Genomic DNA, 144,179 nt, shown 5'->3' with positions numbered 1-144,179 from the left:
TTTGAATTAAAAGAAAAGTGTCCTTTCTTCTGAGATCTGCGCTGCAATAAAGAGCTGCACCCCTCCCCCCACACACACATACACTATAATTATCTTCACTCCTAAAGAAAGCACATAAGGTTTATTTACTGCTTGCCTGTCTGCTTCTGTCCCTAGCCTGGCCCGCTCTTCCTTCCTCTGGGTCTGTTACTGTTTTGTTTTGTCTTGCCTTTGTGTTGGTGTGTTGTTGTTTGGGGTTTATTGTTGTTTGTTTGTTTGTTTGTTTGTTTTTGAGACAGCCTTGCTTGTAGCTCTGCCTGGCCTCAAATTCTCAATCCCCCTGCCTTAGCCCTCAGCCTGCTACTACAGACACATACTACTATGTCTACAACATGTAGAAGTTTCAGATAATAAGCAACATTAAAATATCCTTTTCTAAGGAAAAATTCTCATATTCCTCGCTGCTCTTTACCTCCCCTCTGCTCCTTCCAAACACAACTTAACATGTCACACGTATATTAGGCATAATAAGAAAATGGCTTATTATTACTCTTGTCACAGTGGAGTGCTAAAGATTTTGGTAATTTTGAACAGTTCTTTGCTTGGAGTAGAAAGAAGTCCTTGAAAGTTACCACCTTGCTAAAGAAATAGCACTTTGAAAAGGATTCTCCTATTGGTGGAAATTATTAAAGGCCACTCCACATAGTTAAAAGGGAGGTTTATTGTGTGGGATAACTTACAAGTGAAGGGATAGGTAATAGGGTCTGGGAAAGGTGTAGCATAGTCAGGTGGTGTTCTCTGGAGAGCTCTGCTCCGACTACCTCCAGCGCCCAGGGGCCAGGAACCAAGAGAGCTCCCCCATCCGGCTCTTGGGTCTTCAGGGGTCCTCTCTCAGCTCTGTCTCGCAGACATGACAGTTTCTGAAGCCTCAAAGGGGTGGAGAGATGGTTCCCTGGGTCAGAGCACTCGCTGCAAGAACATGAAGGCATAAGTTCAAATCCCCAGTATTCACATGCTGGCTGCTAGCCTAGCTCCAGGTTCCATTCTCTATAAGAGAATGCATAGCAGGCTATCTGACATCCTCCTCTGGCCTCCACACGCATGTACATTCAACACATGCACACATACATGTGCACACATGGACAGAGGCTGTATAAACAGTTTTAAATGAAGTTTACAATAGAAAATAATTAAGCATGAGAGCAATCTCTGTTTGCACAGCATCCACTTCACCTAAATGTTCCACATGTTTCGAAATTATGTGCATGGTTTAGACCTGGGAATCGTCTGCTCCATTCAACAAACATCAGGCAGTGGGAATGGAAGAAAAGAAAAATGTGTACCAAATTGAATTATCCAGTTGGTTGTTCTCCTTAATCAAATCATTGGTGTAACTGCCAAATCCATCTTCTTGGCTGGCATCCTACACATTCATAATAGAAGCCAAATGCCAAAACTGTTAATAAAGGTGAGTCGAATGCAGAGCAGCAAACTGGCAAGCTGTGTTCAGCCACTCCTACAGCCAGGGCCCACACTGAGATCATGTGTATTTAAACCAGCGATCTCATGTAGAGTACTGTGTATTAGACTTACAAGAAAGAATGTGTGCAGGACCATGTGTTTGTAGAAAAAAAATTCAATGTAATACAATTTTACATTTAAGAAACCAAATAAAAGGTCTACTTTGAAATTTCAAATTATTTATTGTTGACTTGTATTTCAGAGGAGTACAGATTTTGGAACATTGAAATACTATTTACATTTACCCCTCCTTTTAGTTCCTTGTGAGAATTGCTTGATTTGCATCCAAGCGCCCAGGTCTGTATTGATATGTGTGCCCTGAACTTGCCTCCAGCCTGGTTCTCAGTAGGTGTAGCACCCATGTGTGACAGAGGATGTTAGGGCTATGTACGTGTAGAGTAAATTGAGGAAACTCTAGATACTAGGGGGGTGACCATCCCAGACATGGAATTCTCCCAAGAGAAGAAGGGAAGGGAGGGGGGAAAGGGAAGAGAGGGAGGGAAACATGGCTCACATTTGTTGGCACTTAAGCCATTTGCTAAGTAACCATAAAGAACTACACCAAAGCCAGATTCCATTACTGCACTCAGAAACCTTTGTGCAGGATTCATCACTCCTTAGTCTCCACATCCTGGAAGCAAGCCCTGTGAATAAGAATGTACGAATGTCTCAGAGCCATAGGAAAGTTGAAATCACATCTGCTGGGAAACCTAGGAATGACTGGTCCAGGCATTCTATATTCTGTATTTCTATAGTGTGATCATTCATTGCAGGGAACCAAAATGAACATCTTCACCATCTGCCAGAATTGTCCATTAGAAATAACAGAAGGGATGATTAGTTAATCGTATATAGCTAAGATTGTTTTCAATAGCTTTCTGAATCTTTCTGGAGCTAAGATTTACTGAACACTGAAATGCCTTCATAATCAGAGGTGACACTATCGTCTCTGCATTCCATAATTAGAAACTGGATTTCTCCCTTAGAGACCTCCAACCTCCAAAAGGACAGATCTAATTTCCCTAGCCAAAGCTGGCCTCATGTCATCTGTGTACACTCTGGTCTAGACTATGACCTACAAGTCAAAATTGTCATACTCCAGCATCCCATTAGTAACCCATAGACGAGGAAACACATAAGCATATTTGAAATGCCACTGATTAGCTTTGACGCTTTACCTATAAAATGCAAATATCCTTTAGTGGGATACAAGATGTATTTTTCTAGTACTTCTATATAAATAAAGGAAGGTTCATGACACCTTTAGATCTAGTAAGTAAAGGAAGAAAGCAGAGAGCGTTGGGCTTTCAGCTGTCACAAATAAGGCCACCATGGACTCTGAAGTCAGTCTGCATATGTTTCCCAACTTTGCGTTGAACGTTGAACGTGAGTTGACAGCCTGCCCCTTTCAAGATAACGATGGTAATCTAGAAAAATGAATTCCAGAACTAATAAACAAGGCGGCCTAGGCTTCCTATGATCCAGGGAAGCAAATGACACAGAATAGAACATCCTTTGGTGGATGGAGTTTCAGGGAAGCTCACAGAGAGTGGTGAGGAGAAAGCTGTCCCAGAAGGCACAGAGTGGCTTTTAGAACATAGCAATTTCTACAAAATGGTGTCACAAATTCATGAAGTGGTCAGGTGCCCCGGTTTCTGCCATATCCTGTGTTCTCTGTGTCACCTTCATTCTAACAGCCCATAGACATGTACTCCAATAGCTTGTGTCCACAGGATGTTCGCCTCAGGAAACTTTTTAAATTATTTTCAGAAAATTGAGCTCTTGCTTAACATTGGTGACCTGGTGACACAGTGAGCTCTCCATGTGTAACCTAACCAACCCACAATTTAAAGTCAACTGCTTTCTGGTTTAGAACTAGCAGGTTGAGGCTAATCTCACCTAGCCAATCAGATATTCTCAATCTTTCCTACATTGTGACCTCGATCACCAGCACAGTCTTTATGCTTATTTCCAACCAGACAGAGAGATAATAGAAGCCTGACATTGACTGACATTGGGATGTTGCAGTCCCTGCCCGCTCCTTCCACCCCCACTCCACAGTGAGGGAAGAGGAGATGGGGGCAATAAGGAAACCAAAATATATCCCATACCAAATGGTAAATTCTCTGATTTAAAGTGGGAGGGGAGAAGCATGCTGCTGGAGATGGTTGTGGTTTTAGTCATGATAGACACAGAAGACTGAGGAAGGGATATAAAAGATTTGAAAGAGGTGAGGGAAGGCCAGTGGGGGAAGACTTACAGAAAGGTACCCAGCTGGTACACAGTCTGGTCTTTCCAAGGACTACCCAAGTGATCAAGTGATCATCGGTGCAGCCAGATAGTTAATAAGGAATGTTGGCTGAAAGGACAGCAGGTAGATAAGATAAAAAGTGATAAAGAGGATGGCTTTGAAGATATTCTCAGTGACAAGAATAACAACCTAATCATCCCCTTCCTCCTCCTGAATCTTGAAAACTCCGAGTACTTCTTCAGGACTCTCCCCCTAACAGGCCGCTAGCACTTCCCTTCTTCCTCTCCTTTATTTGGAGAACAGCCAGAGGCTTCACTGTACATGTCCAGCAATCTCCCCTAGCTGGACCCTCTTCCCATTTAAGGCAACGTACTTCTTGGTTCCCTCTATAGCAGCGATGTTAAGTTTTTACAAGTATTGTATTATTTGCTCTTGGTTGCCATGGAGATATAAGCTTACAAAGAAGTGTTGATTTTTCAGCCAGTTAGTTCAAGGGCAGAAGCAGGGCATGGGAGAATTTACAAATAGAGATTAGCATTTTCTATCATGTCACTAAGAGTGTCAACCCGAGACAACAGGCCTGGGGAAGATGAGACACACAAGCTATGAAGGCATAGTGCAATTGCCCTGAATCTGTGACAGGGTGCCCCGAAGTTCACAGTCATTATGTTTGTTGCTGTACTGAATAAATACGTGCTTCCCAGACGACTTACTGCTTTGCTCAACCGTGGTGGCATACCTGTTGTCCTAACTTGGAGGGCTGAGGCAGGAGGATCACTTGAGCCCAGGAGTATGGGGTCAGCAGAGGGAAACATTACCAGATCTTGTCTCATTGAATAAATAAAATAAAAAGGCTCATTACTTCTCAAACTACTTTGATCTGTTGTATGCCATATTTCACCGTATCCAGACAACATCATGGTATCAAAGTGTGACCAGCCTTTTGATATTACAACACAGTGTGTCACCTACAAAGTTTATACTTGAGAACCACACAATCAAGTCGCTACATACTCAAAACAAAACCTCACTATGTTCTAAGTACAGTTATGACTGTATTGGGCCATGTTCATAGTTATTCTCAGCTGTCGGTTGCACATGCCTAGAGGAAGGAGCCTTAGAATACTTTGGATCACACATTGAATCTAAGAGACAGACAGTAATGATTTATAGGTTCTGGATTATAAACGTACATTACTGTCTTTATAATCACAAACAGTTCATAGAATTTGTCCATACTAAAGGCTAGTATATAGAACACATTCTTCTGTTCTAGATACTGTATGAAGCATGCATTAACTTTTCATACGTGCTAACTTATTTAACATCCTCATTATGACACTTTCCAGATGAAAACAGTGGTGTCTGGGTGGTTAAGAAATGTCCTCAGGGCTCCTAAGCACTGTGCCATGTCTCTGTGTACAGTTTAAGGCACACATTTTCACCTATTTTGCAGAGGGAGGCTTGGAGAGCACTAATAAATACAGCCAAGCACTGAGATGCAACAAGCAGATGGATTTCATTAGAACTATCGTGAGATCATGATGGATTTCTCTGCTGGATGAGGGATATGTTCTCCTCAGAGAGCTGGCAATAACTGCAAAGCTGTAGGAAATCTTGGCTTGTTTTTAGGCTGCCACTTGGCTTGAAAGCTTTGTAAAATTAGACACAGACATATTATTTCAGTTTTTCCATTTCTAATTCCAGTATCAACCAAGACGCTCAGAATTTTGTGCCTAGGGAAAAAAAATCATGGAAATAAACAAAATGGACTGAGATGTTCCTGATTTCACAGCCGGAGTGTGTGGTAAGACCCCTCTACGACTCAGCTTTCTGCCTTACTCAGGGTGTAAATGGTTCTTGGCCATTCTTTCCTCATTCACAGTAGACACAGAACTGATGGTGAGACTACAGACACACTCCGTGTGAGAGACCCTGTTCAGCTCAAAGGCACTTTGCTAGCCTTGTGGCCTGGTTACTCAGGAGCACACAGGGGTGTCAGGCAGGGCTGTCCAGATGGACCACCATGTCCACAGCATCTCCATTTACAGACTCAACCAACTGTGGGTTAAAATTACTCAGAAAAAGTGCTGAGTAAGTGTAGACATTTGTCCTTGCATTATTACCTAAACCATAATTTGCACTGCATTCGGAATCACAGGTAACCTAGAGGTAGTGTTGCACCTGGCGGATGCTCAAGGTTTCCTCTCAAATGTTACACCTTTTTCTGTAATGGACTCAAGCATCTCAGAATCCAAACTCCTGGAGATTTTGACACAAGATCATTCACTCTTTTTCTCTGAAGATTTCCTTGCTCTTTTATTTGCTGAAATCTACTTACATTTACAGATCCATTACATTTACAGAAAACTGAATTTTCCATATATGACTTTGTAGCATTCTAGAAAGTTCTGTATTACTTATTTGTGATTTTTGTGAATTCAATGAAGTTTTTCCATTGATATAGATTGTTATTTCAGAAATTCCTTCTATATTGAGGACATTTTATATGTAATATATATTTGTATATATATGGATATGTATAATATACACATATTCTAGAAATTTTTATTCTTTTACATTTTTTGACATGTCATATTTCTTTTAATGTCCTTTTGTGGAGGTATTGTGTTCCCCAAAATATTGTGTACCCTAATAAATTTATCTGGGGTCAGAGAACAGACAGCCACTAGATACAGAACCAAAAATGATGGCTAGAAGATGGGTCAGAGCAAGCCATAGGAGAAGTTAGGCGGTGGTGGTGCACGCCTTTAATCCCAGCACTTGGGAGGTAGAGCTAGGCCGATCTCTGTGTGTTCAAGGATACAGCCAGCATGGAGACACATGCCTTTAATCCCAGGGAATGACAGCAGAAAGAGAAAGATATATAAGGCGTGAGGACCGGAAACTAGCAGCATTTGGCTGGTTAAGCATTCAGGTTTTCAAGCAGCAGTTCAGCTGAAATCCATTCTGGATGAGGATTCAGAAGCTTGCAGTCTGAGGAAACAGATCAGCTGAGGAACTGGAGAGGTGAGGTGTCTGTGGCTTGTTCTGTGTCTCTGATCTTCCAGCATTCACCCCAATAACTAGCCTCAGGTTTGATTTTATTAATAAGTACCTTTAAGATTCATGCTACATCCTTTCATTTAAAATATATATATATACATATATATATATATATATATATATATATATATATATATATGCTTTTAAGTCAGGCATGGTGCTGCACACCATTAATCCTAAAGCTCAGAAGGCAAAGGCAGGCAGATTTCTGAGTTCAAGGCCAGCCTGGTCTATAGAATGAGTTTCAGGACAGCCAGGACTGTTACACAGAGAAACCCTTCTCAAAAAAGTCAAAAAAATAAATAAAATAATAGTGAGTAGGTAGATAGATAGATAGATAGGTAGGTAGATAGATAAGTTTTAAAATGAAATAGAATCACATCATTCCACCCCTTCCATTTCCCCTGTTCAGCTCTTTCCAGGTACCCTCTCTCCAACCTCTACCAGTCCCTGCCACATTCTCTAGTTGAGAACCTCTTTTTCTCTGATTATTACCGTTTCTCGTGTGTACATGTGTGTCCTGTTGTATTTCATTGGGGTTGCTTGTGTTTACATGGGCGGGGAATTAATTACTTAAGCAGGGTCCACTCACCTTTGGCCGCAGCACTGAGGAAAGCCTCTCCTCCTTCCTGGAGCATCCATTGCGGCTAGAGTGACTCACGAACAGCAGGAGTTCTATGAGTTCTTCCCTGGGGGACTTTATCTCTTTGTATCTGATGTTTAAGAAAAGTGTAATTTCTGATAAAACAATTTTCTAATTCCGAATTAAATTTGATGGACACCTCTGGTAAGATAACATAGTAATCAGCTTTTTAAAAAATTAGTATTTTCCTGACTCAAAATACATTACTGTCCTTCTGTTAATTAAAAAAAAGTGTTCTTTTAATAAATATGTGTGCATTTAACAAATATTCATTAGGTAATTGGCACGTGCTTCAAGCACCTGCCACTTCTCAGGTATGATGCTGTGCAATAGAAATATAATGATGAATGAGCCACAAAGTTTTTCCCTTAACCTCAGGGAGCTCTAATAGTATTGTTGGGTGGTAGCTGCTAATTAAGCAATCACAGTAACACATATAAGCTAATAAAAGCTATTTAAAAAATAATAACAAGGCTGGTGAGATGGCTCATTGGGTAAAGACACTTGCCGGGCAACCTTGACACCTAGGAGGATTCGCATATAAAGGTAGAAGAAGAAAACGAACTCCACAAAGTGGTCCTCTGACCTCCACATGCACGCCATGGCATGCATGCTCACACACATCATATTTCTTCTCTCTCTCTCTCTCTCTCTCTCTCTCTCTCTCTCTCTCACTCACACACACACACACACACACACACACACACACACACTCATACACTCACACTTCTTAAAAGAAAGGATATGCTGTGGGTATTGCTCTGTGTAAATAAAATGCTGATTGACAAGTGGCCAGGCAGGAAGTATAGGCAGGACAAGCAGAGAGGAGAATTCTGGGAAGTAGAAGGCTGAGGCAGAGACGCTGCCAGCCATGAGAAGATGTTAACATACTGGTAAGCCACGAGCCATGTGTCAACTTACAGATTAATAGAAATGGGTTAATTTAAGATATAAGAACAGCTAGCTAGAAGCCTGCCATGGCCATACAGTTTATAAGTAATGTAAGTCTTTGTGTGTTTACTTGTTTGGGTCTGAGTGGCTGTGGGACTGGCCAGTGAGAGATTTGTCCTGACTGTGGGCCAGGCAGGACTGGAGAAAACTCCAGCTACAAGGATATCCAAAGTTAACAATAATTTGTGCTATAATGTGAATAATTTGTGTCAACAAACTGTATTAGATGAATACACATTGTTTTGGAAGTGTTGAATCACTGCACAACTCCATTTTAAATGTCTAGTCATCTTTTAAACTTAGACATCAAAACTGAGCTCCTAAAACTTCTTCTGTCTTTAGATGGTGCCAACTTTAAAAACCTTGGTGTTGCCTTGACGTTTCTTGCTCCTTAATTCTTCCCACTAATTCCTCTCTGAATTTTCTTGGTGAATCATGAAGAATATGTCCCTTCCTTTCTTCTGTGGAGGCCACTGAGGTCTGGGGTTAAATCTGAGTAGCTTTGCCCTGATGTCACCCACCTTTAACTCTCCCAGTGGGGGCAAACTGTTGTCAACACAACTGATGGACTGAACCTGCTATAAGCTAACTCAAAGTGTCCCTCTCTTCTCCCGGAAGTTCCACATCTGGCCCTAGATTGAATTGGAAGAACGGTGGCCTGCACTGCAAAATGGGGGCCTCACTTCTCAGAACTTACCTCCTGCTCCTCTACTCCCACTCTTTCTACGCTGCACTCTGTCTTCTTTGCTTACCCAGGAAACTGCCAGGGACACGCTGGCTTCGGTCTTTGCTCCTGCCATCTCATCTGCCTGCAATGGCCAGAAATCAGCTTCACTCTTCCTTTCCCTCCGTTCTTCAAGTCTTCACTCAAAGAAGTGAAGTCTTCATTCAGGTTGAGGCTTATCCCCCTTCTAAGGTTGCCATCGATTCCCACACTCACTACCCAATCCCTGATTTCTCTCACATTCCCATCTGCCGCTGTGGGACTTGGTACCCACCTCTGCATGTATTCTTCAATAAAAAAGCCATGGATTCTATCTCCAGTACTACGAAAAAATGCGCACTGGGTGGGGCCTGCCTGTAAACACAGTACTTGGAATACGGAAGCAGGAGGTTCAAGGTCATCACTGGTGACACAGAACAGTGCCAGGTGCATATTATGCAACCAAATAAATATCTTCAAATAGAATATAAACATCTTTAGACCGAGTAGTGTAGTAGAAAATATAGACTTTAAGTTAGCAGACCTGAGTCCAACTATTGGCTCTGCACTTTCCAACTGGGTAAGCTGGGTACATTACTACCTATTCTGAGGCCTTGATTTCCCCAACTCTAACAAGATGAACACTAGTGCTATTTTGAGAATACATGTGAAGCACCAGTGTGGTACAAGTTTTGTAGGTATAGATATTGTATCTGTAATATAATATAATATATATTTTTGAAGCAGGATCTCATTGTGTATCATAGACCTTGCTAAAAAAAAAAAAATGATAATCCTCCTGCCTCACCCCTCTGAATGCTGAGATTCCAGGTGTATTATGTACCTACTTACAACATTTTTATGTGAAACAGTTTTTTTTAAGACATATAATGCTGTACTTATTTTTCAAACAAGTATCTACAAGTCAGTGTAGTTTGAGTACTCAAAATGACTCCCACTTTGGCACGCTCAGCTGTCACTCAGACCAGCAAAACTCAGCAGCAGTATAGATTCTTCCAGAGTATTCCAGATTTCCCAGAGAGCCTGGGCAGTTCAAGGGTCTCCTAGAAAATGACAACAGCTGGGAAACACAACTGTCCAAGAGTAGAGTTACCTGCTGTTGGAATTCCTGGCCACTCCTCCAGCTACATGACCGCACATGCGCTGTTCAGATGCTGGGTCACTCCAGGACTTTGCATCCTACATAATCCATGCACTGCATGATCTTGTAGTTTGCGCACAGTGTGATCACATAATCTATGCGCATACATGGCATAGATATATAAGCCCAAATGCACATGTGCTGGGGAATGCATAAAAAGTGGGTCACAGACTCCTCCTCCTCCTTCTTCTCCCTCCCCCCTCTCTGTACATGTCTTCCACGGGCCTGATCACATTCTTTCCTGCCCTTCCCTTCTCCTAATAAAACTCCTATAGTGGGTTGTCATGCCTTGTGGCTTTTCTCTCATGGTAACAGTGCCGCCACTTAATGAATAACATTGTGCCGCCACATTAAAACCACACCTGCAGCAACAAACTAGTGATGTATTTATCTAATTATTCTTTATCAATAAAAAATCAGGAGTCAGATATCAGGTTAAGAACCTGAAAGATCAGAGAAGCAGCAGTGATCTCCTATCTTTTCCATTCCTCTATCCAAAAAGGATCCTCTCTCAGCCCCGCCTTACTACTTCCTGTCTCCTGTCTGTCCGCAGTCCTCCAAACCTCTATGGTTAATTTTGGTCAGTTAGTGGCTAGCTCTGCCCTCTGACTCAAAGCAAGCTTTCTTGTCAGAACGAAATCAAAATATCACACAACGAACTGGTGTCACTAACAGTTTGGAGCCTAAGAAACACAGGAAACAGGGCCACTTCTTGGAAGTAAGTTGTGTAATGTTGACAGATAACAGAGAAAGCAGGAAGAAAGGTGTATTCATCTTTGCTTTTTACCTTTATTTCGAGAATGGAGTTTAGGCCAAGACATCTAGGACAAACTTTAGTAGTAGCTAAGGAAGAGTAAGACATGTGGCGTTACAAGAGATCAAAGTAGAGAGCACCCAGGGACTGTTCTCCTTAGATTTCTGATCCATTGCTCATTATTTTATAGTTTTTTAAAGATTTATTTTTTATTTCACATGTCTGAGCATTTTGCTTGTATGTATGTATGTATGTGTACCAACTGTACAATATTGACCAGTGAGGTCATAAGAGGATGTCAGATCCCCCAAACTGTAGTTATAGACTGTTGTGAGCCAATTTATGGGTGCTGGGAACCACCTAGTGCTCTTAGCTACTGAGCCATCTCTCCAGCCCAGTTGCTAATTATTTTTTAATTGGACTGAGATCTATTAGGCAAGGAGTAGAAGATGACAGCAGAATTGCTAAAGCTATATATAGTGGCAATGTCCTAAATAGCAAGTTAAGAGAGCTCAGCTTTAAACCATATGTCCAGTCGATTAGAGGATATAACAAAAGCCCATGGAAGCAGTGAAGTATGCAGTTATTCAAAAGTCACTTAGGTTGCCTTCTAAATATTTATGTTCACACCCATAGATTAGCGCAGCTCTCAACCTTGGTCAGAGAAGCTTCTTTTTGCAATGGGCAGAAATTAATACAGAAACTTGTAAATAGCCAAAGCGCTGAGAACAAGAGCCTGTTGAGTTCTCAGCCATAAACAGGACATCTATACTGACCCCTTCCAAAAGGCTCAGAGAACATCCCAGAAGATGGGGCACAAGAATGTAGGATGGGGAGGAGTGTTGTGACGCACTGTCTTCTAGACATGACACAGCTGTGGTGCTCATGAGCCCACGGCAGCTGTGGTTACCTACATAAGACCAGCTCAAAGGCTGGGCCCATTAGAGGCTCAGGGAGCTCCTCTAGGAGTTATTGGCAGTTAATGGCTGCTGGGGCAGGAGAACAATTTTTCTTTAGTGTTTTAGCCACTGGTAAGTTGTCTACACTCCAGTAAATAACCCTACACCCACACCCATTCAGTACAAAGAAACCTAATTAAACTTACACACAGAGAGACATGAATTAGAGGTGAATATGTTGGGAAATACGAAGAGTAGAAGGGGATTGAAAGAAGGGGATTGGAATAAATATGACCAAGTACATTATATACATGTATGAAATTATCAAAAATAAAAATTTCAACATAAAACAAAGTCAATCTACTTTCATCTAGTGGGCAAATTATTAAATGTGTTTTTTTACATCTCTAGTCTGACATTTATTAATTAATAACCCCATTTGTTTTTTTGTTTATTTGTTTGTTTTTTTGTTTTTGTTTTTGTTTTCTGGCAGCCACTAAATAAACGCAATGTTGTTGTCAGACTGGATCTACAAAAAAAAAACAAAATTTGACACAGACTTACATGAGCTGCTAAAAAAGCTGGTATCTTCTCCCCTGACCTGTCAAAGACAGACCCTTGGCTCCTGCCTGGTGAAACTTGGAGACTTGGCTGACTTTGTGTAGAGCAGGAGTACAGTGAGGCCACCATGAGGGTGACTTTGGTCTGTATGTGTGAAGTTTGTGTTCAGAGAGGGTTCAAGGGCCACAACAGCAGCTCTCACTGGAGGAGTGAGGTTAGCTCAGAAGGCTGATTGAAATGAAAGTGATGTTGTCAGAGGTCTGTGGAGAGTAGAGATGCTGAGGGAGTTCTGAGTGTCTGTCCTAGGGAGAGCAGCTGAAAAGAAAAGCCCAGGTGTTCGCTCTGTGAGAAAAGGAGATTCAGGAACCTTGTATCTCCAGGACACAGAAAAACAGTACTTCAGTGCCAGGGTGGGAGAGGGGGAGTGTTGGGAAAGGCTGAATGTTTATGGAGATCTGAGGCAGGGACTCCGCAGCTGCATTATCCTTTTTAGTCCTCACACTAGCTTCTAAGTCTGCACACTCTGCACCAAACACATCACATCTGCTTCAAGAAGATGGAAACCATCTCTCTCTCAAGCATGGCTTCTCAACCTCTGGGTCCCACATCAGGTATCCAGCATATCGGATTTTTATATGACGATTCCTACCAGTAGCAAAGCTACTGTTATGAAGTAGCAACGAAGTAATTTTATGGTTGGGGGGGGTCACCACACCATGAGGAACTGTATTAAAGGGTCCCAGCACTGGGAAGGTCAAGAAGCTCTGAGGGCTGAAAGCTTGTGTGTGTCCATTGAAAGCCGCCTCTCCTGTGTAGCCAGATTCCTCTCCCCGAGCTCTGGACAACGGCTTTGCTCTCAATCGATTTTCGCTGTTTGTGGAAATTTAGAGCCATTGAGACTCCTGGACTGGGGATGAGGCGCTGTGGGTAGAGTGTCTGCCTGGCATTCACCAAGCTTTGGCTTAGATCCCTGGTACAGCACAGAACAGGGTCTGATGGCACAAACCTTTCATTCTGGCAATGGGGAGGTGGAGGCAGGAAGATCAGGAGTTCAAGGCTACCCGTTGCTACCTGGGAAGTTTGAGCCAGTCTGCAATACATGCGAGACCAGACGATACAGAAGAGAGACGAGAAAGAAAGAAACTGTCCCCAGAGGAAAGCTATTTACCCAAAGGGCGGAGGTGCAGAACCGACTTCCTGTGATCACAGGTCACTTTGTGAACTGGACGAACATCAGGGGTGGGAGTGCAGCCCAGCAGGAGAGTACCTGCCCTGGGTTCAATCCCTAGCAGGCAAGCCAGAGAAAAAGGGGAGGTGAGGGGGACGAGGGAGGGAAAAGGATGGACAGAGGAGGGGGGGGAGAAGAAAAGGAAAGGACAGAGTGTGAAGCCTGTAAATGTCACTTATGGACCTGTGGTGGCCCGGTCTCATAAAAATATAAAATGATACAAACTTCGCACACAATGTGAGAGCTGTTTGCTGATTTTTGTAAATGGGATTACCAGAACTTTCCAATGCCTGTCGCACTTGGGAAATGAGAAATCTGCTATGTCTGGATGAGAAAGTCAATTCGATTACTCCAGTTCAATAAACGTTTTTTTGAACGGGGCGCCTGTGCCTTTAAAAAGCATGCTTACCTTCAAATTAGTTTTGGTTTATGGAGGCCTCAGAAGGAGTGTTCAGGAAGAAAGGAACCCTTTCAGAGAGATCTGGGGAAATATATGAAAAGATTCTTTGAAAGCTACAGCTTTGGAAACTGCCTTCCAGAGAGCTGTTGCTGGCTGCAGTGATCAGTTTGAATGAATTGGATGGCTCAGCTTTATTTTTAGTTTTTTAATAGCTCACTTTTTCCTACTATTATCAAATAAACCAAATACCCTAATCTTTCTGGTGTTCCCTTGACAAGGAAACTAACTGCATCAGAAGCAGCATTCTTTTCCTCGGGCAGCTTTCCCAGCAGATTCAGCACGTCCGAGAGGCTGTGGCATAAACGAGCCTGTAGGCACACATTTAAGAAACTAGACGTCTAAACCATCACCTTCGTTCAATGGTAGTGCTGTTAAAACACTGAGCTCTGGGGACAGGGATTGGGAAGGCCTCCTGTTGGCTCAAGAAGTGACTGCCGGGATGACTTTGTTTAGAAAGAAGTAGAGGAAGGGATTCACATTTTTCCCACTACATGTGAGAGTTTAGACACCAGACTGTTGTGTGAAAAGGCACAGTAAAGAAACTGCCAGCACGACCGCTACATGGTATGGTTAAAGGGGAGGTTTGTGGTGTAGGTAAAAGAGAAAAATGTATCCAGAGGTATCTGGAAGGGTCCAGAGCAGAGAGAAAAAAAGGCCGACTGGATATGGCCAGGGCTCTCTGTGAGAAAGGGAAAATAGCAAGACCATGATGGAAATGCCTTGCCCTATACAGAGAGCAAATGGATATCTGGAAGGAGGGCAGTGTGGGGAGGCAAGGGCCAGGAGGCTGGAGCGGGCTCTTTAAAGTGTATAGTAAATATTTGTGAGTAGGGACTGAGGGAGCCTGGGGGCTGGCATGGGCTTTAATACAGGACCTCCAGCATATGTCAATGGAACCATATGTCATTTCTGCCAGGGATAAGAGAAATGACTCCTAGTGGCAGATGGGAACTGGTTTCACAAGTCCCTGAGATATGCTGGCTTTTGTCTAGAAATGGCCCCATAGTTCAGTGTTAGCTTGTTCTGGATATTTGGGCTGCCTGAGACCTGACACCAACATGGTGGATTCTAGGCATAGACCATCCATCCAATTTATCCTTCTGCAAGGTTTCTAACCAGAATCCAGCCAGTTCCTCAATTCTCCAAAGTTGTTCATTGCAGATGTTGACTTCTGATAAATAAATAGGCATCACACAAAGTACCTTAAATTCATAAGCAAATTCGTTGCTCACAGCAACCTCTTGAAAGGGGTACCATTTCTCCCTTATTTCTACAAGGACAGAGACTGAGGCCAAGAGTTTTGCTTAGACAATGATTGGCCAGTGGTAATGCAAACTTAGAGTCTGGCACTGTTGTACCTGCACATGCAAAATTACAGCTCGCTCGCATTTCAAAGGGAATAAGAGATAATTCATTCTGGAGCCCAAGATGAATGATTGTGTACAGGAACACAGACTCAGACCATCCCAAATACTGTATTTCAACACAGTAACAGTTCCAAGAAATTTTTGTAATAGCAGAATAACAAAAGCCATAAATTTAGGCATTAAAAAAAATACATTGGTGGAAAGTCAATGTAGCCCCCACAGGTTCATATGTTTAAATGCTTGGTCCCCAGTTTGTGCAGCTATTTTGGGAAGGATTAGGAGGCGTGGCTTTGTTATATGAGGTGTGTCACTGGTGGTGGGCTTTGAGGATTCAAAAGCCTACACCATGCCCACATTCCCAGTATCCTCTCTCGTCCTCTGGTTTGCAGATCAAGATATGAGCCCTCAGCTGTTCCTGCCACCATGCTTCTTCTGCTTTACCATCATGGACCCTCTGAAACAGTAACCTTAATGAAATGTTCTCATATCTAAGTTGGCTTAGTCATAGTTGTTATGAATTATTGTGCGGGGCGGGAGTGGAGGGCAGAGGGTATCCCGAGTACACAGGGAAACATGCTGGGCAGATGCAATGGTGGGCTGGGCAGATGCAAACCATGCGGGCATGGCAGCGGTGGTCAGTAATTCACAACCCAGATGCTGCATCCAAGTGGAGAGTTTATTATAATAGAGAGATGAAGAGAAAGATAGGAAAGAGAGAGAGGAAGAGAGGGAGAGAGGTCAAGGGTGCGCACTTCATGGGAGGAAAAGCAGAAGAGAGAGAGAGGGGGAGGAGAGGAGGAGTTTTTCCTTAGAATGAGGCTTTTATGACAGGATTCAGGGTGGCGCCAAGGGGTGGGATTTCAAGAGGTGGGTGAGAATATTAACAATGGTGTTTTGTCACAGCAATAAAAATTAACTAAGACAGTTGGGTAGGTGGATTACAACCAAGCCAGGAAGTCTCTGCTGCAGGTCCCAGATGTTACCTTGATGACATTCTTAGCCTTCGAGTTGGGAGAAGCTAAAGGGTCTGCTTGCATATTACATTAGAATTTTCCTAATGGTTACCAGGATTGTTTGATCCTACTACACCACCACCATAGGTGGTGGACAAACCGTGTAAAGGTTTAAAACTAGCCTAAAATAGAATGCTATGGAAGAAGACACAGAAAGAACATAAGAACTAGAGGATGGAAAGGAATACTGTAAAACACTGTCTCCTGAACACGACCTCTGTTCTACACATGAACTCAGCTCCAATGGCTACCCACACAGGATCTGCACAAAACTAGGCCTAACGATATTTCAAGATGGGTGGTGGAGGATCTTACACCCTCTCTGGGAGCCATAGATAGTAAATGATTATTGAAAGGGTGGGAATCAAGAGTCCTCACTGATGTGCTCATTGGCTCAAGTAAACAGCTCTCACTCATGCTTCTGCAGATAACCCTTAAATAAAATGGCTGTAATCACAACAACCAAAAGACACCAAGATACAAAAAAGAAGAAGTGGGTTAGGGGTAAAAGGGAAGGGGTGAAGGGAAGATAATGGGGGTACACTCAAATATATTTTACATATAGATGTGCAATTGCTAAAAAAAAATTAAGATCATGATAATTTGACTCTAAGCAACAGCTCTCCACTACTATCAATCTTGTAGAATGTTTGGGTGGTGGTGGGGTGTTTGTTTTATCCTGGAAACTTCAACTCACACACCCACACGCTTCTCTCAGCTTAGGTTCCTCCACCTAAGCAGGACCCATGGGCTGAAACTCAGCCTGTAGAACTTTGAGCGAAGAGAAACTCCCAGGTGGGAAATGTGTAATTGGAACCTAGGGTGTCTAGCCACTGGAATGAAGGAAAACCATGTTGGGAATCATACATAATAAGCCACAGATGTGACATCAAGTCTTTGTGGGGGGGGTGATTCATCTGCTGCCATGGCCGGAACCTCAGCCTGGAAGAACTCAGGCTGCATCAATGTGCTGAAATGAGGTCAGCACCCCTTCCTGTTCTTTTGCTCTGGGCTTTGGAGATCTGCCAGAAATGCCTGGGACTAGCCTTAGGAGATGTATTGGCAGCACCCCTTGGAGTCCTTAGCCAAAACCTCCCAACACTGTGGGAATCACTGAAACTCATCTGTTGTACCTTACTCAGAGGTAGTCTTTCCACCAAGATAATTGGTTTAGCACAAAGGAGCTGTTGTGGTTTGGAGCTCACAATTGATTACTAGGTTAAGATAAGTGTTGTTCTCGCCTTCTTTCCCCCTGGAGACCTCAGATAGCCAAGTACTTTTGACCTTGTGCAACTGATAGGGGGAGGAAGCAGGGAGGTAGGACGATGTGAGCATCCATTGTTCCACTTTTCAGCATGTGTTTTCACCCCTGGCCTCTACACAAGCCACAGACATCTCCCCCTCACTGGAGAGTTGAGGACAATGCATGATCTGAGGCCCTCATAATAAGTGGAAACTCTGTGCCTCGAAGCATTTAATAACCAAAAACTAGCCCAGCTAACGACATTCCTCTTCAAAGCAATTTCTCCTTGATTGTTCTTAGGTATCTAGTCATAATTATTACAGAAGATATAGAAAATACCTATCATCCAAAAACAAGAAATTGGAAATCAGGGACAATTAATTGCCATTAGTAAGTTTGTGTATCTCTAAAGCTTTTGTTATTTTTTTATTTTGTTAAATTTATCATTTTTAATTTCATACATGTATCATGTTATACATCTCTCCTCCCACCAATCATTCCCAATCCTCTTCCCACTCCCTCTCAAGTTCATAGCTGCTTTTTCTTCAATTATATATATATATATATATATATATATATATATATATATATATATACACACATATGTATATGTATATGTATATGTATATATGCACGTACATATAAATGCATAAATACAATCCACTTAGTCCATTTACTGTGGCTCATACACATATGTATCCAGGGCTGACAACTTGGTGTTAGATCCTCCATTTGGTACTAGACAGCCAACTAGGGGGCTCATTCCTGGGGAAGACTAATTCTCCTCTCCGCAGTTGTCAATACCTAGAGCTCTTCATCTACTATTCAAACATAAACATTTAAATACATCTTTTTGGGGAAAAAAAATTGGATCAAATTCTACATATGATGTCGACTTCACAAAAGCCCATTATCAATGACTCTCCATAGAAAAAGTTATACGTTTTCTTCGGCGGCTGCCCTGTGGACTGCAGAACCTGGGCACCATCCTGGATCATCAGCTTTCTTGTTACTTTCAGGCACATCTCAACAGCTGACATTCACACAGTATTGAGCATCTGCCAATTGCTTCCTCAAGACAAATTGCCAAAGCTCAAAATAAACATTAATTAAGGCTTATTAATACCTTTCCCGAGAAAGATGGTCTTCATTAACAGTTTCACTAGCAATGTTGAAGGGGCCATGAAGACCTTCCAAAAGAACAGGACAAACTGGAGAGTCCCCACTAACTCCTAAGACAAGCAGGGTTTCCCTGTCTCACCGTAGCCTGACCCCCAATATACAGACACTGGGACGCTTAATAGTTCACATCAGATGATGTAAACAATTCTCCCTCTGTTGTCTCCATCTCCAGGTTATGAGATGAGACAATTATTATGCCAGAAAAGTAATGAGCTCAGGGCCGGTCTGGACAACATTGCTGCCATGTGGAACATGAGAAAAAAGACGAGCAAAAGCCAGCATATGCTGTAAAGGCCAACACATATGAATCTAATACTTATAAGTCATCTCTTTTTTATTTAAATATTTTTATTTTATAATTAATTTAATTTTACATATCAGCCACGATTCCCCTGTCTTCCCTCTTCCCATCCCCCAGCCCACCACCCCAATCCACCCCCTATTCCCACCTCCTCCAAGGCAAGGTCTCCCCTGGGGAGTCAGCCCAGCCTGGTAAATTCAGTTGAGGCAGGTCCAGTCCCCTCCTCCCTACACCAAAGCTGAGCAAAGTGTCTTAGCATAGACCCTAGATTCTAAAACACCAGCTCATACACCAAGGACAGGTCCCAGTGCCACTACCTGGGGGCCTCCTAAACAGTTCAAGCTAATCAACTGTCTCTCTTATCCAGAAGGCCTGATCCAGTTGGGGCCTCCTCAGCTATTGGTTCACAGTTCATGTGTTTCCACTAGTTTGGCTATTTGTCCCTGTGCTTTTTTCAATCAATATAATCCCTCCTCTCTCTCACGAATTGGACTCCTGGAGCTCCACCTGGGGTTTGGCCGTGGATCTCTGCATCTGCTTCCATTAGTCACTGGCCGAGAGTTCTCTCATGACAGAGTGTCAACTCATAACTCCAGGGCAGCTACCTAGTAAAGAGGATCCTAAGAAAGACACAAGGATTGCCCAATGACAGAGAAATGGATGAGATCTACATGAGCAAACTGTGGGTGGGGGGTGGGGTAATGCAGGGTAAGGGAAGTGGGGGGGGGGTCCCAGCTGGATCAGGAACAGAGTGGGAGAACAAAGAAAGAAATACCATGATAAATGAAGACCCCCATGGGAATAGGAAGAAGCAGAGTGCTAGAGAAGTCCCCAGAAATCCACAAAGATAGGTCCACTATAGACTGACTACTGGCAATAGTCAAGAGAGTGCCTGAACTGACTTATAAGTCATCTCTTAAGTACCAGCCCCTCTCCAAGTGCTTTATAAATCTCAATTTTTTTTATTCTCATAACAATTCTATGATAAAGAAGATACTGTTTTGAACTTACTTTTTTTCCAGAGAGGCTAAATACTTCGTTAATGAGTCTAACCAAAAAGCACCTTTGCCCACTAGATGTCCCCGATCACGCTAAAATTATTCTCAACAATGTCCACACCCAGAGCTACTGAATACTCCATTCTCCAGTGAGCAGGAAGCACAATCCCACTGGGAGGGCCACAGAAAACATGAAGAAAACAGAACATTGCCCACAAAAAGCCACTTCATACCCAAAATAACTAAAATAACTTTAGATAACAATGTGTTCCCTGTATCCAACTTAGTCTTGCTTTCATTTGCCATTCACCAACTCTAGTTATTCCATTTCCTGCAAAGATGCATTTTTTTCCTTCAATAAATAGAACTGGGTGATTTAAAATCTTAGTTTCCAAGGCACTTTGATATATGTCATATGCTTTAGTCTGCAAAACAACCAGTTTGAAGGTACTGGGCTCAATAAATAGGATCCAGGACCTAAGCACAATCACTTATATGACATCTCTCTACTTTCAGCTCCATCTTTACTGGCTTGCCTTTGTAAATTTGCAACTGGCATGGAAATCATGCAGAAGTTTACAGACACATTCAGATATGTCAAAAGATATAGTTATGTAGGGAGATTGATTGGACAGATTTGATAGAAAATAGACTCACATATAATTAGGGAAGGTCAGGGAGAATAAGAGTATTCTTTAAAAAAAAATGTACAGTCATGGGTTGGGTAAGGTCAGGTTGCAGGAAACAGGGCAGCTCAACTTTCACAGTCAATAGAAACTTTTTTTTTAAAAGATTTATTTATTTATTATGTATACAGAAGAGGGTGCCAGATCTCATTACAGATCGTGTGAGCTACCATGTGGTTGCTGGGAATTGAACTCAGGACCTCTGGAAGAGCAGTCGGTGCTCTTAACCTCTGAGCCATCTCTCCAGCCCCCGAAACTTATTTTTTAAAATACAGCATATTTTAAAATATGCTCCTTCAAAATGGAGTCAAGCAGGCTCCTCATTCCCCCTGACTTACGTTTCCCTGTTAAATCTTTGGTGGGGGATGTCTTAATAATATCTTCAGGCAGCAATGAGTCTAGAGTTGTTATCTGGTGGGTGATCAAGTTAGTGACATATTGGAAGGCACAGAGCCCAATTATGACAATTAGTAGAAATAATATTAGAGGGCCAATGAAGGGGGAGAAGCATTTTAGCCCTATCGTATGGTGATAATTTTTCTGTGTACCCCAATAAAACTCATCTGAGGCTCAGAGGAAAAGGCAGCCATTATAGTAAACATAGAAGTCAGGCAATGGTTGCACGTGCCTTTAATCCTAGTATTCGGGAGGTAGAGATCCATCCAGATCTCTGTGAGTTCAAGGCCACACTGGGAACAGTGTGGTGGCACAAGTCATTAATCCCAGCCCTAACCGTAGAGGTCTGGAGGTCCGTACAGACAGACAGGAAGTGATGTAGCTGGGCAGAGAGAGGAAGTGAGATGGCAGAATAGAAAGGCAAATAGGTGTGGGTAGACAGGAAGTAGGTCTCTTTAGAGGCTGAGGAGTTGGTAAGGTGAGGTTGGCTGTGGCTTGTCCTGTTCCTCTGATCTCTTGGTTTTCACCCCAATATCTGGCTCCAGGATTTTTATTAATAAGACCATTTAACAATTCGTCTTACAATATTGGCCAGTCTAAATTTTTTGAGAGGTTTTTTCTATTATTTTATGAAGATTATCAGCTTGGTTGTCAATAGTGTGAGTGAAGTCAGAGATATGAAAAGAGCATGTTCCAGTAAATTGCTGACAACTGAGATTATGTTTAAGTAGTAGGTAATCTATAGTAGCTCTATTTTGAAGAACAATTGTTCTCAGTTCTCCCATTTCTTGATTAATTTTTGCAAATATTTTTGCTGTAATGTTAGTGGCCTTTGAAATTAGACAGACTATTTCTGAAACTTCTGTCTGTAGTTTAACGACAAGTCCTGGGCTAGGTAACAGAAAGGCTGTGGTAGCAGCAACTGTAGTGGGATCTAATAGATGTGATGAACCATCACAGTTTTTAGGAAGACTTGTAATTCCATTAACAGATTGTAAAGATTTGCTGAGTAAAATAGGTAAAACAGATCCTATTCTGCATAAGCCCTTATATCCTGCTGGGAGTGCAGAACAAGTATTATTTTCACAGAAAATAAGTCCATCCTAAGAGCAACTGTCTACCAAAGGAGAGCATGTGATAAGAAGTGGAATTACAATAAGAATGGACATTTGTGCAATCAAAACATAGACAGTGGAGGAAAAAGACATTATCAATGGAAACATCAGCCACATCCTTTAAAACACTAGTAGGGGCCTGTTCTGCTTTATCCCCCATTATCATTGTACAGCTTTCTTAAGAAACCTCTATTCCATACAAATTTCTTTTTAAGATCCAGGGAATAGGGGGATCTCTTCTGACACAGAAGGAATGTTTTCATTGTTTTTTTGTTGTTGTTGTTGTTTATTTTTTTGTTTTTTTGGTTTTTTGGTTTTTTTGTTTTTGTTTTTGTTTTTTGTTTTTGTTTTTTGGGGGTTTTTTTTTTTTTTTGTTTTGTTTTGTTTTTTTTTTTTTTTAGTGCTAAATGGACCCAGAGATTATATTCTACATTATTAGTTACAGACAGGGTTACTCTGGGTATGTTAAATTCTATTGAAGAGATTAATGAATTTTCCCTTCCCCTTCTTATTTTAGCACACCTTTAATCTCCACTATCAGAACCCTTTAAAGAATATTTGACTATGCTAAAGTATATGTTATTATGTTGGGATTGGTCAGTTAGATTAGCTCATCCCAAGTATCCTCCATCCATCTGGCTAAAGATAAATTGTTCCCCTTCCTTTGTCCAAATATGGGCCCTGGTGGATAAAGGCAATCTCTTGCATGGCAAGACAATATCAGGGTGTTTTCTATGATAGGGGTACCTTTTGTTTCCCCTATCAAGATGCATTTAGGTTCTGCTTGCATAGGTTGAGAATAAAACAGCAAAACTGTTAGCCATAGGGCAGTCATGATGCAAATTTCAACAGCAAGAACACAGTTATGTTAGACAGTCAAACCTTAGAATGTTTGATTTTTAACAATCCTTTTTCAGACACTTTCCACTGCTGGGGGTTGGACTCTCCTTCTGTGGGTTCCTCAGGTACCTTCTTGAGGTGTCAGTGATGAACCCAGGCAGAAATACCAGGGACTTTAACAGCAGTAGAAGTCCAGAGAATCATGATGTAAGGTCCTTTCCATCTAGGTTCAAGCTGGTCAGTTTTCTGTTAAGTTTCTCTCTGTCAGACCTATCCATTGATGAGAATGGAATGTTGATGTCTCTCACTATTAGTGTGGTGGGTTTGATGTGTAATTTACTCTTTAGTAATGTTTCTTCTACATATGTGGGTGCCCTTGTATTTGGGGCATAAATGTTCAGAATTGCGACTTCATCTTGGTGGATTTTTCCTATGATGAATATGTAAAATCCTTCTTGATCTCTTTTGATTGATTTTAGTTTAAAGTCTGTTTTGTTAGATATTAGGATATATCAGCTTGTTTCTTAAGTCCATTTGACTGGAAACACTTTTCCCAGCCCTTTACTCTGAGGTAGTGTCTGTCTTTGAACTTGAGGTGTGTTTCTAGTATGCATCAGAAGGATGAATCCTGTTTTTGTATCCATTCAGTTACCCTGTGTCGTTTTTAATAAGTGAATTGAGTCCATTGATATTCAGGGGTATTAATGACCAGCCATGGTTAATACCTATCACATTTTGATGCCAGTGTGTGTGTGTGTGTGTGTGTGTGTGTGTGTGTTTCCCTTCTTTGGGATTTGTTGGTGTGCAATTATCTATTGCCTGTGTTTTTGTGGTGCATCTAACTTCCTTGGGTTGGATTTTTCCTTCTAATGCTTTCTGTAGGGCTAGATTTGTGGATAGGTATTGTTTAAATCTGGTTTTGTCATGGAATATTGTAGATGTATCCTGCTTGTTAAATAAGAAACACAGAGCCAGTTGCAGAGTTAAAAACCACGAGGTCAGAGCCAAAGCGGAAAACCTTACCCTTCACTGCTTCTGCAGTTCCTCCTCTCCGCAAGAGAGCTACTTCTGTGCGTCCTGTCTATTTAAAGACTTTCTGTTCTCCTCCCTCATAAGTAGATAACAAGCAGCCTGCCATGGCCATACAGTTTCTAAACAATGTAAGTTTCTGTGTGCTTTCTTGGTTGGGTCTGAGCGACTGTGGGACTGGCGGGTAAGAGAGATTTGTCCTGACTGGGCCAGGCAGGAAAACTCTAACTACAAATGGCGCCCAACATATTGGCAAGAATTTCCACCTAAAACCTGAGAAAAAAGATTCTAAGACGGAGCTAAAAACAGCTTCCTAGTTGTCTCTCTCAAGTTAGCGGCAGCCTGCCGGTTTGAGCTACTATGGCGGGTTCCTGGCATGTGCGTCTGACCTGCGGTGTGGCGGGAATGAGGAATCTACAAGTGGCACTTTACTCTGCTGCGTGGTAGATTTAGCCTTTGCTAGTTTAAAAAAAAAAAAAAGTTTCTGGGCTATGCACTGCTTTGATAGAACTGCTTCTGATAGTTGATGGTACACATGGCTGCAGACCCAGAGCTGGCAGTAAACTGTACCACCGCCATGTTGGGAAAACTGAGGTGGGCGGAGCCAGCAGCCACAGCAGAGTTTCAGTCTTACAAAGATGGATATTACACAGAGAATCTGGTTTGTCTTGTCTTTGGAATTTTTAACTACAGAAAAAGATTTAATCATAAAAGCTGTTGAGTTAAATAAATATGTAAATTTTAAAGGTAACTTGACTTCAAAATTTGGATATAAGGATATGTTGCTTTGGAAAAGAGTCTCTGCTTTTGTTTCCACAGAAAGCCAGAGGCTGTGGATTTGTTCCAAATTAAGATACACCAGGTTTGATCAGCCAAGACCACCTGAAAGGTCTCTGATGACACCATGGCCCAGATGATCCAACATCCAGAATGCTTTCAAGGCAACTGGCTCAGAGGTTCACCCTAATGGACTACTCTATAATCCTAAAATTTTCTTTGTATCCCCATAAGATACAGCGCCCCCCTCCAGCAGGAAGTAGTAAGAGAAACTACGCCCACATTCCCAAAATTATCAAGCTGGCTTTGGAGATGGAATTGGCTCACTCCTTCTCTAAACCCAGACATATTGCTAAAAAAAAAGGTTAAGAGATTCTTGTGTCCCAAATCAGAAGAGCCCTCTGGTGTGGGACAGAGAAAAACCAATATTTTTCTTTAAAGCAGTTTGATTATAAATGAGATCTCTTTCTAAAGAAGAAAAGGGGATATGATACAGATATAATAGGATGAAAGGGTAGATTAAGGAACTTACTTCTAAAGAGCAACAACTTGTTTAAAATGTTTTACATTGGTATAGATTTTAGTCTATTGATACAAACTTAATTTTGTTATATTGTGTGTATATTTCTAATCGTGTTTAAGGTATTATGTTTGTATAGCTCATTTTAAATTGAAATGGATAATTAAAATAGATTAATAATTAGTCATCTATGATAATCATGCTCGTAGCCATGTTAGTTAAGTCTTCTAGATATACATAGACATATTTCAGATAGATAGGTAATCTTCAAATACATCAAAGACCTACAAAATATGGCATTTAAAATACTTTTAAAATTTAGACTTTCTGGACAGTGAGACATGTCTGCTCCTGGCAGCACCGATTTACTTCAGAGAGGAGGATGGGCATTGAAGACACTTCATATGGAGTTTATCTTCACCTTAGCAAAAATAGCCATTTGGGCAAGAAACTGTTCTTGCCTGGACTGCTTGATCAACTGGACATGCAGGATCCATAGAAAGGTGACCACTGAACTTTGCTTTCAAAATGGTCCTTCAGGTTCCTGCTTCACAGAGGAAACTGCCAGACATTCAGGACACTGAGAGAAGTGACTGAGAGACTCTAGCCCTGTGGGCTGAAGACAAGTGCCCCAACTTTACAAAGGAACATTAGGTGACTGTTCAGGTTGCCAGCTGTCTCTGTCTACCCTGCAAGACTCCCGAAAGTTGCTTGCATCCTTCTCCCGGTTCTCAGATAATGTTATATCCTTCTGAGGTCTTTGATGTGGTTGAAGACTAGATAGTTATAATTTCCTCAATTATGATAAAAGATAAGTTAGATATAAAACCTTAGACTCACAAATATAAGATAGATAGGATATCTTCTTTAATATTGTAACTGTAATTCTTGCTTGATAATTGTTTTGTTACATGTAATTGTACTATGTAAAAGTTAAAACCTTCCTTAAAAAAAAAGAAAAGGGGAAGTGCTGTAGATATTGCTCTGTGTAAATAAAGTTCTGATTGGCCAGTGGCCAGGCAGGAAGTATAGGCGGGAACAAGAGAGAAGAGAATTCTGGGAAGTAGAAGGCTAGAGAGACACCGCCAGCCGCCGCCATGAAAAGCAACATGTAAAGACACTGGTAAGCCACAAGCCATGTGGCAAAGTATATACTAACAAAAATGGGTTAATTTAAGAGAGAAGAAGTAGATAACAAGAAGCCTGCCATGGCCATACAGTTTCTAAACAATGTAAGTTTCTGTGTGCTTTCTTGGTTGGGTCTGAGCGACTGTGGGACTGGCGGGTAAGAGAGATTTGTCCTGACTGGGCCAGGCAGGAAAACTCTAACTACAAATATCTTGTTCACTCTGTCTATGGTAATTGAAAGTTTTGCTGGGTATAGTAGTCTGGGTTGGCATCCATGGTCTCTTAGTATCTTCATAATGTCTGTCAAGGACCTTCTGGCTTTTAGAGTCTCCATTGAGAAGTCCAGTGTTACTCTGATGGGTCTACCTTTGTAAGTTATGTGGTATTGTGTTCCCAAAAATATTGTGCAGGCTAATAAACTTATCAGAAGAATTGCCAGGACCATCATGTTACAAGAAAGCACCAACAAAGGTCAGTTTGGAAAAATTTGGCAAGACAAATAATGGGGAGAAATTGCTGTGAAGATTTTCTCTTCTAGGGAAGAACGTTCATGGTTCCGAGAGACAGACATTTATCAGACTGTGATTGCTCCAAACCACAGAGGAGGCACAAAAAAAAAAAAAAAAAAAAATCTAAAGGGAACCATGACCATGCCTAACAGTGACTTTGGAATATTCAAAAGGATGACAGAACCCCACAATGATGATGCCACATGGACTATGGTAAAGCTATTAAGCTGATTAACACCACCAAAAGATTGACTTTGGACTACAAACTGCTTAGGACAATTTTGAGATGGCTAGCTAGCTGAGGTGATCCAGCCTAATGGACTACTTGAACAAGGACTTGAAACAAGCCCTGTACTTTCTCATTATGCAGCAGCTAGACAAATGACACAAGACTTGACAATTAACCCAAAAATTTTTAAGAAAATGATGCCCACATTACCAAGATGTGGGATGGGAGGTTTTTGATCATTTAATGAGTTTTAGATATTGTCATTGTTTATGATGATTGGTTACAAGTTGTTAATCGTTAATGGTCAAGAAAAGAGCTGAACATGGAGATTAGATTCAGAGGTTTTGTTTTAAAAAAAAAGAAAAAAGAAAAAAGAGAATGTAGATATGAGGTAGATCAATGAATCTACTCTGAGAAAAAAGATGAAGAAATAAAAGGATAAATGGGTAGATTACTGAATCTACTGTAAAAAGAAAAAGGGGAAGATATAAAAATGACAAAGGTAGATTACTGAATCTATTATGAAAAGAAAAAATACCTTTAAAATGGAACTACTTTAAATGTAAATAGGAGAAGTAACAAAATTTTTTTGTCTGAGTTTATCAAATGTTACTGGACTGGATATTGTTAATATATATATATATATTGGAGTTTTTTGTCTGAATCTGTCAAATGTTAATGGATTAGACATCACTAATGTAATCTTGACTATGTATATTGTATATACTTATTGGATATGATTTTTCTTGTATTAGTTATAAGCTTTTTTAAATTTTAGACAAAAACAGGGGAAATGTGGTATTGTGTTCCCAAAAATATTGTGCAGCCTAATAAACTTATCTGGGGCCAGAGAACAGGACAACCACAATATTAAACATGAAGACAGGCAGTGGTAGCACACACCTTTAATCCTAGCATTTCAGAGACAGAAATACCTCTGGATCTCTGAGTTCAAGGCCACATTAGAAACAGCCAGGCATGGTGACACACACCTTTAATCCCAGAAATCCAGCCTTTAATCCCAGGGAGTGATGGTAGAAAGTAGAAAGATTATATAAGGTGTGAAGAGCAGAAACTAGCAGCATTTGGCTGGTTAAACTTTAAGGCTTTGGAGCAGCACAGTTCAGCTGAGATTAATTCTGGATGAGAACTGAGAGGCTTCTAGTCTGAGGAAACAAGACCAGCTGAGGAACTGGCGAGGTGAGGAAGCTGTGGCTTGTTCTGTGTCTCTGATCTTCTAGCATTCACCCCAATAACTGGCCTCAGATTTGTTTTTATTAATAAGACTTTTAAGATTCCTACTACAAAGTTACTTGGGTTTTTTCCTTTGCAACTTTTAATATTCTTTCTTTATTCTGCATGTTTAGTGGGTTTGATTATTACATGGTAAAGGGACTTGGGTTTTTTTTTTTGGGGGGGAGGGGTCCAGTCTATTTGGTGTATTGTAAGCTTCTTGTATCTTCATAGGAATTTCCTTCTTCAGGTTGGGAAAGTTTTGTTCTATGATTTGGTTGAATATATTCTCTGTGCCTTTGAGTTGGTAATCTTCTTCTATCCCTATTATTCTTAGGTTTGGTCTTTTCATGGTGTCCCAGATTTCCTGGACAATTTGTGTTATGACTTTGTTGGCTTTAATGTTTTCTTTGACTGATAAATCTATTTCCTCTATTATATCTTCAACACCAGAGATTCTCTCTTCCATCTCTTTCATTCTGTTGGTTATGCTCGCATCTGTAGTTCCTCAGATTTTCCCTTTCCAGCATTCGCTCAGTTTGTGTCTTCTTTATCACCTCTGTTTCAATTTTCAAGTCTTGAACTGTTTCTTTCACCCATTTGATTGCTTCTTCTTGGCTTTCTTTAAGGGATTTATTGATTTCTTTCAATTTTTTTGCTGGTCTTTTCCTCAATTTTTTTTAAGGGAATTTTTCATTTCCTCTTCAAAGACCTCTATCATCTTCATAAAGTTATTTTTAAGGTTTTTTTTTCTTCTGCTTCTTCTACATTGGGATTGTCAGATCTTGCTTGTAGAGCCTCTAGGTTCTGGTGGTGCCATATTGATCTTTATGTTGTTGAATGTGTTCTTGCACTGGCATCTACCCATCTCTTCCTCCAATTGGTGCAAGCAGTGTCTGTATCTCAGGGAGCCGCTCTTGTTCCAATCAGTGCTGGTGGTGTTTGTATCTTAGGGAGCCGCTGGGGTCTCGGGGGATGGGTGGGTTTGTTGGACAGAGAGGGGCTTGTAGACTAGAGGGTTCAATGGGGAATGGTGGTGGGAAGGCCTGCCTACAAAAGTCTTACCTGCTGGCCTGCAACTGGGGCTGCAATGGAGGGGGGCACAGGTTGTGCCTCCGGGTCTAGGGCCTAGAGACTGGGCTGACAGGCTGAGAGAACAATCACTTACCTCTTGGTCCAATTGGAGTTGACAGAGTCTATGTCTCAGGGGTTGCTGAGGTCTTAGAGCAAGGGGAGGTTTGGGGGACAGAGTGTGGGGCTTGGAGATTACAGGGTCTGATGAGGGTGGTGGTGGGAAGGCCTGTTCTCAGGAGTCTTGTCTGCTGGCCTGCAACTGGGGCTGCAATCCAAGCTGGTCAGTTTTGAAGCAGTGGACTAATATAACATCTCTGGGCTGGAATGGATGATCATGTGGGTGGTACCCAACAGACTGAGCAGCCTGCATCTGATAGAGAACTTTATCCAAAGTTAATTACAATCTTTTTAGGGACTCAGAGATTGGGGTGGAGCAATCTGATAACAGTCTGGTATGTACCTGAGGGATCACGGTCACCCATAGACTATTTCATATGGGGTGAATTTTTCTCAGTAGGAGTTACATCAGGCTCTGAGAAGAGCACAAGGCTAGGGGTTAACCTAGTTACTGGAAGTTTCAAAAATGTATTTAGTTAAAATCTCCTTTAAAGTTCTATTCATCCCCTCTATATTTCCTGAGCTCTCAAGATGATGATACATACACTGACATTTCCAACTTACATTATGAGCCTTAGAGAGCAATTGAGATAACTTGGCTGTGAAGGCCAGGCCATTGTCATGCCCCAGAGATATGGGAAAGGCAAATCTGGGAATAATTTCCATTAGTAATTTCTTAGCTACTATGTGGGTCATTTTCATTTGGGATGGAAAGGCCTCTACTCAGCCTGTCATAGTATCAACAAAGACCAGCAGATATTTGTAGCCATACATTACTTGCTTGACTTCAGTGAAGTCCATTTCCCAAAATTCACTAGGTAGTGTATCCTGACTCCATTGGCCTGGAGTAAGTATGTCCTTCTTTACCTCTACCTGGATACAGCTCAGGCAGCGGTCTGAAATGCTCTGAAGTTTTCTCAGTGTCCAAGCAGCCAGATGTGAAGGGAGATGAGCTCTGAGATTTTCTTATGTAGCAAGTACATGGCATGATGCAAAGCAGTTAGTCAGTTTTGGCCTACTACCTTTGGCATGCAAATTCTTCTGTTAGGCAAGATCCACCATCCATTGCAACTCTCCTGAGCCCCCAAGTCAGAATATGGATCATACTCAGGAACATCTTCATTGAAGCAGAGTGGGGGCTCAGGGATAGCAGATAGTTCCAGGACAGTCTGGAGTTTGGGTTCCCTGAGAGCAGCTTCTTTAGGCAACTTGAGCTGCATGGTTATGACCTTGAGTTTGGGGTCTTTTTGTCTTTTTGGTGTCCTGCCCAGTGAATAATGGCCAGTTCAGTTGGTAACCAGATGGCCTTTAGCAGCTGGATAATTTCATATTTATTTTTATTAGTCTTTCTCTCTGTGGTGAGTAAGCCCCTCTGCATATATATATATATATATATATATATATATATATATATATATATATATATATATATATATATATATATATATATATCCATGACCATGAATGGTAGGAAAAGCATATCTGCTGTCTGTATAGATGTTCACCTGTTTTTCTTCAGCCCATCTTAAAGGCTGTGTCAGAGCAATTATTCTGCTGTCTGGGAAAATGTGCCCCTGGGCAATGCCTGTGCCCAAATGACCTCCTTCTGGCCTGTAACCACTGCTACACCCACATTCCTGGCTCCTTCTTGAATGAAGCTGCTGCCATCCATACAGAAATCTGTATATCTCTGATACTGAAAGGAACGTCTCTCAGGTATGGCCCCATACCTTGGAAAATGTCCAGCATCTCCAGGAAGTCATGAACGGGTTCCCAGGGTTGTCATCTGGCAGCAGGGTAGCAGGATTAATGGCCAAGGATTGATCAAAAGTCAGTCTGTCCTTATCTAAAAGAAGGGCTTAGTAAGTCAGATGAACATTAGACATCTACGAGTTGGTGGCATCTCTAAGCAGGACTTCTACAGTGTGTGGAGCTGTTACAGTTAGAATCTGTCCTAATGTGAGCTTGTCAGCTTCTTTTATAAGATTTTCAGTGGGTGCAATGACTCTTAAACAAGGGGGCCGTCCAGAGGCTACAGGATCCAGTCTCTCTGAGATGTAAGTTATTGGCCTTTACAAGGGACCCAGGGTCAGAGTCAGGACTCCCTGGCAATGCTCTTTCTTTCATGGACATAAACATGAAAGGGCTTGGAGATATCAGGGAGAGTTAATGTGGGCGGTGTAGCAGTGCTTCTTTTACGTTCTTAAAGGCCTGGTCATGTTCCTCAGTCCATTCCAAAGGGCTGTTGCCCCCAGCTGTAGCAGAGTACAGGGTTTGGAAATTTCAGCAAGCCCCAGGCACCCAAAGATGGCAATATCGGACACCTCCCAGAAATTCTCTAACTTGTTTCTTGGTGGTTGGAGTTGGGATTTGCAGTATGGCTGCTATGTGGGCCTGGGACAACAACAGTCTCTTCTCTTCTCTCAGCTAATATCATATCCCAAGCAAGTAGCCTGGGGTGGGCCAATTTGAGCTTTCTTTTTAGAAACTCGGGTCTAACTGGACTAGCATTTCCAAAAGGCCTCTAATGGCTTTCAAACAGTCATCCCCTTTAGCAGCCAATAATAAATCATCTACATAATGAAGCAAGGTTAGCACAGAGTACTTACTACAGGAGAGACTTAAATCCTGGTTGAGTGCTTTATCGAAGATGGTGGAAGAGTTTTTGAACCCTTGAGACAGTCTGGTCCATGTTAGTTGTCCTGATATCCCAAGTTCAGGGTCAGCCCATTCAAATGCAAAGATTCAGGATGACTTAATTTTGACAGAGGTTGGAGAAGAATGCATCTTTTTAAGTCCAATACAGTGTGAACTTTATGCTCTGGTGGTAATAACCTAAGCTAAGTATAGAGATTTGGAACAGTTGGGTAAATGGACTCTATCCTCTTGCTCACTTCCCTCAAGTCTTGTACTGGTCAAAGTCTCAAGTTCCAGACTTCTGCACAAGCAGCAAGGGGATATTCCAGGCTGACAGGCAAGGAATATGTATACCTGCTTCAAGGAGGCACCTGATGTGAATCTTCATCCCTCCCTGTAGCTTAAAGTTGCCCTGTGTCCCACCCAGTCCTGCAGCCGCTCCAACCCAATTAAACACACAGAGGCTTGTATTACTTACAAACTGTATGGTCTATGGCAGGCCTCTTGCTAGCTAGCTCTTATATCTTAAATTAACCCATTCCTATAAATCTATACTTTGCCACGTGGCTTGTGGCTTATCAATACCTTTACATCTTGCTTCTCCTGGCGGCTTGCCACGTCTGCCCTGCCTCTCCTTTCTCTTCCTGTCTGTCTGTTTGGATTTCCCGCCTGCCTCTAAGCTGCCTTGGCATAGGCCAACCGGCTTTATTTATCAACCAATAAGAGCAGCACATATTCACAGCATACAGAAAAACAGCCCCAGCACCTCTCCTAGCTTCTGAACTGATGGGGTACTGCGTGACTGGAATGGGCATTGCCGCAGATGTTAGTTGCACTGTGAGGAGTACATGCTTTGCCAAGCCAGGAGGATTGTTCTCTAGGAACTTCCTGCATCAGCAACTTTTTCTATTCCCCTTCAAGGGAATGGGTTGGATTTTGGAGGAGCAGATGTTCCTCACTTATTGGTCCAGTTATACTTAAAGCCTTAGCAGGGCCTCCCAATTGCAACCTAGGAGAGTCTCCTGAAAATGATATTGTTGCCTGGAGCTTGTTCAAGAGGTCATGCTCCAATAAAGTATGGAATAACAATAAAAAATGAGTCATAGTTCCTTGTCCTAGGTTAACAGTCCAGTCACTGGTTCATTTGTATTCTTTGATACCCCCTGTAGCTCCCTGTACTTCCATTGTTTGGTTGGTAAGGGGTCCCAGGGGCTCCTATAATACCAAGTGAATAGCCCCTGTGTCCATCAAAAATTTTTTAAACATTTTTTAAATTTTCTTAAGATTTATTTATTTATTATGTACACAGTGTTCTGCCTGCATGTATGCCTGCAGGCCAGAAGAGGGCACCAGATCTCATTACAGATGGTGTGAGCCACCATGTGGGTGCCGGGAATTGAACTCAGGACCTCTGGAAGAGCAGTCGGTGCTCTTAACATCTGAGCCATCTCTCCAGCCCCCCACCAGAAGTTTTACAGTTTGGCCCCCTATGGTGAAGATTACCATGGGCTCCTGGATTACCCTTGGCCTCGCTAATCCCCCATAGCTGGGATCATCTTGGGTTTGGAGGGGGACTACCTATTTCCAGTATGGACATTTATTTTTCCAATGACTCATTTCTTTGCAGCAGGCACATGGGTCCTTTTGTGAAAGGTCTCCTCTTTTTATCATGGTGTGCATGGGGGAGGGTAGCTGGGACTTGCAGTGCAGACACAGTGGAACACCCCATCTTTTTTTAATCAGAAGATCTTTGCTGTCTCTGCTGTCAAACACTTTCAGAGCTATCTCTAATAGCTCTGACCTATTCATTTCTGAAAACCCATCCATCTTTTGTATCTTTCTATGTATGTCTGGTGCCGGCTGAGTAACAAAGGCTAGGTTAATCGCTTGGATTTTGCCAGGTATTCTGAGTCTATAGGAGTGTATAATAGATAGGCATCCAGGAGGCACTCCTGGAAAGCTGAAGGCGATTCATCTGGGCCCTGTTTCACATCTGTTACCTTAGATTGGTTAGTGGGCTTCCAGGCTTTCATCCCTTCTAGCAGAACCTGGTGGTATTCACTGAGTAACCTCCCACCTCTCTTTATGTTGTAGACCCATTAGGATCTCCTTCTTGGCAAAGCACAGTCAATCACTTCTGCCCTCTGGTCACCAGCCAATGAAGCTATTCTGGGGAGCACTTCAGTTGCTTTTATAAGAATCTGTTCCCTTTCTTAGTGAAGAGAGTATGGAGGATCTGCTAACAGTCATCCCACATGGGGAGATGACTGAAAAAGACAGAATCAATTAGAGAAATTAAGGAATCAGGGCTGGTGCTGAAAGAGGGGTTCTGGGTCTTCCAGTTGTAGAGATCTGTGATGGAGAAAGGGACATAGAGGTAATGATTGTCAGGAAATGACCGTAGGGGAGCAAGGACTGAAGGGGTAAGGAAATGTTGGGAGGGCCATACGGTACTCCCTGGTGCATGTGGAGAGGGGAAAAGACAGGGGGGAGGTAGGGAAGAGCTGGGAGGTGGGTGAAGGTAGGTGGAGGTAGGGAAGAACTAGATGGTAGGGTAGGGGTAGGTGCAGACGGGGGCGGGGGTAAAGTGAGACCTTGGTGGTGGGGATTTAGGTGGCAAAGGTGGAGGTTGAAATGAGGAGGGGAGAAGATGATAAAGATGGTTATGTGGGGGAGAAGGGGTTCTTCCTCCTGTGAGTCCCACAGAACAGTCTTCAGAGGGGGCTTATTGGTCTCTGCTACACCACCCTTGAAAGGTCCATCTGCTGACAACCAAGGATTGGCCACTTTGCCCATTTGTGAACCATACAGACCTTTGGGGGGCAGGGTTTGGAAATTGCTCGAGCCCAAGGCATGATGTATCCAATTCAATCTGGGTGGCCACGCACCAAGGATGACATGAACCACTGCCCAGGCGATCTGAGAGTCAAAAGTACCCTAGGATAGGGCCATTCAACACGAATGTGGGCCATTCAGTTTTACAGACTTTGGAGGTTATGCTTGGTGATAGGATAATCATAATCCACCTTAACTATGGGGGAGAGTGAAGTTTATCAGAATTCTTTAGAACACAGGCTAGAGGGCTGTTTGGCTTGCTAGTCTTATCACCCATACTGTCCATCAGTTTAGTCACCCCTAGTCCAAAATAAATCAATTAACTCAGAAAGTACAAAAGGCAGAAAGAGAACAGTAAAAAGGAATCCAAGCCAAGACAAACCGGACATAAAAACCAGACTCAGGTGGGCAGTGCAACATCTCGCTTTTTGCCCTGGATGGGAGAATACTGGGGTCCCATCGAACCCTCTCCATATTCCAGATAGGAAACCCACAAAACAGAACCAGACTGTAACTCACCAGGAGGCCTCAGTAGATGCTTGCTGCTTTTCTCAGTATGAAAGTTCACCCCCAGTGGTCTGCAAACTGAAGGCAGCCCCGGAGCCTTGAAATGAATCAAGGCACAGGCTTCCAAAGGCTGATCCCCAGCCTCCCCACCCGCTTCCCAGAGTTCCAGAGCAAAGCTCTGGGTTTAGAATTTGGGTGGGTGGTGTGAATCTCCCTGGGGCTCTCAAGAAAATGTTAATCCCAGCAGTAAGAAGACCACTACTACAATTTGAGCCAAATTTGAAGCAAGCTTTATGTTTTTTATTGGGGTGCACCCAAGAGCTGGCCACCGGCTGCCTCTGACGTCATGTTGAAGAGAGCAGCCTAGAATCCATCTCTTGGGCCCTTTTTAAGGAGTAAAATCACAAGCAGTTTTGCAGGAGGGAGACAGTGGGGCAATAAAGAAATAAAAAAAAAAAATCTTTAATAAAACAATTAGGGAAGGGTCAGGGAGGGTCAGTGTATTCTCAAAAACAAATCAAGGTTACGGGCTGGGAAAGGTCAGGTTCCAGGAAACAGAGCTACCCAACTCTGACAGTACCTAGAAACTCACTTTTAAAAACACAGCATATGACTCCTGCCTTCAAAAATGGAGTCAGGCGGGTTCCTCAAAGCCCCTGTGTATTTTTTTTCTAAACTTTAGTCTGCTTCTTATCCCATGAGCAATAGAATATATTCTTAAATTTCACCATAATCCAAGCTATCTGGCTTCTTGTCTCTCTGCAGTTGATAGAGAAATTAAACCTATTGTTGCATTATTTATTTATTCATCTGCCCACTCACATAAGTGAACCTGTGCAGGCTTCTTCTATGCTGCTTACCAAAACAGCCTTGGGCTCTCTCAGCTTAAAACATACGTGTACACACACACACACACACACACACACACACACACACACACACACACTCCGACCTCCCACACACACATCTGTGCACCTACGTACACAACTACCATCTGCAATTCTGCATTCCTCTGGATTCCAGATGACAAAGTATCACCACTGTTCTTTAAACTCATCAAGTGATTGTGTTTGTTTTTAGGATCTGAATGTTGAATCCTCCAAAATTCAGATGTTAAAAATCCTAACCCTCAAGGTGATGTTCAAAGATCGGGGCCTTTAACGCTCAATTAGGTCAGGAGGTGGAGGCCTCACAAAAGTGGGATTAGTCCTTTTTAAGAGGGAAGCTGAGACCACCTGTAGCTCCTTGTACCCTGTTTTTTATGTGCAGGAGAGAGAGAAAGCTGACTACAAGGGTGTGGCCCTCACAGGCATCAAATGTCAGGGAGCTCCTTGATCTTGGACCTTCCAGCCCCCAGGAATCTGTTCTGCATCTGTTCCTAGTCTATGGCGGTTTGTTCTAACAGCATAGTCTTCATGCATACCCCAGAGCCTCATATACTAATTCAGCTTCAATAAATCTTAGCACTTACCTCTTCATCAAGGTGTGTCTAAATATCATAGAAACTTCCTATGTCACTGCTTGAACCCTTTTCTCCCCCCCCCCTACCAGAACTGATGTTTGTATCATACATGATTTATACCTTTTATTAATTATGTATGTATTAACCAATGCTATTTTATCTTCCATACTTGTAAACCTTTCTTTCAATAGCATCATTGTTAAAACTTTCAACATTACTTCTGGGATTTATTTTTATGAGACAGGTAAGTTAATATGGCCACACTGGAGCAGGATGTCCTTACATGTTCATGTTACATTTTGTTCATACAGCTGCCTTAATTCTTTCTATTCTAAGTAATCTCTGTTTTCATTCCTTTCTAGGCCTTCATCATCCTAGCCTGAGCCATCACAGAAGCCTCTCAAAACTCACTGTGTAGATCAGGCTTATCTTGACCTAACTCACAGAGATCTACCTGCCTCTGCCTCCTAAGTGCTGGGATTACAGATGTATGCCACCATGCCTGGCCTACAAATACATCTTTGAAATTATCATTGATGTGAGCAAACAAAACTTAGCAGGTTTGTAGCATGAAACTTAATGAATCTTATTAATAAAATCAAACCTGAGGTCAGTTATTGGGGTGAATGCTAGAAGATCAGAGAATCAAAACAAGCCGCAGCTTCCTCACCTTGACAGTTCCTCAGCTGATCCTGTTTCCTCAGACTGCAAGCTTCTGTGTCCTCAGCCCAATGGCGCTCAGCTGAATTGCTGCTCAAAAGCCTGAATGCTTAACCAGCCAAAAGCTTCTAGTTTCTGGTCCTCATGCCTTATACACCTTTCTGCTTTCTACCATCACTTTCTGGGATTAAAGGTGCCTGGCTGTTTCCAATGTGGCCTTGAACTCACAGAGATCCAGAAGGATTTCTGCCTCTGGAATGCTAGGATTAAAGGTGTGAGTGCCACCATTTTCTAGCCTCTGTATCTGGTGGCTGTTCTGTGCCCTGACCCCAGATAAGTTTATTAGGGTGCACAATATTTGGGGGGACACAATACCACCACACATGTTACTCCACTTCTCAGTGTGTTATAAGTTGCCCCATTAGTCACAAGGTCCAATTGAAGTTCTTTGAAGTGACATACGACAGCCCTTTGGACATGGATAATCCCACTTTTGCAGTCTCCCATCATTTGCTGGACTCTAGCTACACAACTGCCCTTGGTCCTGGCATGCTTCGAGCTTATTCTGCCTGGGACATTGCTGGTCCCATCATTTCTGACCACTCTCCCAGACACATGCATGGCTGGCCATCTAACTGTTCATTTTTCAGGATTAACTGGCTGTCTTCCTCTGATAGATCTACCCTGTGTGTTTTCTCTATAGGACCTCAGAATCTTTACCTTGTTCCTGTTTCTGCTCTTCATTCTTTCATAATTTCTATACACCTTGTTTATTTGCATTCCAGTTTATTATCTCACTGTGGTGGTATTGTGTCCCTCAATATATTGTGCACCCTAATAAACTTCTCTGGGGTCAGAGAACAGAACAGCCACTAGACAGATATAGAGGCCAGAAAATGGTGGCACACACACACCTTTAATCCTATCACTTGGGAGGCAGAGATCCATCTGGATCTCTGTGAGTTCAAGGCCACACTGGAAACCGCCAGGCTTGGTGACACACGCCTTTAATCTCAAGAAGTGATGGCAGGAAGCAGAAAGGTACATAAAGCATGAGAACCAGGAACTAAAGCCTTTTTTAAGCTTTTAGGCTTTTTAGCAGCAGTTCAGATGAGGACTCAGAGGCTTTCAGTTTGAGGAAACAAGATCAGCTGAGGAATTGGCGAGGTGAGGTTGAATGTGGCTTGTTCTGTTTCTCTGATCTTTCAGTGCTCACCCCAATACCTAGCTCCTGTTATTTCATTTATAAGACCATTGAACAACTCGTCTTACATCTAACTTTCCACTAAAATGTACTTTGTATGAGAGCAAGGTCTGCTTATCTACACACTGCCTTAACAGTTTCTGTTAGTGGTTGGTTGTTTTAAAAATATTAGACCAAGGGTTGGGGATTTAGCTCAGTGGTAGAGCCCTGGGTTCGATCTTCAGCTCAAAAAAAAAAAAAAATATTAGACCAAAAGAAAAGAAATGAGTAAATGCCGGAGCAATTGAATAACCAAGCTAATGAGCAATTAAGCCTGTAGGCATGAATTTGAACTTTTGCTTCTGCACTTTCTTAACTTGGCCACCACCACAAAACACAGACTGGTCGCTTTTTTGTTTGTTTTTTCTTGTTTTGCTTTGTTTTTTTTTTTTCAAGACAGGGTTTCTCTGTGTAGCTTTGCACCTTTCCTGGAACTCACTCTGTAGACCAAGCTGGCCTCGAACTCACAGAGATCTGCCTGCCTCTGCCTCCCGAGTGCTGGGATTAAAGGTGTGCGCCACCACCACCTGGCCAGACTGGGTGGCTTAAGCAGCAGAAATTTATTAGCCCCCAATTCTGGAGGTTTAAAGTCCTATTTAAGGTGCCAGCATGACAAGTTTTTGATGAGGGTCCTGTGTTCTCAATGCCAAGAATTTATTGATTTGTATAAAGCCATTGAATGCCATCTCAAAGGTTCTACTCTCAGAACTCCATCTAATTCTGACTACCTTTGAAAAGCCTGTCTACAAATGCCATCACTTGAGGGGTGGGGCTTTAATGTATAAATTGAAAGAGTACAGTTCATTTATTCCATTCTCTTCCCTCTGTGGGCTCAAGAGCGATCATTTGTGTTTTCAATAAAGTACTCACTTCTTCCTTTGGTCTTTGCTACCATCCTGAGTACTTACAATCTTATGCAGCAACTAGTTTCTTACATGGCTGCCTCCACAACTGACACTGTGAAGTCCCTGAGGACTGTGCCATCTCTCCATTGTGTTAACACCTGGTACCATGACTGGCAGGTAGAGAGGATTCAATAACTATACATTGATTGAGTTAAAAAAAAAAAATCTTGAATGAATTCTAGCACCTAAGAAGGTACTAAAATATGACCCGGGCAGCTAATATTCATATTGTAAAGCATATAAGAACTACTCAGAGGAGATTAATACTTGAACTGTCCTTCAAAGTCTGCTTATAGTTCACTATCATGTATTAAGTTGTCATATGATTTCTAAGACCATTTACACTGGTGCTGTAGGACTATGATATTAAACCTTCATGGACTGAGTTACCTATATAATAGAATTTTATTTTCTCACAGTTTTGGGAGGCACTTTGAGATCAGCTGTTGGCAGGGTTGGTGTTTCCTGAGGGCTATAAAACAAGAAAGTGTTTCAGATCCGTCCCGTCGGATTATACATGGCCATCTACTGTTTTGTTGTCCATTATTTCCCACCCCCATAATCATCTATGTCCAACTTCTCTCTGTAAGACAGTAGTTGTCCTGGATTGGGACCTCCGTAATGAGCTCATGGTCACTTATTACTCCTGTAAAGATCATGTGTCTAAATACAGTCACAGGCTGGCTTCCTGTGGATTAAGACTTGAATGTAGGAAATCAGACGGAGACAGTATTCAGTCTGTAGCATAATGTTCGTTGTGAAGATTAGAAAAATAAAAGGCAAGGGATATAAGCAGTCACACAAAGGCGAGGAAATAAGAAACACGCAAAAACCAGAAGTAAGGACAGGGCATACTTGAAGTAGTGAAATAAAAAAAAAAAATTAAATTAAAAAAAAGAGTATGCACGGGGAGAAAAAAAAAAAAACAAAGTAGAGGAAGAAGACTAAACAAAGAGCAGAATAAACTCATGCTAATGAACAGGGGCTTTGGTAAATGCTTGGGTATATTTAGAACAGCCAATTTAAAGGAGCAGGAAAGGCTATAATACATTTTGTAAAGCGCAGTCTTTCAATTGTGGCCACGTGGTTTTCCAGATTGCTTCTTAGAAGGGAAGCCTCTAGGCACATGATAAACTTTAGCTGCTTAAGAAGACTCAGCTTCTATTGCTTCTGGTGGCTTCTGACTGGTGGCTTGTATTGCAGAGTGACCTATCTCCCCACAGAGGAGAAAATGAAGACGATATACTAGGAAGTTCAAAAAATTAATAAAAGAGCAGAAATTCTTTTTCATTCAACTTTTGTTCTTCCTCCCACGTTTTCCTCTTTGCCACCCATCTTCTAGGGTATCCAGTTGGCTCTCCAGGAAGAGTGAATCACCATGTGTAAGGAACCCCAGGGGAAGGGGATGGAGGTGGCTTAGGGGTAGACTAAGAGGAAATACTGGCTTGGAAAGTGACTCACACTTCATAGATTGTTGCCAATAATGATTTTATTTGGCGAAAATCTCTCATCACAGTTTGTGAATATGCTGGATGTCTGTTAAAATTTAAATTAATATGTTTTTAAACAATGAAGAAGCACACAGTTTGTCAAAGCTGTGAAGTTTACATCTCACAGTCTTCTTGGGTGTTCTTACAGTGACAGAGCAGGAAGATATGCCTGCTACTACCCTTGGTAGTGACCCGCTGTGATTTTGTGATATTATGAGTGCTTGTTTCTTTTGCCTATTTCTGGTTCATAATAATAATTAAAAAATAATGGTAGTTTTAGATTTTATGATATTTTAAATTCAATCCAGATGTCTAAATTCATGTCTTTTTAACTCTGGTTCCCCACCCCCGTAGTTGGATTATCTAACACTCTCTATTTGTAATGTGAATCATTTCCTCATAAGAAAGTAAACGTGCTTGAATTTTTTATAATGACATGGATTTTTTAAGAAAAAAGCACGTGTGAAAAAGAATAACTAGGAAAGTAATCACCTCCTTTCTTGTTTCATTCCTAAAAGTACAGAAAGTGTGAATGGCAGATAGTAAGATAACCATATGGACATTTCTCAATTAATAAGAATTGGAATGCTGTCTTAACATCTAAGAAACTCAGATGTGCCTGAATTTCCCTGGTCACATCTCTTCTCACCATGCGCCCATCCTAAAGTCAAACTCATCATTTTGCTACGTCTCTAAACCGACTCCACCGTTCTGGGCATTTGTAAGTAACACCAAGAACTCCTAAGGAGTTCTAGGAAGGATGAGGACAAGGCACATACATCACATCATGCAACACCCAGGAGAATTTAAGAAAAGTTAAACTTCCTGATCACTCCCCAAACTCCTTACTCTCTTTTGCCCATCAAAATATAAAATCTTTTCTGCTGTGATAGAATTACATCTTTCACATTTGGCTAACTCTAACTCAAATGACTTGAGTTCCTCAGCTACCAGGAAGAAAGTCAAACAGAGCCAACAGTATCTTTCACAAATAAGTCCCATCAAGATTGCAACAAAAAATGGTAACAACAACTGGCTAATGATTGTCTTTTTTCTCAATCAAGTCTGACCCTGGAGTCTATGTAAAAATGAGTAGGGAAGGTGCCAAAATGAACTAAAAATATTTGCTATAAAAATGTGTGTGTGTGTGTGTGTGTGTGTGTGTGTGTGTGTGTGTGTGTGTGTAGGTGTGGGTGAGTAGGCAGATGAGTACATGTGTGTTTTTGTGTGTATGTATGTAGTACGTATATGTATGTGGTATGTATGTGTGTCTGTCTGTGTCTGTATATATGTGTGTGTAATAGTGGTGATGGTGAAATCCTGAAGTTAAGAGAAAATTATTTTTACCAGCTGAATACAGATGCCCATATACCCATAAAAATATGTGGACAGAAACCTGGGAGAGGCAGGACAAGGATTCTTTCAGCCTGACCTTAGGCTGCCCTTGCCCTGAACTTTGGAGCTGGCGACTCTGGAGCTATGCCACCTCTGGGTGGGAATCTTCTGCTGTATAGCCTCTCAAAATTCAGGAGTTTTGTAAGTAGGGGAGATTTTAGACACTTCTGCCATGAGAGACAACGAACACACTTTCTTGATGATATAATGCTTTCCCCATGTATATGTACATCAAAATATGCCACAGAACTTAACACAGAAGTTACATAATACAGTACTGTGTTTTTTAAACTACATTGCAATATTGTTTCTTAGAACACAGGAAACCCTTCAAAACAATTAATTTTTTTTTTTTTTTTAAGAAACCCTAAACACCAAATCCTATACTTCTATATAACTCATTTGGCTGATCAAGATGAATTTTGGTTAGAAAGACAGAGACAGTTTCCTCTCGTCTGGGACTATTCTAGGCCGAAGCAGCATCGAAAACTATGTAGAGCAAAAGGGTAAACAGATTTACCTTGGTGGCTGTCAGGAATCCAAATCCGAGCTTTTTTCCAGCTGTTTGAGCCATCCCTCGGCAACCGTTTAGTAATTGCCCAGTTACTGTTTCCAAGCATGTGGGCCGTGGCTTGTAAAGTCAGGGTGGCAAGGGAGGGAAACCCAGCCTGCAAAGTTTCCATCAAATACGTCTGAACTGCAGACAGGGAGTGAGTCACCCTGACTCTCTGTGCTCATTGAAGTTTTACGGAAATTTTCTTCCTCACCTTGGCACTGCTACCAGCTCCCATGACTGCTTCCAGTCTTGGGGTGCTGCCTCCCCCAGTCTGGTCCTTGAGACACAAGATAGCTTTGTTCTCCTACCTTTATTCTTGCTCTTTTCAAAGTATATGCTTTCCAAATATGTGCTTACATAGATTATCTCTGTTGTTCTGATTTTAAAACAAAGACATGCGTTAGATTTTGATAATCTCATTATTAGCCATTGCCTCTCAAAACCAATTCAGCTATGCAGTGTGACTTGCCTGCTTGGCTGCTCCAGACAGTCTTGATGAGTACAACCATCCTGCCACGTTCCCTAAACAACCCTTTCCTGTTCCTCCCCTAAGTGCAGCATCTTGGCCTCACAGACTTCCCTATGGCTCTCAAGCAACCGTCATCCATTCTGACCTGGGGTGTGGGGATAAGAACCAGAGAAATTCATTTTTCAAGGATGCATGTATTTCCAGAAGGCCACAAAGAATGAAAATTAAATGTGGCAAACCTGACCTATATGGGAACAGTTAAGAGTCCAGAGGACAAAGCTTTCAGGACAGTGGCATTAAGCTGCTTGTTTGGACAGTCCCCACACTCGGCAGAGGGGGCTGCACACTGGACCGTGGTCCGCTATTTTCTGAGCATCGCTTAGGGCAATCGTACTGTCTCTCAGGGTTGCGTAGAAAAACGAGACGGTGTAAATGCTAAACTATGAAGCCTTGTGTGCGCATATAACAGCCAATGGCATCTGAACAAGGCCCATAGAACTGTTAACAGTACTGTGTCATTTCCTGGGCTTGGTACTTTCCTATAGACACATGTGGGCACTGGGAAAGCTGGGCAAAGGACAACCTGGGATTTCAAACTATTGTTTTGTTTTTTACTTCATGTCAACCTATAGCAGTTTTAATAATACATTTTGAAAATTACAGAAGACACTTAAAAATATTCCCAGAAGTGTACATCACACTCAAGGAATAATACTGCCGGGCAGTGGTGGTGCACGCCTGAATCCCAGCACTCGGGAGGCAGAGGCAGGTGGATCTCTGTGAGTTCGAGGACAGCCTGGTCTACAGAGCTAGTCCAGGACAGGCTCCAAAGCTACGGAGAAACCCTGTCTCGAAAAAAAACAAAAAACAAAAACAAAAACAAACAAACAAGGAATAATACCAAAATGTAACTTGCCTCACTTCTAGTATATTTTTATGTCCCTAAGTACTATGACTGTTACACTTCATTGAAAATAAATGTTTTCATATCATGTATTCTGATCACAGTTTTCCCTCCCCCAACCCCTCCCAGACCCTCTCACCTTCCCACACTGGTCATTTAGATCCCCCAGTGCCAGAATACAAAAGATTAAATAAACACTAAAAGAAGCAATGGATGCAATGAACTCTTGAATAGGCTAGACGTAGCCTGAGGGTTGAAAGAGGCAGGTGGCCCCAGACAGGAAGGGGCAGTGAAGAGGACAGCATGGAGTCTTGGATGGATTTCCTCACATCAAAGCCATCAACTGAAGATTTGAGTCTAAATTGCCTCTCTTGAGTTTTGAAAGTTTGGTTTAAATGCTCTGAGAGGCTGAAGGGAGAACTCAAGGGGACAGCGGATGGAATCCTGGCAGAACAGTATCTTTCCTGAGCTGTGGTCCAGAGCATCTGAAGCAGTTATCTAAACTGACTGCTGTGTCTGAACCACTGGGCCCAATCCAGTGTAAATTTTTGGTTTTGTTTTTAATATGCTGGAGTAACAGCATATTTTCTGTCTCAGAATGTGGAAGATCAAATTATCCTTAGAATTTAAGGATATGCCTTAAGTATATTGTGAATAAGGATTGTCATCGACGGTGGCCAGAGTTAAAGCTCAGAGCGACCACAAACAGGATGGAGGATACTTTTAATGTTCCTGACTCATCCTGCAGGAAATGAGAGTCAAACTTCCATATCGGAGGCAACAAGCAGCAGACACGGTCCACAGATCTGCTGACACTGTGCCTAATTCAAGCAGAAGCAATTTCCTAGTTACTTCTGGGAACTTCATATGTCACCAAGAGTAAGTACATAATGCTACCTGTGGCACCCCATCTGTATATAGTAACTCATTCCCCTGTGATGAAAGCACTAAGCAACCACCTTTTGGTGGAAAAGAGAACATTTAGTTATAAAATGTATGGTGTCTGCATGGGACACACCAGCAGGGGGATAGAATTTAACCCCACTCTACTGTCTATAACTTAAGGATGAAATCACAGCCTCAACTTGTGGGTCACAACCCTTTCACAGGGGTCATCTAAGACCCTCAGAAAACGCAGATATTTACACTATGGTTCACAACTGTAGCAAAACTACAGTTATAAAATAGCAACACAAACAGTTGTGTGGCTGGGGGTCACCACAACATGAGGAACTGTATTATAGGGTGGCAACATTAGGAAGGTTGAGAAGCCCTGCTCTAGACACTGCTGTCTTGTGGTACTCAAGTGAGGATGCTGTGTAGGTAAGTCTTTAGGAAAATATCAGTAACAAATAGAGCAGGTATCATCTTTTTTTTTTTTTTCTTTAAAAAAAATTTTATTTATTTATTATGTATACAGCATGTATGACTGCAGGCCAGAAGAGGGCACCAGATCTCATTACAAATGGTTGTGAGCCACCATGTGGTTGCTGGGAATTGAACTCAGGACCTCTGGAAGAGCAGTCAGTGCTCTTAACCTCTGAGCCATCTCTCCAGTCCTTTTTTTTTAATTATGTGTTTTAATTTTATACATCAGCCATGGGTTCCCCTGTCCTCCCCCCTCCCTCCCCCACCCTGACCTTACCCCCAGCCCCTCCCCTCCAGGACCAAGACATCCCTGGGGATTCATTTAATCCTGGTAGATTCAGTACAGTCAGGTCCTGTCCCCTCCTTCCAGGCTGAGCATGTGTCCCTGTGCAAGCCCAATCTTCCAAACAGCCAGCTCATGCACTAAGGACAGATCCCGGTCCCACAGCCTGGGTGCCTTCCAAACAGATCAAGCTATTCAATTGTCTCACTTATCCAGAGTGCCTGATCTAGCTAGGGGCTCTACAGCCGTTGGTTCATAATTCATGTGCTTTCTTTCGATTGGCTATTTGTCCCTGTGCTTTTTGCAATCTTGGATTCAACAATTCATGCTCTTGCAATCCCTCCTCTTTCTTGACCGTTGGACACCTGGAGCTCCACCTGGGGCCTGGCTGAGGATCTCTGCATCCACTTCCATCAGTTATTGGATGAGAGTTCCAAGATGACTGTTAGGGTGTTTAGTCATCTGATCACCAGACTAGGTCAGATCAGGCTTTCTCTCAACCATTGCCAGCAGTCTACAGAGGATGTATCATTGTGGATTTCTGGGGACCTCTCCAGCACTCTGCCTATTCCTGTTCTCATGTGGTCTTCATTTATCATGGTCTTTTATTCCTTGTTCTCCCTTTTTGTTCTTGATCCAGCTAGGATCTCCTGCTCCCCTAAGCTTTCTTTCCCTCAAATCTTGCCCTTCATTACTCCCACTGTCATCCAGGTTGTTCATGTAGATCTCATCTATTTCTCTGTCATTGGGTGATCCCTGGGTCTTTCCTAGGGTCCCATTTTCTAGGTAGCCTCCCTGGAGTTGTGTAGCAGTCTAGTCATCTTTGTTTTACATCTAGTATCCTCCTATGAGTGAGTACATGTTTGTCCTTCTGAGTCTGAGTTACCTCACTCAGGATGATTTTTTTCTAGATCCATCCATTTGCCTGCAAACCTCATGATGTCATTGTTTTTCTCAAGCAGGTATCATCTTAAAGAGACAAAGCAGAAGGATTCATAGCCACAGTCAATAGACAGGTTTCCTTAGCTTTAAGAACAATAAACTAATTGCTCTGTAGTCTTTCATTGCTTCCACAAATTGCTGTTGTTAACAGTTCAACAATGTACTCACTGGCCTCCCCAGACTTCTAAACCTATGAACCTTAATTTGCACATTAAGGAATCTAAAAATGTCAGGATAAAGGAGTTCCTTTAATCCCACATCCAGTGGCATCCTTTACTGGTTGTCATTCCAGCTACATTCATCCTGTGGGTTTGGGATAAGTCTAAATTGCCCCGATTCTCTGTCATTGAAGGGCTGATGTTTATCCAAATCCTAGTCCCCTGATTGAGGGATTGATTGTGGTCCACCAGGGACACAGTGTAAAAAGGAAGTCGTTTCCTCCCAGAACCTTGTTTGTGTTTCTGACAACTGTTTTAGTTTATAACCTATTTCCATCCCCATCCCCTGCCCTCCAAAAGTAAACAGACCACAAGTACTGGTGCTGTGGGGGTGTGGATGGAAGGGGAGGGAGGAAAGAGCTTTCCCCAGAGCAAGAGGGTTTTTTAGCGAACCAAAATTTAATTTGGAAACAAACTCAAGTGCCCAAACCAGATGGACTCGACATGAAGATCAGTCCAGTTTCTAAGCATAAACATAGTCTCCGGAAACTCCATTTGCTGGTACAAAATGGTCAGATGTGAATGGGTACTCATATTAGATTCCAATAACATTAGTGGCTAAAGATGCGCGTCATCACGTGAGCAGGCACACCTCTTTAGCCCACCTGTCCTCATCCATCTACCCAACCACACACAGCAGGGAGAATGGTCTCTACTGGACCAGAAGATGGCAGTTATTTCTGATTCTTTGTGGGAACAGACTCTCCTTTTTTTTTTTCCTTGAACTATGACACTGAAAACCCTTCCTGGAAGATTTTTGGTTTTATTTTTTGTTTTTGTTTTTTTAGGATACAATTGCACTGAGAAAATACATTTTCAAAACTTGAACTAAGTTTAGAAAATAGGCCAACTTTCAGAGTTTCTCTTCCTTCCCACTCTGTTCCCAAGACCTTAGCTGACTTCTTTGTGTTACGACGATAGTTCATTGTAACAATGATAATTCAATGTATTCTTGATTTGGTAAAAGAGGAATTCACATAAATATCCCTTTTCCATATGCCTGTTTATCAAACTACATATAACCTAAACTACCAGTAACATGTGGTCTGCCCATTCCATTGCAGGCATTTCAGTTAAATACCCATCTATACATAAAGCCTATCAAGGGTGCTGGAAAGATGGCTCAGTGGCTAAGAGTTCAGTGTCCAGCACCTGCCTGGAGGCTCACAACCATCTTTAACTCCAATTCCAAGTGATCTGATGTGCCAGGCATACAAATGGTGCACCAATACATGCAAACATCTACAAAATAAAAAATATAAGCCTTTTGAAATTTGTTTGATTACATATTTAACTATCAACAGGGGGGGAAAAAGGAAAGCCACATTGTCTGAGATGACAGAATGCTATTACATAAAACACCAACTTGTAAAGATCAATGTGCCCAGCACTTGATCTGGCTTTTGGAAACCTATTCCCCATGCTGGGTTGCCTTGTCCAGCCTTGATGCAGGAGGAGAAGCTGGGTTCTGCCTCAAATTGATGTGCCATGCTTTGTTGACGTCCATGGGAGGCCTGCCCCTTTCTGAACAGAGATGAAGGAGAAGTGCATGGGGAGAGGGGGGTAGATCAGAGGCAGGGGGAGGAAACAGGAGGAGAGGAGGGAGGAGAAACTGTGGTCAGTATGTAAAACAAATGAATAAATTTAATTAATAGTTAAAAGGGTCGATGTATGATCATCTTGGATGCTCAGATTATTCTTTCTCACCACACCTGTGCCATGTTCTGTGAATGATCAACCACGCAGGTCATGGGTACCTAACTACAAAGCACATGCCATCGATTGAAATGTTACACAGCAGTTGCCATGCTTGCTCCAGTAATTTCCGTTTTCTGATGGAAAGAGCTTTTTTGACTTTCTCCATGTTTTAAATGAGCATGGATTAGTTATATAGTGGACTTCGTTATGAAATTTTGTGCACGTCTACAATGTACTTTGAGCGTATTTACTCCGTTACCCTCTCTTGTTCCCTCTTCTTCTGACTGATCTCTTCCTCTTCCCAACCAGTCCCTTTCTACTTTCATGGCTCTTTTTTACTTTTTAAGAAAGAGATTTCTAAATCTTGAAAACATATTTTCCTAAAAATTAGAAATTACCCGAGGGGAGAAAAAAAAAAACCATTTGCATCTGAGCCACAGTAACATAAATGGACATTTCCCCAAATCCCATATTTAAAACCTATGTCTCAAAGGAGAGCCATGCCAAGGGTCATGGGTCAATAGGCTTTAATCATTGTAAACATTGATTGAGAAGATTACATGTGAGTTTAATATTTATACATGTAAATGTATAATTAATTTTTTATTTAACACATGACAGCTATGTTTATATTGTGTAGGTAGTCTTATAATGAATACATACTACTTTTAAAATGAAAATTTCCATTTTTGGTTGGATTGAAAACCATGCTTCATTGAACTCAGAACTAAAAATATAGACCTGATAGTTAAATCTATACCAATATACTCTAGTTTTATTTTAAAATGTATACATACATATTCCCCATTTTAAGGAACTCACCTAGAAGATACCCTTCCCAAAACATAAGACTACATATTTGCAATGTTATTCATTGCTGTAACTTAGTAATTATTTTGGGAGCAACCTAAATATAATATGTCTATGATCTCAATAGTTTTGGCACATAACAGCATATATTCTAAAGGGAAGCTATTGTGTTTATAGATCAGATCTCTGTGACCACCAACTCAGCCAAGTGAGCAGTGTGCTCTCAGTAACAACCACACAAATCAACAGCGTGTGTTTCTGCCAAATAGAAAGTATTAAGGACAAATGCTACCAGTGTGATGTCACTGCCCGAAGTGTGGACTAATTATGAGGAAATGTCCCACAAATCCTCATGGAGACCAGGATTCTTCAAAACCATCAAGGCTGTTTGTTAAAATGTGAGAAATGAATGCATATTCTTTCTTTCTTTCTTTCTTTCTTTCTTTCTTTCTTTCTTTCTTTCTTTCTCTCTCTCTCTCTCTCTCTCTCTCTCTCTCTCTCTCTCCCTCCCTCCCTCCCTCCCTCCCTCCCTCCCTCTCTCTCTCTTCCTTCCTTCCTCTCTCTCTCTCTCTCTCTCTCTCTCTCTCTCTCCCTTCCTCCCTCCCTCCCTCCCTCCCTCTCTCTCTCTCTCTTTCTTCCTTCCTTCCTTCCTTCCTTCCTTTCTTTCTTTCTTTCTTTCTTTCTTTCTTTTCTTTTCTTTTTTTCTGAGACAAGTAACCTCAAACAGAAGAGAAAGCTTGGTGCTGTGAATGAATCTGCTTCAGATCCTGGACCAGAAAAGAAAATATTATAAAGAATATTATTCAAATGTGAAATTCCATCGGTCAATAAAGTATATGTCTGTACAGTCTTGACATTAAATTCCTGGTTGACTGTGTTAGTGCCCTTGATCTTAGAAAATATACACTGAAGGACTGGGAATGAGTGGGTCAGAGGACTGCAGTGCACTTTTGTAAAGCTCTTTTAATACATTTACATGATATATATATATATATATATATATATATATATATATACACATATATGATGTATATACACGTAGATAGTGCAAATGTTCACAATCGGTGAGGCTCGAGTGAAGGTGATACAAGGAAACTTCTGGATATTTTTACAACTTTCCATAGTTTAATAGTCTTTGTAAATAATGGCTTTATTGCAGCTAACTTCAGTGTTTATATTTTTAGATTTAAAAGGCAAAATCTTATTGTGGAATAAAAATGAAATGCTGAAAATTATAGTTACAATTCCCATGAAGTCCATGGTCCTTTACATCATGACATTCATTCTTTCAGAATAGTCTTTCTCACAAACTTCTGTTTTCTAGTTTTCTTGACTTTTCTTTTTTTTTTTTCTCTTTTTCTGGCAGTGCTGGAGCCTGAACCCAGAGCCTTGCACATGCTAGGAAATCATGCCCCATCACAGAGCTACAGCCTAGCTTTTCATATTTCTGAGGTTTTTGTCTTGTTTGTTTATGAGACAGGGTCTCACTATGTAGCCTTGACCAGCCTGGAACTCACTATACAGACCAGGATAGCCTCAAAGTCACAGTGATTCTCCTGCCTCCGTATCCCAAGGGCAGATTAAAGGTATGCAACACCATGCCACCCTACATATTTCTTTATAATGAGTAATGAAGTAAAAAAAAAAAAAAAAAAAAAAAAAAGGTAAAGTTTTATTTACATAATCTCTAGGTGAAACAGATTAAATAATTTTTCTCATACTGGCCATTTTTATTTCTAGGTCATGCTGTGGAATGTCTTTCTGTATGCTGTGAATATGTGTTGCTCTGATTGGTTGATAAGTAAAGCCATTTGGCCTATGACAAGTCAGGTTATAGCTAGGTGGAAAATTGAGGACAGACAGGAAGAGAAAGGAGAGACACCAGCCTGCCACCCAAGGAACAACAACATGCCAGCAGACTGGTAAGCCATGGTACATGTGGCAAAACATAGATTAATAGAAATGGGTTAATTTAAGTTATAAAAGCTAGCTAGCAAGAAGCATGCCATTTGCCATTCAATCAGTAATTGATATAAGCCTCTGAATGATTATTTTTATAAGCGGCTGTGGAACCTTGGGGCCAGGCAAGACTAGAGAAACCTCCTGGTTACAAGGTCAAGCACTCAACAGTTTAGCCATGACCAGAGACTCTCGTAGGCAAACCGGGTTTCCAGGACTACACACAGTTCAGGGTTGTAAACATCCAGCACTTATCCGCAAATAGAGAGGTATCTAAAGCCCAGGAATTGTCATCTATATTGGAGCCATGTTGGAACAGAGGAACTTGGAAAGGATTCTGTCTATACACAGACTATCATCACGTTGCTGGACATACGAAAGGAGTCTTTTGTTTGAGTCTTACCTTTCCACCTCTCTGTAGTTTACAGTGTCATTGCCTAACTTTTTATACTTAGGTTGGGAAGATGGCTTAGTGTCCCTCTTGAAAGGGATCCAGGATCCTTTCCAAGCACCCACGCCAGCAGCTCACAACCACCTGTAACTTCAGCTCTAGGGGACCCAACACCCTCTTCTAGCCTCCTTGGGCAGTGGTTTATGGGTGGGTGGGGGGGGGAGAAAATGAATAAAATTGCATTCAAAAAGATTTTCTAACAGCTGTTTACAGAAATGAAAAAGATAGATTAGAATGAAAATATACAATATGACTTTAAGGATTAAGGAAAAATAGAAAATTTTATTTTATGATTCTTTTTTGGACAGAAAATTTCTTCATGTTGTCAAAGTGCTTTATACATTCATTCAAATAACAGTTTCAAATGTGGGTAAATACGTCTTCAGTTGCAAAATCTCAGAGACAGGCTGTGTTTTTTCCTGGTAAAAGTCAAGGCCAGTAAGGAGTTCCACATCACGGACCCGGGCAACATGGGCTTTAAACCTCTCTTCCACCCAGAGGTCTTCTGTTTTGTTTCCCTGGAAAATGAAACATAAACCTGTTTCCACACTCCATCCCTTTTCATTGGCATAAAGATATTCTATCACTTAGGTAACAATCCTTTTGTGATTTTTTTTTATTGTCATGGCTCTTCATTGATACAACTAAATTTTGTCTAATCAAACTAAAGTACTAAAAATTACTAGCCACCATAAACTCATACCCACAGTCTACTTGCTGGAGTCACAAGCTTGTGTATGTGTGCATACATGGTCATGTGTGTGCATGTGGAGACCAGATGTTGATATTGTGTTAAGCTCCAGGGATCTTCTTGCCTCCACCTTCCCAGGGTTGGAACTATATGTGTGCAGCACACCATTCAGTTTTTTTTATGCAGGTGGCGAGGATCTGAACTCAGGTCCTCATGCTTGCCTGGAAAGCACTTTATCAACTGGGCTATTTCCCTAGCCCCTAGACACAAATATTTTTAAAGATAGGTATTTTATGTATTGCTGCTTTGTTCCTAGGTTCAGAACAAACATTGCTAACTTACATGAGTCACTGTGAATCTAAACAGTTCTTTACCTGTTACTACATATCAGTACATGATACATAACATTGGGTTGGGTTTTTGAACTCACACCAGGGGCACTGTAAGTGCTCTCTTCCAGTTATTTTTCATTCAAGGCCAAGTTTATAATCTATCCATCATGACAGATCCAGATATAGATGGGTCATATTTTTAGCTGAAATCTCTGGTATTTCTTCATCATAATTTAATGCGGCTTCTCAAAATTACCAAGCTGATAGGAATGGGTATTTTCACTATTATAAATAAGACTGTGATGAACAACTTGGAATGTTTAAGAGCATAGATTTGAGGTTATATAAATGAAACTGTTAGATTATTGAACATGTGTAGTTGTAACTCTATAAAATATTAAGCATAACATTCCTTAAAATGTTTATGTCAGTTTATACTCTTGTGGGCAGTGGAAGATGGTCCCCATGTCACAATATCTTTATCCAGTTGTGAGTATGAAATAGTGGTTAACTGGTCCAAGTGTCTCATAATTATCATAATAAACGTCTCACCCATACTGCTATATTCCAAATTCTAATTCCCTTTCCTTCCCACTCCCTGTGTATATGTGTGTACTTAACACTTTTATGCTTCAAGGTGCTGGTATTTTTATTTACATATTATTTCATTCAGGAAAACATTAATTTAATGCCAACCTGAGGGTAGAACTTCAATGCTTGTGTCCAGAGTAAAAAACCTAATTATATTACCCTAGTAAGTGTCAACTACATGCACACACAGACACACATACACAAAGACCTTCAGATACAAATACTTATTTACATGTACAGATTCATGTTTGATATTAATTCTATAGCTCAGACAAGCAAAACTCTGTCCACAAAGGACTAAAACATGTTTTAGATAGACTGCTTTGGTGGCAGCCCAGATGAGATAGATGTGAGTAATAATTTTCTGGGCCTCAGGTTCCCTCCCAGGCAATACTCACAGGACAGCTTTCTATGTTGGTGGGTCGGTGAGGGATGACGAAAGGCAGGACGTCTAGCCACTCAGGGCAGCTGTCGGGTGTGTAGGCTTTGTTTTTACAACTTGTCAGCACCACAAAGTAGTGTGTTGGGATAGGAACGTCGGTGTTGGCTAAATGTCTGAAAACACAAGTGAAGTGATTTGACATCATTACAAATGTCTTCTTTTTTTCTATAGCTCTAAGGAAATGCCCAGGTGAAGACTTGCCAGAAGGAATAAGTGGAAACCATGGATTGTATGGGAAGTGTAGTTTTTTCAGTCTTCCACTTTGGTGAGCCAGAAATCTCTAGCCCAATGTTAAGTGTGACCATTCTAGCATTATAGCAAACTCTCATAATACAAGGAAAGACTACACGGAATCCTGCCGTCTGTGTTTCCCAAGTCTGTTGGCCTCATCCTTCACAGGGGCATCTTCTGATGAACAAAGGATCCCACTCTTGTGCCTGAGCTCTCCACTGTGTGTGTGGACTCATCTTCTCCTCCAAGACTCTCATTTAATAACTTTAACATGGAGGTGTCCACAGGGCTTCCCTGGGCATACATCCACATGACTGGTGGTGCATGGGTTGCCTTTCCAGTAACCAATGAGAAGGTACATTTTTAAAGTTTTGAGTGAAAACTAAAAGTATTAGTTGAATCCACTAGAAGAAATGTGTGAACTTGTATAGGCAGCAACATATTATTGACTCAGAGTCAGGCTGTCTGGATCCCCATTCTGGCTTTTCCACCGTATTTGGTGAAGGACCTATTAGACAAGTTACTTCATCTCTCTTAGCCCTGGATTCCTCATTTCCGACGAGGGGCTAAGGGACCCTAACATCGAGCTGTTTTGTAGATAAACCAAGTCTGTGTAAATGCTTAGAGAAGTACCTCCTATGTAGTAAAGAGCTCTCAAAATACTTTGTTAGAGTATTTCGATGAGAATATTTGATGTTAGCAAATGATGAGTAGGGTCAACTAAACAATGAAATACAAGTCAGGTACGGTGGCACACATCCTATAACCTCAGCACTTGGGAGACAGAAGCAAGAGGATCAGGGACTCAAGCACATCCTTTGCAACATAGTGAGTTCAAGGCTAGCCTGGGTTACATTTGACCTTGTCTCAAAAATCAAACAAATAAACAACAGTGACATGAAACAGCAGGAAACAACACAGGGGCTGGTTCCATCCTGTCTCAGCTTTGCTCTATCAGAAGGCATGAGTGGAAACCGAAGCTTTGTGTATCTGGGCTGGGGTGAGAGGGTTGTTTAGTTTTAACCTTCTGACATTTTGATAGTAAAAGAAGCAATGGATGGGACTTCTTTATGAAACAGGCAAGTTCTAAAACACACTAAAGCACAGTAGTAATTCTTAACAGTCTATTATAATCAGGCTTAGTAGTAAGGTATGCAGTTTGGTTTTCTAGTAAAATCTATTTACATCCTCTATTGAAAAATATTTTTGTAGATTGCCCACTGTATCTGTGAAATTTACTGAGGTAAACTTAGTCTTTACTTGATTTTTTTTTTCCCAATTACAGTTGGGTCAAATCTGTATTCATTGAAACTACACTGATTCTCTACATCTCTTTCAGAAAATCTCATTTTGTCTTGGCTCACAGTTTATAACTTTTTCAATAAAAATTTTTACTAAACTTTGCCTGCCACTTCTTCAGTGACTATTAGTTTAAATTTTGGCTATATGATTTTTTTGCTAAATATTTAGGAAGTTTAAGTTGAAAATTGGCAGCTGTTTTATATATATACTGTGTAATATAGAGATTCTATAGTACCTGAAGTATTGAGATATTCTCTTACAATACTCTGTTGCTAAATCAAAAAGCCAAATTACTTACTGTGTAATTTCATCTGGTGCATCAAAATGGCCATCATAATTATAATCAAATATTGGTCCACTAACTACATTCACTCCATTTCTTTCCACGGCATATTTTATAAGGAGAACCTCATGGAAGTAGTCCCACATTTCTAAAAAAGAAAAAAATGAGGTATTTTAAAATAACTGCTTCTACTGAACATGTAGAAGTATTTTCTGTTATCGGTGCATTTAAACAGCATCACATTCTACTTCAGTAACTGACAGTGGTGATTGGATGATTGTATACATGCAGCAAAAGGAAGCAGCCATGTCGATGGTAACTCTTTATTGCTTTAGTTTCAGACTTGAAATTAGAGCAAAACATGCCTCCAAATTCCTTCAGCCATGGATGTTAACAATAGTCAGAACACACATGCTGTCTTATTAATCATCATTCTGGGATACATTTACATTTACATTACATAACTTATGTGAATGTTAGTAAAATTTAGCTTTATGAATAACTTAACAGTTAAGAAATAAAGCCAAAAATTTTTTAATTATCAAATAGCAAGTCTCATTGAAAAGAAACTACATCGCCGGGCAGTGGTGGCGCATGCCTGTACTCCCAGCACTTGGGAGGCAGAGGCAGGTGGATCTCTGAGTTCGAGGCCAGCCTGGTCTACAAAGCAAGTTCCAGGACAGCCTCCAAAGCTACAGAGAAACACTGTCTCGAAAAACCAAAAAAATAAATAAATAAAAAATAAAATAAAACAAAAACTACATCAAGAGTTTTGCACCCATATTTAAACTTAACAGAATAAAATGATTCAATATCAATAACAAATTGTAGTAATAAAACATAGGTTCCATTTGGTAGTCCAAGGAGTCACTCTATTAGTTTAAGGTGACTATGTATGCACCGCCAGGCCTGCAATCCCAGCTACTCTGTGGGATTAGGAAGAAAGATAACAAGTTCAAGGGCTTACTGGACTACAAAGTGAGTTCAAGGTCAGCCTGGTCAATTGACCCAGACCCTATTCCAAAATAAAGAATCACAATGGTCTGAGCGTCTAGGTCCAGGTACATAGGTCAGAGCAGACTCCTGGGCCGGGAAGAGTGCCTGTCCAGCACATGTGAGGCCCTGAGGCTCATGGCCAGTGTGGGTCTGGGGAGGCTAAACACTTACTTTTGAATTCTTCATACATTGGAACCAAATTACTTGTAATTAAAGCATCATATTGACTCTCAGAAGTTCTTTTGATTGCTGTAAAACAAATACATATATATATGCACTTTAATATATGATTTCAGCTAACTCGTTCTTTGCTTTCATGATGCCTCTTGCTACTATAACTCTCAAAATCTCTAAATCATGAATCTCTTAATCAACCGTCTTTGTTCATAACTTAAAAAAAAAAAGAGTCACATACCAGGAGTAAACCCATTCCCAGAAACTGAAATTGTTGGAATTCTCATGAAAATATGAAAACGACATTCCCCAATGAACAGGAAAAAAAAAAAGACTTGAGTTTTAGAAAAATCCCATTGGCTTTCATGTGACCCCAAGAGAGATCCTTTCTTTAAAAAAAAAAAAAAAAAAAAAAAAAAAAAAAGCAGTTTGCAATTCATTTGGCTGGTTAATCTCCAGTTCAAAGCTCTCGAACCCAGAGCCAAGCTGACAGGCCAGGTTCCAGCCTCAGTTCTTTGCGCTGAGAGGCAGCTGCATTCTCTGCGAGAACCTTAGTGCAGGCATGATGCCAGAGATAATGTTTTCTTAGATGCTTGTGTTGCTTTCCAAATACCCTTCAGTTAGTTATAAAATTAAACTTAAACCTGATGAACTCCCTAAACATCTGGGCCTGATTAGAGCTAATGGGTGGTTCCCACAGAAAAATTTATTAATCTTTAAGGGAGCTTAAATCTTTAAGGAACCGCTGGCCAGCCCATGACCGCCAAAGCATCTTAGGCAGCCCAAGCAGATCATTTGGGCGGGGAATATATGTTTAACACACATGCCACATCCAGCTGATTGAGGGCTTTCTCTCTGGTGCTCAAAAAAAGAGTCTCACTAACCAGGAGGATAGAGGAAGCCATGGACGATATTCTTGTCTGCTAAATAGAAGGAACATTTTTGGCTTTCAGAAGGAGGAACCCTGACATCAGCCCGCAGACAGTCTGGGACAGTGGGAGGAAGAGGCGATGTGTCTCCCTGTTGAAAGAGAGAAAAGGAGGGGGGAAAATTACACCCACAGTTGTGGCTGACCCATTGCCTTATTTGGTTTACAACTTCCCTAGACTGTTTTTCATTTACCCTCTTCCTATTTTCTTAGTGAATCAGGTCTACGCCAGCAAGGGGAATGGATGTATTCAGCTATGTTTTTTTGGTGTGTGGTTCTCTTCTGGTTAGGGCACATTGGGAGAGGACAAGTCAAATATACCTAGGAAAAGAACATTTGCAGAATAAAACCTGAACTGAGAGCAAAGGAATAATGGGAACTATTGCTGAAAAGAAAAAATCTTTTTCAGGATTGAACTTTTCTGTAGGGATATGTTGTGCATGCAAATAAGAAGTGGGTGGAAAGTGTGGGGACTGGAGTGCTGGTTCCCTAGTTAACAGCACTGGCTGCCCGTTGGTGCAGTTCCCAGCATCCACATGGCAGCTCATACCTGTCTGTAACTTCATTTCCAGGGAATCTGACACTCTCTTCTGACCTTGTGGGCACCAGACAGACAGTTGGTGTACATCTGTACATGTACATCTATAACTGTTTTTCTAAATTGGGCAAGAAGTTCTAATCAGTCTACAAAGAGCTATATTTATCTAAACATATATATAATATATATATATATATCTACATATTATATATAACACATGTGTTATACCATATACAACTATGATTATGTATACCAGGTTGGCCTTGAACTTGCCATATAGCCAAGGATGACTTTTAATTCCTGATCCACATACCTCTACCTTCCAAGGGATTCCAGGCATGTTCCGCCAAGTCTTAATTATATGGTGGTGAAGAATTAACCCAGAGTTTAATGCCTGCTGGGCAAGCACTCTACCAACTGAACTACATCCCCGGCTTCCAAACATTCTTATTTTCTAAGTAAAATAAGTTTGTAAAATAAATCATAAAGTAGATTTAAAACATATAATTTCCTTTTTAATCACATGTAAAGACTAATACTGAACCTCATCCACAGGATTATTCTGCAAGTGTGATTGATGCATGGGCTCCTCATGCATGATGACAATGCATTATATGGTCACCACATTTGGTGAACATATACTCATAAATAAGTGAAAAAGTATACTATTTGTTTCCATTTTCAGAGGCTTTGATGTATTTATTCTGCCCTATACTTGATGGATATTTCTCTAGGGAAAAAAATAAAACTCGAAATAATGCATTTAAAAAGAAAATTATGCTAAGGTTGTCCTGTTTCTTATTTACTGTGCTGTGCTTACAGCAAATGTTAGCTATGTTGTCTATCTGATACACGTGAGATCAAAGGCCGTGTTCTCTCAGGCAGAGGAGCACGTGCCAAGGATCTAGAGCAGGTGACAGTTGAAGAGAAGGGAAGTTGGGGCAGGGGTGGGGGGGGGGGGGTGGGCAGTCAGGGACTGGAAATGCTGGCACACAGCAGTACTTCCCTAGGAAAGCACTTCCTGGGAACTCAGCACAGTTCCCGTCTTGATTAAATATACACCTTTATCTTTCCTTTCTTCTAAAGCTCATGAAGAAACAGTAATAATGAAGACACATAAGAAGTTACAAGAGCCGGGCAGTGGTGGTGCATGCCTTTAATCCCAGCACTCGGGAGGCAGAGCCAGGCCAATCTCTGTGAGTTCGAGGCCAGCCTGGTCTACAGAGCGAGATCCAGGACAGTCTCCAAAACAACACAGAGAAACCCTGTCTCAAAAAAACAAAAAGAAAGGAAGGAAGGAAGGAAGGAAGGAAGGAAGGAAGGAAGGAAGGAAGGAAAAAAAGGAAGAAAAAAGAAGAAATTACAAGAAATATTCATAAGTTGGCTAATGAACAAGACAGAACTTCCTTTAAAAGACAAACAACTAAAAGCTAGATTTATCATATATATGACTCTGCTCTATTCCTATGTATCTACCTAAAGGACTCCTAGCCAACATATCACCCAGAGGGTTAAATGTTGTGTTTACTGCAGGATGATTCACTACAGCTGTGCAGAGGCATAGAGAAAGAAAACATGTTACATATGCACAATGGAATTCATTCAGTCATAAAGAAAAATAAAGGTATGTTGTAGTAAGAAAAACAGATGCAGCAAGAGATAATTAAGCAAATCCAGGCAGTCTCTGAAAGACAATACTGTATGTTTTCTCTTATGTGTGGCTGTTAGATTTATATAGATACATAAAATCATGTACGTATATATGACAAGAAAGTAGAGGCCAAACCGTCCAGGGCAGCAGCTCTTAACCTGTGGGTCATGACCCTTTTGGTGATTGCATATCAGATATACCACATATCAGATATTTACATTACAATTCATAACAGTAGCAAAATTACAGTTATGAAGAAGCAATGAGATGATTTTATGGTTGGGGGTCATCACAGCATGAAGAACTGTATTAAAGGGTTGGAGCATTAGGGAGGTTGAGAACTGCTGATCTAGGGGGATGAAGGGACTAATGGGGATGGGGGAGACCTGAGGAAGAGGACAGGAGGTGGGGGAAGAGGCTCTGTGATATACATACATACATACATACATACATACATACATATATGTATATATGTGTGTGTGTGAAAATGTCCTTCATGAACACAGCACCAAGAACAATGACTACATGAAGTGAAAAGATAATTAAATGTGGCAAAGAGAAAAGATATGCAGAAGTCAGAAAGCATGTAAACAGTAAGCAGACAGAGGGGGCCAGTGGAAAAATGAAAGCCGACAACCTACGCTTCGGGGAAGCACCAAACAACAGCGAGAGCGCAGAAGGGTAGAGTTTGATGTCTCCCAAAAATAGAGGACTGTGTAGGCCTGACCGAAAGCAAGAGGGGAGCTTGAACCTATGTGAAAGGGGGGGACAAACAGAACATTTACCTTCTGGGGAGCCTAGACTGCAGACAACCATAGTACTCCACCCCACCCCCACCCAGCACTCCTGCAAAGCTTCGACCCCACATCTTTCCAGAGACCCTGAGATTTCTGAACCCCAAAGAGAGGCAGGACAAACAATAAAGAAAATGCTGTCAGAGACTCGAAGAAAATACAGACTTTCCACCTCTCATAATCCTTCAAAAACAGTAAAAATGAGCATGGACAACAAACAGATGCTTTTCTTTCTATTCTGGTGTGGGGACCAAAGAGATCTTGATCAGCGCGTAAAAATAACTCTATTAAAGTGATAGATGCCCCTTATCTGTGGACTGCCCACAAAAGCTATAGGGTTGTAGAATGTTATGTTAAGATGTGTTAACACTTGTTTATGCTGTGGAGTATTTAAGGATGTAAAGATGTGTTGCATTCTTTTATGCTGCATTGGTTTAGCTCTGTGAAGCTGTGTTACTTTGCCTAATTGGCCGGGCGGTGGTGGTGCATGCTTTTAATCCCAGCACTCGGGAGGCAGAACCAGGCAGATCTCTGTGAGTTTGAGGCCAGCCTGGGCTACCAAGTGAGTTCCAGGACAGCCTCCAAAGCTACACAGAGAAACCCTGTCTCGAAAAACAACAACAACAAAAAAAGTAAAACACCTAATTGATCTAATAAAGAGCTGAATGGCCAGTAGCAAGGCAGGAGGAAAAAGGATGGGTGGGGCTGGCAGGCAGAGAGAATAAATAGGAGGGGAAATCTGGGAGGAAAAGATTGAGAAGCCAGAAAAGGAGGAGAGGAGGACTCCAGGGGCCGGCCACCCAGCTACACTGCAAGCCATGGAGCAAGAAGTAAAGAAAGGTATACAGGATAAAGATAAAAGCCCAGAGGCAAAAGGCAGATGGGATCATTTAAGAAAAGCTGGCTAGAAATAAGCCAAGCTAAGGCCAGGCATTTACAAGTAAGAATAAGCACCCTGTGTGTGATTATTTGGGAGCTGGGTAGCAGGCCCCTCAAAGAGCCAAAGAGTAACAAAACAATCACCTACACTGTAGCGTGTCTTGTGGCAAAGTCAACAACTGCACACAGCTGTTGATTATTTACCTGATTGTGTAATTTCTTTTTCTATAGAAAAATGACTTGTAGTTCAAAAAAAAAAATGTGTGGGACATGTATTGTCCTTGGTTATTAAAAAACTTACAAACAATAGCCAGAGAAACTCTGTCTCAAAAAATAAAAATAAAAAACCTTACAAACATGATTAGGTCATAATTTACAGGACCCAAGGGCCTTTTCAATAGTTCCCACTCAGAGGTAGGGAATTGGTTCAGTAGCAGGGACTTGCCGCAAGTGTAAAGCCCTGAGCTCGGATCCCCAGAATCCACACAGCCCAGCACTGTAGTGCATGTCTGCAATCCCAGAGCTCCTGCAGCAAGATGGGATGGAGGCAGGAGAGACCCTGGAAGCTTCGGGCCCAGCTATCCTTACTTCCTCAGCCATGGACAGTAGTGGTTCTGTCTCCAAAAAGGCAGAAGGTGAGAATCCATACCAAAGATCCCCCACATGTGCATTTCCACTTACATATATGAACATACAGACACATACACACACACACACACACACACACACACACACACACACTTTTACATACAGAGAGATAGAGAGATTTTAAACTTCCCAGTAATATGGGAGATATATATATACAGTCTATAATGTATATATACATGTATTGTGCTTATATATACACACACATATATATATGAATATAATATTATATTATAGAGTGATAGGTATTTTTCACTATTAACTTTTTAATCAATAAAAGTTTCAATTTCATACTAAATTAATGGAGTAGCTCCTTTAAACAACTACCACAATTCTTGCTTTATTTTCATTATTTTTTATCTAGTTTTATCACGTAACTCAGACTTCCCTACTGAGTAGGCCCAGAAGCCAATCTGAGTAAGCCCTGGCCAGATTTCATGCTTCCAGAAGCTGTGGTGGGAGGGGCATGATTTCAAGTCACAATTCCTCCCCCAGAACTCCTCTGCGATAACAACCAGAATGACGACACCCACCCAAACCACAGAAAAACAAAGACGCCGTAAAGCTGAAAGACAGACCGATTGCACCCGTGCTCCAGAAACGCTTATTTAGAGCCTGATTTCTCAGATGCAGAGCTGATCTATGACATTTTATGTGAAGCTCCAAACCTCCTCCTGTGTAATTTTCTTGAACCACAACACACAGACAGAGTAATTTCTGAATTAGAAAGCAGAAAATTGCTAGAAGCCCATCCTGTCACGTGCAGAGGAAAATACACGAAATCACCTTTGTGGGCTCAGAGAATGCACAGGGTCTTTTGGTAATGATGACATTAGTTTTAGAATATAACAAAGACCACCTAGCCTGAACCCAGTTACCATCTCTCTGCCGTTGGCATCCTCCACTGCTCTAGTAAGTTCAGGGATGCCAGATGGCAAGGGGAAGCATCAAAAACATAAACACCCCCTTAACTCCAAGCAAGCCCTGCCTGACTGGACTTTTCATGGTCAGGGACTAGACACGGAGACTGACCTTGAACATGCTGTCCCTCTCGAAAGCAAACATGAACAAGAGATTATTTTAAGGAAAGCTGAAAACACACTCACACACACATACACACACACACACACACACACACACACACACACACACACACATACACACAAACACCTGAATAGTGTGCCTATTAAGAGAGTAACGGGGTTACCAGCCTACATAGGAACTCAGGTAACTGTAAAATATTAACCCACCTTGGGAAACAAACATTAGCCCCCTGTTAGTAATGGCCACAACTGAATCACTGTTAGCTGTGAATCCTTCCCTCCACTAAAGAAGTTCATGGGTGGATTTCGGGCTGGCTTTGCTTTCATCTACAGTTCCCTGATTGCTAATGAGACTGAATCACTTGTATCAATTTTACTGTGCATTTGCTAAGATGTTTGCCTTTCTCTTGTTTATGTAGAGGGCTTGGATATGTGTCTTAGAGCCTAATTACTATTCATGATATTCAATGTACTGTGCCATCTATGATTTTTCCTTTCCATACACATTAACATGAGTATAGTCTAATTCAATACCCTTTTAATTGTGTTAATATTATTCCCAAAAGCCTCAAAGTCATAAAAATGTAAATGAAAAAAAATGTAGATTTGCTATTCTCATTTAGGCCTATAAGTCAGTCAGCAAGTTAAGTTTATATAGAGCATGAGGCAGGGATCTAATATTTTCTTCATGATGGGTACCCAACCATCCCAGTTTAGAGGATGAGAAGTTTGCCAGATGGTGGAGAGGGTGCTGCAAGCCACAGAAATATACAAAGTAGGATTTCAGCTGATTATGACAAAGCTAACACCTGGAAGTAGCCGAGGGCCTTCCAGAGGTCAAGCTAAGGTTCAAGGAGCCTTGGTGATATTTAGCTTTTGATTATCAGCCGTTTCCTGCTATGAGTTTCTCCTGTGCTATTGTAGCTTTTCTATCATTTATGGGGCACCATTTCCCCTCTACTAAAGGAATATTTAGATAACCTTGTGCGCTGACAGCTATGCACAGCCAGAACCCCAGTTCAAGCCTCCCTGTAATTATCGTCATTGGCAGCATCCGGCCAGGACCATCCCCAGAAGGAAGAAAGTACTTATCAGAGACACTTCTGTACTCTCTAAGAACAGGCTTAAGCGTCCAGGCTACCTGTTCAAGAAGGCCTGGCAGATGTGCCAATTAAGCTTAACTTCCTCCTTTCCCTAATCTTACCTCTAGTTCCAGATCTCCCTTTAATTATGACCAGAGGCATCTAGCTGTACACAGGTTGCCTAGCGACCGAGCACACCTTCCCCCACCCTGCAGAAAAAACGGCAGATAGCTTGGACAGATAGAAACCACAGGAAAAAAGAAGGTAGTTTTATTTTCTCCCAATTTATAGATTCCTTTTTTTTTTTTTTTTTTTTTTTTTTGGTTTTTCGAGACAGGGTTTCTCTGTGTAGCTTTGGAGCCTGTCCTAGAATTCACTCTGTAGCCCAGGCTGGCCTCAAACTCACAGAGATTTTCCTGCCTCTGCCTCTCGAGTGCTGGGATTAAAGGCATGTGCCAGCAACTTATAGATTCTTAACATTTTCTACCAATCATGCTTAAGGTTATAGTTGAGCGCATAAGATCCCTCTTCTTAGATATTACCCAAATTTAGTCTTTAGTTAATTCATTTCCCCATTAGTCACTTCCTTTTTGGGTTGCAAATGATAATTAACAATTACTGCCTCTCTATGTGATTCTCCATTTGACCCTGGAAGCCTGGCTTTGCACTGCTAAGGGAATACTGCTTGTAAGATGGAGAAGAGAAAAGAGAATGGAAGAACTAGATGGGTAAGAACTTGAGAGTAACAAACTGAGATGGGGAAGAACTAGATTGAAGGGCTAGAAGAGAGTACTAGAGGAACGAGATGGAAGATGAGGAAGAGCCAGATGGGGAAGTACAAGATGAGGAAGAGCCAGATGAGAGAGAAGGAGATGGGCGAGGAGCTGATAGGGAAAAGAACAAGATGGATGAGAACCTAGAAGGGACAGAACTAGATGAAGGAATTAAGATAGAACCTGGAGGGGACCACAGATGAGCTAGGCATGAGAGCAGAATAGAAGCTTGTAGAGAGAGAACCATCACAGAATAATAAAGTATATGGACTAAGGAGTTTCGTGTACATAGATTCATTTCGTTTCATCAAAGATTAATTATCAGCTGATTGTAGATTCTTCCCAGATCCTGGGAGGGGACTATTGAGGGGCTGGATCTCCATAGTCCCCCATAAAAGGGAAGGAGATTTACAACAGCAAGTTCTCAACTTCAAGCTAAAGAGACTTGTGATGTGATACATACATACATATAGTATTCTAGAGAGCTAGACCCCTCAAGGGAGGATTGGATAGCATTTACATTGTACTTTTCATAGCTCTCAGCACACAGGAAAATGCTTATTAAATAATCAAAGAGACAAGAGCCTTATGTAAGTCACTATCACCTCTAAGGTGCACTGGCCGCCTACTCCAGGAAGAGCAGGCAAGATAGCATGATCCTTCTTTTGCTTCTGTTTGAAATGTTCTTGTCTCCCTCCTTACCACTTAACAAACTGGCCAACACTGTTGCTTCTGATTTCTCCAGGCAAACCCAATGTCTCCCTTCTTTGTACCCACATACCACCTAGAGGGCCTTTAGGTCGTAGCTGCAGCATTTCCTTGTAAGTGCCAGGGAATCTGTACTCAGCAAAACCAAATTCAACTCTTACAGAGTTCAGAGTTAGAATCTTTCCATTGCGGGCTGATGGCAGGGCTAAAAGCTTACCGGCTTGGGGACTGTGTATGAGCTCCACATGGGCATCTTCATGGCTTTTCCAAATCCACTGATGTATCCCCTGTGGTAGAGGAGACAATGCTCTTTGTTCTTCTGGGTCACCCTGGGCCTTCCAAATGGCAAATTTATTCTCACTGTTTCTTTGACTAAAATAAAAATGACATAAAACTTTTGTGACATCAGCAAACAAAATGGCACACAGTAGCTACCATTCTTTGATGGTGGATTCTATGTCAGGTCATGGGATTAGTATTTTGCAGCAATCCTATGAGATATATTATTATCTCATTACACCCACCACAAAAGTCAAGTTTAGACACATCACTGGGCCACCCAAGAGGCTCAACAAAGACCTGAAGCCTTCCTTCCTTAGCTCCTCATCATTGTAGAGCTCACGAGCTATAGCCTAAGAGAATTGTTAGAGAGATTCATTATCCACTTCTGCTATGTGAGGTTAGGATAAGGAAGCAGGGCCTGGGCTGACATGGACTCTGCTAGCACCTTTACTTTATTTTATTTTATTTATTTATTTATTTTGGTTTTGTTTTGTTTTTTTTGAGACAGAGTTTCTCTGTGTAGCTTTGCGCCTTTCCTGGAACTCGATTTGGAGACCAGGCTGGCCTCGAACTCACAGAGATCCACCTGACTCTGCCTCCCGAGTGCTGGCATTAAAGGCGTGCGCCACCACCGCCCAGCTGCACCTTTACTTTAAACTCAGTTTCCAGCATTCAGTGAAGTAAACTTCTGTTGTTACATCACCTTGTTTACAGTGTTTTAACATCCTGAAGAGCTGAAGAGATTTTCTTCGTTATTTGTTTGTTTGTTTGTTTATGTGTTTGTACTTAATATGCTGTTATAACATATTAAGTAACAGCTTACTAATACCTAGAAAAATTATATTTGAACTGCACATATGCAAGTTTTTTCTTATCATTCACCCCCAGATAATAAACCACAATAACTATTCTTAGGGTCTTGATATCATTATTGGATATTATAAGTAATTCAAAAATGGTTTAAAGTTCATACTGGGACATGCAGAAGTGACGACATGCACATACTACACCATCTTCTATAAGGGCTTCAGCATCCTCAGATCCAGGGTATCCCCAAGGGGTCCAAGGACAACCCTCTATAGACATTAGGGATGACTGTATCACTATTTTGTAACTGATGCAACTGAGCCTCTATGACCTTAATACTTTCAAAATAATACATCATGGTAATATGAATGCAGAAGACACTTGTAAATTCTCTCCGTGGACTTAAAAAAGAAACCCTTTACAACTACCCGAGGTAGATGCAACTACTGTAGATGAAGACACAGAGGCATGGCAAAATTAGATTTGCCCAGGCTAGACAGTGGGAAGGTTCCAAAGGACAGGTTCAGACTCAGCATTTTCATTTGTTCATAGTTTAGAAAGGAAATGGAAGACATGGATGAGGCACAACCACTTCAAGGGTGTTCCTGGGAACACTGTAGCTCCCAGGCTTGCTACTCTGTTCCCAGAAGTCTATGTCTGTTTGCCTGCTCCTCTTGTATATTGACCATACTGCTGTGGATATCACTCTGTATAAATAAAGTGCTGATTGGCTAATAGCCAGGCAGGAAGGATAGGGTAGGTGGGACAAGGAGGAGGAGAAGGCTGGGAACAGGAAGGCTGGGAGGAGACACTGCCAGCCGCTGCCATGAGAAGCAACATGTAAAGACACCGGTAAGCCACAAGCCACGTGGCAAAGTATAGATTAATAGAAATGGGTTAATTTAAGATAAGTAGATAACAAAAAGCCTGCTACGGCCATACAGTTTATAAGTAATATAAGTCTCTTTGTGCTTACTTGGTTGGGTCTGAGTGACCGTGAGAGAGATTTGTCCTGACTCTCAGCTAGGTAGGAAAATTCTAACTACACCATACAATCTACATTCAAAAGTCTTTGTGAGCTTAGTTCGGAAAATCGTCCAAGGACAATGTTGTGTATTGTTAGCTTTAAGTATCTACCGACTTACTGTCTCCTTCGGTGAGATTGAGCATTTGATTAGCTTGTTCTAGTTGAACATCCTGCAAGATGAGAGAGAGAAGGGAAGACATAAGTCAGAGTTTTAAAGACTGACCAAGAATATTTCTGCAAGCAATGGTACAAAATGTTTGACTACCGAATAATGAACCCAGACTAACCTGTGATTAAATTCCAGTTAATGTCACTAGTTATGTCGCTGCTTAGAAACACAGAGGTATTTCTGCCCCATTGTGTGTGTGTGTGTGTGTGTGTATGTGTGTGTGTGTGTGTGTGTGTGTGTGTGTGTGTTTGCAAAGATATTGTTAATGGGAAAAAGCATCCTGATACCAGCTGAAATTAAGTCAAGATGACTGCATCCAGATGCTTCTCAAACTTGGGTGTGCCTGAAGGACTTGTTAAAGTTCTGATTTGATTCAACAAGCCTGGGGGATGGCCTGGGTTTTTGTATATCTTTCCAACTTAGAAGAGATGGTAGGCTAGTTCTGAGGCCATTTTTTGAACAAGAGAGGTATCCTTTCCAGAGGGAGACTCTGGGATTACAGTCAGATAGGATCGTAAGATTTTGGATAGTAGTATATCTAACTTCTCTTGGGCCCCTTTTATCTCTAAAATATGGAACTGATTACCTATTTTACATTATTAATGATTTTCATGTCAGTTCCATTGAAGCTCTCTGGAACAGAAAGCAGGAAATTGCCATCTGAAGATAAATACACAGAAAAGAACCCTAAACCCCTCCTAGGATCTTTTCCTACAGACTTACCATTTTTGAGAATTTTTACTGGACTTCTACCCTTCAAAGTCTTCATCCATAGCAATGAGGAACAGTTCCTACCTATACCACTTATATTTTAAGTTACTCTTCTGATCCTTGCCCTTGGCTCTCCTCATTGTAGTGAAACTTTATCTTATCAACAGTTTCCTGGGATCCAAAGCCTTACCTCTGGACTCAGCCCAGAGCTTAAGCTCTTAAAAAGTCCTTCTCTGAATATATTGCTGGTTTTCCAGTGTTCAACTGACTCCTGACAGATTCTACACTACTGTTCAAAAAATGCCACACAGCACACACACACTACTGAGTGTGTCTAAAGCCAGGCTATAATCCCTTTTTTCCTCTGTTCTCAACAGCTGAGGACACCATCTGATTCTTAAACTGTAAGAAAATGGTTTAAAAGAGAACTTCAGAGTGCCATGATTACTATGTTGAATGTCTAAGGTGAGTTCACATGCAGTAAAACGAATGATTCCTTTCCAAATAAAGCTGTCCAGTTCACAGAGCGTACTCACATACTTAACCTTATAGCATACGCAGTATGATCTCTCACTTCCAGATACAGGTCAGAGAAACAAGAGGCGTTTACTCAGTACACATCCAAGTCAGAATGCAAACTTGATGGCTTTTCATCTTCACGAAGCTGTTACTTACAGAGTTCAGCTCAGGACATGAGCAGTTCAGTGTGTCTGCAGGCAATGGAGTAGTAAAGCCACAGCCAGAAGGTGTTGACAATTCCCCGGCATGAGACGGCTCATAAAATGGTGCCTTCAGAAGATGGTTTAGACTACCATGTGTACCATTGTTCGGTGCTGGTTGAATGTGTAGAAGATCTGTTATTTAAAAAATAACAATAATAAGTTCAAATTAGCTTGGACATGGAAGGCAACAACTCCTTTGTGGGGTATTGGGGGTGGGGGAGAGTCAGCCAGAGTTTAATGCCTGTTATAAAGTCTGCTGCAACATAGTGACACTTTGCAGATATGACTTCGTTTCCTGACTTCCATCCCTAAAGTCTCCAGCCTCTTGCCTGTCTACACTGGGACACTCCCCATGACGAACCACAGCAAACTTCCATGAACTATTCCTCTAGAGAAGAGTTGCATTGTTTAAATGATCTCTTTGCTCCTTAAGCATACCACGATTGTGGAGTATTAAAAGCTGTACTCTTTGTTTATTTGTTTGTTGTTTTTGTTGATATTGTTGAGACAGAGTCACTGTGTAGCCCTGGCTGACTTGTAACTGGCTGTGTAAACCAGGCTGGCTTGGAACTCCAGCAATTCGCCTGCCTCTGCCTCCCTAGTGCTGGGATGAGAGGTATGTGCCACCATGCTTGACAAAAAACTATGTTCTTGGGGCTGGAGAGATGGCTCAGTGGTTAGAAGTATTGACTGCTGTTACAGAAGACCCCAGTTTAACTTCCAGCATCAATACAGCAGCTCCCAGCTGCCTGTGACTCCCCTTCCAGGGGACCCAACACCCTCTGGCCTCTGCAGGTATCTGTACATACACGGTGCACAAAAATTCATGTAGGCACACACATATACATATAAAGAAATTTAATAAACTTTAAAAAACTATACTATTAATTAAAAATACATTTCTCGAAAGTTAATTTAAAATTTTACAGTCTTTTTTATGTAATTATATAAAAATTCTCTAAGGATGAATAATTGTTTTTAAACTTAAATTACAGGCCAGTGGGATGGCTCAGTAGGTTAAGGCAGTTGCTGCCAAGCTTTGTGACTTGAGTTTGATCCCTAGAACCCACATAATTCCTGCAAAATAATTAAATCAGAAAAATTTGTTCTTTATTTAGAGAACTTTTTCTACTTTTCCTGTAAAAAACATATCAAATATTTTACAGGCATTGTCATTTTAGAAGCTCTGAATGATAACAGGGTCATTTGAAACTGGGCCTAACTAACCTTTTGTGCTGGAGAGGCTCTTTCTCAGGTCTAGTTAACTATCTTTGGTGAGACAGATAAAAGCTAGCCTAGCCACTTTCCCCTGAGGTACCAGGCAGGTATTAATACTGTCAAAGCTGTTAAAATCTATTAAAGATCGCTATTAGTGTTGATAATAAATTCTTTATTTTCCTCTAAATGAACAGAGACATTGGGAAGGGGTAATACAGCTCCCCGGTTAGCATCCTTTGGATTGTCTCTTGCTGTCCTTCCTGCCTTGAGTGAAAGGACACCAGGACACCGCCTAACAGCCAGCAGGAATGCTTTCGTGCTAACACCAGTTATCTCAAACACTTCACAGACGCCTTCCTGCCAAAGACTGTCGCGGATGTCCTCAGCTCCTGAAGGCAGAGCTGCAGCTAAGTTTCAAATGCTTCCTACTGAACTTCGTTTTGTCAGAATCCACTATGAACTGTAGCTGATTCTGCAGTCATACCCGCCTGGGTCAGAGAGGAGCCGCTCCCCTGCCCCTCCCTCCCCCATCTAGCTATGACCAGGACTACAATTGGTAAGAAGCATAAGCCTCAAAAACTGCCATTGGTACTGGGAAGCAAAGGTGTGATTGGCCCAAACAAAGGGCTGTGATTGGTCCACACAGGCTGCAGGTCACTCTGTTGAGTGGGCTGGAAGATAGTCTCCTGCACCGCCCACCCTGATGCTACAGTATCACACCACCAAAAAGGCTTGTCTTGCTTGAGTGGTCCTTTTGGTCTATGGTCAGTATTGCAGACCGGGCTGGTAGCACAAATAAACCACAGAGACAATGGCGGAGACAGCAGAATACCAGAAGCAATAGGATAGCAGTGGCAGCCAATGCCGAGTGGTCCACACACCAGGTTGTGAAAGCCTCAAGATAGGAGATTGCTTGACAGCTGAAGAGGGCAGTGGCAGTGGTATCCCAGCCTCCTGAGTGACCTGTCTAGAATGCCCCAAACGGTCCTGGCAGAGGCAGGCACCCTGAGCAGTCTGGCACTAACCAAGCTGAGGACGCAATCTGGGAAGAGATAAAGGCGGTGGAAAGAGAAAAAGATACACATGATGAAAAAGTGGGCGGTCAACGCTGACGAAGGATAAACAGCTCTACGGAGCCAGAGAAGAGAACATGTAGACCTTGGCCACCAAATGAGCTCCAGAGGGCTGTCGAGTGTCACAGCCACAGCCTAGGGTCTCAGACCCACGGCCAAGAGCGGTAACATCCCCTGCTGTCAAGGGCCAAGAGGTCTGATACAAGGGACCCGCAAGAGGACTGAACACCAGAGGGCGCCACCTGCCGCTGCTCTGCCGGCTGCTTCTGCTGCTCACCAAACTGGTAGAAATAGAACAGAAGCTGCCAGAACTCCGGGCTCGAAGAGCTCCTCCCTACCTACCCATGACTTCAGTCTGGGTAGAGCAAAGGGCCTGGAAGACAACTGACTACAAGTGATAGCAAAATCCGAAGTCCACTATGGGGCTCTCATTAGAACAAAAAGCACGCTTCCTGGAGTGAGGTCATACCCAGTGCACAGACCATTTCTGACCATTGTCTCTCTGGCCTCTCTGCCCCCTCTCCCTTCCTAGAAGCTCTTTGTACCCTAAAGTCCCCGAGATACATGTTGAGATATGAGATGGAGTCCCCCCTTCATGTTTGAATGAACATGCTCCCTTCCACTAATTCTTCAACTTGGTTTTTTCTATAGAGCATCCAGTACTATGAATCTTAGATTTCCTGAGACAGTCTACCACCTAAGACTCCCGAAGTCCTATCCAGTTCCTTCTGGTCACCCCAACAAAGCCAGCATCCCTAATACAAGCACAGCTATGGGAACCAAGAATTTAATTTGTTAAGGCTGTAACAAATAGTTTTTTAAGGTTTTATTACATGTATGTATATGTTTGTTTGTTTGGGGCACGTGTGCCACAGCATGCATGTGGGGAAAAGAGGACCACTTGTGAGAATTGGTTCTCTCCTTCGACCATGTATGTTCCGGGACTGAAATCAGAGAGCACCTCAACCCGCTCTGCCACCTTGCCAGCCCTCACCTTGGGTTTAAGTCGGGACTTTTTGTCACATTCCATTATGACAAGCCAACAACAAGATGAAGAAAAACAATAGTGAATCTGTTCATGGCCAGCTGACAGTGAAATCACATCTCCGTCCGCCTTGGATGGTCCTAAGCGAACCATCTGTTGATATGTAGACTAAGGCAAGCATGCAGAAGGAGGCTTGGCTCCGGAAACACTAATTTTTTATAGTTTTTTTTTAACACTTTATGTAATAAGAAGTGTCTAGTAAAATGAGACTCTGTTACCCTCTGTAGTTCCAGAGGACTTTTCTTTGTAATAATAGAAAAACATTTTTAGCTGAGTTTTTGTGTATACATATGTATGCATGTGTGTGTTTTTTGTATATGTGTATGTGCATACAAGTGCACATGTATATGTGTGCATGTGAAGACCAGAAACTGATATCAGATTTCTTCTTCGACCTCTTTCAACTTTATTTTTTGAGATGTGGTCACTCAGTGAGGCTGAACCAATCCATTAGACTGGCTGGCCAGTGAGCCCTGGGGATCTGCCTGAGTCTGTTCCATCAGTAACTGCAAGGAAACACTTTACCACAAGGGCTGAGGATCTGAACTCAGGTCCCCATAACTGTGCAGCAAGCAATTTACTGACTGACATATCACCTTGGACTTAGGTATGTTTATCTTTTCAAAAATTAGAATTGTTTTATTGTTCTAAATGTTATTAAATTATCATTTAGTAACTAAAATATTTTTTAAAATCTTGGCTTCCTAAGATATTAGATTATCATTATTAGTAAAACAAAAGAAGTTACTTATGTAACTGAAAAATTCTGAATAAGAAATTTTCCTTATCTTTCTGCTTCCCATCTTCCTAATACAGGGCATGTAGCCGTCAATTTATCCCCAACTTCAAATTAGAAATTTGTTGCAAGCTCCTGCACCCTTGCTGTGAGCCAACTTAAACATACTCACCACACAGTAGATTATAAACTTCAATATTTTCAAATGGTTCAATTTCAGTTTTCTCTTTAAAGCTGGGTCCATGAGCCAAAAAGATCGCCTACATGGTAAGATTTACATTATTACTAGGTGACATCTAACTGGACAAAGTATATGAAGAGACATACATTTCTGTTGCAGAATATTTGTTTACACTGTAAAGATGTGTCTTTGCCAAGGCACCTTCTGATTGGTTTAATAAAGAGCTAAATGGCCAATAGCTAGGCAGGAAGAGGTTAGGCAGGACTTTGAGGACAGAGAGGACTCTGGGAAGGAGAAAGGAGAGATGAGCCAGATGTAGAATGAGTCGGACACACAGAATGGGATAGATGTAAAAGCCACATGGTAGAATGTAGATTAATAAAAATACGGGTTAATTTAAGTTATAAAAACTAGTTGAAAACAAGCCTAAGCTAAAGGCCAAGCTTTCACAATTATTAAGTCTCTGTGTCATATTTGGAAGCTAGATGGCAGGACAGAGAAAGACTCATTACATGTTTCCTCCTGGAACAACTCCCTATTTGTTCCTTAGACCTCTGTAAGAATTTCTTTTAAGATGAGAAATGTTTTTTAAAACCATTTGCACCTGTGAGCTGCACCAATCCCACTCAACCATGATAGAAGCTGTGTTTGCTTCTGTCTTAAATTGCTTCCCCAGCTCCTCACATGCAGCAGATGAGAGGAAGCAAGCAACAGTAGGAAACCTGTATCAGCATAACTCCTGGACATCTACAAGCACACATTAAAAGTTCATCATATTGCACTGTGCTCTCTGCTTATTTATTACATATCACTGCTCAAAGACTGAAATGCCTGAGGGGAAATGCTGATGCTCTGAGCATTAAGTATCGACACAAATTCCTAAACGCATCTTCTCTGACCTGACACCTCTTCATTTACTTGTGGGGTAGAGAGACCTAAATACGTTGATTCATATTTAATTAATCAATTCTAACTTGACATTATTTGACAGATCTCATTATCTAAGATTGTAAACAACTAAGGCAAAGCAGCAAACACAGAATTCTTTTTGGTTAATGGAGTACCTCAAACAATTAATTTTCCAAAGGTAGGAGAAGCAGGTTGCAGACACCACAAGTTCGGTGTGGGTTTGTTACAGAGGAGTGTGAGCTGTGCTTTCTCCAGGGGTCCTTCTTCACGGCCCCTTCCCTGGGCTTCAGAGTTCTACAAATTCTTTATTTTCTTCCTCACTATCACTTACTTCTAGGTCTCTTTGCTTGTGAGTGTTTCCTCCACGGCTTCAAATAGAGATGCCCTGCACTGAGTCCCTGGTCTTTCCCTGTGTCTATATATTCAACCTCCAAGCGCAGCATCTAGATCTCTATGTTTTAAACAGTTTCTGTACCTGAGACTTTCCAGCATAGACCTTCAATTGCTCTTCAACATCTTTCCTTTCACATTTAATATGCACCTCAGACTTGCATGCTCAGCTAGTCTCTTGCTTCCTCCTTCCCAGTCAGTGGCAGCCAGAGTCAAACACCTTCCAACAGTTTGCCAAGGCTTCCCTGTCCCCAGGAAATGATGAATGCCGAACTAGGGTCTCTGCACTGGTTATTTCTTCTGCGTGGGACACTCACTCTTCCCTTAAATATTGGAAAAATTGTTTCATCTTTGAGTCTCCAACTCAGTCGATCTCTGACTCAGTCACACTAGTTAAAGCTGCACCCGCCATGCCAAACCACATATTACTCCTTTACGTGTTAGTTATTTCTTATCACACTGCTGATGTGTTTGCATGTCAAAGCAGTATTACCTCCATGCTTTTAAATTCATTGTTGTAGCCGTGTGTTCCTCCTCCACAGCTTGAACTTGTTGTGCTCCTGTGAAGAAGTAACATTATTATACACTCGTCAGTGGACTGATTTAAGTTGTTATATAGTATATATTACTTCATTATTTAAATCACTCTTCAAATTTAACAAATTTGTCTTTTGTCAACTTTTTCATATTTTAACATTTGAAATCAGTGCTATTAATTCATATTCAGTTATGTTCAAACATAGCAATAAATGGACTTAGGTTCCCTTAAAACATAATTAAACTGGTTCAAATTTGGTCACTGAATGGAAGAAATTTTAATTTCCCAAAGATGCCCTTGGAAGATTTCTCTCGTTTGCTTCCTCTCCCTGTACCCCACAGGGTCAAACACAGAGGCAGGAAGGGAAACAGAGGAAAGAGAGGGTGAGGGGGAGGGGAGGGAGAGAGAAAGGGTGGAGGAGAAAATGTATGCTAACACTTGAAGGCTGCCCTGAACTTGAACACAGGACAGTAATTTAGTGGCTTAAAAAACTGATGTTGTGGGGCTGGAGAGATGGTCCAGTGGTTAACATCACTGGCTGCTCTTCTAGCGCACCTGGTTTCTAAACCCAGCTCACAAGTGTCTGTAACTCCAGTTCCAGGGTATCTGATGCCCTCTTTCGGACTCCAAAGGCATTGCATAAATGTGGTGCACAGACATAAGGTGAAGACAAAACACACCCATATGCATAAAATGAAATAAAAAAGTAAATCTTAAAAAGCCTGATATTTTGAAAATTCATAGCTGTCACTCAATTTTTGTAGCTCTATTTCTGTCCTGTTTCAATGAGAACTTCAGAGACCCACTCTTCTTGTCTCACAACCATTATTAACCGGCTCTGGAAACTGAGAGCTGGACTTCGGAAAAGATGAGTCAGTTGGAGCTGTGACGATTGCCTTGACTTCCAAGTGCTGAGTGAACACATGCACTATTATCTCCTCCCTGTCTAATCAGCCCGGATGAAATTCTAGTGTCTGCATCACAGATGGGTAACTCAGGGGCAGATGACAAGATTCTCTTCTGGTACCCAGGCAGTGCTGTGATCTGCCCCTCCCTAATCTTCCTCCTTTTGGTCCTCTTCATCTCACTTGTGTGCCATCATCCTCTGCTGCATCCTCACCCTCTCTGACCTGAACAAGTTTCCAAATCAATCAGAACTCCAGAATCTTCTCACACAGCACACACATTCCTAGCCTTTTAAAAAGTATTTTTGCTAGACACTGGTGAAATAGAAATACATGCTCTTATGTGTACGAGTTAGAGATAGAATATGAAGAACCAGCCAGGTGATGGCATACACCCTTAATCCCAGCACTCAGGAGGCAGAGGCAGGTGGATTTCTGTGAGTTTAAGGCCAGCCTGATCTACAGAGTGAGTTTCAGGATAGCTAGGCCAACACAGAAAAACACTTTCTATAATAATAATAATAATAATAATAATAATAATAATAATAATAATAATACAAAGAACCAAGATGATTCTGAAAAATCCAAGTCATAAATTAACCATAATTTTATCTCGGTGATACACTACGTAACTAATGTCATCACTCCCCTAACTCCACAGTTCCCCTTGCAGCTGCCATAACACTGACTAAGTGTGGTCACTATATAGTTTTTTAAGACACCAACCTGTCTCTCTTTAGATCACCCCATTCCCTAAAGCAGGAAATGTAAATCTCACTAACGTCACCTCCAGCAAGCTACCTGATACCTACCGAGGATCTTCTACTTTCTTCAAGATCTTCTTCTTTTATGAAAGTGAATTCTCAAAGTACTAATTTTTCTGGGATGGGGAGACAGCTTAGCTGATAAAGTGCCTGCCATACAAGCCTGAAGTCAGATCTCCAGCGCCCACATAAAAGCCTGGTGGTGGCTCACGCCTTTAATCCCAGCACTCGGGAGGCAGAGGCAGGTGGATCTCTGTGAGTTTGAGGCCAGCTGGGTCTACAGAGTGAGTTCCAGGACAGGCACCAAAACTACACAGAGAAACCCTATCACGAAAAACAAAAAACAAAAACAAAAACAAAAAGCCTGGCACGATTGTACATCTTGTATGTTCATGTATGCAACCTTTGCCTTAGTGCTGGGTTGAGGGTTAGGGAGATATGCAGATCACCAGAGCTTCCCAGCCAGTCAGCCTAGCCAGTTGGTAAACCCCAGGTCCAGTGAGAGCCCCTATTTCAAAAGGTAAGTTAGAACACAGAAGTGAAAGATAGCCTCTGGTCTCCATCAGTACTGTGCACCCACACACCACACACACACACCCACACCCACACACACACACACACACACACACACACACACACATACAGTTGCCAATAAAATTTATTCTACGAAAGAAAAACACTTGATAGGCAAAAGATTACTTTTTTTCCCCAGTCAGTCCCATCAGTAGCTACGTGGGCAGGCAAGCCTTGAACGCACAGGCTGATACTGGCCAGACCTCACTGCCAGTTTTTGAAAAGGATACAAAGCCCATCCATTTGAAACTGGGCTTTGGCAAATGGTACCTAGAGGCACTATGGTAGCCGGACCCACCTTTTATAATCCTAAGTCATTATGTACCAATGGCCTCCTGACTTCTTTGATTTTATACCCCAAACAGTAAATATTTAGAGACCGTACCTCCATTTAGATATATTAAATTGCTAACATCTTATGTTTAATAGTAGTTTAAGGCAATGCTTTTAGAGAATGTGGTCTTGAACCAGGATACCCAAGTTGAAGACACAAAGGACTAAGAAACCCATTCTCAAGAGAGGCTATTGCCATCTAGTGACAAAGTGAGGAACTGCATATGGTCTGGTCAAACTGCATTTCCAGGTTAAGCTGCACTGATACCCATTAGGCCCGAAAATACAGAACAACACTGATTCTGTTGATGTTCACTCATACATATAGAAAAAATGCTAAAGTAATATTTTAAAACTCAGAATCAGTCCGGATGTGGTGGCACACACTTTTAATTCCAACACTCAGGAGGTAGAGGCAGGCTGCTTCCATATTGAGTTTCGGGCCAGCCAGAACTACATAGAGAAAACCCAGCTCAAAAAACAAAAAAACAAGGCCGGGCAGTGGTGGCACACGCTTTTAATCCCAGCACTCGGGAGGCAGAGGCAGATGAATCTTTGTGAGTTCAAGGCCAGCCTGGTCTACAAAGTGAGTTCCAGGATAGGCTCCAAAAGCTATACAAAGAAACCCTGTCTCAAAAAACAACAACAAAAATCAGAATCCCTTCATGACAAGAAAGTAGACCTGTATTTGTTCTCTGGCTTATGTACTCAGAGATGTGTCGCCACCAATTAGTGACCAGGGCCATCAGAAGACTATTTTAGGGAAGCCAGGTAGACAATGGTTTTAAAGAGCCAGCATGGGGCTAGAGAGATAGCTCAGAGGTTAAGAGCACCGACTGTTCTTCCAGAGGTCCTGAGTTCAATTCCCAGCAACCACATGGTAGCTCACAACCATCTGTAATGAGATCTGGCACCCTCTTCTGTATACATAATAAATAAGTAAATAAAAAAATTAATTAAAAAAAAGAGCCAGCTAACCAACCCTTCCGACAAAGGCCACCCTCAGCCTGGATGATGACAAGCTGTCTGTCTTTCTGTCAGGGTAGAAATGTGCTCTCACTCATATCTCAGGAGCACTTGTAAGCATTTTCAACCCCCCCCCCTTTATATTTGATCTGTATTACGAAAATTAAGATGCTAAGAACAACCGTCTAACAAAAATATCAGCAAAGAGGAAGTCCTAGGTCGCATAAAAAGGTCAAGGCATTGTGGGTGGTCAGAGAAGGTCACCCCTAATGGGAGGGGAGAACCGAACAAGCACACCACCCAAGATCTCTGCTAGGAGAAGACAAACCTCATAGCCAGCCACTGCCGATCCACCATGAGATGAGCTTTGTCGATTCTGACATTGTTGGCATAGTGCAGTCGTTTGGGCAAATCAGGAGTCAGGTAGGGTTTGAAATGTTGAATGGGTTTCCGGCACTGGAAAAAAAGATGAGCATTTCTCCATGGCACGTCAAATACACAGACTAACTTGTAAAACTTCAATTTAAGCCGGGCAGTGGTGATACAAGCCTTTAATCCCAGCACTCGGGGGCAGAGCCAGGCGGATCTCTGTGAGTTCGAGGCCAGCCTGGTCTACAGAGTGAGATCCAGGACAGGCACCAAAACTACACAGAGAAAATCTGTCTTGAAAAAAACAAAAACAAAAAACAACCTTAAGGCAAGTTTTTAACAAATTTTAGAAGTGGATTTGGTGCTGGAGCAATGGCTCAGCAGTCAGAGCACTTGCTGCGCCTGCCAAAGACCGGGGTTCAGTTCCCAGCTCCCACATGGTGGCTCACCATCACCTGTAGCTCCGGTTCCCGGGATCCCATCCCTTCTTCTGACTCCCTCAGGATCTTGCAAGCACATGGGCACATAAACTCATTCAGGCAAACATACACATAAATTTTCAAAAATAACTCTTTTCCAAGTAAGTGGCTTTAAGATTAACTAATAAGGTGGAAATATTAACCCTCTTATCCACATAGCCAAATATAATAATCATGTTATATTTATCATTACTGCAATCATTATGTTGAAATTGAAATTTTGTTTAAATGGTCAATGTCTTTCTTAAATTTGTATTCTTGGGTATTGATCTTACATTACCACAAATTTCTCCTTCCTTTTTTTTGACAGAAAATTAATTATGTGTAGATTTATAGTGACAACTTCAACTTTTGAGTCTAAATTGTATATGTTAAGATATGGACATAAATCTACAAGTCAGTTTAAGTGTGCCAAAAAAATCCCATCAAAATCAACTCACCTGACCTTATAAATAACCATTCCCTTAGCTCACAAATCACTTAAATTGCTTTTGAAACTAAATATATTCTCATATTTGTGAAAAGTACATGGGTTCAATCACAAAGTAGTAAAATTTTACTTAAAAAATTAATAATCAATAATTATCATTTTAAAACTTTAAAAATGAAAATCACATTCGTGTCTATTCGTGCAAAGTAAACGTGGAGAATTGAGAAACAGAATGACACAGAAACTTTCATAACCTCTATGAGAAACAAAATAGGAGAAAATAAACACATAAGTAATACGAGGAAATGAACATTCCTCTTCCTTATTCTTGTGTATTTTAAACCGTAGTATCTCGTCTTAATTATCAAGCTTGGGTCACCTGAGGCCACTTACAGAAGAAAAGGGAGGAACTCTGCGATGTGACACAAAGACAAAATTTAAAAGATACTGGCAATGGGAGAAGAAGGAGAAATGATCAAACTGAAGAGGAAAGTGAAGGCCCTCTAACAGGCCCCGCATGGCAAACGTGGCTCCAGCAGGTTTGCCCTCTCCCCTCTCCTCTCCCTTGCTAAACTGTTAGATTGCATACCTAAAGCTAGCCCCCAAGGTCTAGTCCCTCATTTTACCACCGACTCATTCCTGAGACTGAACACCAAGGTCCAGCAACCAAAATTCCTTGTTTGGCCACACTGGTTAACTTGTCCACTCAGGACTTACCAACTCACCCTAGCACAGACTTAGCCCTTTCTCCTTAAGAAACACCTGCTGAGCTGGGTGGTGGTGGCACACACCTTTAATCCCAGAACTTGGGAGGCTGAGCCAGACGGATCCCTGTGAGTTCGAGGCCAGCCTGGGCTACAGAGTGAGTTCCAGGAAAAGTTCAAAGCTACACAGAAAAACCCTGTGTTAGAGAAGGAAGGAAGGAAGGAAGGAAGGAAGGAAGGAAGGAAGGAAGGAAGGAAAGAAGGAAGGAAGGAAGGAAGGAAGGAAGGAAGGAAGGAAGGAAGGAAGGAAGACCTGCTGTCTTTGTCTGATCTAGATGCAGCACCTACCCCATTCCCCACTTGCCCCTGGGGTAATAAATCTCCTTGGGGCTGAGAAGTTGGTGCCTGGACATGTTCTGTACCGACTCTGAGGCCCCCTTACAGAGGGGAAGTGTTTATTGCACACTACTGCCAGGTTTCTCTTTGTTTGCTTTGTTTCTGTTCGGGTGCCTGTTTCGGTATCTTCTCTAGACTTCTTACTCTCTACCTCTGTATTTTTATCACTTCCTGGCCGGCACGCGGCAATGCTGAGTACAGTTCCCCACAAGAGAACACAGAGCACAGTCTCTGAGATCGTCAGGTAATTGGACCGATCACAGGTTTTCTCTGGGTGTGCAACTGAGGTAAATCCAGAGCTTCTGAGGAAGCGCCTGGTTATTCTTCGTGTTTGAGAATGTGGTGCACAGACATCAGATTTAAGGTTAAAACGTGTCTCTCATCACCATTAGCATAGTGTGGAGGTTCCACTTCAGGTCTGCTTGAGACTGCTCTACTACAGGTTTCCAGGAAAAACAAACCACTTCCAGAACTGCAGCCTGGTTCTCCCAGGCTGTGCAGCTCCACATCAAGCTTGCACGGATGATGCCGTGGGAAAGGACCTTAAAGCCTGCATTCCTCAACTCTTTGCGCCTCTCGGATATTAGAGATGCGCTCCCCTTCCCCAGCATAACTTCAGCTGCATGCAGATCATTAAGTGATAGGACACAAAGAAAACAAGTGTGCTTAGAGAAGCCTGAAGAAACTTTGGAGCGCAAGGCCTTTCCGTATGAGCACTGCATGTACGCAGTTCACCGGTAGGGGGAGAGGTTGTTTATCAGTTTGGAAGGATTACTGTGCTAGCATCTCTGAATTTGTAAGAGGTTACAGATGACATTAACCATGTATTCAGTGTTTCTTTATCCTCCATAGTTTATAGCCCATCTCCCTGTTTTTGTTCTGACTGCTTGCCATGCACAGTTAAAACAATTTAGCGTCATTCATAACAATAATAAACCAATAAATTCCATACAATAGGAATATACCTGTGGCTGTATTTTAACAGCAGCAGCAACAACAACAACAGTACACATTAATAGATCTTAAACCTAGAAACACACCATAAAAATTTCTAAAAGGGACTTACACTGAGGTTCCTGACAATTTCTTCAGAGTTAACTGTTTCAAAACAAAAAGATAAATCATATTACATATAAGTCACTGCCCAAAATGCACATACCTATAGCAACTTTGACACACATATCTATTTATCCATAACTGTGATCTCAAAAAATTAGCTTAAAATTCCTTAAATTGAAGAATTACTTTAGAATTAAAGACTGGAGTACAATCTGTTTTGAACCAACAGTATGAGCCAGCACCACGGATCACGTAGACCAACTGCATTTAAATGTGGGGGTTTCTCGTGTGCTTCTGTGTGGTTTTCCCAAAAAGCCACAAAGGAGCCTACAGTCTTGACGGGCTCTCAGAACGTGGTGACTACTCTTTCAGTGTTTCCCTTCGTTTTCTTCACACTTACAGGTAAAAAAGTCTTGAGGGATATTGCGAGTCCTGATGCGAGGGGCAGGTCCTTGGTACATATAGAAGTTTATCTCAGGAAAATAATCGGTCATGTACTCCACCTTGTCACAGTAGGTCTGGTCCATTCCTAAAATAAAATGAAACCTCATTGGATATATATAAATGATTACAAGTGTCTGTCTTTGCTCATGTCAAATATATGTGTCAAACACAACTCGAGTGAGAGTTTGTACGGTTTATTCAATTATTATCCTGCAAATGGCAGAAATAAAATCGAGGCGGTGGATAAGAAGACCCGTCGTCATCGTCATAAAGTGAAACCCAATAGGAAAAACTAAGTAGATCATTTGTTTAATATAGATGAATTAAAGGATTCTGAAGATACATTTGACGTTCATGTAAGCATCATGTTCTCTAGAACCAGTTGTTAATGAATTTTTTAATAGGCATATTCTTAAGACTGTACGCAAATTTTTAACATCTTCCTTTAGGTTGGGGATTTAGCTCAGTGGTAGAGTACTTGCCTAGCAAGCACAAGACCCTGGCTTCAATCCTCAGCTCAAAAAAAAAAAACAAAAAACCATCTTCCTTTAATAAAACGTTCACGAAAAGTTCTTCCTGTAGCTTCAAAGCAGCAGGCAATATAGAGGAATAGAGGAAACCGGGTTGGGGATTTAGCTCAGTGGTAGAGCGCTTGCTTACTTGACTAGCAAGCGCAAGGCCCTGGGTTTGAACCTCAGCTCCAAAGAAAAAAAGAGAAAAGATAGAGGAAACGATTTTAGAAGCTTTCAATGCACTTCACAGTGGGCGCCAGTGGGGCAGGGAGGCGGTTTAAGCATGAGCACATTGGTGTGCAGGAAGAGGGGGCTGCTTCCTTTCCTGTTTAGCACAAACAAACTCAAAAGTTAACTTTGAGCTGGGAAACAAGAGGAGGCAGGGCTTTTGTAGACAAGAACAATGCTTAAAAGCACCTGCCATATGATTTAAGAAATACAGGGAGCTCCATAAGACTCCGCCATGCAGTAAAGTACAGCGGCCACTAAAGCATAGCCAACTACTACAAAGAAATCCTAGCTAAAAGGCCTCCTGAAGGACTTTGAAGACTGAGCGACATCCCTGGTCCACATCCCTGGTAACTACTATTAACTCTATTTGACTCTACTTCTCAGAAAATAAAGCATGTGGACAGATATGCAGAACTATTAAATAATTAAGGTAGAAATTTTAGACCTCTTTCCACGAGTTACCACAAAATTCATTCTTTACTTTTTCAATAATGTCTATATCTGGAAATCCAGATTTAAAATCTCACCATCATTTTTTTTATTATCTTTGGAGGGATAAGATATAATCAATGATAAAATGGAATGTAAAAAAACACCATACCATGATCAGCCAGAAGGATTATATTGACACAGTTGTGTAGATTCCTCTGTTTCAGACCCTCCATCAACATTCCGAAGGCACCATCAACTAACTGCAAGGCTTTAATTACCTGGAAAAAAAGTTTTAAAAGTTAAAGTTTACCATTTCCAAGTTGTTTCAGTTAACTAAGTAACTACCCAATCAAGGAAAAAGTGAGCATGTTTTCCTCTCTAAAATTGTTGCAATTTGAAGTACAACATCAGAGACAGCACCTATGTCACCACAGATAAATTATCTCACTTTCTATAAATAATAACAAAAAAGTTGGACCACATTTCCTATAAAGAAAATCTAACTAAAGGCTTATGACATATGAAAGAATACTGAATGTCAACAAACACCATTCAATTACAGATGTTTTCATAAGCATGCCTGATGGCAGAGGCATGAATCTGGGTACTTCTAAAAGAGCCAACAAGTTACATTCTGAAAGGTCACTTGACAGTGGAGACCAGACAGATAAAAAACAGTATATTCCACAACCTGATAATTCAATGTCTATGCAAATGTGGCATGCAAAGAAACCTATCATGTTATGTGGAATATTCCTTTACACTGTATGAATATATGTCACTGTGATCGGTTTAATAAAGAAGCTGACTGGCCTATAGCTAGGCAGGATAAGGTTAGGCACCAGAGCCAAACTGAGAGGACCCTGGGAAAAAGAAGGACAAAGTCAGAGGAGGTGCCAGGAGATGCAGAGCAGGCAGGATGGGAAGTACACACATGAGGTGAACGAGCCCCAGGGCAGCACACAGATTTTTAGAAATGGGTTAATTTAAGTTATAAGATTAGCTAAAAAGACAAGCCTAAGTTATTGGCCAATCATTTATAATTAATATTAAGTCCCTATGTGGTTATTTGGGAAGCAGCTGGCAGGACACATCTGATCAGCAGTCTAGACAGAAAAGTTCACCTACAATGTTATTGACTTTAATTCTAGGAAAAGTAAATTATACCCAGGTTTTAAGATGCATATGCTATCGTCCTTACAAAGTGTGTGTGTGTGTGTGTGTGTGTGTGTGTGTGTGTGTGCGCGCTCGCACATTTTGCTGGAGCTCAGGTTCATAATCACAAACATGCTAGGCAAGCCAAACAACTCTCCCTGCCCATAAAACATTTTTAAAGAGAACAAAGCATAGGAAAATGTTCACAACACCATGGTACACATTAACAAAAGAAAATCAAATTGTAAACTCAGCCATTCATATTACATAACCCTGGTTTTGTATGTAAGTATCTCTCCTTTTCTAAGTAAAAACAAATGAACAGGAAACTAACAGAAATATACAAAATCCTATCAACAAAGCCTGTCTCTGACTAGCAAGTTGGGGTTCATTTACATTTAACTGTTCATTGTCTCTGTGTTTTACAATTTTGCTTAACTTTATCAATATAGCACACTGAACTGACCTAAAGTTTAATGAAATGTCAAAGTTGTCATTTTTCAGTCATTTTTTAGTGAAAAAGGAAGTATCATAGCAATGGATTAGGAAAATGCTTATTTCTCATGCTATTACGATTATCATTTTTGTTTTCTTCTTTAGAAACCGCATTTTACAAATGAGACCGAGCTAAAGACATTAGCTAATTCTCACGTGGAATCCTCACAGAAACCTCTCATGGATGTGGAATGTCCTCTTGAAAAGGCTGAGCACTCTCATGGGCCCACAGTTACTAAGAGACAAAAAGACTGGATCCAACCCAGGATCTGTCTTAGACTCATCTGTCACCAACTCCAAGCTGTTCATCTGACTCTCAGGCTCAATCTAGTTTGCCTGTCACTGTCCCAGATTCCAGTGTCTCTTTCCACGGCACCATCCGACCCACGTCTCCCAATCACACCAAGAGCCAATTCTCATCCTGTCCTCCCCCAGCACCTGCTACGCTGCTGCCACTGGAATTCCCACAAACTTGAAATCACACATGCGTGTATCCTTCCGACTCCAAGGTCAATGTGAGCTCTTGCAGGGCAAGATCCATATACTCCAACTCATCACACATCTGCTAACTCACCTTGACATCTTTTAGGAATTTATGCTCTGTAGAAGGAAAAAGTAAGCAGTATTGGGAATACTTTAATGAAAAGGAATAGAAGGCTTATAGCTGTGGTTTGGATGTTAGGAAGTTCGGCTTCTCTTCTGCATTGCATCCATACACAGGGTGCTGGATCTCTAGCACCAGGGGAGGAGAAGAAAATGAAAATTCTGTTTTGCATAGAATCATGATGGTTCGCTTTCACAATGGTCACTGTGGGAATGGTACATGAAATCCTGGTGTAAGGGGTCAACCAGTAAGAGCAAAGTGAATGAGTGTGCTTTGGATCTGCGACTTCTTCCCTGTAAGACTGAATTGAAAGCTGCTGAGGATCTAGCTGGCTGGAAGCTCTACACAGCAACGCTTTCCCAAAGCCCCACCTTCCTCCCAGACATAAGGTCCTCCATGTGTCTCTCTACAGTGACACTTGCCAGTACTCTGAAATTCTGTCATGTGTGTGAACATTATCAATACTGAAGCCAATCTGTCTCTAATTTTCTCTTCAGAATGACTTGTTCCTCCCAACTTTTCATCCTACTAAAGATGTAAAGATTCCTTGCTGGATAATGAGTAACAGGTGACTTTTTCTGACCTCGTGAAGACCAATCTGACCCTGGAGACTGAGGAGAAAGGATTGAGAGGTCAATGACAGCCTGAACTACATAGTAGGACTCTGTGGGAAGAGGGAGGAAGGAGGAAAGGAGAGAGAGAGAGAGAGAGAGAGAGAGAGAGAGAGAGAGAAGAGGGGACAGGAAGACAAGAAAGAGGAAGGAGGAAGAGGAGGAAAGGATGCAAAGGAAGAGGAAGAGGAGGGAAGGGTGAGTGAGGAGAGTGGAGGGGGAAGGAGAAAAGGGGATAGAATAGAAAGCTGGAGGGGAAGGGGAGAAGAGCAGGATCAGGGAAGAAAGGGAAGGAAGGGGAGGGAAGGGAAGAAAGAGAAAAGAAGTTTCTGACTCCTATGGCTTCCTCACTAGCCAAATCCCAGCGCCCTCTAAATCACCATTTCATTAAGCCCACTCAAGTGTAACCTTCCTGTTACATATCGCTTAAGCTATCAAAATTTCAGTAATTTAGAAATCTTAATCTTCCTTTAACAGTGAAAATTTTCATGGTATTAACTCGTTACTTTCTTCATTCTTTCCAGGTGGATTTCTGAACTAAGACATTACCTTCTCCATCCCAGCACTGCCTAGCACAACATTAGACCCACCAGAAACTCTTCAGAGTAGCAGAGGAAGATAGGTTTTTGAGGAGTGCAAAATCTAGAATGAATTAGTGAGCTTAGTCCATGGGCCAAAACACACTAAAACAGCCCTTGTGCGTTTAGTTCACAGGTTTTAGGAACTTTGAATTAAAACGTGATTACAAATAACAATGATGATGATACTAAAATTGCAAAGCTGCCAACCCTTCTGCATCCATGTTTCCTGTTTGTCATGAATCTTACATAGGTTTTTGTCTTCATCTTTACTCCCTCCATGTGACATTTCCACTTCTGTGCATGCCAACCTGCTACCAATTTCCAGCTCTTCATCTGCTCTCAGCTCTCAATTCATATTCAGTTGCCATTTGGAAACTTATATTCATTTGGACATCATAGTTACCTCAATTACATAATGAGCATTCTGCTGCCCCCCCCAACCCCGACTCCAATCATCCCCCTGTGGTAGGCTTATAAAGTCAATGGAACCACCATCACTCACCTATGTGCATATGACGGAAAGCAGAAATGCATCATTGCTCACCCATCTCACACCTAGTCATCACGTCTATCCTTTAACTGAATCTCAAACATACCCTCTTCCATCCTTGATGTTGGCCTCCTCCCTGGTCCAAGACTACTATTTCAGACTACTGCAGAGACTAGGATGTTTCGCCCTCCTTCTTTTGCATTCCTCTCGCCCAGTAAAAATGACCTCTACATACACATGGAACTGGCCACTCCACTTTCCTAATAACAATGCCTCGGTGCTGCCCACCGAACACTTTGATGGCCTGCGGAGATCTGCATGATTGGGTGCTGGCCTCCTCCTCTAGGCTTCTTTAGAGTCTTCTCTCTGATTCTCAGTGCCCTAGGCAGGGATGCGAGGGATTATTCACACTACACTTCAAACAGTACCCAACACAGAGTAGCTCACCATAATGGCTTCCTGCTATGACCATTCTTTACAGTCATGGTGCTGTCCACTTAGGGAAGGGGACCAGTAGTCTGGCTGCATGTGGCCCTTCTGTGTGTCACTGTAGGATATCCTCAGCTCCCTCTATCCAGACATTGGTACATTTTGTTTCTGTTTTTGTTACTCAGGGAAGACTCTCTCATATGGTTGGTTGTCATGTCAGCTGGGCATGCGTTAAAATTGTCTGAGTAGGAAGCCTCACCGAGGAATTGTCCTGACTGGTGTGGTAAGGCCCTCCTTGACAGTGGGCAGCATCTTCTGGTTGCAGCCCAGATAAAAAAGGACATTTTAGAAGGAAGATCGGAAGATCATCTCGCCTTTTGCTTGGTTGGCTCTCTCTGTTACCAGTTGATTTGTTCTGTTATTGCTTCTGATTTTCTGGACTCCCAGTGCCAGATTGAGAACACTGAGGTATCTTGCCTTATGGACTGAGTAGCTGGCTGTTGTGGGATGCCCAGCAAGGGACAACCATTCTGGGACTATTCCAGGTACCAAGGCACCTAGCTTCAAGGATGGCGTAATGATTGAGTTCCCAGTGCCTTGGGTACGATTTAGCTGTTACGGCCATTTTAAAACTCACTTAATAAGTTATTTTGGAAGTGTGTGTGTGTCTGTGTCTGTGTGTGTGTGTGTGTGTGTGTGTGTGTGTGTGTGTGTCCATTCCCTTAGTTCTATTCCTCTAGAGAACCCTGACTAAAACACTCCTCCAGCAGGCCACAATCCCACCCACATCTACTAGAACAGAGCCTCTTCATAGACATCTCTGAGCACTCAGGTTTCCTTCACTTGTAGAGCTTTTCATAATTACTCTTAAAACTTAAAACTAGGTACTTTTAAAACCGGAGCACGGGCCAGGTGGTGGTGGTGCACACCTGTAATCCCAGCACTCAGGAGGCAGAGGCAGGTGGATCTCTGTGAGTTTGAGGCCAACCTGGTCTACAGAGCTAGTCCAGGACAGGCTCCAAAGCTACAGTAGAGAAACCCTGTCTCGAAAAACCAAAAAACAAACAAACAAAAAAACAAAAACAAAAACAAAAACAAAAAAACTGGAGCACGGCCAAGAAGTAGGAGTTAATGGTACCTAATCTAAGTCAGATGCAGAGGCAGATCCATCCAGGACAGTGTTCCTCCTCAAATGATTCATCTTAACAAACCCGTGTAGTGTAGCAGCAAACATAGATAACAGCTAGACTAGAGAGTAAACAGAAGAAAGGGTTTGGAGTTGGTGAATTAATTATCCACCCTCAGATACACAGGAATAAGCGGAAAGTTCTGTATTAGCTTCAGACTGGTACCGGAAAGAGGCCCACAGCTGGTGAGAACTCAGTGGGCCCTCGCCTTAGGAACCATTTTGGCTTAACAGGAAGAAAGGAAAAGGTAAATAGCAAAGGAAGAGGCCCCAGCAAACATGCTTACATTCCAGTGGAGGGCAATTGTTAAATGAGTTTCCACAGGACATCTCACTCCCGGGAGCTTTGAAAACTTCCCATCATGGCCCAAACAACAGAGGTTCAGGAAACAGCATGGATTTGCTTGTTGGAAATAGGATTTAAGGACAATAGCCATATGGAAAAGTTGTATGAGAATGGTCTAGCTAATGAAGAAATTGGTATTAGCAGCCACTCCAGTGATCACGAGGGCTCTGAGAGGAATCAGTCCCTGAAGTGCCCGGGAAGAGCTGTGAGTGATGGTGGGTATGGTATGAGTGACAGCTGGGACACACCACAACAATCTGGCAGGTGCCTTCACTTGAAATGTCCATATCAGAGTGATGAGTGGCCATGCCGTATCTGGCCTTGATGTGAATTAGCAATACCACATCAAAGTCTTCATCAGTTTGCCAATCAAAAGAATCAAGATATGGTTAGTTAGGCAGTTATCCTTTCCAGGACTTTTAACAATTTCGTAATTGAACTAGTAAACAAAAAATACTGATTTTAGACTTTTGATTACTCGATCTCATGTATTTCTTAAATGTATGTGTGTGGTTGATATATTGTGCACCCCAATAAATTTATCTGGGGTCAGAGAACAGAACAGCCACTAGATACAGAGGCCAGAAAATGGTGGCACACACGCCTTTAATCCTATCACTTGGGAGACAGAAATCCATCCATATCTCTGTGAATTTAAAGCCACACTGGAAACAACCAGGCATGGTGAATCACGCCTTTAATCCCAGGAAGTGATGGCAGAAAGCAGAAAGGTATATAAGGTGTGAAAACCAGGAACTAGCTGGTTAAGCTTTTAGGCTTTGAGCAGTAGTTCAGCTGAGATCCATTTGGATGAGGACTCAGAAGCTTCTAGTCTGTGGAAACAGGATCAGCTGAGGAATTGGGCGAGTGAGGTGGCTGTGGCTTGTTCTGCTTCTCTGATCTTTCAGTGTTGACCCCAGTACCTGGCTCCAGGTTTGTTTTTATTAATAAGACCATTTAAGATGCATGCTACATATGTGTGCAGTAGAGATTTTTAAAAACCCATCTTATTTTGTAGGTTGGAGCTGGATAACATTTGTTAGGAAACAAACAAATAAACAAACAAACAAACTTACTCCAGCACTGACTGGTCCACTGCTATGCCCTGCAGAATCAGGTTCTTCCACATATAAGGTATAAAAACTGGGCCTAGGGGTAAAATTGAAACAAAGGAATACATTTACAATTTGAGAAAAGCCTACAGATGGATTTGAGCGTCTTGTGGATCATGAGCATGCTAGCTGTTCCTGCTTCTTTCTCTCTGTAAGGCCCTCATCCAGGCGGGTGGATGCACTTGGCTTGAGTAGAGTTGAGTCTCCTAACAGGAAGTAAATAATACTTTTCCAGAATCAGCAGCACTATTGTGGCTCAGTTGTGAAAACATATCTTGCTCTTGTAAGACCTCTCTCAATGTGTCCAGCCCTTTCTACTTCCTGGTGTCTGGCTTTTGGCTGACTCTCTGTTCTATGCCTGGTTCCTTTGTGAGCAGCTGGTCTCTGATGTGATGGTTTCTGTTTATCTGGTACTCTCTTTCAATATGCTGACTGTAGTCTGTGGCCCTGGCCTTGCATCTGCCCTCCAGCTGCTGGACTCTATCCTCAGGAACAAGTGGAAGAGTCTCTATCATTTCTGCCTCAATCTACCTTTGTGATATCTGCCTCAATCCTATAAATTTGTGATATTCACCTCAATTCTATCTTTGTGATATCTGCCTCAATTCTATATCTTTGGGATCTCTGCCTCAATTCTATCTTTGGGATATCTGCCTCAATTTTATATCTTTGGGATATCTGCCTCAATTCTATATCTTTGGGATATCTGCCTCAATTCTACCTTTGTGGTATCTGCCTCTCCTCTTAGGGATTGACTCTACCTCAATTGTTAATGTCAACAAGCCCCCACCCCACTCCAGAGCACCTGTTCTCAGGAATAATTCTTGAAAAGTGCTCATTAAAAAGCAATGCTAATTTTTAGTATAGTGCCTGTCACTCACATCTGTCACCTCAAAGAGGATAATAAGAGAGTTTTCTATAGAGCCAAATACGAGTGACCAAATTCTACATTCCAGCAGGGAAGCAGTTCCATAAAGTTCGGATAGTATCAGAAGAGAGAAAGTCATAGATCAAAAAGACACTTTCAAATACACCGGTGAGGACATCAGAGAGGTGGGTTACAGAAAATATGGAGACAATTCTGCTATTAATCCCAGAAGCTGTTGATCACATTCTTAGCCCTTCAATTGGTGGAGACTAGGGTCTTGTTAATAAATTCCTAAAGTTGTTTTTTACCTGTTAGTCACAGGATGTTAGGTCTGACATAGAGATGGACAAGGAGTGGCCATTTATAGAGCTACATACGGCTTAAAATAAATTGTAATTTGGTTCTAGACATTTCCAAATCTTCACAATCATTGAAGTGACAATCTGTTAATCAGCCTTGGAGAAGGTTGGAAAGAGTATCTTCTTTCTAGAAACATCCCTTCATACCTGTAATCTCATCACTCAGTAGGCAGAGGCAGGGGGATTGCAAGAAGTTCAAGGCAGCCTGGTCTGTATAGTGAGTTTCAGGTTGGCATATAACTAAACTACTCTTAAAATACCAGAAGGGGTTAGAAGGAGAAAAAGGAAGAAGAGGAGGCAGGAGGGAGAAGAGGGGAAAAGACAGACAAAGCAGGAAGGAAGGAAGGAAGGAAGGAAGGAAGGAAGGAAGGAAGGAAGGAAGGAAGGAAGGACAGAAGGACAGACAGTGAATTTCAAGATTTTAAGACGTCAGTGATGGTACAGAAAGTCCACATTTCACCCATATGTGCATCACAATGGAGCACGCTTCCACAGAGGAGTTACCTTTCAGCTTTGGGCAGATCCAGCCAATTTAACAGTGTAGAGATCCTCCTTTCATATGGGACAGAACTGGAATAAAAAGTTTTGAAATTTTAATCAAGTAATTTCAATCTATTCTTCCTTAGGGAGGGGACTTAATATTTGCAGGCATTCACTCTGTAGTATATGACCAGAACACTGAAAAGAAGGGGTTTGGCGTACTCAGAGGGTCCCCGTTGTCAACACTTCAGAAAGACTTTCAACAAACTCTGCCTAATCAATAGAGTTCTTTCCTCCTTACTCATTTCCCCTTTAATTTTCCACACCTAAAATGAAAACCATCAATTATCAACAACTCATTCTATTAACTCGTTTTTTGCTTTCACACTTATTGGTTGTCTACTGGCAGACAGTAAATATACATTTGAAATAGAAATTGGGGGCTGGAGAGATGGCTCAGAGGTTAAAAACACTGGCTGTTCTTCCAGAGGTCCTGAGTTCAATTCCCAGCACCCATATGGTGTCTCACAACCATCTGCAATGAGATCTAGCTCCCTCTTCTGGCCTGTAAGGATACAAACAGAACACTGTATACATAATAAATAAATAAATCTTTTAAAAAAGAAAGAAAAGTAATACCATTTCACCAGAGAGTGAAAGGCCTGGAAGACGTTCTCTCTGCCTGATATACTGTGATGGTTGGTTTTATATGTCAACTTGTCACTTAGACTCACTTGAGTGGGATCTCAATTAAGGAAGTGTCTATATCAAGTTGGTCTATAATTATATCTATAGGGGATTATCTTGATTATTAATTGATGTAAGAGGGCCTGGACACTGTAGGTGGTACTATCCCTAGGCAGGTGGGTAAGAAAGTTAGCTAAACATTAGCCTGTGGGGAAAGCAGCAAACAGCACCCCTCCATGGTTTCTGCTTCAAAGCTCTTGCTTGAGTGCCTGCCCTGACTTCCCTCAATGGTGGACAGTGACCTGGAAGTATAAACAAAATAAACCTTTTCCTCTTGTAGGCTGACTCTGGTCATAGTGTTTATCACAGTAAGAGAAAAGAAACTAGAACACATAGAAATCCATTGAAAGGGGTTCAAAACAGTATCTGCAGCTACCTCTCTTTGATCTGGCTCTCACTAGCTTCCTAGAATAGAGCAGCACATTAGAAAGAATATACAGAGTGTACTTAGAGAGAAGGATCTGAATAGTTAAAAGAGCTAAATGCTCTTTCGATGAATGCCACATTAGCAGCTTTCTGGCTACAACTCCGTTAGAACAATACACCTTAGAAGCTATAAATAGAGCATGCACATTGAAAAGCGTTGAAATCGTTGGTGCAAAACAATGCTGTCCTTGGACTTGGACTTTAAAGGAACCCTTTTGACTGATGACTGAGAATAGACCACAGGGGAGAAGAAGCAGACAGGTGTCTAGAGAGGAGCCCCAGTGACACAGGCAAGGAGGTAGATGTACAAAGCAGAGTGGTAACAAAAGATTCTCAGGTTGCATCGTCTGTGGAGTAGAGCCAAAGCGTGGCCTAACAAACTGGAGGAGATATATAAGGACAGAAACAATGACTCTAAGATCTTGGGCCTCTACAACTGAGAGAAGAGAATCATGACCAAAATTAGGACAAAATGCGGCTAGAGGGTAGCTCAGTGGTAAAGTGTAGGCTTAGCATCGTCTGACCCAAGATTCTGTTACCAACACTGAAAAGAAAAAGAGAGGGGGATTGGGGATTTAGCTCAGTGGTAGAGTGCTTGCCTAGCAAGCACAAGGCCCTGGGTTCAATCTTCAGCTAAAGAGAGAGAGAGAGAGAGAGAGAGAGAGAGAGAGAGAGAGAGAACAGTGAGATGGCCCAGAGGATGTGACTATTACTTTTAATTGTCAACCTAGAATCACTTGAAAACAGAGCTAATGAAGGACTGACTACATCAGGTTGGCCATTGGGTATGTCTTAATAAAATTAATTGATGTGGGGAAACCAGTCCCTAGGCAGGGGCTCCTGAACTCTATAAGGATGGAGAAACCGAGCTCGGCACAAGCAAGCAGGCGAGCATGCATGCGTTCATTCTCCCCCAGCGCTTGACTCCGGATATGATGCTATTCACTATCTCATGCCCCTGCCTCTGTGGCATGTCTCAGTGACAGATCTTAATCTGAAAATGTGAACACAAATAAGCCCCTTCCTCCCATAAGTTTCTTTTTGTCAGGGTAAGCAGCAAAACAGCAATAAAAATGAAGCCACAACAGAGAAGGGGTGTCTGCCACTAAGCCAGGAGATGAGTTCAGTCTCTGGAACCCTTAAGAAAAAGAAGAGAACTGACTCTCAAAATGTGTCCTGACTTCTACATATGCTCCATGGCCTACTTGAGCACAGTATACACACACACACACACACACACACACACACACACACACACACACACACACCAAACAAACAAATAAATGAAAGAAATCTTTAAGGCAAATAAATAAATAAATAAATAAGAAAACCCGACTCTATAGACCTCTGCCTAGATGGATCCTTATCTGGAAACACTTTTCACTACCTGCTATAATTCTTGTATATGGTAGGGTAGGAGCCATTGATAGCCACATCAGATCCTGGCCAGTAGTAAGCAGCAGCTTTTAAACCTTGATATATTGCTGTCAGCCAAATCTAGAAAGAGTGAAAGTCAACTGTTTAGGTACAAACACTGTAACTTACTGCTAACAACTATTTTGACGGGGGAGTTGTTCACAAACATTAAATTTTGTCCTTACAATAACTTAAAATGTATAATCCATCAATCTGCCTCAAAAAGAAAACATCTAGTGAGGTAGTAACAGTTCATTATTTCTTACACACTGATAAAATTGCACAATTCTTCACCTTGGAAGGAATTGCAAAACAGCAAGGAGGGAAACTGATATGTTTCCAAGAAAATTGAGGCTTGGTACACTGATGATACAATACCCAAATTTCAACACAAAGGACCGTAAATGTTTTTGTTTTTGTTTTTTTAATTCAAACAATAATAAATAGTAGTAAAACTTTACATCTTCAGCCACTAGAAGCTACATAGGTGATGTGAAATGCGGGGTAAAGTCAGAAACCTGAACCATTATCACACAGAAAGAGAGGCTTGGAGGCACGAGCAGAATGGTACATACCGGCTGCCCACTCCACCAGGCAGGGTTATTTTTCTCCACCGAGGAAAGTGAAAAATTCTTGTTGAAGTGCACATCATACATGTTATTGTCAATGATACCATGTGATTCTGGATACAAGCCCTGCAATGTTTATTACAAAGGTAAGATTATGAAGAAGTGTACTTTCATAAAATACAGGCAGGTTGTAATAGCAAAAGATATGTACTCCTTCCTACCTAGGAAGAATGTCATGTTTTTCAACGGAAAAGTCTAGCTCCAAAACTAAACACCAGGAAGATACACAGATCCTTATCCTACAACCCTGTCTCTTGCTTCAGCAGCAAATGATTGACATCAAGTTTATATCCACGCCTGTTGTGGTGTCACTGTTAAACGTCCTACAGAGGCTGTTGTTTTAACACTTGGTTCCTGGATGATAGTACTGTTCTGGAAGGCTGGGAGACCTTTAAAAGGTAAAGACTTGAAGTGGGAATTGGATCACTGGGTTTGGGTCTGGAGGTGTGCATTCAGTCATGTATGATCACACACGTCTTATGAAGTGTGCGACACAAGCTTGTCCAGTTCTTTCTCAATATTTCTGTGTGATATAGTCAGTTTCCTGTCCATGGCATCAGCTTTTCACCAGGGTCAAGCACTTACCGTGACAATAGTATAGTGATTTGGGAAGGTTTTGGTAGGATACATTGCTCTCATATATTTTGAGTGAATTCCACATGTTTCTGTCAGAAAATACAGGAAGAGATTAGAAAGTCATTTCTTTCTTGGAAATATTTTGCATAACTAAATACCAACATGTTTCCTATAAAACCAGAGAACTGAAAAGTGGGTTAAAGATGGAAAGAGATGTTGAATTTCTGACCCCTAAACTTTGTCCATTACTAAAAATAAAAGGTCCATTTTTAGGAGACCAGTGGGCTCTCTTCTGAGAAGAGCCAGGAGGGTTTGCAAGGCCCTGTGGTTTCTGCTGGTGCAGCTCGCCTCTGCTTTGACGCCACAGGTAATCCATGCACAAGTGAGTGTGTGACCAGTACACACTCGATGAGTGAGTACAATAAATGCCATCAGTGGACATCGAAACTTGAATTTCGTATAATTTTATAGGCTGCAAGATTTTCTTCTCTTTTAAATCACTTAAAAATTTCTCACCTGCTGGTAGTTGTGCATGCCTTTAATCTCAGTATTTAAAGGTAAATGGATCTCTGTGAGTTTGAGGCTAGCCTGGTCTACAAAGTGAGTTCCAGGACAGCCAGGGCTAGACAGAGAAACAGTGTCTTGAACATCCCCCACCCACAAAAAAAAATTTTTTTGGAACTGAGGATCGAACCCAGGGCCTTGCGCTTGCTAGGCAAGTGTTCTACCACTGAGCTAAATCCCCAACCCCCCCAAAAAATTTTAAAACTATTCTTAGCATATGTCAGATCAAATGAAATAAAGCTGAGTGATCATAATGTAGCCCAGGAGACCCAGCTTGTTGACCTTTAAGATAAAAGTACTCTAAACTATACACTACTGGCATCGATTTCTTTGGACTCCTCTCTTCATGTATCTGGTCATTATGATAATCATTTTCTACACAGTATTTAGCTCTCAGCTGACAGCTTCTATATTTAAAATAATCAGCATAACAAAATTCATCAGACCTGTCTACACACCTGAAAAGGCATTTGAAGTAAACAGCCGCAAAAACCCAGACCACCAAGGAAAGTTTGCAAGACGAGTTCCCTCTTCTGTTTATTATTTGGGGCTCGGTTTCCATTTGATCTATGAAGCTTCCTGGAAGCTGTTTTTCCACAAAGTATGGCGGTAATTGTGCTCCCATTGTTGGTCCGTTTTCAATGTGAGCAGTAACCCCTCAAAAGGAGGTCATCACCGCTAGAGCACATTGCTATTTCCTTTGCGGCAGTGACACTCACAGAATGTCTCCACCCCAAGTGCCAGGACCCCTCCTGAAAGCCAGTGCCCCGTTATAGAGTCTCTTTAAGTCAAAACACCAAGTGAAATTGGTTGATGGCCAAAATGTCACATGCTCTGCAGCTGAAAACAATGTTCTTCCAAACGGACATGAGCTTGGTCTCCTTCCCAGCCTTTGTTTGGTGTTTTTTAATAGGATCCAGAAGTTTCCCCCTTCAGAATCTCCTGGCGACCGGCCCATATTGAGTCCGCTGTTTAGGGCCCTTGATGGGAAGAGGAGAGGGGGAGGTGTCACCTCTTAGGAAGTTATACATTGGGTGGCCAGGAAGTTCTATGATAAAATGAGATATAGTCTACTTTAATCATTAAAAGAAGGACATGAGAGGAAATTTTTATACAAGGAACAGAAATGTAGAATCAGTTCCTGTTTTGATTTCCTTAGAAAATGGGTGGGGCAACTCAAGTTTCTAAATGCTTAGAGATACTGGCTACAAATGAACTGTCATTAAATAGTCACCACCCTGGTTATAATGTCCCAAACATCTATGGCCACCTTCAGACTCAGGCTACCACTTTATGTCTTGTTGTATAACCAGGACACTAAAGTACATGCTACAGAAAGCATGGCCTTCCAGAAGTGTTTCTTCTGAATCTAAACTATGACCCAATAGAATGCTTCTAAAAAGACATGATGGGTTGCTTCCACAGGGAAAGAACGGCTGTCAGGCCAGGGTTTTGCTTTGACTCTGTATTTTCTAATGTTGCTTTAAAATATTCATTGTGCAAATAATCGACTTCCAGAAAACATTTTCAGAGGAACAAAATTTTAGGGATGGGGAAATGGCTCAGTTAGCTGAAAGAGCATGAGGAACTGAGTTTGGACCATCAGCACCCACATAAAAAGCCAGGTATGGCCATGGGCACCATTAACCCCAAGTCTGGGGAGGCAGAGACAGGTAGATCCTTGGAAGTCACAGGCCACCTAGCCTTGATGAAGTGACCTGCTCCAGGTTCAGCTAGAAAACCTTTCTCAGAAATGAAGATGAAATTCGATCAAGGAAGATGCCTGACATTGACTTCTGACTTCTACATTATGCTTGTGTATATAAAACACACAAGCACATGCACCATGCACAAGAAAGGAAAGAAAAACCCAAATAAAAATAATCCAAAAATGTAAACAGGATCATTACCTATATAACCAGACTCACAGCCTTTACAACTATAAGAAGGACAGAAAACTAAACGAGAAACAGACCAAGTCAAGGAATATGCAGATTGGAGCTTTAAAGCAGTCTTGATAAAATACGAATTATTTTTGTGGCATATCTGTATGCCACAAACTGATGATATACATACACACAGCTCAGCATTTACAGACTTGAGATATGTGCCTTGCAGTTTTCACATATCCTGTACCCTCTGCAAAGACTAGTCAAAGGAGCTAACCTACATCCTATCCCGAACTCAATAGACTAGTTGAGCTATGTAGGATGTTGATCTCTCAGTGGTCCCAAGAGCATCTAAGCCCATAGAGCACAGGGAGAAGAAAGGGTTAAAGAGGAAGTGGTGCTGAGAACTTGAAAGAGTAGGAAGCCCTGTTCCTCTTCATCACACCACAGGCACAGCCCTTCAGTAGCAACTGTGTCAATCCCCCGGGTGAGAACTCCAGGATCCTCTTCAGAGGTTCCTGAAAGTCAGGCAATGGAGAGCATAGCAGCCTGGTAACTGCTGTAATTCCTCCTCACTCGGCACAGTACCACATCCCATATGATCCACTGGGAACCTCTGGGTTCCAGCTTCCCCCAGGGAGGAAGAGAATTAGGCCACACATCTAATGGTCAAACTGCCCACTTAAAATCCAAGTGGCAAGTTTCTGTCTCACTTGTCTTGAAGAACTGGGGTGACCTAGCCTATACTAATTCTCCAGAGACCAAAGAGAACAAGAAGGATTGAGCTAACATGTGCACGTTCACCCCAGTTCCCCACTCTACCTTAGCCAGAATGAGTAAGGAGTGCACCCCAGTTCGGAGCTCGGCGCTGGAGTGTGTCTAATCGCTTAGCTCTTTCCTCAATGAAATAGCTTTTGATTTCCCCATTGTTGGAGTTACTTTTGCTGATACTGAAATAAAATACCCAACAAAAGCAGCTTAAGGAAAAGGGGGTTCACTTCAGCTCACAGTCCTTTGTAGTGGGGAGTTCAAACCAGCAAGAGCTTGAGGTGGCTGGTTTCATTGTACCCGGAGTTGATAAACAGAGAGCAGTGAATACTTGTGCTTGGCTTGGTTTTTTGTTGTTGTTTGTTTGGTAGGTTGGTAGGTTGGTTGGTTTGTTTTTTTGTTTTCTTTTGTTTTTTTGTTTTCTTTTTCTTTTTCTTTTTTTTTTTTCTTTTTTTTTTTTTTTTTTTTTATGCTTCAGTCCAGGATTCTATCTCAGAGAATGGAACTGTCCCTTTTGTGTAAGTCTTCCGACATCAGTTCACCTGATCAAGAGAAGCCCCACAAGCATGCCTAAAGACCCATCTCCCAGATGGTTCTAAATCTCATCAAGATGACAACGGAGATTAATCATCAGGACTTGCCTTTGTAGCACTAAATAGGAACCAGTCTGCTTGCCTGGAAGCCAATGAGATCAAAGATAATGGATGCATCTAGAAAAACAATTAGCAAGCTGCCTCTCCCTTATCACAAGGAAAATGGACACAGAATATAGGATTCCAACTTATTTTTCTGGGGTCACAGAGAGTTAGAGGAATGCCTGGTGATGACAAAATTGTGTTTTGGTCTTGCTTGTTTTGATGATATCTGGTATATAAATTTTGGTATTTGCGCATCCCCTAAGAACAAAGAAATAAGTTGAACCTAAGGAGGTTTGAAAGGCCTGTATGATCAGGCTAATTGGTAAGTTTCTCTTATACAAGTCCAATAGACCATGACTAAGAGAAGTGACTGCCTCATGTAATTATAGACATGAATACAGTCTATAATTAGTAAATAAAAACAATAAGGAAATAAGTTCAAAACAAAGGAACAAGACAAATTTTCAGAAGCTGACCTTAATGAAGCAGCAAAGTAAGATTTGTCTAACAGATAGTTACAAATAGCTACTGCAAGGATACTCAGTATTGATACATGTACAAAGCCAGAATTTCATAAAAGACATACACAGTACTCAAATTTACCAAAGGATGCCATAACTTCACTGAAAATTTCACTAGAAGACTACAGATTCAGGCCAGATCAAGAAGAAATGGCCAGAAAACTTAAGATTTCACTGAAAATTATCCATACAGAGAACAAAATTTAAAAGTAATGACAAAGAGAATATAAAGAGAAAGTGTCTTATAATATACCATTAAGAGGACCAATATACATACCACGGGATTTCCAGAAGAGGAAGAGAAAGAGAAGGAGCTAAAAGGTTTATGCAAAGAAATAAAGGCTGACACACCCATATCTGGGAAAGGGGATTTATATTCAATTCCAGAACACCTACAGAAACCCAGAGGACAGGAACCTAAAAGACCATACCAACATACATTACAATAAAATGATCAAAAGATAGATAAACAAATTGACAGCATCAGAAGAGAAGTGGCTTAGCACTCCCAGGGAACCTCTGTAGGTCTGTAAGTAGATTTTTTTTCCCCAGAAGAAAATCAGAAGTGAGAAGAATAATGAATTCAAAGTGCTAAAGGAAAAAAGAGTAAAACCCTACCAAATAAGAGCAAGATAAAGAAAAGAAGAAGTGAGAGAAGGAAGAAGAGAGAGAGAGAGAGAGAGAGAGATTGATTTCAGGACAGAACTGAGTTCATTAGCATTAGACTTTCCTTGAAAAGGATGCTGAGATGAAATCACATAAGAAGGTAAAAAAGCATGGGCAGAGGTAAACAGACAAATACAGAAGAATATGTTAATTCTATGCAAGGAGTAGGTAAGTCACATTTATTTCCAACATAAAAGGTACAAGATAAATATTATAATAACTGTAACTAAATGGTACGATGATGGATATGCAATATGCATAGGTATAAATTGTGACATACATTGTATGTTGAGGGAAAAGTATGGAGTTTTGCACATAATTAAGTTTGTTATTGTGAAATAGGTGACTGTAATAGGATATAAAAAAAATGTGTAAATTGCCATGGTAACCACAAAGAAAATATGTACAGAAACTATACAAAACAAAATGAAAAAAATCAAAGCAGATGTTAAAATTAAGAACAAAAGAGGAAAAAAGGAACAGAAGAACTAATGTCAGGCAGAAAGCAATGAGTAAAATGGAAACAAGGACTCTTTCCATATCAGTAATTATATGAAATGTATACACCCAATAAAAGATGGAAAGTGGCCGACTGTATTAAAAAAAAAACAAACAAGTGTATGTTAACTAGGAAACTCAGTTTGGCTTAAGAGCATGGACAGAATGGAAAAAGGTATCAAATTGTGCACCAGTACATACACAATTTGTTGTGTAAAATGAGTGCCTTTTAGAGGCACTCTGTAAACTCTGGGCTCACAGACAACACTGTCTCGTACACTTAGGATGGTAGATCTAGAGCCAAGTGTTCTTATCAAAATACAGCAGAAGGCAGAGGGCAAATGGCCTGCTGCAGAGAACTGAAGGGACTTCCTGTTTGTAAATGCCAACCTTGCCAACTTGAATCCCCAAAGAATTCAACAAAAGGAACCTGCTGGATTTTTACCATCTACTTACTAGATACTTGTAGGCTTATTTTAGCCTCAGTTTCCCACCTAACCTTTCCAGAAGGGCAGCTTCCAACCCATGCCAGATCCAGTCCATTTCATTGGAAAAGTCCCGAGTCTTGTCTCTAGCCATTCTGTGTCTACAGCCTTTCAAGCTTATCTGAAATAATGCCATAAGCCCATCACAGTATGAGTCTGGGAGCCAAATCCTCATCCATTTAGTAGTCATTGATATGACTCACTGCTGTGTGGTTTGAGTTCATGCTCAATTTCTAGGAGCATTGTAGTTCAACCTCAGCAGCCTGATGAGACGCTAAGGAGGGGGACCTGGACTTCCCTAAGAGGGATGCCTACTTCACCTCAAGGATACCATAATGTTGACCCTATTTCATAATATCTGCTCTTAATCCACGGATTAGTTAGTTTTGTGTCAGTGTAACTAACCATAACCTGGATAAGCAACAAGAAAAGCAGGATTTAGTCTGGCTTCTTATGTTTCCAGAGGATTCAGTGTTCAGAATGCACAAGAATGTGTACTGAGGAAATTCTCTTTTCTCCTGTCAAGCAGGAAGTGGCAAGGGAGAGGCAAAAAGAAGCCAGGAACAGTACTCCAAGGACCCGCTGACTTAATTCTTCCAGCTAGGCTCCAAACATTTTGCAAAAGTTTCCAAACATCTTGCAATAAAGCCACCAGCTGATACCCAAGTATTTAAAACACCAGCCTGTGAGGGAAGGGTATTTCAGATCCAAATAATAATACTCCAGTTCCCTAGAAACTAACAAGGAGGTAGTTGTATTGGCAGACTTAAGAAGTAAGATCTTGATGCATTGGCTACCAACATGGACTAAATACATAACTAAATGTATTCTTTAAAGCAGAAACCAGAAAAGGCTCTGGTTGAAATATTTGTTAATGCCATTTCCAGTTGTCAGTGGGGTGAGAAAATCAACTAACTCCACTTGAAAACAGATTCAGTTCAGCCGTCTACTAAATTCCCTTCTGAAGACAGGATTTCATATCCATGTTACCAAGTAAACTTAGAGAATGAGGTAAAAACTTCGAGGTGTGAGTTAACTTCCCAGACCCTAGTAGCTCTGCACTTGGGAAATTCTCAGTCTCTTTGCCAAAGATCTGTCTGAATGAGGGGATGCTGAAGGCATTCGGCAGCTGTGTTGCAGAGAGAAGCAGGCTGCCTTCCCAGGTCATCTTGGCATGAGACTAACTGAAGAAGTCATCAGATCTTGTCTTTTCATTGTACTAGCAAGGAAACTGAGGCTCAGAAAATTCAATTCCCTTATTTGGGCTCAAAGAGCCATTCCTAATAACTTGAAGAAAAATCAAAACAAGAAACCGATCGAATTGTGACTGTATTTGAGAATTTTGGAGATAGTAGAGAGTCTGGGGAAACAGAAACGAAAGACCAGAATTGCAGAGTAGTGGTTGCTATGAGCCCCGGAATTTGCTCTCAGGCTGTGACCTCAGGCACTCAGATTTTGCTTATTATTATTGTGCTGAGTTTCATGAAGGCCAAGTGCCCCAACTCAGAAGCATAGTGCTGTGATAATAAAAAGTGTTTGTATCATAACTTGAAACTCTGCAGTGAGCTGACAGCAATCCTAACTGCTAGGAAAAGACCATCGTACAAACAAACCAGGGCTGCAGGGAGGAAGTGAAGCTGCCTAAGGTCTCTTAGCAGTGAGTGGAGGAGCTGGTTCCTAGGCTCCAGATACCAGAAGTGGAGATGGAGCCTGAACATGGGAGGCTATAGTGAAGTATTAGTAGATGCCAGATCTACCCAGCAACCCAGGCTCCTTCAGGCTCTTGTCTTCCCAAGTCACAGCCATCTTGCTGAGATTCGGAACCCAGTTCTGTCAGATGTCACATTTGAGTTAGTATACATAACAGATTTCCGTAGTTCAGAATTACCTTCAAACATGGACCACGCCAAAATAAACAAAATGCTGAGCATGCTACTTCAGAAAAAAGGCAAGGAGAACTAACAAGTAGGAAAATCCCCAGTGAAAATAGATAGACCAGGAGGCTAAATCATTGATGTGGTGATGTATTGTGTCCCCCAATACACTGTACCCCCCAATAAAATTTATCTGATGATCAGAGGAAAAAGCCAGCCACTGTAAATAAACATAGAAGTCAGTCAATGGTAGCACATGCCTTTAATCCTATCACTTGGGAGGCAGGGATCTGTCTGGATTTCTGTGAGTTCAAGGCCACAGTGGGAACAGCAGAGCCAGGCATGGCGGATGATACACGCCTTTAATCCCAGCACTAACCATTGAAGTCTGGATGTCTGCACAGACAGACAGGAAGTGACAGCGCTGGGCAGGAAGAGGAAGTAGTGTAGCTGAGTTGAGAGAGCAAATGAGGAAGCAAAGCAGAAAGGCATGTGTGCTTATACAGGAAGTAGCTTTCTTTGGAGACTGAGGTGTTGGTGAGGTGAGGTTAGCTTATGGCTTTTCCTATTTCTCTGATCTCTGAGGTTTCGATCTCTATATGTGGCTCCACATTTTTATTTAATAAGACCATTTAGCAATTTGTCTACATATTGAGATCTTCAGAGGACCAGGGGCTAAGCCAAACCACCAAATCTATCAGAGGGAAAGTCCTCCTTCAGCGATAAGTTGAGTGGGTTTCTTTGTCATTTACACTCAGTTGGCTGTCAGGACTTACTCAGTTTGTTGATATTCGGCATGAGAGTACTCCACGTTTGTAAATATTCAGCTCTAAAGCCGTCCATGGAAAACAAGATAACTGGTGGCAGGTCAAACCTGAAAATGGAAAACAGAAACTTTATCCATGACCTTGGCACTACTTACCATTCGCTACATTAGAAAACACTTAATAAATAAATAAGGAAATGGTTCTGGGTCAAGCAGCAGTCTCTGAATTTCAACCACCTTTTGGACATTCCCCTGACATAAATTTGGTAACTAGTTCATGATGTGTTTCTTACTTTAAAGCTTCATTTTTTTTTTTTTACTTTGTGCTCGTATCTTAGGATATTAACATGTATTTTAAAGGTCTTCTAGACCTGTATTTAATATAAAATGACCAACAGCAATTTGGGAGTTACAGCTATAAACTGTATTTTTAAAATTTGTTGCTTATCTTCACTTGTTGACTCTGGCTTGCATGATATGCATGTTTGTGTGTGACAGATGCATACCTTCATGAATTTGTAATAGCCAAGCTCGGTCACAAAACCATCACTGAGATCAAGAAACAGAACATGAATAATACAGCAGAAGCTGCCCAGATTCTTCCCCCATTCCTGACCTCAGCAAACCCCATCTCCAAGCAGGATGAGCAGTATCTTGACTTTTGGGAACAATTGTTCCTAGTTCGATACTGAATTTATATATAAATTGAATTACATAGTATGTATTGTAGTGACTATACTATCTTTTGCTTGGCATTCATCATATTTGAAATAAATCTATCTTGTGGCTTAAAATTATAAGTCATCCCTTGTAACATTTGTTTAGTTTCCAGTGTATGAATGAATCACAACTCATTCTTTCCTCTGTTGACAGGCATTTGGGTATATTTCAAAGTGGGTTTTTCACGAATAGCAACTATGAACACAGTAGATTTGTTTTTCATTATAGTGCTTGAAAAGTGGATATGATACCAGGCATGGTGGCACGTGCCTTTAATGCCAGAACTTGGCAGAGGGATTTCTGAGTTCAAAGCCAGCCTATAAAGTGAGTTCCAGGACAGCCAAGAGTTTAGAAGAGAAATTCTGTCTTAAACAAAACAAAACAAACAAACAAAAAAGAGGAAAATAAGTATGGAAAAGTTATACATTCCATTGCTTTTAACAAAAATGTACTTTTTAGAGAAATTTGGTCAGAGTAAATCCTTAAAATTCTAATAAATTACCCCAATGTGACTGAAAACAAAGTCTGAATGTTGGTGCTAGGTAAAATAACAAAATGGCTTCCACTTCCTCACTGTGACTGAGTAAAGCTAAAAACATTACCAGTAGAGTAACATCACTTTCATATTGTAGAAGACACCATGAAGGGGATCTAGAAAACCAGTTTGCTTGGTTGCTTAGAATACTTATTTATTTATTTATTGCAAGTAATTAACAGATTTTTGAGTAAGACATTGTGCTAGATGCTGAGTCTAAAGGCATAATGGAGTCATAGGAAATGAAATTGGGAGGTAGCTTGCCATGGCCAGGAGCTGATGATCAGCAGAGTCAAGCACACAGAAGGACACCAGGTTAAGTCTCTATAAGGTAAGAACAGGCTTTCTAGGAAGTGCGTCTGCTAAATGATCAATAGAAATTACACAACAAGAGAATGGGTCTAATGTCCAAACAGGGCAGTGCCCTGCACACGTGCCCAGAGAGAGCTGATAACTATAAACACATGTTTGAGTCTCAAAAACAATGTGGGAAGCCAGAAGAACCAAATATTAGAGGATCTACAGCAAGATTCCATACAGCATGATTCCATTGATGAGCAAGTCTAAATAAACCAGGGCTCACTGGAAAAAGAATTCTGAAGCCTTAGAGAGCAGAGACTGGGAAGGGACATGAGGCATCTCATTGGGGTGGTCAAACTATTCTGGGTCTTATATGTGTTCTGACTGCTAGTTACTGAGGCTTGTGAGTTTCCAAGTTTTATTGTATCATATGCTTAAAATAGGAGCATATATGAAGAATATCTTGATTTATAAATAAAAATGAAAAAAATAGGACCATTTGAACTTCAATATGCAGAAAATGCATTTAAAAAAAAAAAAAGGTGTCGGTGGCGCACACCTTCAATCCCAGCACTCGGGGACAGAGGCAGCCAGATCTCTGTGAGTTCAAAGCCAGCCTGATCTACAGAGCAAGTTCCAGGACAACCAGGGCTACACAGAGAAACCCTGTCTTGAAAAACACACATGCAAAAATAGGGGCTAGAGAGGTGGCTCAGCAGTTAAGAGTCCATACTACCCTTCAGAGGGTCTGCATTCAGTTTCCCTGCATCCACATCAGATGATTGACAAGTAATTGCAGCTGCAGGAAATCCAATATCATCCTCCTGCTTTTGTAGCCATGGCACTTACACACATGCATCTGCTGCACACAGACACACAACTCATCCATGTGATTACAAATTAAAAATAATTTTGGGTTTTTTTTTTTTTTTTGGTTTTTGTTGTTGTTGTTGTTGTTTTTGAGACAGGGTTTCTCTGTGTAGCTTTTAGGAGCCTGTCCTGGAACTCACTTTGTAGACCAGGCTGGTCCCGTACTCACAGAGATCCACCTGCCTCTGCCTCCCGAGTGCTGGGATAAAAGGTATGCACCAACACCGCCTGGCCTAAAAATAAATATTTTCTAAAAGTAAAATGGCATGGTGCAACTTGTATTAGAAAATATCCGGACAGCTGTGGGTGCTGGGCACCAAACTTGGGTGTTCTAACAGGGCAGTGAGCACTATTGACCACTGAGCCATCTCTCCAGCCCCATGGTGTTAATATCCAGCTTCATGGATAAAGCTCAGAGAAGTGCCTGGTGAAAAACCCCACCGGGCAAAACCAGTGCTCAAGCTTTGTTGTCCATCCTTGCTGTTTTTCCAGAGGCTGCTGAAGAGGGCAGGTAAATCTAAGAATAGGCACAAGCCAAATAGCGTGACAGAGATCCAGACATGTTATCTCTCAATGAGGGTTTCCCTAAATTTAATCATGAGAAGGGAGAAGAGGTGGGGGATTAATCGGAGTTACACAGCCAAAGCAAACGGATGACTTGTCCTTCTGAATGTAGGGGAAGGGGTTGTTATGTTGGTAGACAAACATGCTATGCCTCTCAAATCGTCTTCTAAATTGCTACTTTTGTGTTGTTTATAGATCAGTACTGTAATCCGTTTTGGCCAGAGAACCATCTTTCTGCAGTGGTCAGCAGTTAACTCAGAGACTTGTAACTGGTCAAAGTGCTGAGAATACATTTATCAGTGCTTAGTCACAAATGAGATGTCTATGTCACCTTCTCCAAAGCTCAGGGAACATTGTGAAAAAAGAGAGCGATAGGATATAAAAGCCAGATGAGGGTTGGGGATTTAGCTCAGTGGTAGAGTGCTTACCTAGCAAGTGCAAGGTCCTGGGTTGGATCCCCAGCTCAAAAAAAAAAAAAAAAAAAGCCAGATAAGGGTGTGTGTGTAATGCTGACTTCCAGACATGACAATTGCAATCTCACAGCATCCATGATTACCTTCACAAAATCCCCACATGACTGGGCCTATCAACACCCTGGATGGAAGGGGAGGGGCTCACGGGGCCTCATTCCTTCCCTGGGGATATATGCAGATAATGGTTGATAGGGAAGGAGAGACATTTTTCTTGAGTGATGTAGCCAGGAGTGAAGCACTCAGGTTCTTGTAAACCAGCTCCCACCCACACCCTTACAAACATCCCTTATCAAACTCACTGGCTCACCAAGGGACACACAGCAGAACTGAGAGAGGGTTGGGGGCGGCGCTAGTTGGGAAGAACAGAGGGATGAACAGGAGTGGAAGAGACAAGAGGGGTAAAGGGGTGAACACTGAGGGGGGCCCTGCAGGTGTCCAGGCAGGGACGCAAACCTCAAAGAGGTGAGAATGAAAACTCACTTCAGATTGACTTTATCAACTTGTGTCAGACTTGGGGAGTCTGATGCCAGGTGTTTGTTGTCTGCATATTTAAAACACAGTGCAATTTGGAAAAAAAAAAAAAGTTTCCAGGTAACAATGATTCCAATTCCAGGTACACAATAAGCTTAAACTGTAAGTACGTGGGATGGGGATTTAGCTCAGTGGTAGAGCACTTGCCTAGCAAGAGCAAGGCCCTGGGTTCGGTCCTCAGCTCTGGCCAAAAAAAAAAAACAAAAAAAAACAAAACAAAACAAAACACCAGATAGCTCCCTCCCTGAGGTTTCCAATAAACTGGGCTGTGGTGGCACATGCCTTTTAATCCCAGCACTCAGGAGGCAGAGCCAGGCGGATCTCTGTGGGTTCGAGGCCAGCCTGGGCTACAGAGTGAGTTCCAGGAAAGGTGCAAAGCTACACAGAGAAACCCTGTCTCAAAAAACAAAAAGAAAAGAAAATGTCAAAGTGGAATCCATTATTATGGACAATTAATATATTTAATAAACATTAAATATAATTAAGTTTTTATAAACCTAATTTAGATCCTATCCTTGTCTCCTCCATAGTTCTGTGGTGTTTGTGTACATATAAATTCAGACTACCCTGCTCTCTTCTCTGGACCAGTGAAGACTTTCCACCTTCTATCTAATTTTTCTGCTAAAAGTTGTAGATTCTTACCCAAGATCCTGGTCTTTTCAGGATCGTATAAATCAACTCAGACCACTTATTTCCGAGATCTCCATCTCAAGAGCTTGTGATTTTATATGGTACAGTTTTTTAAAGAAAGACAGCATCCCTCTATGTTGTTCCAACTGGCTCCAACTCCTTGGCTCAAGTGAGCCTCCTGCCTCAGTTTCCCTAGTAACCAGGACTTCTGGTGCTGGCATGCCAGGCTTCCTCTATAAATTTTTTAATGATGCAATTTTAAAATGCTGATTCTTCATAAAGCCAGGTATTCCTTCCATCTTTTGCCACCCCACTGCCATCCCTAACCCCTGGGCCCAGAAAAGTGAGGGCAAGGAACAGAGGAGGGAAGGGAAATTCACTCTGAGGGGGAGGTGACAAGGGGCGTGTCTTTCGGCATCACCAAAGTCCTGGGAGAAATGGCCATACACACGGGAAGAGAGGCATGATGGGCAGACATCACTTGAAGGTCCTCCTGTCACTGTAAGCCTTTCTTCCCCATGACTCCCTTCCCCTACCCTCATTTGGAAGATACTTTGATTGTAAAGACGTTAATTGACTGGTAACGAGGGAAGTAAATCTAGTCTAAATTCCAATCTTGCCCATAGGATGCTGGGAATGTGGGTGTATGCCAACAAATATGCTTAAGTTATTGTGGGGCATGAATATAATAATACACAGAAGTAATTTGTCAACAGCAGAGCAAATAAATGTCTGTTGAGTGTGAATCCACAAGGAGTCCAAACTTCTGTTAATGATCATATTGTGAGAGGGGAGTTTGGAAATTCTACTTGGCCTCTCCCTATGGCTTCGTGTGCCCATTAGTTATTAAAGGATGGTGAAGTCTCGTGCCATTCCTGCTTACCCTTCCGGACACTGGAACTCCTGGGATGTGGCACAGGCATCTGTCACCCATGGGGTCTCTCCTGCAAAGCAGATCGCATTGTTTAAGGCATCTGTGCCACACACAAACAAAAAGAAGCAGGGATTCTCTGGGTGTGTCTTCTCTAGCTGCTTAACTGTTATCTCTTGGATGACTAACTTCTTCCAGGACACAGTATGCGCTATCTCATGTGGCGACAGGGGCCGTGGCCTCTAAAGACTGGAGATTAGTAATCTATACCACTGAGTGCCAGGAAGGGAAGCCACTCCATCCAGAAAAACAAAGGGGAGTCCTTAAGTGGAAAGAATATTTCTTCATTAATGGGTTTGTTTTTCTCACACCCCACCTGAAGGATATTTTTACAATGGCCATAATCATAATAAGAGTTTTAATAAATACTGACACAAAACCTAAAGAAGAGAGGAAGAAAACCATGAAGAAAAGAAGTAGCTCACTGGAATGATTGGTCTCAGATGGAAAATACTGAAAAATCTTAACAAAAGTTTGCTGCATGGGGTTGGGGATTTAGCTTAGCGGTAGAGCACTTGCTTAGCAATCGCAAGGCCCTGGGCTCGATCCTCAGCTCCAAATTTTTAAAAAAATTTAAAAAAAGAAAGAAAAAGTTTGCTGCATTAATGTTTCCCTTTATAGAACATTCCAGCTAACTAACAAAACAGAAATGACAGAAGACCCATGTGACCCTGTGCAACTCCTCATGACACCTCCCGTAGAAGATACAAGCCGACACAATGTACAAAATGTGGTTTGCAATAAATCAATAAATAGCAGAGTTTCCACAGTGCTCTAGCTCTAACTACTGAATTTCTGGAAATATATGGAGTGATAAATTACTTAAGTCACAAAGCATTCAAATAGCAAAAACCTAGACTAGGAAACTCTTTAAAACAAATGACCTCATTTCTCCAGTATATAAAATGTCAGAGGCACAAAAAAGAGGAAGTATCGGTTTTTGTTTGTTTGCTTGTTTTTTTTGTTTTGTTTTTGTTTTTGTTTTTTTTTTACAAAACTTGAAATATGCCAGTCACTTGCAAAAGCAAGCACCTATTTGAATTTTATTTCAATATTTTAAAACACTATTATGAAACAGAGTAAATTTTAAACATAGATTAGATATTTGACGAATAGAAGCAATTACATTTATCGGTAATGTTATAATGTTATTAAATCTTTATCTTTTTTAGACATATACTGAAAATATACTAGAGTGGTGATGCTAATACCAGCTTTGAAATAATCTAAAATTTTGAGAGGGAGTAATAGACAGAGGGAGACAGACAGAGATCACCAAAAAATGATGTGTATCCTTTGGTTTTAAAAAATTAAAATAAAGGAAATATAAGGCTGGAGAGCTGGCTCAGCAGTTAAGAGCACGAGCTGCTCTTTCAGAGGACCTGGGTTCAATTCCCAGACACACATGGAGGTTCACACCATCTTTAACTTGGATCTCAGAAGATCTGACACCTTCTTCTTCATTCCACCGAAAACAGGCACAGACTTGGTTTACAGACATACATGAGGAAAATACTCACACACATAACACTCTTTAGAAAGAAATAGAAAAGGGAACACAAGATTTGGAGATATGCAGATCATGGTGCTAGACTCCATGCTAATGTCACACTGGAAATCATCTAAAAGACTAGTCTATGCATCACTCAGTTACCTAGATGAATATGAATCTTTATCTAGGTTATTCCTTTTACAACTCATAAATTAACTACAATTAACTAATAGAAAACCAGTAAAATATACAAAGATGAATTCTTACATAATAGCATAATAGCAAATAAATACCATATTGCCCCATAAGAGAACAAATAATTTCAACCCCGCCAGAGGCCACAATTTCAGTGACTGTATTTCAGCACTCTTCCTATCCTTTACATGCTCTTCTCTCTGAAGCAAGTTTAAAATCCAGTTGCTTATCTTGCTGAGTCACCAAACTCTTCCTCACTCACTCTGCATTTATCTGCAAGTCATGCTACCTTTATAAAAGTTATGCTTTGTCAGCATGAGATGGGATTGGCCATGAAATGGTAAGTGCTGAAGACAGGTGGTGGACAGACATGAGGAAAACACTGGAAGACTCTCTACCTCTACTAAATAGAAATTAACCTGCCGGGCTGTGGTGGCACACGCCTTTAATCCCAGCACTCAGGAGGCAGAGGTAAGCAGATCTCTGTGAGTTCAAGGCCAGCCTGGTCTACAGAGTGAGTTCCAGTACAGGCTCCAAAGCTACACAGAGAAAGTATGTCTCAAAAAACAAACAAGCAAACAAAAAATTAGCCGTAATTTTTAAAGTTTTCTGAATTTGCCAAAATATAAAAGCCATGAGTAGGTTCTTGCCCCAAACTTATTCTGATTCTCTTCAAACTACTCTCTGAAGCTGTTTATTTAAATATAAAAAAAAAATTATGACTTTACAGTGAGAAAGCACTAAATTTAATTTGAAAATAAACAGGCAATTAGCCCTACCAGACTAAAGATTGTGTATAAGACTAAACTTCCACACTGCTTATAACAAGCTCCCATAAGTCAAGCAAGGAACTCAGATGAAAATTTTACATGATCTCAGCACAAAGCCTGCAGATAAAATATTAAAGTCACAAAATTGGGACAAGAGAAGGGAGACTAAAAGGACAGGAAAAATTACAGTCAGTGAAACTAGAAAACTAGGCCATACTTGCTTTTCCAAATACTCAGAAAAAAAAATTATGACTCAATATTCACTAGTAAGTATTTGAAAACTCTTACCATTTCAAGCAATTTTTCAGTAATGCTGGTTTTGATTATTTTTAATTATTTCTCATATAAAATGACTCATATATCAATACAAAACATACTTTCTATTCTTGACTAGAGTGAGTAATGTTTCTAAGACCGTTAAGAATCACCCAAATGAAGAATAAAATGCTAATGTGCTAGAAGGGGGTCCCAAGACTCACATCCACAGTGTACAGTCACGGAAAAGTCATAAATAAGGAATTAAGCAGGGCCCAGGGCATGCCCCCATCTCCTGTGTTAAAAGTGCAGCAGTTGCAAATACATCCTAGTCACAAAAAAGCAGACTACGCCTCTTGGACCCTGCCTTGCCCTAGTAGTCACTGCTGACCAATAAGCTCAGACATGGGCCAGTAGGGACTGAACACTCTACCTGCTGAAATTCTTTGTTTGCACAACAGGTCTAGATGGGAACTTCTCTGGCAGCCATGTTTTTTTTCCTGTTTTGCAATTTGTCAGGGCTATAAATCTTATCTGAGTTGAAGAGTTGTTCTAATTTAAAAATCAAAGAAGCCTTGCCTAGAAGTCTGTTCGTCTGGGCTTGTGTGTTAGTTTCTCTGTCTGCTGTTGTCGTCAAATATGGCGACCAAGACAAGTTATAGAAGAAAGAATTGATTTGAACTTAAAGCTCCAGAGGGATATGGATTTGCTGTGACAGGGAGCCTTAGACCCAGGTAGCAAAGCAGCCAGAGCAAAAAGCTGAGCGCTCACATCCTTAACAAAAATTCAAAGCAGAAAAAGAAAACTGGAAGGGATAGGGACTTAAGCTCTGACAGTGCACACACACAGTGATACACTTCTCCAGCAAGGCCACACCTCCTGAGCCTCCCCAAATCGCACCACCAACTGGGAGACCAAGCATTCAAATTCCTGAGACTATGGGGGACATCTCTCATTCAAACCGCCAGAGCTCCTTTCTACCCTTTCTAGGGCATAGCACCCAGCTCTATCAACATTTCCACTCTAATTTCTGTCTCTTGCTTCAAAACATAGAATTCAACTTAATGTCTCTATTTTGTTCAAAAACATTAAGTCAGTAGAGTGTACAATCACGGGAACAGGATCTTCAGTGTGAAGAAGTTTAATGACTGTGTAATGTGCAGTTTTCATAATGCTTCGAGGGTTCTGAAGCATTTGCTTCCAACAATTTCAAATCTCCATGAAGTGAGCTGGAATGGCCAGGAGTCAGATTCCTGCACTAGGACCTTGTATTGGTAAGAATTCCCTAGGGGCTCTTAGTCCTTAGCTCACTTAGGACACGGATCATTCAACATTTGGTTGATAGCTCTGTTATGTAGCCGGCTCAGCACATTTTAATTATGTAATCTGCCACCCAGTGTCTCAAACCACTTGTAAACATGGCGTGGTCACTGGACTGGAAACGCCTTGCTGTTACATGATAATAAGGCTATAAGCTCTTTTATCTGTCTATGAAATAGACTTCCTTCCTAAACCCCATTTCTTCTCACAGTAAACACATTTCATCTTTTCCTGTATGCAGGGTAATAGCTAAATTCTCTCTGTTTCTCTGTCCCTCAGTCTCTCTCCTTAAAAAATCTTTGTAGCTCAGGATAGCCCTGAGAAACTGAGTTCCGGTGAACCCACAGAGGCAAACGCACCAATCCCCTCTGCTTACCCTGGCAAACAGTCTTGTAGTCGGCACAGCAGTCCTTCTTCTGCAAACAGTCATCTGCACAGGAGCAGAGGCTCGTCTCCAGTCTGCTCTCCCCACAACGAAACGAATTGCACGTCCATATTTGAGCTGGAAAAGCACGCAAGTCAGTTCTGAGCACACCAAACAAAGACTACAAATGCCATGCATTCTTCCTGGAGTCATTACAATACAGGCAAACTCCTCATTTACCTGCTTTAATAAATGAAAACACATCACACAAAACAAAAAAGACGCCATGACTCCACTTTTCTCGCTCGGGTAGCAGAGAGAAGTGAGTCTTCATTGGTCGAACTTGGGCTCTGAGCTTTCAGATGTTCTATCTAGACCCTGGTTCTATTCCCTCCCAACTGCAGGAACTGCAAATGGTGAAGCATCATGAGCACTGATGCAATGAGTGTACCCAAGAGCAGCCTTGCCCAGCCTTGTCTAAGGACAGCCAATAAAGAAAGGAAAGTGATAACAGGAGTAATAAGGGGCATCCTACAGTCCGTGGAAACCCAGGTCATTGTGTACCATCTCACTTTCTGCACAGTTACACCTTAACTTCGGTCTAAGTGCCAGCTTCTGTGTTTTGCACTGAGGAGGGGAAATAACAAAAATTAACTTGGTGCAGACACCCAGAAAAGATGCCATGGGTTGAATTGTGCCATCTCTTTCTTTTTCTTTTTTTTTTTTTTTTTTTGGTTTTTTGAGACAGAGTTTCCCTGTGCAGCTTTGCGTCTTTTCCTGGGACTCACTTGGTAGCCCAGGCTGGCCTTGACCTCACAGAGATCTGCCTGGCTCTGTCTCCCGAGTGCTGGGATCAAAGGCGTGCGCCACCACCGCCCCACTGAATTGTGCTGTCTTAAGAGGAGATAATGAAGACCTAATCTCCATTATCTGTGACTATTATCCTACTTGGAAATATGTGCACATCATTTGCCAAGAATCAGGTAAAGGGAAGTCAGAGTGGTAATCCCCAAAGTCAGTATGGTAATCCTCGACGCAAAGGCTGGCTTTTTTCTCTCTCCCTTTTCTCTCCTCTTCTCCCTCTTTCTGTTTTGTTGCTGTTTTCGTTTGAAAACATCTGGCCTCATCTTCACAGAAACCCCTCTTGCTTGGCCTCCTGAGTACTGAGATTACAGGCATGGACCACCATGCCCTGATTTGGTTTACTTGTATAACCGAGGCAAGTTGGAGACGAGGACACACAGAGGAAGGCGATGTGATGAGATGCAGATCACGTGACAGGGGCAGCAGCATTTGAAGCGGTGGTCCTGTCAGTCAAAGAAGGTCAAAGCTTGCCAATGGCCAACCAGACCCCAGAAAAGAGGAACCAAACTCGTCTCCCTCACAGACAGTGCTACCGACATCTAGATCTCGGATTTCTCACCTCCAGACTCCAGAGAAAGGACTTCAGTTTTTGAAGCTACCTAGACTACGGTGCTTTGTTATGGTAACCCTGGAAGCAAACACATGGTGGAAGGTGGTGATGCCAAAATGATGGCAGCCCAACTAACGCGCTAAATGGACAGGTTGTCGAGACCCGTACTTGACTTCACACAGGTGTCTTCGAAGTCCCAGCAGCAGTCCCCTCGGCCCGTACATCCTGAGTCACACCGGCAGCCCTCCAGTCCTCTGTGCGATGAGTCAAAGCATTTTTTCCTGCAGCTGCCTGTCCAATGAAAGGCGAAGGACAGCAACATTGAGAAGTTAGCCAGGGTTTCATCCCTTAGGCGGTGAGAGCACATCGCTGTCCTTAGCACAGGCTGAGACTAGATTGATGATGCTAGGGATCAGTATGACGACGCTGTGCTGAATAAGAGAAATGGGTATATCCAAGCCGCGTACAGAGGCAGGACAAAAGCTAGCAAGGGGCGGGGCGCAGGGTGACTCCACCGAATCTCAGGTAAGGGGCGGGGCTTTCAAAAAATTAGCAAATTAGCCGGGCGGTGGCGGCGCACACCTGTAATCCCAGCACTCGGGAGGCAGAGGCAGGTGGATCTCTGTGAGTTCGAGGCCAGCCTGGGCTACAGAACTAGTACAGGACAGGCTCCAAAGCTACAGGGAAACCCTGTCTCGAACAACCAAATAAAAAAAAATTTTTTAAAAAGGAGCAACTCATATGTGCATTTTAGACGCTCATTCCAGAAAATAAGTGGCAGGTAGAGAGTGAGAGGACAGAAACTCTCATATCCAGAAGGGGATTTTAACCCAAACTAAGGAACAAAAAGAGGAGTGTCTAAAGGAAGGTAACAGCAGTATACACAAAGAAGACACAGACACAATCTAGAAAAAGTAAAGTGCACTCGAAGACGCTTTATATGTAGAATAAAAAAGAGGGATAATTTAAAAATGACTCCTGACATGCAGGGCGGGCAACGTTTCAAACAACATAAGCTCAATTCCCATTGTTCTCAGAATGAAAATCCCAGACCAACCCCTATGGATTCCCTCCTCTACCTGGCTGAACCCAGCATGAGACTGCCTCCCTCCGGTCCGACTAAGCCTAGCTCATGACCTCCCTGTCATCCCTCCAGGGGAGCATGCCAGGCATTCTCCTGGATTAGGCGTTTGCATTTGCTGTTTCTAGCTACCTAGAATGTTCTGCTGGAATACATAGCTGGCTGGTTAGAGGTCACAGTCTGCTATAGCCTGGCAACTTTATCTAAAGTTGCTATTATGGAAACTCCCTCCCTCCCTTCCCAGCAAGGCTTCCGGCTCTCTACCTGCCCTTATCTGAAAAATGTTCCTGGGCCTGGAGGACTGATTTTATCTAAAAGCTGTCTCTAAACCAGATGCCTGATTCATCTTTAGCTTGACCCTTGGCACAAATCTCGGCAGAGAAGACCTGTGTTAGGAGCTCTGCTATAGGACCCTACTGCCACATCCTAAGCCTTGGGATAGGAGCATGCCACTTAATACAAATTAGGGTTTGTCCCCAGGCTCCCCAATCCTATATGTTCCTTATACTCTGGAATAAAATTGAGCTGATTCACCGAAGTCTGTCTCCAGAGGCAGCCGTCCATCTGTGCTCATGAGCCATGGATAAAGCTCTCTGTCACCCTGTCTGCCTGCCTCTTTCCCCTCTCAGACTGGTGGCTGACAGGCCAAGAAGAAAGAGGACCCCCACATTCTTCCTTGGAGAGTATCCCCACTGTTTCACTTCCAAGAGCTTGTAACTCAAACGTTCCTTCACACTCACATCTATTCCCACACACTACTAGCCTGACTTAACGGTTCATTTTCTTTGTTTTGGTCTCACTCATCATTCCCTGGAAAGCCCACCCCCACCCCCCACCCCTACGCTACATGGCTGAAGATGGCCTTCAACTTCTGATCCCCCAGTCTACCTCCCTCTCGGTGCTGAGACCACATCCGGTTTATGTAGTCCTGAGTACCAAATCCTGGGCTTTGTGCATGCTAGGCAAGTACTAGGCCAACTGTATCAACAGGGCTACAACTTCAGCCTAGAAATGGACGCTCTTGAGAGGACCTTTATCTGCTCTCTTCACCTCTATATCTTAATTAGAAAAGCATGGGACAAAAGACAACGTTCAATTTTTAGTGAATAATTCAAAGATATGTGCACACATGACAATAAATATGTAAGAAGACACATACGGTTTTAAAATCCACACAAGGTACAATTGACATTGCAAATGAGGAAGGGTTCCATGGAGCAGAGAATGGTTAAAATTGTGCCTCGTTAGGGTGGAAGGGATTAGGTGATCCCTGGGCTGACTGTGCTAAATGCCAAGGAAGATGGAAAAGAATGAACGATGTGGAAGAAGCCTTGAGTGGGAGAGGAGGAAAGACTGAGATGCTGGTAGGAGAGCCTGAGATGAATAAAGGAGAACCACTCTGGGAAGCCAGCCAGCAGGTATAGGAAGTAAGGAACAGAGGACCGATATGACACAATAGGGATTTTGTTCAGAGATTAGTAGCTGCCTCTTGCAGTCAACTTGTGCAATTTGGAGGATAAAATAGCCAAGGAATGATGCCCATTTCTATGCATCAACACCGGTGACACGGCTTGCTGACATTCACTCCAGCCAGCAACAGCCGTACCTCTCTGAGACACAGCAGTCCAGTGACCACAAGACGGCAGGAATTTTGGAGCTAATAGGCGCTTTTTTTTTTTTTAATCTCTGCTGTGTTCCTGTGTTGCATGAAAGAACTGCATGTAAATTCTTAAATAACAGCAGAGCTGGAGAATTGTCAATCAACTTCCCCCAAGAGCCTCCCTAATGAAGAGGTGCTAAGATTTTTCTCAGTGGAGCGGAATGGAGTATATTAGTCACATTGAAAGGGGCATCAGATGAGTTAAAAAACAGACTTGTATTTCACCTTAGTGAAAACACCAACACAAGCCGGGCGGTGGTGGCGCACTTGGGATCCCAGCACTCAAGAGGCAGAGGCAGGTGGATCTCCGTGAGTTCAAGGCCAGCCTGGACTACAGAGCTAGTCCAGGACAGGCTCCAAAGCTACACAGAGAAACCCTGTCTCGGGAAAAAAACAAACAAACAAAAAAAAAAACAAACCACCAACACTATCTACTAAAAAATATAGGAGATTGGCCAGTAGGATGGCTCAAGAACTCAAGAAGTTAAGAAGTTTCTCACACGAGCCAGATGATCAGTTCTGAGAACCCCAGAATGAGTGAGAGAACAAACTCCCCAGATTCTTGTCTTCTGCTCTCCACACATGTGCTGCGTGCACGCACACGCGCGTACACACACACACACACCACACTCATATCATGCACATATGCGTGATAAAAAAATTACAGAAAATGCTGATATCACCACTTATAAATGGTATATTTGCTATTTGAATCAATAGGATAAAAACAAAGGAAATATGATTTTATAGTTAGATGCATATATCTCCTATTTTTCTTTGCTTCTTTTTTTTTGCGATTTTCTTTGCTTCTTACAAGAAAAAAAGAAGTTTTTTTTTTTTTTTTTTTTTTCCAGAGCCTAGGACTGAACCCAGGGTATTGCGCTTGCTAGGCAAGCGCTTTACCACTGAGCTAAATCCCCAACAAATGAAGCTTTTATTATGTTCTACTTTTGAAGAATTTAGTATTGATTAACCACATCATGGGGTATGAAAGATATGACAATACTAACATGCTGTCAAGGCACAGAGGAGGCAGACAGCGTAACAAAGACTTTGGAAGGTCAAGAGGCTGATACAGTGAAAGTCAAAAGGCTGAAGTGAGCAGAGGTCAAGGGGCTGGCCACAGTGGAGGTCAAGAAGCAGACACAGGCCGGGGGAGGGGGAGGGTGTGGTGACGCATGCCTGTAATCCCAACACTCGGGAGGCAGAGGCAGGTGGATCTCTGTGAGTTCGAGGCCAGCCTGGGCTACAGAGCGAGATCCAGGACAGGCACCAAAGCTACAGAGAAACCCTGTCTTGAAAAATCAAAAAACAAAACAAGCAAAAAAAAGTAGCAGACACAGAGGAGGTCAAGAGGTTGGCCACAGCGGAGGTCAAGAGACTGGGAATACTTTTCCGATATTTATAATGACAATAGGATGTCTCCAATTAGTTACTTTGTTTTCCATTTTGTAGGCGAGGGTGAAAGAGTAAAGATCAGTGAAGACAATGAATAAGGTTGATTATGAGGGAGGTGTGGGGAGGGGAGTGGGGGATGGGAGAGAGGGAAGGGAGGGGAGTGGGGGCAGGGATGGCAAACAGATCTGGGGAAAGACAAGTCTGAATGAATTAAAGACAGAAGAATGAAGAGACTGTTTATCTTGTTTGTTTGCTTTTGCCTTTTTTTTTTTTTTTTTCAAAAACACTGGGGAACATACCTTGCTGTTCAGGTTTCCTGAGCCCAAGTCCCAGGCCTAATCCGAGCGACACAATCACCAGCAAAGCAAGAAGAACCTATTACAAAAAGAAGAAGAGGTCATCTCTATGTTGTTTTTTTTTTTTTAAAACATAGACAAAAGGCCAGACGAATACCTTTCCTTCATAGGTCAACATGAAGTGCATGGGGCTTACAAAATCTGCTATATGATTACAAAAGATACCAGATGCAACAATGATGACAACGTGGTATTTTACTCAATATCTGATAAAAAAGAGATTTGGAAAAAATTACTTATTTTTATTTGTATCTGCTTTTGAAAGAAGTTCTTCTGTGTAGCCCAGGCTCTTTGTGTAGCCAAGGACGACGGTAAACTGATCACCCTGCCCCCTACAGGTGGGATTACAGGTTTGTGCCTCTACTGGTGCCTACTTTATGTAGGGCTGGAGATCAATCCCAGGACTCCATGCATGCTAGACAAGGACTCTAGTAACTAAGACACATCCTAATCCCAAGAGAAAATGTTTTGTACACCAATAACTACAGATGTCCAAATTCAAACCCTTTTGTAATTCAAATACGAAAGCAGAAATTCAAACCACAGGAGCGATTTACCCCCCCCAACCCCCCCCCCCACACACACACACCCCACACCTTGCTGTTTATCTCAGTAGCTTTTTCCTTGGAGAAAATTTGGAGGAAATGATTCCAGCATCCAGCAGAACTGTGAAATCCTTAAGTGCTTCATTGTTCATTAGTCACATCTTTTGTTCTGTCCCAGAGGACCAGGGAAATAACACGGGTCAGCACACAGCATACCGGTGATTAACTGGAAGGGTCTGCTGTGCTCTGCAGTCCATCCACACAGCCGATACAATTTGGAAGCTTCTGGACCACAGACTGTTTAGGTCATTGTGATAACTATTGTGACAAAGCTATGCAGCACAGGAGACTCCCTACTTCCACCAGATCCAGTGGCAATGTGATTAGATTCTTTTACCTAAACCATGAATTCAAGATAAGAGTACTGGCTAGTAGGGCTGAACATGCTGGACATGGCCACAAAGAATGGTAACAGGGTCCAGTGAGATGGCTCAGTGGGTAAAGGTGATTGCTGCCAAACTTGATGAACTGAATCTGATCCCTGGATCCCACAAATTAGAAGGAGAAAATAACCACCCCCACAAAGTACGCTGTCTTTAAACTTCCACATGTGTGCTATGGCATGTGCTTACCCTTGTCAATAATTGTAATTTTTTTTTTTTAATTTAAAACAGTGGTAACAGACACAAGTTCAAATGAATTTTGAAAATAAAACAATCAGCCGGGCAGTGGTGGCGCACGCCTGTAATCCTAGCACTCGGGAGGCAGAGCCAGGCAGATCTCTGTGGAGGTCAGCCTGGTCTACAGAGCAAGATCCAGGAAAGGCATCAAAACAAAACAAAGAAGAAAATAAAATAATCTTGATTCTAATTTAAAAGCAAGCAATAAAACTTGCAAAAGAACAAATGTAAAATTGTTTACATAAAAACTATTGACATTGAAGAGTTTGAATTTTAAAAACCAACTGAAAATTTAACACATTAACTTTTTTGTTCAGTGAGAAGCAGTGAGTGAAAGTAGCTACTTACGAGCAACGTTAGTGGGCAGTGGTGGCGCATACCTTTGACCCCAGCACTCGGGAGGCAGAGGAGGGCAGATCTCTGTGAGTTCGAGGCCAGCCTGGGCTACAGAGTGAGTTCCAGGACAGCCAGGGCTATACCTGGAAACCTTGTCTCAACCCTCCCCCCAAAAAAGGGGGGGATATTAGGAGTTAACACTTAGTCACAGTGCCCAGGAACCACAGATATCCTTAGCAGAATTATTAGAAAACATCAGCTAACTAAGGTCAACTCCTTATGGGAAACCTAGTGCATTACAGATTTATAGATGAATACGTTTTGCCTCAAGTCTTTTCTTTTGTGTTTTCTCCACTTAAACTTGCTAAAAACCAGTGTCTGTCTCCCCTTACTGTGCTTTAAAATTTTGTAATGCTAAAATTCACATTTTCATGATTTTATATTTACTCTGTGTATTTGTGGTTTCCCACCTCCCTTTTTCCTTCCTTCCTTCCTTCCTTCCTTCCTTCCTTCCTTCCTTCCTTCCTTCCTTCTTCCCTCCCTTCCTCCTTGCATTCTGTAAGTTCCTTGGCAGCCAAAGATTCACAATCACTTTCAATGTGTAATCTATTGAAATCTTCTTGATAATGAAGTACACATGCATCTCGAGCTGTCTTATGCTGAGCACAAAGTAGGAGAAAAGATTCTGGACTCCGAAACTTACTGAGTACTCAACATTTGCCTTCAGCTTCACTGAATAAATTATAAGAGAAATGTGTAGAAACCTTTAAATGTGTGGGGTTTTGTTTTGTTTTTTGTTTTTTTTTTTGTGGAGCTGAGGATCAAACCCAGGGCCTTGCACTTGCTAGGCAAGCACTCTACCACTGAGCTAAATCCCCAACCCCTAAATGTGCTTTTTTTTTTTTAGTTTAGTTTTTTTTTTTTTTTTTTTTTTTTGAGATGGGGTCTCAATGGAGATCAAGCCAGCCTCGAACACCATTTGTAGCTGAAGTTGAGCTTGAACACCTGATTCTACTGCCTCTACCTTCTAAGTATTATGATTATAGGCATGTACCACCATATCCACTGAAACCTTGAGAGAGAGAGAGAGAGAGAGAACCATTAGAACTACCTTTAAGGTATGATTTTAAAATAGTGAACTTCCTAATACACAGGGAAGGAAAATATGCCAGAAAGATTCAAAAAGAAATCCCCAGGTGCTGGGCGGTGGTGGTGGTGCACGCCTTTAATCCCAGCACTCCGGAGGCAGAGGCAGGCGGATCTCTGTGAGTTCAAGGCCAGCCTGGGCTACAGAGTGAGTTCCAGAACAGGCTCCAAAGCTACAGAGAAACCCTGTCTTGGAAAAAAAAAGAAAAAGAATTTCCCAGGTTAGAGAGATAGTTTAGTCACTACCATGTGTAGCTTATAAACACAAGGACCTGAATTCCAAATCTAGAGCCCAAATCAAAAGAGTGTGGCCTGGTGGTTCACTCTGCTGGGAAGAAGACACAGGAGCATCCCTGTGGCTTAATGGTCAGCCAGACTTTCCTAAGCAGTCAGAGTGAAACACCCTGTCTCAAAAAGAAAAAGAAGTGGAAGTCTCCTGTGAGATAAAACCTGCGCTTGTGTTCGCACTCACAGGAGCCTGGGTAAGAAAAGGAAAAGAAAAAAACACAAAGCACCCAAGTTGTGTTCCCAAGGGATTTTGAGTCCTTGAGTTGACAAGACGGGATAAAGAAAACAGCATAAAAGCTGTAAGGACTTCTCTGTAATTCCTAGAAAGATAAGCACTGAGGGTTTAGTGTATTTCAGTCGCTGAGCTCAAAGCCCAGGCATTGTTTCACTAACTCTAGAGAAAGGAGTGGGGACATTGGCCAGCCCTGAGGAGTCAGAGGAAGGCCACAGCAAGATGATGCTGGATGAGTAGTCAGGTAGGAGATTATCTGAAGTTGAGGGAGGAAGACCCAGCAAGCAGTCAGAGATAATGGCTTGGGGGAAGTCTTAGGAGGTTGAGGGCAGGTATGACACAATATCACAAGAGAATATGGAGACTGCCTAAAGAAAAGATTGTCGGATAAAATGTGGGGAATGCTTATCAGTAACATTCAGTGAAGATAAAGGTAAATCAGCCGAAAGACAAGTACGTTTTAAACGTGAGCCTTTCAATATTGTCAAGGAAGCAAGGGGAGAGAACAGAAAAACAAAACAAAACAAAAAAACCCACCAAACTTCAAAACATCCACATATTGTTGTTAGGGCCCGGGCCATTCAAATTGGAAGTGGAGGTGCGTGGGAGGGAGAGACAGATCCGCTGCTAAGGAAAGAAAGCCAGAGCAGGCATTGGATGAGCCATGAGGAATTGGGGGGCTGGACAGAGTCTCCCACATCTCCCAAAGCTTGATGAGGAAGAACAAAAACAGACTAATAAAACCAAAGAGCTCTTTAACATTATATTTTGGGACAAGGTAGATAGTAGAAAAACCATATAAAAAGATGAACATCTCGAAAAACCAAAAAATTAAAAATAAAAAGATGAACGTGAGGAAAGAGGCAAAAGAAATTCTCTCACATGGAAGTTAAATAGAATAAAATATTGATAAAATCAACAGTTCCTCAAAAAGTATATGGTAATGATTTCATTCACTAAATCCTTGCTCTTACGGTATTCATACCATTCAAAAATGGCTTGAGCTCCAACTATAAACATGTGGAAAAAATCAGTGCAAAGTGTTCTCATAGTTTTTCTGTCTTCTAGAGGAATACTAACCCATTGTAATTCAAAGTTCCCGTGGAATGTAATTAATAATGCTAACTTGCATTACAGTCAGAAAAGATAAAGCTGTGGACCCAGTTACTTAACATTTTAACTTAAATAGCAACACAAACAAACACGAGTGGAAAGGCATGCAACTCACATCTGTCACCAAGCTTGTAAGACTAAAATTAACAGCTGTACTCACCACACAAAGGATTTTGTATTTCCTGAGACTGCCTTTCTTAACGGGCTCCTCCGTAGCTAACGTTAGCTGGGAGTCCATTGCTCCTGTAGCCCTGCAAACCTGTTTAGCCAGAAAACAACAATGCCCTTTCTTCCCTCTAGTCAGGGAAAAAGAAACTGTCCTGAGTGCCACAGCTGTGACTGCCTTTTAAATACCGGAGAAGAGCAGAGCTCTGTAGTGATTGGGTAATCCAAGAGCGGGGAAGCCTGGTCTTAGAGTACTGCCTACAGAGTAAAGTTCGTTTCTCTGGATATTGTGGACAGCTGTTCTTTATTTACAGTCTTAGACATTATCATATACAGTAGTCAGGACATGGAGATAGCAAGAACAATATGTCAATCAATTTTTAAAAATCTTATCCTTTGTTTTTGTTTTGTTTGTTTGTTTATGACAGGATCCCATATCATCTCCACCTCCTGAGCACGTGCCGCCATGCTCAGTTTACAAAGTCCTGGGAATTGAACTCAGGACTTCAGACCAGCTACCAAGCACTCTACCAACTCAGGTCCACCCCCAGCTCAATTGTTTTCTGGGTTTTGATTTAATTTTTCTTTTGAGGCGGGATCTTATACAGTAGCCTGGGTGGCCTCAAGTTTCCCAAGCCCTCCTCTCTCAGACTCCCAAGTGCTGATGTTGCAGGTAGGAGAAACTGATCATTGATTTGCCTTAAAAGGAGAACTTCAGGAGGCTAGAGAGATGGCTCAGTGGTTATAGAGCACTGGCTGCTCTTCCAGAGGACCTGGGTTCAATTCCCAGCACCCACATGACAGCTCCCAGTAGTTTGTAACTCCTATTCAAGGGGATTTTATTCCTGCATACAGACATAATTGCAGGCAAAACACCAATGCATATAAAATTTTTTTTTAAAAAGTAGAACTTCAAACAAGAAGCCTTGGGACAGGGAGTTTGTACATTTATATGTTTGTATAAATGTATATCGTGTTGCAGTTGAAAATGAGTACATTTAATAGAGTTGGGGAGCTTGAGAGATGGCTTGGCGGTTATGCGCACATTCTGTTTTGCAGAGAGTTTAGATCCCAGCACCCATGTCAGGCTGTTCACAACTGCCAGCAACTCCAGCTCCAGGGGATCCGATGCCCTCCTCCAGCCTCGAAGAGCACTGGCATACACGCACGTATGCACACAGATATACACAAACAGTGCTCCAAGAGCACTACCACACACACACACATGCACGCAAATAAAAATAGCTATTTTAGCTGGGTGGTGGTGGCGCACGTCTTTAATCCCAGTACTCGGGAGGCAGAGGCAGGCGGATCTCTGTGAGTTTGAGGCCGGCCTGGTCTACAGAGCGAGATCCAGGACAGGCACCAAAACCACACAGAGAAACCAACCCTGTCTTGAAAACACCTAATTAATTAATTAAACTAAGCTATTTTAAAAATACAGGGGCTGAAGAGAGAGCGAAACAATTGACAGTGCATATGGCTCTTGCAGAGAACTCACGTTGGATTTCCAGCATAAAATCCCTACATCAGACGGCTCACACTTGCCTATAACTCCTCTTCTGGGGGATTCGCATCCTCTGTCCTCCAAGGGCACCTGCACTCATGAATACATAACACACACATATACGTAATTAAGAAAATGAATTGATTAAGGCCGGGCGGTGGTGGCAGTGCACGTCTTTAATCCCAGCACTTGGGAGGCAGAAGCAGGCGGATCTTTGTGAGTTTGAGGCCAGCCTGGTCTACAGAGGGAGATCCAGGAAAAGGCACAAAGCTACACAGAGAAACCCTGTCTCGAAAAACCAAAAAAAAAAAAAAAAATTGATTAAAATAAAATAGAAACGTGTTTGACTATAGTGGAAACTCTAAAACTACCATCAAGTGTTTTAATTCTGTGAAGATTGTGTCTTACATTTTATAATGTCCACAATTTAAGAATTATTTTAAAGCAAACAACAAAATAGTGTGTGTAGGTGGTCATTTGAATAAGAATGGTCCCTATGAGCTCATGAGCTCATATATTTGAAAGCATAGTCACCAGGGATTGGTGCTATTTGAAAGGATTAGGAAGTGTTGCCTTGTTGGAGGAAATGTGTCCCGGAAGCTGGGCTTTGAGATTTCAAAAGTTCATGCGAGGCCTGTTCTCTCTGTCTCTGTCTCTCTCTGTCTCTGTCTCTGTCTCTCTCTGTCTCTGTCTCTCTGTCTCTCTCTCTCTCTCTCTCTCTCTCTCTCTCTCTCTGTCTCTCTGTCTGTCTCTCTCTCTCTCTCTCTCTCTCTCTCTCTCTCTCTCTCTCTCTCTCTCTCTCTCTCTCTGCCTATCTCTGCCCATGGATCAGGATGTAGAACTCTCAGCTACTTCTCCAGTACTGTCTGCCTACCTGCTACCAGACTAACTGCCGTGATGATAATGGACTAACCTCTGAAACTGTAAGCAACCCACAATTAAATGTTTTCTTTTATAAGAATTTCCTTGTCTTCATGGTGTCTCTTCATAGCGGTAGAAGAGTGACTAAGAGAGTGTGTTGTCACTGCTTGCTGCAGTATATGATCCTTAGGAATTTTCAAAGCAGGAGAAAGTCGGACTGAACCATGTTTTCATTATCCACCGGGACACTGCGAATGTGGATGAGAATGAGAATGAGCCACAAATTTGCTTCATGACTCTAAGGCTGGATCCAGTACCTGATGGCTACCAAACTTGAGTCTTTGATGTTCTCTCCCCTTCTCTGTCTCTTTCCCCATCACTGGGCCCTCGAATGGCACTGGCATCTTTATAGTCCAATTCCTGGCTTCCTTGGGTTTCCAAGTAGAAGACAGTTCTTGCACTCTGTAAGCTGACCTGATTGATAAAGGAGTGTTCATTCCTGACAGCTGCAGGTTGCTCAGCCCTGTTTGAAGGGATACAGTTCTTCATGGCAGGAAGGGTTTGATGACTCTGTGATGGCTGCTTTCTCACATCTTAAGAAACGTTTTCATTCATGTTATCTGATGTCAAACTAAGGACAACTTTAGGGGTGTTTGCTCAATGGTAGAGTGCTTGCCTACTATGTGTAAAATCCTGGGTTCAGTTTAAGTGCTTAAAAATGACCCAAGTGTCCCTTATAATGATTTTATTCTTGTCTCTTAGGTGAGTAAATTAAAACTCTGGTTGCTTAAATTATGTGACTAACTCTCCCAGTACTACATATTTACTAAGCACCAGAATTAGACCTGGAACCCAAGTCTTCTAATTCCTCAATCCAAGCCTATTTTAATTGATCACACAAAAGGTTCTTGTAGTGGTTTGAATAAGACTAGCCTACATAGGTTCATATATTAGAATGCTTGGTCATTGGGGACTGGCATTCCTTGAGAGGGATTAGGAGGTCTGGCTTTGTTGGGTAGGTATGCCCTTGTTGGAGGAAGTATGTCACTGGGGATGGGCTTTGGGGTTTCAAAAGCTCAACCCAGGCTCAGTGTCTCTCTCTTCCTGTTGCCTGTGGATGCAGATGTAGAACTCTCAGCTCCTTCTCCAGCACAATGTCTGCCAGCATGTTGCCATGATTCCTGCCATACTGATAACAAGCTAAGCCTCTGAAACTGTAAGCCAGGCTCAATAAATGATTTTCTTTTATAAGAAAAATAGGCGGGCTGGAGAGACGGCTCAGAGGTTAAGAGCACTGGCTGCCCTTCCAGAGGTGCTGAGTTCATTTCCCAGCAACCACATGGTGGCTCACAACCATCTGTAGTGAGATCTAGTGCCCTCTTCTGGCATGAAGGCATACATGCTGTATACGTAATAAGTAAATCTTAAAAAAAAAAAAAAAAAAAAAAAAGCTGGGTGTTGGTGGTGCACACCTTTAATCCCAGCACTCGGGAGGCAGAGGCAGGCAGATCTCTGTGAGTTCGAGGCCAGCCTGGTCTACAAAGCATGTTCCAGGAAAGGCACAAAGCTACACAGAGAAACCCTGCCTCGAAAAACCAAAATAAATAAATAAATAAAATAAAATAAATAAAAATAGGCATTGAGTAAGACAGCTCTGTTTTCCAATGCATATGGACTGAAGCATTATAATATGTTTACTCAGTGCTGAGATGAAGATTCAAGTTGATGGTAAAAAGCTAAATTAATAACAGTGGGGTCAAAAGTCATAGCAAACTCTCTAGGTTTTGATGACACTAAGCCAGTGATTCTCAGTGAGAAAAGCTAGTCCTAGAATCACTGCTTGCCTTGTCAAAGAAACCATGAGAGCTCCTCTCTGGTATAAAGATTATTTGAAACCCTTCAAGCTGGAGTATACCTTATAGGAAACACTGCCCTAAGTAAACTTGTGCAAGTACAACACAGTGGAGAATCAACATGAAAACAGTGTGCTGTGCTACAAAAATACTCAGAAACATTAAGAATAGCTCTAAGAATCGTATCAAACCTCTTCTTCTCTTATTAGAGCCACTCTCTCAGGCAAAGTGTTTGTAGCACAAAGCCAGGTTTGTGTAGTTTGTTTGTCTAATTTTTTTAAAAGGGGTTTTCCGACAGAAGCTGGAAAACCTGCTGGACAAATTCTAAAAGAGCTGTGACACTTGTTTGTCTAATTTTCCCCCATGATTTCCTTACCTTATTATGTGTCTTCTACTCAAGCCTGGTCTGTAGAAGCAGGATCATTCACTGCTAAAACAAAAGAGATACTTTTCAGAGCCAGAAGATTCCATTGAGATCATCAACTCCAAGGTTTGCATACTTTCTAAATTAACAGATTCTGTTCCTTGACGATTTTACAGGTGCTTATAATGCATTCCAGTTATACTCCTCTTGATACACACACCCTCTCTAACCTCCATTTCACTCCATCCATCTCCCTTCTTCCCCACAAATCTTGTTTTTGTTTTTTTGTTTTTCATATTCATGACATTTTGTCTTGCTTTATATCCCAGAGTTTAACAAGGTCTGTCTGTGTGAGTTTGGAACTATCCATTAGAGAGACTGGTGGACTCATTAGTAAGTATACAGCTAGATACTATGCCTCCCTCTCTCCCAGAATGCATTAGTTGCTAACAGTCTACCAGTAACTGCTAGAGCCCTGTGACCCATTTCCCCATCCGTGGCTGACTGCTGGCTGGGCCTCACTTGTGTAGACCCAGTGTCAATGAGCACACCTACTGTGAGTTCATGATTGCCATGGCCATGTGATGCTTAGAAGATGGCACTTCACAACCCTTCTCTCTGCCTCTTGGCTTATACTGTCTGCCTTCTCTTCTACAATATTCCCCGAGCCTTAAAGAGGTGGTATAAATGGTATAAGTGGACAACCACGAGTCTCTACCTTCACCTACCTCCATTCACTGCAATCAGAAGCTTCTCTGCTTATGGCTGAGACTATCCTTTGCTTTCATGTGTTAATATAGATATTCATAAGAAAATCTGATGCTATGCCAGCTTAGCTAAGCAGCACGAGTTTACTTCACCTGAGAGCTTAAGACCTCTTTAGTCATGAGGTCTTGACTGGGTTTACAGTCTGGGCAAGGATTCCCTCTAATAGGGTGGGTCATACATCTAATTGGGGAGCACCAATGAGCACATTTGCCTGGCCATGTGTTATTGTAGTTAGGTGTTCCAGAGCTGGGTCAGATAGTTTATGCCTTTTCCTCCCAGGCAGGTTACATGATAACATCTGACACTATGAAAGTCATCTAACAGAAAGGAAGTGTCCAGCTCAGTTACAGCTCGGTTTACTTATATTTTGTATTCAAGATGTCTGATATCTCTGGCAGTAGAATCATCTCATCTATTTCCGGTGGACAATCAAGTGAAATTACGAAAGCGTACATTTAGGGGAGGGGCCTTTGAAGCCTCCCTGACCAACAACTCCCATGGCAGGATTCCATACCTCGCACTGGAGTTTTCCTTTAGTGACCCATTAATTACAGAATCAACATTATTTAGCCATCTGCCACCAAACCTATTTTGTTAACCAGATAGTAGGTGCCCTTCTTTGCTTTCTATCATTGTGATAAACACCATAACCAAAAACCACTCAGGGAGGAAAGGGTTAAAATCGTCTTACACCTTACAATCAGTCCTTAAGCAAAATCAGGACAGGAACTCAAGGCAGGAATTGAAGCAGAGGCCATGGAGGGGTGCTGCTTACAGGCTTGCTCCTGGTAGCTTGTTCACCCTGCTTCTTTATACACCCAAGGTCACCTGCCCAGATATGGCACTAACTACAGATCGATCTTTAATCAAGAAAATGCTCCACAAATTTGCCTACAGGCCAAATCCTTGAGATTCTCTCTTCCCAGATATGTCTAGGTTGTGTCAACTTGACAAAACAAACACACAGTGGGACATAGGTTTGCATACAGGTTTTTCACAGCTCCCTTCATATTAACCTATACTCTCTCCAGTTGAAGTCCAGAGGGGGTCAGACTGCATCTGAGACATGCAGAACTTGATCATGCATATGAGTCTCCCACATTACTGGTTTCAGAGCTGCAGGGTTGAAGGGCCTCTGAGGGTGGTGGTGGCACATGCCTGTAACCCCAGCACTGGCAGGTAGATCTCCGAGTTCAAGGCCAGCCTGGTCTACAGAGTACCAGGGCAGCTGGGACTACACAGAGAAACCCTGTCTCAAAACAAACAAACAAAAATAAAACCAGAAAACAAAAAAGAGAGCAGCTGAGGCTGGCCACTGTGACAGACTCGGGGGAAGGCCATAGACTTGGGGAAGTACAGTGTTATATGATATTTTGTTTGTGTTCTGACAAATAAAGCTTGCCTGGAGGTCAGAAGGTGGAGCTAGCCACTAGTTAATCACAGAGGCCAGGCGATGGTGGTGAACTCTTTTAATCCCAGCACTTGGGATCTCATGCTTTTGATCTCAGCACTTGAGGAGGTGAAAACAGGAATATAAGGTGGGTCTCCCCAATTCAGTCAGAGGATTCATAGAGACAGGATCTGGGAGCCCCATTTGGTCATAGGATCCAGAGAGGTAAGAAGTGACTGTGGCTGCTCTGCTTCTCTGATCTTTCAGCTTTCACCCTAATATCTGATGATGGGTTTTAATTTACTAAGACTAATTAGCATTATGCTTCAGTGCAGTCTCAATTACAGTGGAGACCCTGGGATTGAAGGGGTCATGGAGAGAAGATGCTGAGGCTTGGAATCAGGTGGCAGAGTCAGAGTCTCTGAAGAGAAGCCAGGAGGTAATTTGTGTGGGTGCACTCTGTAGAGGTGTCTGCCTATCCCACAAACAGCAGCAGTTGTGGAGGAGAGCTGGCCTGAGCCTGTAAGGTAAGTTGTGTGTTCTGTGAATGGCAGAGCCAGAGACATAGAGCTGTCCAGGCCTTTGCATTTTAGAGTAAGCCCCTCAGACCTCAAACACTCAGCTACTTTCTCTGTTGGATTTTGATTTTGCTTGGACCTGACTGTAACGATGCCCTGGTTCTGCCCTTTTGTAATAAGAAAATATTTAACTTGCTTTTTATTTTATGAGAACCTACTGTTCAAAGACTTTGGACTTGTAAAGGGACCTTCAACTTTTAAGTCATTGGAATTTTTAAAGAGTGTGGAACTTTCAAAAAGTTGGATTGTGTTTTATATTGTGATATTAATATTAATGAGATACTGAAGACAAACAAGAAAGGAAAGCTTATGGTTTCGTAGTGATGTATTTGTGTGTGAAGCTGACAAGGTGTCAATTGTGCTGGTTAGTTGTTTCGCAACTTGGCACAAACTCGAGTCACCCGAGAAAACGGAATCTCAATTGAGAAAATGTTTCCGTCAGATTGTCTGTCAACAGGTCGGTGAGGCATCATTGATTAATGATTGATGTGAGAGGGCCCAACTCACTGTGGGTAGTGGCACTCCTGGACAGGCGGTCCTTGATTGTACAAGAAAGCAGACTGAGCAAACTGTGACGAACAAAACTGTAAGCAGTACTCCTCCACGACCTCTGCTTCGGTTCCTGCCTACAGTTTCCTACACTGCCTGAGTTCCTGCCCTGACTTCTCTTCATGCTATACTACAATTGTAAGATGAAATAAACCCCTTCCTCCCCACAATGCTTTTTATGATGGTGTTTATCACAGCAAAAGAAACCTCACTAAGACAACATTCACGGATGTGTCTTGGTTTATTTTTATGTTTTGTGATGGTTGCTGTTGTTCTAAGTTTTGAAATTCAGCTTCCTTAAGTAGAATCTTCTAGAGTTCTGCTAAGTCAGTAGTACTTTCTAATACCCCTTCAGGGATTTTACATACAGCCAGTGCCAGTCTAAATGTTTCCTTTTTTAAATTATGGATTCATTCCCTGCTGCTAACATCATCTCTATGTGATCAAATTTTATAAATATTACAAGTAAAATTAGAAAGGTTTGGTCACCTGTGTAAGAAGTCTTGGCTAGTGATATCTCAGAAATGAGATACTATTTATAATTGTTGCATGATACTGATTTGAGGAAAGATTGAGCCTGTATCAAAATGTACCTTACAAATTGGGAGCCACTGAATTTTAGAACGTGAGCATTTGTCCTATGGCTTGAACTCTTACAGGCTTCCGGGTTTTGAAAACCTCTGCTATTGCTGCCTGGGGGACAGCCTTCAGGCAGCACATGGCTCAAGGAGAAATCCACAGAGAATGAGCTTACTAGACTCTTATCTGAGGGGGTTAGGGAAAAGGACACACACACACTCTCTTGATGGTTTCCTTCACACCTTTTCTTTATTCTTCTTTTGCATTCTCTATTCTTTATTTTCCAGGTGATTTCCTTCTCTCATTCTTGATGTTTTCCTTCTAACTCTATCTTTATTCTTGATGTTTCCCTTCTAATTCCTTCTAACTCTCTCATTCCTGGTATTTTCCTTCTAACTCATTTTAACTCTCTCATTCTTGATGTTTCCCTTCTAACTCTCATTACTGATGTTTTCCTTCTAGCCCATTCTAACTCTCTTTAACTCTATCTCCATTTTTTTTCCCTTACAAATTAAATACCCCAGCAAAATCTTTCAGGCAATATAAAAATTACAATGTGGTTATGTTCTGTTTGTCAAGTGAATGATTACAATGAATACAAAACAAACAGTAAAAAATAGCATATTTCTATATCCCTTACATGATTAAACATTTTACATATTACGAGTGAAAAACAAATTATCCCAAGAACGTACATACATTCATACCCAAGTAACTCGTTATAGATTAACTGTGTGGACAAGCAAGGTATTCTTTCCAGTCAGGTCTTTTACTGGCAGGCTGCATTTTGCAGTTACAAAGAAAGGGCCAATTACCTTATCACTTATCTTGAAAGGTAATCTTATAAGGAATCTTAAAGAAATAACAAACCTAAACTTTTATATATGAAAACGAATCAGTCATATCTACTTTAAATCTTTAGGGATGCATACCAACTCATCAATAGTTTTTTATATCATGAGATTGAGGGCAAAAATGGGTACAAGGAATTAATCACCACCTTTTATCAACCAATCCCACCAAGAAAAGTGTGTCAGCTGGTAATAATTGGGCTGCTTTGTTCTTGTTCCCTGACCTTAAAGAGTTCCTCACTCTGCTACGTGTCTTTCTAAAACTTTGGATTATCTTCTTGGGTTTTTCACCTCAAAGCTATTCGACAAAAATATCTTAGTCTAACTTTAAGTTATTTTCAAAGCTTTGTTTCAGCTGTGATGTACTTCTGAAACCTATGAACACACCTCCCAACATTATGATTATAAGAATTTAAGCTAGCTGGGCTAACTGGGACTCAATTGTTTTTCCTAATCATTAAGCTAAGTCACAGTCTATACAGCTCCTCAATAGAAACTCACGTGTTATAGCAGTGTGATACATCCTTGTTTATATTTTTAATAATCAAAACTCTATGTAGACTAACATTATTATTACCATTTAGACAGTACAGCTTAAGAAGAGATCATCTTCATAATAAGCCACATGTAAAAATGTCCAGTAGAGCAGGGTGTTCCATGAGATAAACACACTACATTACAGGCAGTGGGGAATCTCCCCACACCATTCACACCATGCCAGATACCAGAGAAAGGTAGCAGAGCAACCATGTAAAGGCATAGCAGAAGCAAAAGACATTCCAGATTCTGTGATCTTGGGGCCTTGCCTGTCCAAGATTGGCACCTCAGAGGGTTTCCTCCAGGTAGACTGACACCTTGAACTTCAATTGCCACCTGCTGCTCCATTGGCATGGCCACCAGCGCTCTGCCAATTGTGTTGTTCTTGGGGTTCCTGCTTGCATCTGGGATGGTTGATTTTAATGGTCAACTTGGAGAAGCTATCATGCTGTTATTGAATTAAGCACTGTTCTAGGATGTTATTGTGACAGTATTTTGTAGATGTTGTAACAACTACAATTGGTTGAATTAAAAAAAATACCATCAATAATGTAAGTAAAGTCTGAAGAGAGGGCTGAGTGGTTAGGTGTAGTGGATAGCCATCCCAGCATTGGCCTGGAAGTTCCAACCCCCATTGAGGCTTCAGTAATGATCACGCCCATAAGGCGGGGCAGAGGAGGGAGATGAAGACCGAGGATCAAGAGGAGGTCGCTCTCTTGGTTCGGGGACGCTGGACGCGCAGGAGGTAGACCGAGCAGAGTTCTCCAGAGAACACCGCCGGACTGTGCTATACCTTTGCCAGACCCTGCAACCTACCCCTTCATTTGTAAGTTACCCTACAAAATAAACCTCCCTTTTAACTACGTGGAGTGGCGTTAATAATTTCACCAATAGTTAGGAGTGGTGGTTGCTCTTCCAGAAGACCTGGGTTTGGTTCCCAGCACCTGTATGGCAACTGGCAACCATCTCTGTAACTCCAGTTCCAAGGGATACAATACCCTCTTCTGGCTTCTGTGAGATTCTGCACACTCTTGGCATATATTTACACTCACAAATTCACATACACATAAACAAACAAACAAACAAATAAATAAATAAATAAATAAATATAAATATTGAAATAATGATGATGATGGGGTTGTAAGTGGTCCTTCTTTAATCACTCAGAAGTGGTCAGAGTAAAACCTGAGGACTGAGCCATACCTCACTTGGTAGAGTGCTTGCCTAGAGTTTGTAAAGCCCTGGTTTTCTTCCTCAGCACCCCATGAAACCAGGCATCATGATGGCAAATACTTGTAATAGTGCACTTGGGTAGTGGAGTCCAGAGGATCTGACCATCCTCTGTTACACTGGGACTTCACAGCCAGCCTGGGCTACATGAGATCTTGTCTCTCAACACCAAAAAAGGGAGAAAAGGGGTAATAACAAAACTTTGCTAGGTAGAATATTTAATCTTCAGGTGGCAGCTTTAGCATGCTCTCTGTCAGGCCCATCTGGTCAGTCTTGTAGGTTTTGGACGTACCAGCCTGCAAAACAGTGAGTGAATCAAGTTGTTGACACCTCTATCTCCCTGCTTCCAATTAAATTTCTTTGGAGAACCTTACCTCTGTTTACATTTCTTTTTGTTGTTATTGGTTTGTTTGTTTGTTTGTTTGCCTTATTTTAAAAAAACCTCCCCGTTTACTTAGAACATTAGGATCTGTGTTTCTTAACTTGATTTTAATCCCCAACCTTGACAGTTCAAACAATAATTTGTATGTCTTTGCCCCCAGATTCTTGTTAGTTCTGAGACCCAGCTGCAACTTCAGATATTGTTTTCCAGTTCTCCCTAAGACATGGCTTCATTTTGCATCAGTGTTATCTAGAGAGACACCACTGATTCTGTCCCTATGTTTTCACAATGCATTTAATTACCTCCTGTCTTGCAGAACCTCTTTCCTCCCTTCCACTCTCATTCTCCATGTTAGCTCTCTGTTACAGTCACAATGTCCCCAAGATCACTTAAGGGAGAAGTGTTGATTGGTCATATGATTTTGGAGGTTTCTGTCCATGTCAGTAGGCCTTGTGACTTGGAGCCTGTGGCACAGTAGGACTTTGGGAAAAAGATGCTTTGATAGAAGAAGCTATCTAGCTCATGGCAGCTGAGAAGCAGAGAGAGAGAGGGAGAGAGAGAGAGAGAGAGAGAGAGAGAGAGAGAGAGAGAAGAAGAAGAAGAAGAAGAAGAAGAATCCTTTTCAAAATCTGGGAACATAAAAAATGCTGAACTGATGAGGACAGGGTTGTGGAATATTTGTTTACATTATAAAGATGTGTCTCTGCCTAAGGCACCTTCTGATTAGTTTAATAAAGAGCTAAATGACCAATAGGTAGACATGAGAGGACAGTGGGACTTCTGGGCAGAGAGAGAAGACTGGGAGGAGGAATCTAGGGTCGTGAATTTGCCAGAAGACTCAAAGCAACTTGGATATGCTGTACTAAGAAGAGGTAACTGAGCCATGTGGCAAAAGGTAGCTTTAAAAAAAATGGGTTAATTAAGTTATAAGAGCCAGTGGGAAATGCCAATCTTTCATAATTAATAAGTCTACAGGTCATTATTTGAGGGCTGGCAGTCCAAGCTTAGTCTGACAAGAAAGCTTGCTACAGGGCAGTCCCTGTAGGTGTCAGAGAGAGGAACAAACCTGTGAAGAGATGAGAATGAAATCCTAGTTCAGACTGACTTTATCAAACTCCAAGGTGTCTAATTCCAGGTGGTTCATTGTCAGCATATTTAAAACACAGTGCAGTTTGGGAAAAGGTTTCCGGGCAACATTTATTTTAATTCCAGGTATGCAATAAAACTTCAGGTGTGACTACTTAGAGACTCCTTTACAAAGTATATGTGACCATGAGGGTGGGTTCTATAGCTAAAAGTCCTAGAATCTAGTGAGGTCTCTGACTGACAGCATAGAAGTCAATCAGGCTGTATAGAACACGTGACACCTCTCTTAAGGATGGGTAATGATCCAGGGAGGAAGATTCTGGAATATCGTTCTGGGGGATTTGAGAGAAATCTGCCTCCACAGATAGCAAAAGGGTTACTTGATCATTATTAGCACGATCCACTCCCAGCCTTCTGGGCAAGAAAGCAGATATTTTATCTCCTCCCTTGTGTGTTTAATTGATTAATTTCTGCTAATACTGTTGTTGTAAGCAAAATGGGTATAATATGGCTTATTCCACATAAACCTTTGCAAATAGTCCTTCGCATGGAAAAACAATATCACACTGGCTCCTATTACAGGTGTGTGTTTTTTTTAAATCTCCCCTGATAAAAGGCATTTGGATTATGCATTGACAAGAATTAACATGCAATACAGTCATTTAACATAACACTATCAATTTTTGGTTAGTCCTTGCTGTTTCCCTAAAGTCTCAGCTTAATGAGTTAAAGCCCTGGTGTCTCCCCAAGTTATCAGCTTACTCTCCTTCTTGGGATGATGATGACACTCTTGATGGATTTATTGTCTGCCTTTAGATGTTCCGGTCATCTGGTGGTCTCTGAGTGTTCTTGTTGGATTCATCAGATCAGGAGTCATCTGTGACTTTGTTCATTTCGGGGGAAGATATAAGCATTACCTCAGTGTTAGAGCATCAGACTCTTTCTTCTTATCTAGCATTTACTTTAGATTGTGTTTCCTTTAGGACAAATGCCTTTGGGCAGCAGAAAAAACATTGTTCTTTTTTTTTTTTTTTAAGTTAGCATAGGTAAACAGTATGTGAGGATTTAGGTGGGTAAATACTCCCTCTTTATTTATTTATTTGCTTATCTATCTATCTATCTATCTATCTATCTATCTATTTAAATTTGCCAACAAAGTAACCAATGGTGTCATTCCATAACAGCGTGACCCTGTGGATAATAAGGGATTTTAGTAACATGACGAATATTAAAATTTCTCAGCCGGGCGGTGGTGGTGCATGCCTTTAATCCCAGCACTCAGGAGGCAGAGCCAGGCAGATCTCTGTGAGTTCGAGGCCAGCCTGGTCTACAGAGCAAGATCCAGGACAGGTACCAAAACTACACAGAGAAACCTTGTCTCAGAAAAAAAAAAATTCTCAAATCATTTGCAAGCAGGATCATTATTAATTTTTAACTGTAATGAGAGTTCTAGAAAGGAAGTGCCTAAAGAGCTATTTGACAAAGTTAAGTTTCAGATATGATACAATGGTATTTCGCTGGCATTTCCAGGGCCCCTCACTATTCCTGCAGCTGTGCTCTATAGCTGACTAGTTCGGGAGAGGTATTGTGCAAGCCTGGAGTGCACTCTGACCACAGATCTCTACATGATAGCAGAGAATGTCTAAGACACAGACAGCCATGTTTTCAGAAGTTAAGCTGATGTCCTTTCATTATTAATTATGCATTAGAAATTTGGAATGCTGTGTAAAATTTGTCTTTATGCTGTATAAAGCATGCTTTTAATAAAGGGTAGGCTCTTGTGAGGTGCTTTTAACTGTTTGCCTTGCCAGAGTCTGATCTTTCATCAGACCAAGGACAAGCATAAAACTAAAGAACAAACAAAACCTATTGAGTTAGCAGTGGTCATTAACCTTTAAAGATTTAAATGTAAAACTTTGGGATCTTTACATTTAGAACAATTTTAATTATGAGTTTTAAAAGACTTTCCTACTAGGTAACAGGATATTTAGAAGTACCTGAGAAATAATTACAGAAAAACCTGAAATAGAAAACAATTGGGTTTTCCCATGTAAGCACGAAAATTTATATCCAGCTGATATTGTAAATGAAAATCAAAGCATGGAAGAACCAACAGAAGGTAAGAGGCTTTGGATAAAGCCTTTGTGTTGCCTTTTAGAATGACCACAGGTTGTCTGAAAGCTCCGTGGTGGAGATGTGTCTTTGTCTTTCAGGTCTATATGTAATTAAGCCTCAGGGATTCTCTATTACTTCATAGCCTGACAAATTTCCTCCTATAGAAATTTCTGTAGATCTAGATTCAGTTTAAGCCTTAACTCCCAACCAACTTTCAGTTTCAGGAGCTTCACAAACTTGTTCTAGACCGCCCATCTGAGCACTCCATACAGTGAAGTCTTTGGGATGGAATGTCTGTGGGATGGATTCATGTTCCAAGTTGTCTATACCTTGCAAACCTCTTATCCCTTCCCCTTCAGGGCAAACTGTACGTGTGAGTAAGTGAAAGCTTCACTCTTCATATTTTAGGACTTCATGACCCAGGATACTTGTGGTCTGAAAGGTGGATACCCTATATCCTCATCCTGCACCAACCGAAACCATAGCTGCTTCACATGCTGTAAAAGTTCTGAAGACAGTAGGGAGCTTCTATAATATCACAGAAAACCCATTTCTTGTTATTTCTGAAGAGTCCTAGATATCACTCACCCCATTCCTCTAAGTCTCAGAAGCCTTTTCTGGTCAGAACTTGAGTGGTAGATGGACAAGCGGGACTGGGAGAGTCCAGGAAAACTAGATGCACTGAGGGGGCTGAGGAAAGCAGACTAAACCTGGACTCTAAGGATGGCTTTGTGGACAGGTGGGCAGCTTCAAGGAAGGTGAGTTACAGGAGGAAGACAGAAAAGTATAAAAGAAGATTGATAAATAAGAAAACCAGGAGAAAAGTAACCAGTTTGGTTTGAAGTTGGCACAGAGCAAGGACAGATGTTGGAGCTATAGCATGGGGTTGAGTTTAGAACTAGGTGTCTAGATGAGCCCGGTTGTCATCAATATCAGACCAGATCCAGGAGGCAATGGTATACAATGCAGAGATTACAACATGGAGTAGAAGACACAAGTTTGTGTGCGTGAAATAAGTAAAGTGGATGCATTACTAGACATCCAAGCAATGACATGTAATAGATTAGAATCAATGACTGGGCCAAGATAACAGTGTTTAGTAGTACCTGTGTAGTAAGATAAGAGAAAATGAAATGTGCAGTCAATCAATCAATCAATCAATCAATCAATTTCTCTCTCTCCTCTCTGTCTTTTCTCTCTCTCTCTCTCTCTCTCTCTCTCTCTCTCTCTCTAACATCCTTGGCTGTCTTGGAACTCATAGAGATCAGCCTGCCTCTGCCTCCCAAGTGCTGGGATTAAAGGCATGTGGCATCATGCTCAGCTCAAAATGTACAATTCCTTCATGGGTCAGTGTATATGAACATTTGATGACTCCCAGATCACTGCACTGGTTCTCTGTGGAGCAGCCAACACTTCTGAGGTATTCTTTGGGCCCAGCAGTACTGTGTCCTACTTTGCCTCAAGAGCAGAAGTTCACCCCATCTTTGATAAAGTTTTTGAAAACCTTTCTTGTTCATCTGAAATTTCAGAAGCAATTTGATTTCTAAAAATGTCTCAGGCTTTCATAGACTCCTCTTGTTTTGGTGTCCTTGTGAGGGAATTTTGAATGACAAATTCTAGAAAAGTCTCCTAGAGAGATAGCCTAAAATCATTATGTTGACTGAGTGCTCCAAAACCCTGGAGAGCATATGTTGGTATACAGTATGGGCCGCATAAATTCACTTCTTTGAAACCTGAAATGAGCTGAGTTGTTTTCCTCAACCCTAGCACTCCTTACTGGCATATCCACTCTTGGGTGACAGGACTGAAATGACTTCCGCTTTTCATTTATGGAGACATCTATTGCCTACAAGACATGCAAGGAAGAATTATCAAATAACATATTTAATAGTTTTAGCAACAACACAGAGATCTAAGCCCCCACACATGAATGTCTAATGAATGAAATTGCAATACATTTTCTGTAGGCGGACTCTTCTTTCCAGACTGCTGGTCAGCTCTGTTCTGCCAGCCATTCCCAAATAACCACACAGAGATGTAATATTAATTATAAATAATCAACCAATAGCTTAGGCTTGTTACTAATTAACTCTTACTACCCAAATCAACCCATATTTCTTATCTAAGTTCTACCATATGGCTCATTTCTTGTTACCTCATTTTGTACACATCCTGCTTTCTTTCTGTATCTTCCTGGTGACTCCTCTGACTCCACCCTTCTTCCCAGCATTCTCTCTGCCATGAAATACTACCTAGCTATCAACCAATCAGCTTTTTATTAACAATGAAAGCAACATATATTCATAAAGTACAGAAGGATTATTCCACAGAATTTCCCCCTTTTTGTCTAATTAAAAAATAAAGGTTTTAACTCTAACATAATAAAACTTTAGACAATAAGAACAGTAAGAATTACATGTACAATTTTTAATGAGCTTCATAAGCACAATACCCCAAACAAGAGTAGAACATATATAGCATAGACAAATAATTTTTAATTTTTATCAATGAACCAAAATCTATACCAATATAAACTATTTTGATTAATAGTTTCTTTTAGGATTAAGGTAGATTTAATAATCTACCCTTTTTCCCTATCATTCCTATATCATATACCTTTTTTTTCCCTTTAGAAACAGATATTTGAATTTAACTCCTTTGCCTAGCTTTTTTTCCTGACCATGACCAATAGTAACGTGTAATCAAGCCCCATTAAATGATAACAAACATCCATAATCCATCTTTTGGAAATGTGAGCATTGTTTTTTCTA

The 144,179-nt window shown here is 41.6% G+C and overlaps 1 protein-coding gene and 1 non-coding gene across 2 annotated transcripts; both read right to left on the bottom strand.

The window, feature by feature from the left end:
- Nucleotides 1–53,074: 53,074 nt before the first annotated feature.
- Nucleotides 53,075–126,831, bottom strand: Enpp3 (ectonucleotide pyrophosphatase/phosphodiesterase 3). The gene is made up of 25 exons (XM_036169066.1): nucleotides 126,754–126,831; nucleotides 122,197–122,272; nucleotides 117,927–118,049; nucleotides 116,357–116,482; nucleotides 111,901–111,961; nucleotides 106,405–106,502; nucleotides 97,735–97,814; nucleotides 97,096–97,215; nucleotides 96,492–96,601; nucleotides 93,956–94,021; nucleotides 92,189–92,261; nucleotides 85,385–85,493; nucleotides 83,997–84,125; nucleotides 83,604–83,635; nucleotides 80,488–80,615; nucleotides 76,574–76,640; nucleotides 74,773–74,860; nucleotides 70,482–70,660; nucleotides 69,045–69,096; nucleotides 67,028–67,182; nucleotides 58,654–58,789; nucleotides 57,767–57,844; nucleotides 56,615–56,747; nucleotides 54,740–54,896; nucleotides 53,075–53,245 (listed from the first exon to the last, which is right to left on the bottom strand). The coding sequence occupies exons 1-25, from the start codon at nucleotides 126,829–126,831 to the stop codon at nucleotides 53,075–53,077; spliced, it is 2,625 nt and encodes an 874-aa protein (XP_036024959.1).
- Nucleotides 126,832–131,261: 4,430 nt separating this feature from the next.
- LOC118570752 lies at nucleotides 131,262–131,323 on the bottom strand. The gene has a single exon (XR_004943244.1). It is a non-coding gene; the product is annotated as a U7 small nuclear RNA (small nuclear RNA).
- Between the last annotated feature and the right edge of the window lie 12,856 nt (nucleotides 131,324–144,179).

Source organism: Onychomys torridus, chromosome 19, assembly GCF_903995425.1.
Source record: "Onychomys torridus chromosome 19, mOncTor1.1, whole genome shotgun sequence".
Lineage (NCBI taxonomy): Eukaryota > Metazoa > Chordata > Mammalia > Rodentia > Cricetidae > Onychomys > Onychomys torridus.
The sequence above is the reverse complement of the archived record's forward strand: the minus strand, read 5'-3'. Positions and strand labels throughout refer to the sequence as shown.

Coding starts and splice junctions, on each gene's coding strand:
- Enpp3 (XM_036169066.1), bottom strand. CDS start 126,831: ATGGACTCCCAGCTAACGTTAGCTACGGAGGAGCCCGTTAAGAAAGGC. Junction 118,050..122,196: donor CAGGAAACCTGAACAGCAAG/GTATGTTCCCCA, acceptor TTCATTGGACAG/GCAGCTGCAGGAAAAAATGC. Junction 58,790..67,027: donor CATACACAGTCCCCAAGCCG/GTAAGCTTTTAG, acceptor CTCTTTCAACAG/GGAGACACATCGCCTCTTCC.